This window comes from Vanacampus margaritifer, chromosome 1, assembly GCF_051991255.1.
Source record: "Vanacampus margaritifer isolate UIUO_Vmar chromosome 1, RoL_Vmar_1.0, whole genome shotgun sequence".
In the NCBI taxonomy this organism is placed as follows: domain Eukaryota; kingdom Metazoa; phylum Chordata; class Actinopteri; order Syngnathiformes; family Syngnathidae; genus Vanacampus; species Vanacampus margaritifer.
Window position 1 is genome coordinate 8,944,450 of NC_135432.1, and position 141,289 is coordinate 9,085,738.

The window sequence follows — 141,289 nt, forward strand, 5'->3', positions numbered from 1 at the left end:
TTGGCTTGCAACAGCGATTAAACGTGCGCCCCGTGAGGAAGAAGCCTGAAGTGGAAGAGGGGAAGCTCTTCCTTGTCTATGCTGCCACGTTTAACGATCATTCTCCGTTATTAATTATGATGGGTAATATAGATTTTTTTTTTTTTTTTCATTTCCAGTCATTGCAGCTGTGAAAAGCGCCAGGCCCGGACGGATTTCCTCCCGTTCCGAATCATCGTCTTTCTCCGTGTGCATGCGCTGCACTTGATGTGCTTTGTGAAAGCATCCGTCACTGGCTGCCGCTTGGCTCCAAGTCCAAAAAGAAGCGAGTGAGCAAGCGAGCGAGCGGCTGACAACAGGTTACAAAGCAGCCACCGAGGAATGGCAACGGAATGATGCATGTCCTCACGTCCCCGCTTTACGCTCATATCAAAGTGCGCATGGGAGAGGATGTCCCTGAGGTCAGCAGGACAACCCCCTGAGGGGTCGAATGGGGTTGCAAACCAAAACCTTGAGCATGGAAATGTGACCTCGATGGTGTTAGTGTTATCCCCATTTTTTTGAGGGGGAGGGGGGGGCAATGCAGCACAGGGGAGGGAGGGGGTTCTGCACACGTGTCCGCGCCTTAAACGCGTGACCAACGTGGACGTGGGGAGACATGAGCACAAAGAAAACACGCAACATGGAACGACACATCCGCATTAATAATACATGCTTTATGTAGTACGGTGATGAGCGCGCATAAGCCCCCCACCCACCCTATTCTACGCACACGCGCACCCCCTCCAGGCATTGCGCTAGAGCCTGGCTTCTACTCACTCAGCTCCGAGGTTCGGAGAGGCGCACCATGAGCCCGTCCTTCGGCTTCAGCTTGTCGCCACCCAGCCAGCATAATCCATCAACGTGCTAGCGACGCATCACGCCGTCCCTCCGTGGCCGTGGGGGCTTCACGCAGTGTCAATGCACCGCATTGCATCTGCCATCCCTTTTTTGTGTGTGAATGTTTTTTCTTCTTTTTTTTTTGGTGCTGCCCGCTGACCCCCGGTAACCGCGCGCCTCTTGCTTGCCAGGTGGGGGGCGGGGGGTCGCCTGGGAAGAGCAACAGAATCTCCACGCGTGTTCGCCTTCAACGTCCCTCAAGCCCCCTCCATCACCTCCGCTGGCGTCGCGTCCTCTCGGCTAGCGAGCTTCCATGTGACACGGTAGGCAGCTTGCAGGAGGTTGCAGGAGACTCCCCGATCTTGCGCGTCTTCCTTCCCTTCAAACGCCATCTAGCGACAGAGCGGGGAAGTACGCCCCTCCTGTTGTCAACGCTCCCACCCAGCCATGACAAACCTACTCTGGATTCAACCAGCTCATGAAAATACAGCTCTGGGGAAAAAAAAGAAAAAAAAGAGAGAGCTCTAAAAATTCTCATATTTGACTCACAGGGACTAAGCCAAAAGTCAAAACCAATTACTCTTTACTGTGTATGTTTGATAATCAACATATTTTGTTTAATTCCACTGACTTCCGACACCCTAACTTCCAAATTCCACATATTCTTATATTGTCACATCAAAATACTGAAGAAAATAGTGTTTTTGTTGTTGTTTGAATTTGCCTCACTGCAAGAATTAAAATTAAAATAAGATGATTTTTAACTCAATAAAGGTATTATGGGGGTTCATTACATCTCAAACATTTGCTGCCAATAAGGTTGTATATTTTTGAAGAAAAAGTGGTATTTTCAAGAAATTATTAGAGATAAAAAGGCGTATATTTTCTATATCAAAATTAGTTCTCCTCAGGCTATAGTCAAATATTTTTTTTAGAGAAAGGTTGTATATTTTTCGATTTTTAAAAAGTTGCATCTTTTTGAACTGGGAGTTCAAATATGATGAAAATAAAATCATAAAGAAAATTAAGTATATATATATTGTGTATTTTTCCAGCAGTTTTCAAGATTCAAAAGTATTTTTTTAAGATTCGAGAGAGAGAGAGATTGAATTCATAATACTGTATTACTAAAGTAACACTTTCCTCTCTTTTTTTGATAAGTCACATATTACGAGAATAATGTACATTTTAAGAGAAAAAATCCCTTCCCCCAAAAAATTTTTAAAATAAAGTTTCAAGATAAAAGTTCGATATTTTTAAGATTACAGGATTTATGATAGGAGGGAAAATCCTGCTATTTAAGTACATGTGCATATAATGCTGCTTTGTTCGACTGTGTTTTGTTGTGTAGTACTCGCACGTCTCACCCTCCACTTGTTTTGCTGTTGCTGCTGCCACCTGCTGGTGTCTTGTAACAATTGCAGAGAAATCAACCAACCAATCAGAGCGAAGATGGCGCTGTTGCTGCCTGCAAGCGTCAATCGGGTAACAACACAAAATCACTTGCATATCTTCCCAATTTAAAGGGCTGGCGCTTGCTTTTCAAAGAAGGCTGCCAGACCACACGGAAAACGATTAAAAAAAAAGAAAGAAATCAGAAATATAAAAGACATTAAAGTCGTAATTGTTTGAGAATGGTCATATTGAGGGGTAAAGTAGTTGCACTTGTTTGAGATTTAATAATTTAAAGAGTAGGCTTACATCTGACGAACCATTTCGAGGTATTGATGGGGAAACGGATCAATATTGTCAAGTTTCATAAATATCTGGTGTTCTCTTATTTGTGTCTTTATGCAAGGTGCCACGATATAGGGACTGATGTGACGTCACGTCATTTACTGTGCCTTCACTTGCACCCACTAATTGCATTTTTGAGTGATTGAGTGATACGCTAGATCGTTTTGTTGCCACCTTTATACGATCAATTTACCTTCTGGATCAACAAGTTTAGGCACGCAAAAGTAGTGCTTATCCTTGTTTTATCGCTTGCTATCTAGGCATCTAGTGCCTGGGTTTGGGGCAACCAGAGGAAGGTTCGAAAGAAAAAAAGATGAAACAAAGTGAAATCCAGCACCAACCAGCTACCACCCACAGAGTTACAAAACCGGAATCTTTCACCAACCCCGGAAATATCTCAATTCCACCAGATTAGGGAGACCTCAAGAGACCAGAGGAAAGACTAAAGGAAGATGAAGCAGAGTGAGATCCACAAACGCCTGCCTCCACTGATTCAGCGGAGAAGCAAATTCAGTTTGAGTTTCAGTAGATGCTGGTGTGGTGAATCTGGCATGGCTTAGAACCTACACCAAAGAGGGGAGCCGTCGACTTCGGCCTGACAAGGCAAGCACAGCCTCTCAGACCGCGGCAGCACCAGGGGTAAAACACCAACGGCCGGAGAACAAACCCAGAAGCCCAGACCACGCCCCCCCCCCTCATCGCCCTAAGTATTAACTAATTAATAATAATTTAAAAATATATCTTCATTAACATACTTCCAAAACATAACAAAAAAACAACTATATTTTCCCATTTCAACAAAAAGTCTCTGTGAAGATGCCCAATAACAAATCTACTAAAATCTTTCCAGAATGTCCGAGTGTGTGCACATTTCCAGAAGAGCTGTTGAATTGTCTCTGGGTGGTTTCCACATTTAGAGCAACTTGTGTCACTTGTGCCTTTTGAATTTGGGCATATAATGGTTGGCTGTATAATATTTATGTAATATTTTATTGGTTACTCCCTTCACCATATTGTAAGCCAATACTTATTTGGAATAGACCAGACCTTTTTCCAATTAATGTCCTTAACAAAACAATTCCAATAGAACACAAGGCAGCCAATAGCAATCCAGATTCAGCTTTCATTTCATTTTTTTTTAATGACTAAAGAGATGTTCATGTAATGATTATAACATGAATGTTTGGAAATTCGGTAATGTTAAACCATTATGTCAAATACAATGTGGAAACAAAATCTTTGCATGCGAATATTGTGACATTTTGAATAGTGTACAACAGGTATATGTTTTTTTTTAATGTAAATAATATTTTAACCATTAAACATGAAGGAATTAGTTTAGTTTCTATTGGAACTTTCCAAAATTGTGAGCGAATTGGCAACATCTTCATATCACTGTTGCTCTTAATTAATTGTTTTGCTATTTACCTGTATTGCCACTGATTACATTTTAGCCCACTTTATTACTGTGTTGATGTCGTCTTTTAATTATTCCAACATTGTGTTTTAATTGCTGTTTTCTCAGCCATGCTTCCAAGCTCCTTGTCTTGACGGGAATGGGAATTTATTTATTTATTTATTTATTTATTTTGGGTAGGGGGGGGTAAATAACCCTAAGGAAGGAAAAAACACGAAGAAAATATATGTTAAATGAGCTCAAAAGTCAAGATATTGCATCGTTTGGCTGCTTAAGGCCCTGATAGTAAAGATGCTAGCATGGGTGCTGTGCTGCTAGGTAGCCGGAGACGCGGCGTTTACGTAAGCTGCGTCACTTCCGGCTAGCAGACCCGGTGGAAGGAAGCTCGCCTTTCGGCTAAATTAGCACTAGCAGGGCTACCGCCGAGGCAGCTCGCCTCCACTATTAACGTGACGGCGGCTACGGTTGGCTAGAAAGAAAAAAAGAAGCCAGGCCGGCTTCATATTGGCAGGACTGTCTGTTGTGAAGTGTCAGCAGCGAACGCCGCCAACGACGACGACAAAAAAGCGAGGCCGCCCCTCTCCGCGCCTGCTGCTGCTGCTGCTGCTACAAGTACAAGTCGAACACAGACGCTGGCTAACTACTGCTGGAGAAAAGTGACATCGCAGCATCTCCACACAAAAAGGCTACTCGCTCACTTTACGAATTGTCCGGGGAGGGGGGGCTCCAAACACAACAACAGCTGGACGATTCATGATGTCCGCCGCCAGCATTGACCCGCAGGTTAGCAGCAAGAATATGTTCTCGCATGTTGCAAATGTAGAACACATCTCCCACTGAGAGGCCAGCTAACTGCTTGCAATCAAGGCCTGTTTGGACTACGCTCTCCAGTAACTGTTTGCTATTGTTGTTATTATTATGTTTATTATTATTCCAGAAGCCTCCTACAATACTGTCAGGTTTGCACGATCATGTGATGCTTCGCTTACGTTCCTCTCTTTCCTCCTACATGCATCCCTTCTACTAAGATCTCGAAAGGACAAGATGCCAGCAAAGGTAAGAAATAAATGACTTGTGTTTAATAATGCTCGACTCAAGCTGAAAATAAATGCTTTATATCAGAGCGAAATTAAAGGGAGGTATAAAAGTAGGGTACAAGGAACCCCTTTTTTTATCATGGGGAAAACGTTCCAGGCCCACACACTTCGTGAAAATCGAAGATTAATGTTTATTTGAAATGACAATTAAATTGTTTTGATGTCATATTTTGTGGCATATTTACGGTTCAAACTATGGCGCAATTATTTTTTAAAAAAAACTTGAAGTGTGACTGTTATGGATGTGCCAAAAAAAATGATTCTCATAAGAAATCGCAATTCTCATTTAGTACGATTCAGAATAAATTTAAAATGTCCCAAAATCAATTTTATTTAAATAATTTTTTGCTGTCTTGCCCTCGTCTGTGTGTGTGCCTTTATTGGCAGCGCTGTTCATGTTGTACCCGATTTGGCCACTTAGGGGCAGTGTTCTGATACACTGTTAAGTTGTAGCCACATTAGAGAGTAGAAAGAAAAAGTCACAATCAAGTTTTTCCATTAAAAGTTGTTTTTTTGCAGCGTAGGAAGAGCATATGCCGGCGAGTAATGTTAACATGCTTCTCTGTATACATTCCTGAAGCGTATTGTATGAATAGCCGTTCTTTTGAGTGATAAAAGTGTCGTGAGTAGCGCGCTAATTAGCATTAGAGAGTCAGACTGGAATAGATCACGACGATTCTTACTTAATACAAATATAAATCGAATTGTGAGACAGTCAAAGATTCCCACCCCTAATGTCTATCTATTGCACGTGGCAGCGTACAGGATTGGTCAAAGCACCTGTTTATTGCAGACATCCACTCATTAAACAGATGAAAATCTTTTTTTTGTTGTCACTATTGCATTGTACAAATACACAAAATTATTTTGTCAGTGGAGCAGTATGCATCGCTGCTGCAGTTGAGGGGCCGGTTCTTTACTTTAGGGCACCTCAAGCCTTCTGTTGTGTCAACATCGTCCCTCAATTTCGCTGTCCTGTGCGTGTGTATCACATGTCTCTGACAGAAGTTGTGTTTGATTGCAGGCTTTCCAGTTTCAGTGCAGAACGGCTCCCTGCACCAGAAGGACGCGGTGCACGATAACGACTTTGAGCCCTATCTCACTGGCCAGTCCAACCAGGTGGGCCCACTTGCATTGTGTTTTGACCACATCAGAACTGTGTGTTCACACTTGGAATCCGGGACTCTGGTCCAGACCACTCGTAAAGATATTTTTGGGTTTGGTTAAGCCTGAGATAGTTTTGTTTTGCAAGAAAAGCTCATTTTCATGTAGTGTGCGCAAACCCGGGAGGTCCCCAGTATGCAGCGATGTGGCATTCTGAGTGTCATGGATCCAAAAGATGATCACATTTGGTTTCAAGGATTTATGCTTTTGAAAAACACAACTGCTATGACGTCAAACTTCACCTGTCACTATAAAAGCCACAAAGGCAATTTTTTTTTTTAGCTTTCTTAGCTTGACAGTTGCGTTTAAAGCTGAAGTTTGAAAGCTGGTCCAAACGTGAGCTAAGCTTTATTTCGGTGATGCGTTTAAGTAAGAAGACGATAAAGTAATAGATTTGAGGGCATTCCAAAATGATGCGAATGTGTGAGTAGAGCAAAATCACACAACTGATGCTCAAATGCATGTTGTGACTGAGCGGGCTCGTACCACTTGCTTACACACTTGAAGACCAATCAGGCTGGATCTCAAATATTATCTTTTGCGATTGTCCTGTGAGGTTATCTTTGGGTCTGAGGTGTGTGAAGAGTAGATTTGTCCTGATAATCAGGCCTGAAAATGGGCTGGGCTGACAAAGTCAACAATTCCCAGTAATGACTCTGAATTGTGACGTGGATGAAATGTAGCCGATCAAAGAGTCAGCTTGACTGACTTCCCTGAAGAATGCCAGATTTGTTTTTCTTTTTTTATCTTCATGTGTTGACACCACACAGTCACATATTCGCAGTCTGTAGGTGAGGGCCAAGCTGTGGCAAGGTGTTTACTTTCTGGACCAGGTTTTGCCACCCCTGCGAATGTCTCGACTCGACTTTCTTGAAATTTCAACTTGACTGGCTCGATTTTTGCCACGCGACCTGGAAACTTTGCCGTCAAGACTTGAGACTGACCACAATTTTAGTCCTTCTGGAATATGTCACACTAGTCAAAAATAATTATCATGAAGAAAAAGAAAGAAAAACATAAGTCACATTTTGGAGGAAATTTATTTTACAAAAACTGAAACAAAGAAGACTCACTCCCAAAGTCTCCCCCGTTCCCTAATTGTCGCATCTAACCTAAAAAGTAAATCCTTGTGGCAAATGCCGCATGCAGAAGATGGTGTACATGCACCAAAAGCATTTGCCAACTGCCAAAAGAAAGTAGTAGAATAAAAAATGGTGATAGTCATTAGGGGTGTTTAAAAAAAATCGATTCAGCAATATATCGCGATATTACGGCGCACAATTCTCGTATCGATTCGATATGCAGCCGAATCGATTTTTAAACACCAATTTTTGATGGGAATATTCAACAAAATGTCTTAATTAGAGTTCGGGTTCACACTTTTAAGCATGGATGATTAAGCCTTAAAATGTGATTTCAATGCTGTTCAAACACGAAACGGATTGCAACCCGTTCAATACGGTGGCGCACAGGTTAGAAGTCTCAAGTACTTTTTCATACAAATCTTACCGTGTCCAAGTACAAGTTTACTGATTGGTATTTTCTGAATTTGAGTTTTAGAAAATCTCAATGATTGATTTACAGATTCGTATCGGGATTAATCGGTATCGAATCGTGACCTATGAAATGTGATACAGGTTGAATCGGGTAGTCATGGCAACTAGTATGTGACGTATTGCCAGTTTAGCATGCGGCAATCACAAATTGACTATTGACAGCAATGCCAGTAACTGACCAAGATTAAACCTCGGGCCGCAGTGCAATGCAGTGTCTAGTTGAGGTAAGCCTTTTTGAACTAAAAAGAAAAACATTTGCGTATGTAGAAGTGGAGATTTTGAATCCAACTGGGACTGGTTCGATGCCATTTTTTTTTTTTTTAAGATATGCAATTTATAGTCCAAAAATAATGGTATTGAGGACTCGCACTTGCATATGTTACGCCGTTTTCCCAATCATGTTGTGACTTGATTTTTTTTTCGCATCGGTCCAAACCAGAGTTCCAGACGGAGTGCGAACACCGCCCAAAAGCTGCCTTTCGTCCATCTTGTCAATCCTGACTTGTGATTTTGTGCCTGTTTGTAGAATAACAGCTATCAGTCCATGACCGACCCGTACCTGTCCAGCTACTACGCCCCCTCCATCGGCTTCCCGTACCCCCTCAGCGAGGCCCCATGGTCCACAGGCGGCGACCCGCCTATCCCCTACCTGACCCCCTATGCGCCCCTCACCAACGGGGACCACCACTTCATGCACGACACGGTATTTGGCCAGCCTGGGGGGCTCAGCAGCAGCATTTATCCGCACAGGTTCAACTTTTTCCCAGAGAACCCGGCGTTCTCCGCCTGGGGCACCAGCGGCTCTCAGGGCCAGCAGACCCAAAGCTCCGCCTACGGGGGAAGTTACAGCTACCCGCCCAGCTCCTTAGGCGGCACGCTCGTCCCCGATGGCCAGACGGGTTTCCATAGCGACACGCTCAGCAAGGCCCCGGGTATGAACAACCTGGAGCAGGGCATGCTGAGCCTGAAAATCGGCGGGGACGTGACGTCCGGGGGCTCGGGCGTGAAGACGGCCGGCTCGGTGATCGGCGGCGGGGGAGTCGCCGTCGCCGCGGGCAACGGGGGCACGTTGGGAATGCCGCCCCCGAAGCCGACGTCGTGGGCCGCCATCGCCAGTAAACCCGCCAAGCTGCAGCAACAAAAGACCAAAAACAAACTGGGCGCGCCCATCGGGGCCGGCAGCCCGCTTCCCCTCGCACCCGCCAAACACAACATGGTGGACATTGACACGTGGGATAACAAAGTGGCCGCCACAAAGATGGCCGCTCCTTTGCAGCATCACCACCACCACCACCACCACCACCAACAGCAGGCGCTCCATTCTCACCCCGGCGGGCTCCTGCCCCCGCTGCAGCAGTCCCTCCAGTCAGCCCAGTCTCTGGTCCAGCAGATGACCATGCCGGGACCGCCGCCTCCCCCGCTCCAGTCCTACCAGAACCACAACTCGGCCCCGGTGCCGCAGACCCGCTGGGTGGCCCCTCGCAATCGCAACTTGTGCTACGGCGGCGGGAGCTTGGACAGCAGCGGCTCGTCCAACGGCGGCGGGCTCGGCAACGGCTGCGGCGGCTGCGGGGGACCCGAGCCGGGCTCCGAGTCGCACCCGGTCCTGGAGAAGCTGCGGGCGGCCCACAGTTACAACCCCAAGGACTTTGAGTGGAACCTGAAAAACGGCCGCGTGTTCATCATCAAGAGCTACTCGGAAGACGACATCCACCGCTCCATCAAGTACTCCATCTGGTGCAGCACGGAGCACGGCAACAAACGCTTGGACTCGGCCTTCCGGACCATGAACTCCAAAGGTCCCGTGTACTTGCTGTTCAGCGTCAACGGCAGCGGCCACTTCTGCGGCGTGGCGGAAATGCGCTCGCCCGTGGACTACGGCACCAGCGCCGGCGTTTGGGCGCAGGACAAGTGGAAGGGCAAGTTTGACGTGGGCTGGTTGTTTGTTAAGGACGTGCCCAACAGCCAGCTGCGGCACATCCGCCTGGAGAACAACGACAACAAGCCGGTGACCAACTCGCGGGACACGCAGGAGGTTCCGCTGGAGAAGGCCAAGCAGGTGCTCAAGATCATCGCCACCTACAAACACACCACCTCCATCTTTGATGACTTTTCTCACTACGAGAGGAAGCAGGAGGAGGACGACGTGGTGAAAAAGGTCAGTGTGATGTCTGCGACCTCATAATTCAGCCTCCCCTAAGAAAACAACGCAAATGGTTGAGTTGAATCGTTGACAACTAATCAATGATCAAATTTCAGGGGCTACGTTCGCCCCGATTGGAAGAGGATTAGGGCCAGTGAAGAGAGAGAGAAAAAAAAAGGGGGTTTGCGGGATTCTGACTTTAAATTGAGAATTCTTACTTTAAAGTCATAATTCTGATTCCAGTCAGAATGCTGAGAATAAACTCAGAATCCTGCCAACTTTTTTTTTTTTTTTCTTCCCCCTCTTCGCTGGCCCTAATCCTCTTCCGTACCAATTTGACCTCAAGTGGGCTGGACCCATTTGTTTATTTTTTGCCTAAGAATTCCATAATTTCACTTTATTTGGCACAAATAGTTAATTACATTTGAAAAATATTCACATTTATTGATTTAGTGCATTATTGAAAATGTTTGTAAGTGAATGTGATTTTATAAGTAAAGTAATTAATTAGTAAGGTTATTACTTTTATTATTATTATTTTATTTACCATTAGTATTATTAATTATTATTTGTTATAAAGTGTTTTCATTTACACAAGTGAAACGGTTTTAAAATTTACTAGTGATAGACCGATTATCAGCCAGGCCGATATTCAACATTTTGACAAATATCGGCATCCGGCTTTTTTTTTTTTGTCTTATAAATTAGATCTGATGGCCTAGAAGAGTCATTTAAATTTAAAGGGATAATGTGTAGAATTTAGTGCCATCTAGTGGTAAACTAATCATTTATTTTTAAACCCCATTTATTAATTTCAATAATGTGCCCCAAAACTTTATTTCTTTTAATATATATATATATATATATATATATATATATATATATATATATATATATATATATATATAAATTAATTATAGGTCTAATAAAGGCTAATGATATTACATAGGTTACACCACACCTTACAGGAGGTACACATAGTTCTACATATACCCGAAGAAGAACGCAAACGTAGTAATTTTCTAAGCCACCATAGTGCAAATTTAGGTCGTTGCATTCTATTAGTTCACCACTAGATGGCACTAAAATTGACACTGCAAGCTTATAATAGCTCAAGGAAGCTAGTCTTTTTCTTGGTCAGATTCGAATGAATCAGTCATTCTTGCAATTTTCCAGTCGGTGTGTTTGTTGCGTCGTGCCACTGTTTCATATCAACAAGGCAGACTTTTCTCTGTGCTCTTAGGATCGTCAGAAGTAGACGGCGCCCCCTGGTGGAACGCTTCTTGCCTTGGCAAATCCTGCTGGGATGGACACTCAAATCAAATTCCCATTTAAAAACAAACAAACAAGAAGACACATGGACATGAAAATTGAAGACTTCATTTTTTTTTTCTATTTAATTTTGTTTCACTCTGCCCCCTCACCCCCACCCCTCCCCCAAGTCCAAAATATTGAGCAGCATCTTTAGCAAGTGTGAAGGCTTGAAGTTTGTTTGCGTATTTGTTTTGTTTAGGCTTCTCGCTGGGCAGAAACTCGCCTCCTTTTCGTTTGTGGACGACGTTAGCAGGCGCGCACGTTACTTTTTGAAGCTCTCATGACAACAAGCTGCCGATTTTCAGTGACTTCACCTTCATTTTGTGGTTCGCGTATCGGCGAATCTCGCGAGCGAACAACACTATTGAAAAGTGTCTGCTTTTTGTGCGTGCGTGCGTGTGTGTGCGTGCGCGCGGTCACTTGTGCTTGGTATTTGCGCGACATATTTTTACCGTTTGCGTTAGGAATGCAAAGTTGGGAAAAGCTTTGTTATCATGCGGCGAATATGAAACAGTTGGCAAATGTTTGTAAGCCTTAAAACGTTTCTTTTCAGCGGAGCAGGTTGCGCTTGGTTTCATTTGTGGCGGCGTTTCAGGGAAGTTGCGTCATCTGGAGGCGGTCCCTCTCTCGTCTTCAAATGTCAATGAAAACGATCAATCGATGTCCCATCTTGCTGGCTTTCTTTCTTTTGCGTCTCGTCAAATTCTGGAGATGTAGCACGTAATGCTTTTCAATCCGTCACTTGCTTTTGTTTCTCATTCTTTAATGACTTACTAATAATTAATATTGGCATCAGTTCCATTGCTGTGACAACACCCCCCCCCCAATCACCATCAGATAATATAAGCTTTAATGTTCTTGCATTTCTAACTGCAAACGCCTCAAATGTTTAACTGTAGCATTATACTTAACTGATTTATCGTACGTGTATGGAAACCAGAGGCTAGCCTATATGCTATATGTTTGTGATGTTCTTTTCTTTTCTTTTTTTTTCTCGTCTTTCTTTTTTCTTCTTTTTTTTTTTTTTTTAAATAACTTGCAGTGTTGTGTCTGTCTGTGTGTATGTGAGCGTGGAAGTAAAGAGAAGGGAGTCTGACTGCGGTGCGACCAGAGCTATATAACAGTATTGGATTATTGAAAAAGTATGCAAAAAAAAAAAAGTTTAATGTCACCCCTGAATTAAATGTCATTGTATCAGAGGTCACTATCACATTCTTATATTTGATCATATTCATTATTAAAGATATACTTATCTGGTATGGTGTGCTTTTATTTCTAGAGCAACTGCAATTATTATTTTCATACTTTGTTTTATTTTCCTTAACAAGGACATAAAGACTATTTTAGTAAGTCAACCATTGCTGCATACAAAGTGCTGTAAATAAAGTAAAAATCAAACTTAAAAACAAAGACACCGAAGTTATGTTAAAACATGGTTCATTTTGCCAAACGCATTAGAAAAAAATTGAACGAAGCCTCAATCTCTTGTAACACTTTTGCTTTGTGAGTCATGTAGCGCTAGCAACTTAAGACACAAAAAGTGACCTGACCTGAACTGGAAGGAATTGTTTTTGTTTTGCTGAATGCAGAAGTCATGTGATCATTTAACTTTATGACGTTATAACATGGAACTTACCACGTTCAAATGTGAAGTTTAGCATCTTATGACATGAATTTGTCATGTTAAAATGAGAAAATCCTCACCATATAATATGACATTTTTTACAGTTGGATATCTGTTCCCTCGTTGGGGATCCCTTACGTTAAAACAACATACAACTAACAATTCCGAGTTTACATCACAAGTCAAAATGGCGGATTTATGCTGCATTCGAGGAGAGTTTGAAGTCGGATTTATCCAACTCGGATTGTCCCATACCGCACTCAAAGCGTTGGAGGCAAATATAAACAACAAAGATTGCAGATTCCGATAGATTGTTTGTTGTTCAAATCACGTTGTGTCACGTATTGTGCATTTACATTTGCCTCAAACGCTTTGAGGTCCAAACTGACACAATCCAAGTGCGATTCCTCCGATTTCCCACTTTATTGAATGCAACATTTTTCCCGGTGAAACGACGCTCTCCGCTCATTGAAAAGCATTCAACTTTGGCTCATTTGATTTGTGAGGATTATTTTGATTTGAAAATGTGATAAAATGTTCGATTACTAAAACAATAAGCCTGGTTTGTATGCTAGGCACAGACAGAAGCAATACAATGTGACAGGAAATGCAATATTGTATTGTGGAATTAATCAGAAATGCCGGGAGGTCAATAAGTGAAATAGTCAGCTTTTTACAAATATATATATTTATTTTTAAATGTTTTAACCCCTGGGCGTTATTTTATTTTGAAATGGCTTGGTCAGAACCAACAAAAAATTGTCAAATAACGCCCAGGGGTTAAGGCTGTAACATTTCTCTCTTAAAACACTATCCAATATTCATAAATAAATGAATAGGTTACGGGAGGGGGGATGCATTCAAAATTGCACCGTTGAAAGCTAAATATGAGAAAATGTTGCTGTTATTCCCAGCGTGACTCGTCGTGACCCGCATCTAGAGACACAAACAAAACATGCACTTAAAATCGTGCTGAGCCCGACAGTCCTAAATATCCTAAAAGAGCTTTTGAGTCGTGCAAACATGTAATGCGCCATATTATGAAGATGCAGTGCCAGTATGTGGTCCGTCCTGAATGTGTTCGACCACGCGTCCGCTTGGTCTGCAGGCTGCTCACTGATTCCTCTCTTGGCATTCACCGCGTGCCTTAATCGTTCTCGTGTGCAATCAAGGTCCACCGTGAACACAAGGAGCGGCATCTTTTACAAGCACGTCGGTACGAATGAGGGCCGTTTTGGGGTTCAAATCCTTCCTGCGGTCTACAGGCTCCTCTGACTTCTATTTGCACAAAGCGGCGAGCTGATAGGCAGGACGAGTGTGGCGGCCTCCTCGCAAATTGGGGCTCCATTGTCTGGAATGAAGCAAATTAAATGACCCACCCACCCGCATCAACCCCGACTGCATGGCGCGAAATGTCCTGCGGGTGGATAGGACGTGCGTAACCCACCCTGGCCGGACGTCCTTGCGCCTTCTGCGGCTGCGTTGCGTTGCTGACCGCGGTGCTGAAACAGTAATGGACTTGCAAGATGTGGCGGAAAGAATATAGACGCCAATAATAACAGAGTAAACCTGGAGCTCTTACGCGTACGGCAACGTTGACGCCATGTTGGATGTGGCAAAGTGGCTCAGTGTTATTCATTTGATGTTTGTTTGCGGAGCAAACTCATTCCAGAATGGGACAACGTTTTCTGTCCCCGAAATACGTTTTTGAAAAATAAATAAATTGTATTGTAGTTGTAGCTTGCGGGGGCGCATCCACAGCCACGTTTCAAATGAGCCAGTTTTCAATAGTTTTTAGGTTTTCAATTAATGTAAGGTTTACGCTAACCTTTCAAATTAGGGTTACGGTTTCAAAGGTTATGAAACTAGGGTTAGGGTTTCAAAGAAGGGTTCTATACAAGACTTAGCATTTCAAGATAGGGTTTCAAACTAGGGTTACAGTTTCAAAGAAGGGTGTTTAAACTCAAGCTAGGGTTTAAAAACTAGGAGTATAGGGTTTCAAATTCGGGTTACGTTTTTGAAGAAAGGTGTGAAACTAGGGTTGGGTACGGTGGCCCTGAAATGCAAAACGCAAAAACAAAAAAGTGAAAACATCTACAAACCAAAAAACACAGCCTAAATAAAAAACAAATGAAACACAACAGCAAATTTAAAAAATCGCAAAAACAAAATGTAATCACAAACACAAAAACATAATCACAAACACAAAAAAACAAAACAAAAAAGTAATCGCAAGCACAAAAACGTAATCAGAAATACAAATCAAAAACACAAACAAAAAACGAAACAAAAAACAAAAACGTAATCACAAATACAAACACAAAAAATGAAACAAAAACAGAATCGCGAACACAACAAAAACAAACAAAAACGTAATCACAAATACAAATCAAAAATACCAACACAAAAAATTAAACAAAAACAAAATCGCAAGCACAAATAAAAAAAAAACACAAAACACAAAATACGAACCAAAACAAGAAAAGGTAATCGCAAACAAAACAAAAAACACAAACACAAAATATGAAACAAAACAACAAAAAGCACAAACACAAATCTAAAAACACAAACACAAAACATGAAACAACCCCCACCCTCCAAAAAATAAATAAATAAATAATCACAAACCTTGCCTTTTTTTGTGTTTGCGATTTTGTTTTTGTTTCATTTTTTTGTGTTTGCTTCGTATTTTTTTGGGGTTCGCGATTTTATTTTTTTATTTGTTTTGTTGTGTTCACGATTTTGTTTTTGTTTCATTTTTTGTGTTTTTGATTTGTATTTGTTTGTTGTGTTCGCGATTTTGTTTTTGTGATTCGTATTTGTTGTGTTCGCGATTTATTTTTTTTTATTTGTATTTGTTTTTATTGTGTTCGCGATTTTGTTTCATTTTTTTGTGTTTTTGATTTGTATTTGTTTTTTGTTGTGTTCGTGATGTTATTTGTGAGTTTTTTAATTTGTATTTGTTTCATTTTTTTGTGTTTGTATTTTTGATTTGGTTTTTATTTGCTGTTATGTTTCATTTGTGTTTGGTTTGCAGATGTTTTCACGTTTTGCACTTCAGAACCACCGTGTGTACCAAGGTCCAATGTGTGAGAGGCTTTCCCGCGCACATAGCTTATATACAAGAAAGGCTTATCTGACTTACCTGACATGCGGGGAAGCGAACCCGCGCCAAACTGCGTCGTAGGCAAGAGACGGTACCGCTCCGCCACCCGGAGTCCGGGGAGAGTCAACTTCCGAGTGGCGAGTTCTCCAGCCCCCCCCCCCCCCCCCCTGCCCCACCCCCACGTGTTCGCTCTGCCAATCGTGATTTGTTGTGTTCAAACTTATGCTATGGCGCTAAAGCATGCATGTTCAGTGAGCATGTGTCCTCTTTTTTACTTACAAGTTAATTGTTTGATTGACAGCAGCCTCCAAAAGAGAGCGGTCTGCTCGCGCCAGGTGAGGGAGATGGAACATACCAAATGCAAAGGGGGTGTCCAGGCTAAACTACTACATACAGTAGTGTATTGTTTACTTTTTTTTTCTTTCTTTTCTGTGTGCTTAACTTTTCGTGCTCGTGTTTTTTTTTAATTTGTGTTCGCGATTACTTTTTTTTGTTTCATATTTTGTCTGTGATTTTTTATTTGTGTTTATGATTATTGTTTTTTTGTTTTATATTTTGTGTTTTTTATTTGTGTTTGCGATTATTTTTTGTTGTTTTGTTTTATTTTTTGTGTGTGTTTGTGATTACCTTTTCGTTGTTTTGTTTCATTTTTTTGTTTTTGATTTGCATTTTTGATTACATTTTAGTTTAGCTTTTTTTGTGTTTGTGGGTTTTTTTGTGTGTGTTTGCGTTTACCTTTTTGTTTTGGGGATTTTTTGTAAATTTGCTGTCGTGTTTCGTTTTTGTGGGGTTTTTTTGGTTTGTGTTTTTTTGGTTTGCAGTCGTGTTCACATTTTTGTTTTTGCGTTTTGCACTTCAGGGCCACCGTAGTTGGGGCTTTAAAGTAGGGTTTTAAATTAAGATAAGGGTTTCAATGTAGGGTTTAAAACTAGGGCTAGGGTTTCAATTAAGGTTTTTATACTAGAGTTAGGGTTTCAAATGAGGGTTTTTGAACAAGATGTTGTTAGGGTTTCAAATTAATTATATGAAGAGCCAGCTTATGTTATGCTAATACATTTGTTGTGCAAATCTTCGCCAAAGTATACAAAACAACGAGAAACCTGTTTTGAAAGCAAAATACTGCCAATATATGCGAGGACAAATACAGACAACTCAACTTTATTGAGCATTTTAAAAACAAGAATTGCTGTATACACTGCTGCAAAAAAATCAACACATAAAAAACAGACAGTTAAAACAATAAATTAATAACTGCACATACGGATAGTAAACGCCACAAAACACTAAATCAATGTCAAAGACTGTTGACGCAAAGTGCTCGATCCCGTTGCTTCTTCCAGCTGCGTTTGGTCCGCTGACTTGAGGCAGGATGAAAAAAATTCCAATTTAAAATCCAAGTTTGAGACGGTTGGCTTTTAGAAAAGTGGGCATCAAGTCAACAGGGTGGGTTGTACAAGGGCCACTGGGACCAAAGACCATAACTTCTGTTTTCTGTTCATTGAAATTAAAACAAATTCAGTGCCATCCAGGCCTCGACTTTCTCCAGACAGGACAAATGTGGCTTTAACAAGGAAATACCACGTTTTCTTAAGACGGAAGCCAGCAGCAGAAAATACACTGAAAACAGCAGGGGGCCTAGAATTGAACCCTGTGGAACACCTTACCATATGACAATGGGGCAGAGTGGTACTTCAGCGCAACCAAGGCAAAAAAAAAAAAAAAGTACACATCACATACACACAATTTCAAACCAAAGTAAAGGATTGCGACTCTTTCAGGTCGACACGTCGGGCATCTCCAAAGTAGAGGAAGGCGGAGAGGCCGACACAGTGGACGAAGGCGATGAGGGAGAACACCGACGCCCACGATTGGGTCACCTCGATCATGTAACCCGACAGTGACACCATCAGCACACCTGGGAAGCACACATGACACCATTTCAAATGACATTTAGCACAGAGATACGACGTTTCTTTCGTCATATCTCAAAATTGTCTGAAATCCATTCAAGACCCTCAAAATAAGTTTGTGTTCATGTTTTATAAATAAGGAAAATTTAGCGCTCTATAATATTGTACTTAAAAAAAAAGGGAGGAAGAATTAAACACTTGCGTCATTTAATGCTGCAATTCTATTCACTGTGTTGTCCTTCCCATGTGCCCACCTTGGCCACCGGGAGGCAGTATAACACTGTCATCCAGACACAAATGAGGAAAAACAGACTTTCTATGACTAAAGTGACTCAGTAAGAAGCTTGAAATTTGGCTTTTAACGCAGCTTGATTTTTTTGCCTGTGTATTGTCTTATTTATTGTTATTATTTTCTCAAACCTCATTATCGTTTTGATTCTAAATGATGTTACGTGAAATTGTCCTATTTCTGCACAGCGCTTAGTTGCAGCTGTGGTTACGAAAAGAAACCGCGTTGAGGATACACACCTGAGAAAGCGCCCAGCATATTCATAAAACCTAAAGCATAAAAACAAACAATGAATTATTCAAACAACGTCACACACGTTCTTCCTCAAAGTACTTTGTTTCCAAATACGTGTTTTCAGCCATTCTTTTGAAATCAGTCTTGTCTATTACAAAATGATTTTGCTGACCCCCAAGTTGCGAATCGTTGACCCAGTTTGAGAAAGGCTGCCATGATGAACCCACGTGACCCCTTCTACTCACCATAGAGGGCTCCGGCCCGTGAAGGGGTGAGATCCTGCACATTCATGGATGAACCGCTGCAACGCATGAAAATCATCAGTGGAACGCAGTAAGCACACAGAACATACAACAAAAGTCTACACACCCCTGTTTGACTGCCAGATTTTTGTGATGTAAAAAAATGAGATCAAATTAGATGATTGATTTGACTGTTAACTCTTTCACTGACTTAAATTCATTTGAACTATTTCTATTAGTTTAATGTTTTTTTTTCTACTTTTGTTAACAAGAGTAAGAAAACCTAGAATTTATTGTACATTTAGGACAGATATAAAATTATTTTATTTTATTTTAAAATGATTAAATTACAATTAAATAATGTAATCACCTGACCCAGTCCCTAATTTTTATTTTTATTTTCAAAAAAAAAGTTGTTGTTTTTTTAAATTAGGGGCGTCAGTCAATTAATATTAGTAATCGTAATTAATCGCCTGACTTCATTCACGATTAATCACAAATTTTATGTTTGAAATATACAATAATTCTTTTTTCAAGGTTTTCATACTCTTGTTCATAAAAGTTTTTAAAAAATAACGTTAAACTAATAAAAATAGTTCAAATGATTTTTTTGACGTCTATAGCCGTCAATGGCAGTGAATGAGTTAAATTGGACAACTCGATTGATTGATTTTTTTTTAAGTGTGAAAGTTTAAATAAAGGAAATGAAATAACAATGTGGCAAAAGTGTGCACACCCTCTTCTAAGTGGAATGCGGCTGTATTCAGAATTAGCCAATCATATTCAAATTTGTGTAACATACCTGTTATCAGTTCAAGTGTCTTTGAAAAAGGCAGTTTTTTTTTCCCATTTGTGTAGTTGTAGCACCCTCTGGTGGTCAGTTTATTAGTGCCGTTTAATTTTAGCTAGGAATGTTTTGGCCACTGCAGCGGTTGTCACTCCCATTAATCCATCATACTAGTAAATATTGTTTTTATTGTTTAACATCTCTGTCAAAAAACATGACTTTTCGGCCATTTCAGCCCAACACAGCATTGTGAGCGACACAGAACATGAAAGTTTGCGCCGCTGAGCCAATAGGAGGACATGAATTTCTGCCACTGCTGTTATGTACAAAAGTATTTTTATTATTATGATTTTTTTCTGCAATATTGTGTTTTTTTTATATCAATATCGTGATAATTATTGTATTGTAAAATATAATACTCTGTATGGAATAACAAATGAGTCTCCATTTGAGGCAAAACAAAAAATATTTGTACACGTACTCTAAAAAAAAAAAAAATTGATAATAATTATTATTATTTTTTTTTTAAACATAATAAAAAATGTTCGCACAACAAGCAAGCTTTCCAACAATATTCACATTTTCAGAGCTTCCTTTCGCTTTTGCACATACCAGCTTGCGAACGACAGCGCAACCATCGTGGCAGAAATGCAGACGGCGGCGACGGGAAAGGACACCTTGACGGACAGCGGCAGGACAAAAGCGCTGGACACGCCCATGGCCATGAACTGCGGAGGAGCCAGACGTGATGTTAAAACCTGACCAAGTGCAGATTATCATCAACAACGAGGCACGCGTGAGCTCACCTGCATGGACTTCCTCACAAAGGCCACACTGTATCCTTGGCTGATGAGCCAATCGGACAGATATCCTCCACATAGAGCTGCCGGAATGGCCGCCGCCCACGGGACCACGTTGTACACCCACGTCTGAAAGCAAAGATGGCCCGCATGCCTTGGGGGGGTCATTGGCGGTGGATGACCTCTGACCTGACAGGAGGCGACGAGTACCGTGGCGTGCGGATATTCTTCACTGAAGTATGTCGGCATCCACGAGAGCAACGTGTAGGAGGTGCCGCACGTGCACATGTGAGCCAAGATCATGGCCCTGCGACACAAGCAACAAGACAAGAGTCGATATTAAGACTGCAAACAAACGTGGACAACCTCCCCCAGGGTTTTCCCCCCCACAAGTGGCTTCATCTTAAAGTTCTTAAAGAACGCACACGTGTCCAAGGAGTCGCCGTGTCCACTGAGCTGGACAACGTGCGTTTGAACTTTCAACTGAATGATATGTTTTGAACAAATAAGAGTGTTAAAGATTCAGGGGTTTGTTCCTAAACACGTTTGAAGATAGTTGTGAAAAACGTGGGACTGAGAATTACGTCGATTTTATAGGATGAGATTTTAAGATATAGTGTTAAAAGTGGATTCCAGCATTTATTCCAGTTAACTCTTTTTACCGCCAAAAACGTTAAGGATACGCCCACTGTATACCGCCAATAACGCCAACTGACGTCGACTACATGTTTTATTCTCAATGGGCAGTGCAACGTCTTGTGCAGCGCTGCTTTGTCAATGGGGTGGGAAAATCCCAAAACAACCTACTAACTATGGCCAGCAGATGGCAGCATTGTATCTCTTTTCAATGGGCTCCCGGGTAGTATCAAATGACATGAAAACATGGCAGATCTTAGGAAATAGAACTTTTCAAGGATGACGTGAATGCGTTAGTCACATTATGTCAAATTCACAGAGCGTCACGAAACAAAAATATTCACGTCAAAGTCACTGTTGTGCAGAAAAAGTGTCTTTTCACAAAAAGCTTGTTTTCTTATTTTTTTTTCCATTTTCACTTGATGTCACTCAAATGACCTATTTTCAAATGGTGATTACTAAAGAACAAAATAAGGTGGAAACATACTCTTTTTTTTCCTAATGAATCTTTCATATGGTATCCACCACGTTTATGTAGTCATAGCGCACAATATTCTGTTTGCCTTGAAAGATGAGTGAAAATGCTCGAAATCGGCTGCCACTGTCGGGGTTGTCGCTTTGGATAACGTTTGGCAGTTAGCTAGCTAGCTAGCTAGCGAGGTTTACAACTGCACTGCGAACAAACATCAGATACTTCAATGGCGTGGCTGCTTTAGAGCGCCTCGTTGTCCAGCATTGGTTCTCAACTTGGGACCCCTATTTTTCTCTTGTTGGTTTGTCACAACACAATTTTACAGAACTTAGGATTTATTATTTTAGAGCCAGAGCCCAGATTCAAACCCACAACCACTGCACTGTGGGGGGAAAAAAACTGCCACTGGGGACAAAAAAGTCTGTCCATTACTTTGTATTTTTGACATCAAGTATATTGGGTCATGTGTAATTGTGTAATGATGAACGCATCGGTACCAGACGCACGGCTTTCTCAAGAGGCTCAGCAGATTAGAACATGAAAAACTCTTTGATTGGGAGTCCTTTCTTCTTTCTTTATGCTTTGGATGAACTTTGCCTGAAAGCATCACATGTCAAACATTTTAATTACACTTGTCACTTTGGGTGAACAAAACTATTTAAAAGGGTTTGAGCAAACGATTTGATACCGATTAATCCCGATACGAATGTATAAATTGATTATTGCGATTTTTTAAACTCAAATTTAGAAAATACTAATCAGTAAACTTGTATGTACACTGTAAGATTTGTATGAAAATGTATTAATCTGAAAATTCAGGTTACAGTCTGTTTCATGTTTGAACAGCACTAAAATCAAATATTAAGGCTTAATGTTACATTAATATAACATTCTTCCAAGCTTAATGTAACCCTAAATTAGATGTTTTGTTGAATATTTCCATAAAAAAATGTACGTTTAAAAATCGATTCGGTCGCATATTGAATCGATTCGAGAATTGCGCACTGTAATATCTGAAAAACAGAAAAAGAGTCTATATATATATATATATATATATATATATAGAGAGAGAGAGAGAGAGACTCTTTTTCTTAAGTCCCAAAAAGTCTAAGGATAAAAAAATCCATAAAACATGAAAAATTATTGTGATAAACAGACACTAAAAAATATATATAAATATAATATAAATATATATATATATATTTGAAAACACAAAGCCCAAACACAATCACTCCGAAAAGGGCATTCAATTGGTCAATGAAGACATCTACAGAATGGGTTGAAAATGGTTTTGCAGACTTTTGTGATTTATTTGAATAGACTAAAAAGTAAAAAAGTACTTTACTGTAAAAAAAAAAAAAAGAGAAGAAAATACAAGTTTATTCTTCTCTGCTCCTTTTCGTTTCAATGTGTTTCCACCTAAATATATTCTTCTCGTCAAAAAAAAAAAAGATCTACAAACCGCAGGGTGCCTTTAAACACTTTCACATAAATACGGCATGAAACATTTAGGAAGCTGCAAATTCAAGAAAAAGGCGAGAGCTAAAAATCCGCCGCACCTTTTAGAAAGCACTGCCACACAACGAGCGCCCAAAGAGCAGAGAGAAACCCGGTCGCGTAGAAGACCCCTTCCCAACCGGACCGGTCCAGCATGGCGGAGCCCAGCAAGCCTGCCAGCAGGATTCTGCAAGCACAGACAACACGTCTCGTGTATACGAAGTGCGTGTGGGCGTGTGCGCGTGTGCGCGTGTGTGCGTGCACGTGTGCCGCATACCCAAGAGAGGTACCGCTTTGATTGATGCTGTATAAAAAACTCTTCTCTCCTTCTGGTGCACGCTGAGCGATCAAACTGGCCAAAGATGGGAAGAAAACACCTAGAAAACAGCAATGGAGATTCAAAGGACATTTGGATCATATGCACGTTGGTGGAGGCTCTGTGAAAACTATTTTGTGTGTTACACTCAAGTGGACACAAACCCGAGTCAAGTTGTTTTAAATTTTTTTTCAGATCTCAAATTGAGGTTCGGGCGTTCCTGTCAGTTTACGTGTTTACCGGAGTACTCTGGATTCATCCCACGTTCCAAAAACATGCATCATCTTTGTTTGAGGGAAAAGGGATGCATTAGACGGATGTCCCACACGGTTCTGTGCTAAGTCCCTTTAAAATTGCCCCCCGCAGATCAACAAACGTTTTCAGCACAAGATCCAAATTATGAACAAAGGAAGCTTACACCCTATATTGCCATAACGTCAACATATATGCCAACTCAGTGGATATCAAAAGTCTACACACCCCTGTTAGAGTGCCAAGTTTTTGTGATATAAAATTAGACTAATATATAACGATTTCAAAACATTTTCCGCCATTAATGTGACCTGTAGCTTCTACAATTTAACATAATTCAAAAATATATTTACATGAGAGTCGATAAAAATAACATAAATAATGCGATTGCAGAAGTGTGCACACTATGGAAGCCCTTTTTTTTATTTTTATCATTCTGCTCATTTCTGTCAGTGGATTTTTTATTTATTTTTTATTTTTTGAAGACCTTTTTCATCAGATCCTCCATGCGGCACGCGCAAGCCCTCCATCAGCGATTGTCATTCTTTTATATCACAAAAATCTGGCACATAAACATGGGTGTGTCAACTTTTTATACCGACTGTAAGAATCATCAATAAAGAAGTCTAGAAAGTGCTTGCATGTTTGATGGTGTATCAAAAAGCTTAGAAAAACTAAACTCATTGACTTTGGGCAATAAACAACAAGCATTCACCATTTAAAGGCCTGCTTTAATCCTGGTCATCGAGAGCCGGAGTCCTGCAGGCTTTAGATGTTTCCGTCCTTCAACACACCTGATTCATATAATCAGCTCATCAGCACGCTCTGCACAAGTCTGATAATGATCCTGATCTTAGGAATCAGGTGTGACCGAGAACGGAAACCTCTCAAACCTGCAGGGTGACTCCGGCCCTCGAGGTCCAGGATTGGGGAAGCCTGATTTAAAGCATCAAGCACCAAACAGGATTTGCCACAAGGTCTTGTTCATCCAGGTCACCTTGCAGTATTCCCATGAGGACTCTGGCCATTGTCATGAGTGCCAGGGTGTGAGAGCCAAGGTGGGCCAGAGCGGGAGTGGCGGCGGTGACCACCGACCATGAGGCGGCTGACAAGAACAGGACTCGTTCTCCTCCAATTCTATAAGAACAGCATCAAAATACAAGCAAAAACTTTCATTGAATCCAGAAATATTTTCTCAATTGTTCACTTTTTGCCAAACAGTTGCTTTGTTGTGAAGTGAGATGAGGTCACTGCCACAAAGTGTGCGCTCTTAAGTAAAAAAAAAGAAGGCCAAATGACTGCTCATATCTCAGAAAAATTGTATGTCAGGTTACTTGTATGTCAAGGCACCAAGAAAGACAAATCTGACCTCCTTGCATGTGTGCTTTTGTAGTTCTTCCATGCTCGGGAGAGTTTTATAGGTCAGGCAAGGTGACCTCACCAAACTATTTACACCTTTGAAGCACGTAGCTCTGGTTACGTTTAAGTGGCTAAATGGCAAACAATATCCTCGTTAACATTACGAGAGGTTCCCTAGATCCTAAAAGTGAGCCAAGTAGAAAGACTTGCTTGTCACTGGCGTGACCTCCCAGGATCTGCGTGCACGAGTATCCCCAGAAGAATCCGCCCAGGGCCAGGCCGGTGTCGATCTTGTTCCAGTGGAACTCGGCCGCCATCTCCACCGCGCACACGGGCATGGCCATGCGGGCGCAGTACACCAGGCACGCCCCCACAAACAACACTGGCATCCATTTGCGGGCCTCGGCTCTGTTGGCGGCAAATAAAACACATTTTGGGACTGTCAGCAAATCTCACATGAGAGGAGAGAGCGCCCTCTGTTGGCTAAAGGCAGTACTCATGGATACAAGTTCACCAGGAACTCCTAAAGCGCCTGTAAATCTGTTTGTTTGTTTTTTACACATAACCTTGTGACGTCAGTGTTAATGTTTCTGTAGTAAACCAGTTAGCACATTAGCTAAATTAGCTTGACATGATGCGCAGCATAATGTAATTTCAAACATGGTGGTTTTAACGCCACAAGTAACATATATAACCACATTTAAACCTCGTGGAAAGTAACCTTGTGGCTTACAGGCGCTTTAGGAGCCCCCTAAACACAACCCGCCCCCCACGTTAAAACACTGCCAATAAGTTGAAACTGAAAACCTGTGACACCAGGGGAAAAAAGAGCGTGTAAACAAAATCTGCATATTTGGCTGGCTCCATAGTCGAGTGGAAAACTTTTCATGTAGATGCAAATGAAGCTAATTGAAGCACGTCTCACCTGGTCCACAGATTTTTGTCTTGCGGCTCCTTGGAGGCCTTTTTGGCAGCGCAGACGTTGCGACCCAAGAGAGAAGCGGTAAAGTCGTTCCGAGCGTTTCCAGATGTGTGTTTGTTTGCCATTCAGGGCAAAAGCGGCGCCTCCGATCCGTCGTTGTTACCCGATCGAAGGCAGACGAGCTAGTCGAGTAAAACGTGTTAGAACAAAAAAAAAAAAAAACGAAAAGCACCTCTGTGGTATTTTGAAGAGTTACATCACAGGTATTTACAGTGTGTGCGTGTGTGAATGAAGTGCTTGAGTCAATTCTCCATAGCCACACTTTCATTGCCTTCATCTTTAAAGAGTTACTTGGAATTATAATTACATATCTGCTGAGCAGAGCATGTTTGAAATATGACATGTTTGGGACATTTGTATGTAACCTGGCAACACACACCCACTTTCTTGAAAGGCGTCCATAGACAGCGATTCGACTCGGCCAAAAACAGGCCGGCTAATCAAATTCGTCTGTTTGCGTGACGTCTCTTCGTGAGCAACTTCACTCTTCAAGTTTTTCCCGCAACAACGACACAAGTCATTCAATACTGTCTCTATTCGGCTGGATGTTAGATTTTTACTCCGTCTCCACAGAAAAAAATAAATAAAAGACTTGAACGAGTCTCTTTTATGACGTCACTCCGCTCTTCGCTGATTGGTTCATTCCACTGTTTGTTAGCTCAGGTTTGCTCTGCCTCAGAAATGCGACTAATCGGACGGTTTACCAGACTTAGGGTGTAGATACACCAATCCGACGTCGGGAGTCGGACAGCGTTGGGCCGAAGGCATGCGCCGTCTGATCAGTATATAAAAGACTGTCGTGAAGTCGGATTGGGTTGGAATACGCTGGGGTGTGGGGGGTTCCAGTTCCAGCATAATCGACATGTTGAATCGGCGTCGGGGGCATTTGATCACTGTGATTGGCTGTTAGCAAGCGAATCAGCGCACGGGGCAAGAAGAACAAGTGCAGCGCGGATAAACAATACTCAACTCAACTTTATGGTTTTTCAGGACAGCACACGTGAATATTAAAATCTCCAGTTTTTCTGACAATTTTTGGGGGGGAGCTTTGTTTTTTTCTATAGTTTTCTAATCTTGTGTTTTTCTGAATATATATATATAAAAAAAATGTTTTCAGAATATTTTTTTTTGTCATAATCCCCCACCCCCCCAGGAAAACAGAAGGAAAAATTACTCTGAAAAACAGAGAAAAAAATATTCAGGAAAAAAAAGGGGGGATTATTATTATTTTAAAAATACTAATTAATATTTGTTTCTGTTTTTTTTTTAAATATTTTTTTTCCACTCTTTTTCTGAATATTTTTTTCAGTTTTTATGAGTAATTTTCCCTAATGTTTTTCGGATATTTTTATGACAGAAAAAAAATGCAGTAAAACAGAAAAATATATACACAAAAAAAGAACAAAGCTTCCCCCAAAAATTAAGTCACAAAAACAGGAGTCTTTTTTTCCTTCAGTGAATGCAATATGCTACCGTATCTGACAGTTAAAAAACAAAACTGGAATTCAACCGTTTACTGTAATCTACAGGTAATCACGACCATAAGGTTTGGTATTTCCCGTAACAATGTAAAGAGAGAGTTCAGTTGTACTTAAAGTATATAACAATGTACTCACGTTGCGTTTGATCAATCCACCAAAACTAAGTATCAAGTTAGTACCCTTGTTTGACCTGAAATTGCCCAAATTCTCAAATTTTCTGATACTCAATAGTAAAGCCAATACCCCACTGAGGGATGAATGTTTGTGACGCTAGTGAAGGTCGCAGAATTCCTAAACATTCTCAAAACATTCTTAATGGTTCTCTAAACAGTCGTAATGCCCTTTATTGTCGGAAGCCGTTTGACCAGATTTTCCATCATTCATCGTTCTTTACGCCCTAATCACCCCAAAGGGATCTCTTAGTACTTAATCGACAATCTATCCAAACTCAGCACTTTGACAAAAATCTTGTCACATTGCTAATTGATTTATTTATATTACGACTATTATTAAAACGGGACAAAATACAAAGAAAAACTCAAGACAAGAAAAAGAAACGTTTCACAAAAGTTATGTTTATTTGCAAATCTGCTCTTAAAAATGTGGATTAATAAACAGGACACAAGCACTCGATGTCTCCCAAATGTCCCAGCAAGTCTCTGGAAAGAAGACAACACGTGGTGGACACAACTTAACGGATGGACCACTAGCAGCAAGTTTGGCTTCCTTAAAAAAAGAAAAAGTAAAACAAACCAAAACAGACAAGCACAAGTACCCTTCCTGCTGTGAATAAAAGACACTTGCATGCAGTTTAAAGTGAAAATAGTTTAAATAAAACAAATTAAAAAAAAGATGGACAGATTGGAAATGTTACGGATGACGATAAGTCACATGTTGCAACTCTCCGTGATCACATTCAACAAAAACACACTTAAAACAATGATTCACTAAGGATGTATATTCTGTTATACTTAATATATTTATAAATACATTTTGATTATATTATAATTTCACACACGCGTACGGACTCAGTCTGAAATGTCTTTGCTCATCTATATATTAAGCAGGTTTTTTTTTTTGCAAGAAAGCACACTAAATGCATTTTTTCCATAAAAGTAAATGTTGTCAACTAAAAAGTGCCCCGACGACCACTTAAGTGACATTCTGAAATTGGACGTTCCAACCAGCCCACTTCAAAAATAGAAAATACATTTGCATGGTAAAGAGTGCATTGCTGTGGAAATGAACACATGCTTAGTTTGTTCTTTAAAAAATATTATAATACAAAAATAAGGTTTGTGTTTACCTTTTTGTCTAGTTTCGAATGGCGAAACTAGTAAAAAGGTAAATACAAACTTTATCGTCTTATAACAGGGTTTCTGCAGGTATCATCAAACCTAATTTAATGCAACTTAAAATCAATTTAATGCCGTACTGCACACACATATGCTGTTCTCTATATTAGGGCTGTTAGTCAATTACAATTTTTAATCTTTATCGCATGATTTTCATAGCTAACTAGCTTTTAATTGTAACAGTATCTAAATGTACAATAAAATATAAAAGTGGACAAATATTGTTAATGTGGTATCTTTTAGTTCTTTGATACAGTAATTTTACAGTCATTCATACAGTGTGAAACATTAATAGATTTGTGTTGAGGTAATTTTCTGCCACTAGGTGGCATTAGTGTTTCATGTTGGACGTCGGTGACAGGAACAGAAGATTTTTCTTTTCAAATTGCAAAATTGTTATTTTGAAACTAGTGGATGCCATTTTGTTCATTATATATTACAACTAGTCACCAGTCCCCACAAATACATACGTTTTTTTAAATCACATTTATTATTGCTATATTGTGTTATAGTGACTCCTTTGCACAACACTATGTAAAATAAAGCATGAACAAGTATTTCCATTTTTAACGCCTCTCAAAATCAAATTTAATGCTATGTAAGGCCTTTAATGCTTTTTAAAGGACCCACAGAAACCCTGTAAAACAGAAAAACCATCAACTAGAAGACAAGATGAACGCCATTAACCATGAACCCATTCTGAAGTGTGCAACTATTTGAAGTACTACAAATTAATATCAGTCTACAGCTTAGTTGAAAAGAGGTTTGTTTGGTGGAACCCTTGTTATGTTTTTTATTTTCTTCATGCACAACATGAACATCTTGATGTGGGGGGACAAATGTTGCCTCTTTAGGAAAATTTCCCACTCAAGTTTGTACAGTGTCATGAGTCAGTTGAGGTTGTCAAAATGTCCACATGGATGCGGACATTTATGAACACGTGAAATTGTTTGATGACTGGTAGTAAACGTCCCTGATTTAACCCTTCACAGTTTTGCCTCATTTCTTTGCTCATCCCGCTTTCACCCGCACCCAAATCGCTTTCCGGCAAAGCAGACAATTGACACAATAAATACTAGAGACTCAAGGCCTTTGAGAAACGCAAATGTATAAAATAGCAACTTGTATTTGTTGACTAAAACAGTCTAAAAACCCAGCGTCGGTATTTAAATGTTACTTTGTAAATAGTACAGCAATTTACAGTCTCATCTCTCCTCAATGACATGAAAAACGAATGGAGCATTTTTTTTTTTTACATACAGTATAGACTCGTGGCACAAATCTAGATAGCAGGGTAAGCTAGTTTTGGGAATTCTGGTTGAGCATAGCCGTGACTAGTTTGCACAAAAAGCAACATGTTACCCTGGAAACCAGGTCAAGACCAGAATCACATTTTCAAATCAAATGCAATTTATTTAACTCATTTGCTCCCCAAAACGTATGAATATGTTCCTTTAAACGTTTTAAGTGTCCCAAAGACGTATTTATACGTTTTTAAAAATATATTCTAGAGCATACAGAAGGCTTTGATGCAGCCTCTGCACTGCAGAGAACGGGTGAAGCAATGGTAGTAATTACAAAAAACGGCCAGCAGGTGGCAGCAGAGTATAAGAGATCCACCATGGCCATTTCTCACAGTTCTAAACAGATCCCTTCAAAAAAAAAAACAGCCAAGCGTCAGGTTGTATCTTGAAAAACTTGTGCTGGGTCACTCTTATCTCAAGGCACCACTGTACAGTATATCGCCAGGGTAACTTTGATGGTGCCGTTTGAATGCAAGCGAGTCACGATGATCAAGCTCAGCCATGAAATGTCAACCAAATCTAGCTTAGCGCACTATCCAGCTGCAACAGCCGCGCGGTTCGATCATAAATTAAGGGGGCGGTAAAATCCGTCAAAGTTTTCCGGATGGCTTCACTTGGGGTCCTCAATGGTTCCCGTACTCAGGTCAGTCATTTTGGGGTATTTGACCTTCTTCTGGTCCAACTCGTTCTGCGCCCACAGCAGTAACTTGAGGAGTTTGGCCAATTTGGGAGTGGACTCCCTGTTTTCGTGGTCCAGCACCGCTTGGTTCACCTCGCTCCACACCTGTGCAGCAACACACAATTCTCGAACCCTTTCCGTGCACTCGTATCAACCATCACTTTCTTCGTCAGTGTCGGTCATTATTTGGATGTTTGTGTTGTTGTGGAACAATCACATTTTTGTATTTTTTGTAACTTTCTTGACAAAAAAACAAACAAAAAACGCTACGCTTAAGTGAAGAGGATAAATGGGAGTGGATATTGTTGAGTGAAGATGACAAGAAGTGGAAGCCACTTGAAAAGGGACGGACTCGGAATTGAACCTCCAACATCGGGTTTGTTCACTTTGAGTTTCCCCTCATGTCTATTTTTTTAATCAACTTACCGGATGAAATGTAAAATCACAGCCACCCTTCGATCTCAATTGGAAGCAAACGGACCTCATGTGACATGTTTTCGACTGACACGTGACACGTTCAAGATACGGTGGCTGAGAAGGTTCAAGTCAGCATTCAAGACATTTAGGCAGTTATCGCAATCGTTCTGCTTTCGAGTTTGTTCACCAGCCATACAATCAGCAATCACTTCCGATTTGCAACCTGGAAGTACATGCGACATACGCGTAAATGTCAATTTTGGCTAAGGTAAGGGCTAAATGAATTAAACCTAATTTCCTCCCATCACATTTGTGGCTTTTATTTGCACTTATAACGGCGAACCGATCCTGAAAGCCTGATGGCATTTTCCTTGCCAAAAGTATAAATTTATGCAGGATGCAACCGTGTTTACAGTTTCAGGGAGCAAGTTAATGTTGTACAGAAGCATTGCCTTTTATTAATTAATGTTTATGTTCCGCGATAATATTTTTTTGTTACTTATTAATTTCAAAGGCAACATTTCTGTTCATTTGTTGATTAAATTGTGCCTTATTGAATTTTTTCTAAAACATTATTAAAGATTGTGTTTAAAGGGATACTTGACTCATTGAGCCATTTTCAGTAGTAAGAAGTTTGGACAAAAGTTATTTTGTCCAGAAAGAGTTTGATAACGTCATTATTTTTCATGTACAATTAATACCTTTAAAAACTATTTTTTCCACTTGCCGTCAACTGAAGATGGCATCACCTGTGCTGAGAAAGTAGGTAACGACCAATCATGGCTCAGTTTGCTGACCAAACACAGAAAACAGATGTTTTATTTCAAAACAATTCTACAGTTTGGTTTTTGTTTGACATTAAAACAAAAAAAATGAGTGAAAGTTAGAACTTTTTGTGAGAATTTTGAAATGAAAATGTCTGTTTTGTCAAAAAAATACTTGAGGTTTTTTTTTTTTTTACACCAATATTACTGAAAATGAAAATCGACTCCAAATACTAGTTATTGGACTCCTTGACTATTAATAATCAGTATCAGCCCAGAATAAAACAGTACGACGGCGTATTAGAGCCACGTATAAATATTTTTTTGTAGAGGGCGAGGGCAATTTTCTGAAAAAAAAAACCCATATAAATTACAAATTTGTGACTTTATAAATTGGCAGATTTGCAAGAACAAAACTCAGAAAATTACGAGAACTACACGTAACGTACTACTCGACTTTTTGTGCCAATACTTTTTGATCGGGTTTCCAAACAAGGAGATAGTAATTGCTTTAGCAGAGATGAACCATATCATGTTAAGCATTGGCTCTTTGAAGCGTTGTGCACGGCCACTGGCCAGCAACAAAGACGCCTCACTTTGCGAAGGTTCACACCCGCACGATCAAGCATCTAAGTTAATTTGTTAAAATGTATATTTACTTGTACATTTATGTTTCCAGAATTATTATTTACACGTTCATACATTTTGGTATTTTTTTTGTACAAGTATCTAAGTTGATGTGTCGAACCTGCTGCTCTCCGTCATTCACATGCATTTACCTAAAGTATGCTAGCTTCTGATTGGTTAGTGTTAGTCAGCTGATAAGGGATCAGGAAGTGTCGCCGCTCTGGCTGCGGTGAATGACGAGTAAAGTTTTAATTTAAGAATCCGTCTCCATCCTGCCTTTTCGTTTTATAAACAGTGTCCCATTAACCACCAACGAATCCTTACATGATTAGACTATAGCTAGGCGACGTGCATTTCTCGTAAGTTTCTGAGTTTCTCTCTCGCAAATCTGCCACTTTATAACATTGCAAACGTTTACGACGATACAAAGTGGCGAGTTTTTTTCTCTGAATATTGCCCCCGCCGCCCTCTTAAAAATATATATTTATACGTGGCCCTAATACGTCGTCGTAGAATACCTACCAAAAAGCAAAACTTTATTTGAATAATGTCATAAGCCTATTCTTTTTTATAGAACAGGATAATCAGAAACTGGAGATTTTGTTCATCGTCCAGCCCTATAATGTTAAGTAAGATATAAATCTGGTCATGCATAAATGTTGTAGGTCAAAGCAGCATTTTTGGTGAATGGTGGCCATTGCGAGTACCTTTTGCCGCTGCATCATGTTGAGCAGGTCTCCAAAGGGCGACTCTTCGGGGTTGTCGAAAGCCAAGAGGGCGAGCGTTCTCTCCATCTCCGTCAGACACTCGCGGCTCTCCTCCCCCTGCTCGGCCAGCTGCGTCTGGGCAAACTCCAGCGCTGACTCAGTCTCCCTTAGCCGGATGAGCTCAATCAAATGTTGCTGCTGCGCCAGGGAAATGACAAATGAGTGATGAAATGAGGCCTTTCCAAAAAAAAGCAATTTGATTACTTAAGATTATTTTTCAGAATTATTCAGCCCCATTAATGGCTATAGACGTCAAAAATTCATTTGAACCATTTCTATTAGTTAAACATTTTTTTCCCACTTTTGTTAACAAGGGTATGAAAACCTAGAAAAAATAAATAAATTTAGAACAGATATAACATTTGTGAATAATTCTGAGTTAACTAGTGAAGTAATGCGATTAATTACGGAAAAAAATGACGCCCCTAATTTTAAATAATCTTCTTTCATAAAAAAAAAAGTAATTTTATTTTTAATTTTTTATATGTTTTCTTTTTTTTTAAAAGAAAAAAATAATTAATTAATCGTATGACTTCACTAATTAACACACAATTAATCACAAATTTTAGATCTGTTCTAAATGTACAATAAAAAAAAAATCTAGGTTTTCGTACTCTTGTTAACAAAAATGGGGGAAAAACTTTAAACTAAAAGAAATAGTTCAAATGAATTTTTTGACGTCCATAGCCGTTAATGGCAGTGAATGAGAGTTAATGAAGGTGTACATTGTGTGGCATGCAAATGTACCTGCAAGTGAAAGTACAAATATCGGTTGGTGTCCAGCAGCTCCGGGTGCAGGCTGTTGATGAGTGCGATGGCTTCCTGGATCTGTCCCTTCAGGATCATCTCTCGGATCTTTATCCTTTCATCCAGTGAGTCCAAGTCCACACTGGGCTCGATGCCAGACTCCATCCGGAACTTCTCCGCTGCCTCTTTGAATCCCTCTTGAACACAAGAAAGAACATTCGCACACATGCATTATTTAAACATATTGTTCATGTTTGGTTTGCGTTTTCCTCCTCCAACATGTTTTGAGGTGCCTCACCGGTCACCAGGTAGTTCATAATGAGCCGGTTCATGTCCGATCTTTGAATGTGCACGTTGTTCAGTTTGTCCATCCACTCGTCTTTTGTGATGTCTTCAGGCTTTTCAGCATAACTCATCATTGGAAGCCTGCAAGAGAGCGAAAATGCTCAAACAGGGGAGACGAGAGCAAGACTGACACGGTTTGGCGGCTTCAAGTTCCTACAGCAACACGAAGCGGACAGCGGTGGGGAAACATGCGACGTGCTGAATGCGAGAAGGGGAGAAAAATAGCAAATGTGCAATGATGACGAGAGAAAACGAGTTTTAAAGGTTTGTGAACGCTTTCGAGATCTGAACTGATCTAAACGTCCCGCGACAGATCCCAAAACAAACCCATTTCCCAATTTGCTCAAGCCAGGCAGGCAACAGACAGCCCCGGCTAGTTAGCTCGCTGCTAGCCGCGAACCTACCGTCCAGCGCGAGCTCCGGTATTTCTCTCCTTTCTTGTAGACGAGAGGGAAATATCAAGTAGCGATACGTAGTCCGATTAGTTTGTCCGAGAGTAGAACATTTGTAAAATTCAACAGCGGCGCCAATGAAGCTTTCGCCGGCCTGCTAAGACAAGCTAAAGTGATATCCTCGCGATAGCAATCTACGTCATTCATACGCGCTCAGCCATTGGTGGACACGATGACGTCACCGTTGCCGAGGCAGGGCAATGTGTGGCTTTGTAGGGTGAAAAAATGATGTTTGTGCCTAAACACATGCAACAATAATTGAATTATGATACGATACGATATACTTTTATTTTCCCCGTGGGGAATTTTTTCCTGGACTCCGTCCATCTGCAGTTTACAGTAAAGAGAAAACAACAGAATAGAAAGAGATAAAATTAAAATTAAATAAATAAGAAGTGCAGCAATAAGTAGAAGACTTCCCAGAAGTCTTCACAGAAGTGTACATGTGTAGAGAAGTACATACATGAGGACTGCACACACCCATATACACACACACACTCCTATATATATATATATATATATATATATATATACACATGAGTATGTACAGCACAGTTGCATATATTACACACACACAACATTGCACCATATATCTAATTGCACTGGGTTAATGTCGGTTGTTAAGCAGTTTGATGGATGTCGGCAGGAATGAGTTCTTGTAGCGGTTCAGCCTGGTTCTGGGGGCCCTGAATCTCCTGCCGGAAGGCAGTAGCTGGAAGTCATGATGCAGAATGTGAGTCGGGTCAGTAATAATTTTCTGTGCCAGTCTGGTGACGGACCGCTCATAAAGCACCTGTAGGGAAGGATGATTCCTGACCCCCATGATCTTCATGGCAGTCTGCACCAGACCGGCAATCTGTGACCTTGACTGCACTGTCAGGTTGCCGTATCAGGCCGCAATGCCGTATCTGATGATACTTTCCAATGCAGCCTGGTAGAACAACAGCATGATCCTCTGCTCCACTCCATAGACCCTCAGTCTGCGTAGGAAATAGAGACGCTGTTGGAGTTTGGAGCAGAGACTTCCAACATGTACCCTCCAGCTGAGTGTGTTGTCGATGTGGACCCCCAGATACCTGTATGAACCCACCTGGCTGATGTGGTTGTTTTTAATGACGACTGGCCTGTGGTCACCAACAGTTTTTGTATCAAATATCACCTCCTCTGTCTTCCCCACATTGAGCACAAGATGATTCCGGTCACACCACTGGACAAATTTCTCTATTTCTGAGAAATAGTCCAGTGGGCTACCGCCGGCCTGCAGCAAGTTGACGATAGCTGTGTCATCAGAGAACTTAATGATAAAGTTCTCTGGGTGTGATGTCACACAATCATTTGTGTACAACGTGAAGAGGACCGGGGAGCTGACGCAGCCCTGTGGGGCGCCTGTGCTTATCAATCTGGGTTCCGAGAGGGAGCTGTTGACCCTGACTTGCTGTGTGCGCTGTGTCAGGAAGGAGTGATACCACCTCGAGATGTACAGGTTCACATTCATCTCCATCAGTTTACCCAAAAGCAGGTGCGGCTGCATTGTGTTGAACGCTGAGCTAAAGTCAACGAACAACACACGTGCATAAGCTTTAGGGACGTCCAGATGTTTGCTGACCAGATGTGTATTGCTGTTGATAGCATCGTCAGTGCCGCGACCCCGCTCGTAGGCAAACTGAAGGGAGTCTAAGTGTGCATCCACCTCCCTCCTGAGCCGAGTCACCATCAGCCTCTCGAAACACTTCATAACAATGGAAGTTAGAGCCACAGGCCTGAAGTCATTATTGACCACAGGACATTGTTTTTTAGGAACCAGGGTGATTACTGATTTTTTCCAGAGACTGGGAATGGAGTGTGAGTCCACAGATCTCTGGAAGATGGGCTGCCATGCTGCTGTGAGCTCCTCTGCACAGGATTTTAGCAGAAGGGCAGATATCCCATCCGGTCCTGAGGCCTTTTTTGTGCAGACAGACCTAAAAGCAGATTGGACGTCATGGGGATGAATCACCAGCCTTGAGTCCTGCTCATTCACTGAAATGGAGCTCAGGACCTCCCCACATTTAGAGGAGAAGTCCTGGGTTTCGAATCTTAAATAAAAGTCATTCAGCTCCCTTGCCTTCTGGAGGTCATTTAGGGTACTGAGACCTTTTTGAGCAGGAGCAATTAATAACATATACGTTTCAGTATGAATGCCAATCAATTACGAATAAATACAGTGAAATGTAATCTAGCATTAAAAATTACTTTTTAGAATTTTAGTATCGCTGAAGTCATAACTACAATATTTCTTTAAACTCAAAATATTAATCCTGATTACTTTATATCTGTTAGTCCTACTATATATCTATTACATACATAAACCCATGTAATTATTGAGTTAAATGTGAAAATGAGCATAAGGCTACTTGTCCCTTCAGCCTCTGAAAAACTTCACCTCAACTTTTTATTCAACTAGAGACCACCAATAAGCCTCTGTTGGAACAACAGGTGTCTAACAGAAGGGCTCAAGCAGCTTGATGTGTGTGTGTATATATATAGTTTTAATTATTTATTTACACATGCATGTATAGAAAATGGATAGATTATTTTTCACAGAAAAAATTGCTTACTTAATTTTCAGTTGCGCATGATTTAAATGTAAACAATGACAGTTAGTTAAACGCATTTTTATCATGTGCAACTGATATATTTTTTTAAACTCAGCTATTATTTATTTATTTATTTAGGAATAGAAGCATAATTCGATAGAATAGAATGCCTCTATTGTCATTGTACAACAGGTATACAACGAATTTGGGAGCTGCTCCGTTTGGTTTGTAGTTTAAAAAAGGTAATAAAATATGAACAATGAAATAAAACATAATTAAACAGCATTAAAAACGTGGGTGAAAATTCACGGTCGATTTTCAATTTTATTATTTATTTTTTTAAGTGCTTTATCAAGACAGTCAAGTTGCATAAAATACTACTCTACTTAACTGCTGGTCGACAAGTCACGTCTCTTGCGCGCGCGCCCCCGCCTCCCGCATCGGTTCGCGTGAGCGCGCACGTTACGTTGGCCAACGTGCGGGGGCGGGGCCAACGTCCTGCTGCAGCTGTCCATGGTTGGTGGGAGGTTGGAGCCACACACAGTCACTGAAAAGGCTCCGCGGAGAGATGCAGCCCTAGTCACGCGACGCCGTCCGTCCTTCCGTCGTCGCTCCCCGGCCGCCGCTCGTTGTTCGTCTCGTACTTTGCTCTCGTGGAAGGTAAGTCTTCCATTCCTCGCGTCTCGGCTGCTTTGCTTTCGCCTACGCACGACGGCGCGCGCCCTTCGCAAAAATGAACGGCCGTGCCTCGCATCCTCAGCAGGCCGGGATGAGCCGAGCCAACATGGATGCTGCTGCTGCTGATGATGATGATGGTGACGATGATGATGATGCGCGGAGATTATTGCTTCTTGCAACGTTTTTCACGGCCTCTAATCCTGCTGGTTGACATTTCGATCGCAATCTGTCGCGTTTCTGTTGTCTTGACAAAGCTGCTTGAATGCGGCCTGTTCAATCCGCATCGAGAGATGACTGCTTATTTTTCGTAATCCGTCGTCATGTTGAAGTTAACGCCGATCAGGAGGCCGTTGGAACAAGTGAAGCGTGCTCCGATGCGAGTGTGTATTAGCGTGAGAAATGCACCGCAGGAGCGTGTCATAAATCCAGCACTTGCCCCCTTTGACTCTGCAGAGCTTGGCGGAGCAGCGCAAGGCAGAACAGGGCCAGCTGCTGCCATTGCTGCAGCACCATTTCATCTCGCTAAATTGGACGCCTTTTGTAGTGAATCTGCTTCATTACTAAATGAAGAAAAAAAAAAAAGAAGGTCTATTTGCACAATGTAAAATCGCCCACTGGCCGGTGGTTGGGGACCACTGCACTATAGAACTGACATTTTATTTTGGTGTGAACATGAGTGTGAATTTTGTTTGACTTGACGTGAACTTGTTGCTTGTGGTTTCCCAAAGTTACTCGCCATTCAGCATTTTCACCAGACAGAATTTTATTATTGGTTAAGAGGGGTTATCCACAACCAACTTCTGCACCTGGTTAAACAAGTGCTTCCGGGTCAGGTGACTGTTGGAGGCCAAAGGCAGGAAAACGCAACAAAGCAACTGTTTAATCATCTGCACAGTCTTGTCTACAAGTCTTTGAGAGCTACTAAAGATGAATTTGATGTTTAGGCTTCATCATGTATCATTTAGGCTACACAGTGTTCTCTCCCTTTTCACTGGTGATACATTCCAAGCCTCCCCATTTCACACCCCGGCAGCACAAGGATGACGACGACAAAAGAAACAGGGTTACAAATGTCACAAATGGCCACAAATTAATCTGCAATAACCGAACTTCGAAGTAGCGAGTTAACACTGTATTGTATGTATGAATACATATTATTACCTTTGTTTAAAATTCTGCATGTAATTCATATTTTTATTTTGTAACCGTTAAAGGATCATAAATGAAGGTATTTTATTCATTAGGCTATATGTTTTTCCTAATTAGTCAGACACTTAATTGGTTATCTAAATTTGATTCTGTCAAATATCATAATCAGCATCAGCCTAAAAAAAATCTACATCAGTTGCATTTACTTGCAAGGTAGAGTCTAGAGTTTTTTTTTCTTGTCGCAAAGAAATGTTAAAAATGTAATGGTCACGGGAAAAACAGTTTGCAACAATAAAATGCAGCAAATGTCTTTGCAACCTTTTACAACCTTGAATGAACCCTTACAGAAAAAAAATCACATTCGCTATACGTGCAACCATCCTCAAAAGCCCGAGTGAGTTATGGGTTTGAGCGGGACTATTACTACTGTCAGGGCTATAGCGCCTGCTAACCGCTAACCCCGGTGTAGCGCTGAGCCTGATGCTAAAGCTCAGCCACAGCTATGCTAAACCAGCTCCACGCTATCATTAAATGTAGTTATCAGCAAATTCATGAATTGTCTAGAAGAGAAAATACAATACGCCGCCACGCACAATACATTCCAAGAACTGTAAACAAATTAATACGGTAGCGTGTACGTCAGCCAAGTGGAGGGGTCTCTTTTTGGCGGACGTATGCGCTACCATCTTGTAATGTGTCATTCTGTTAACAAAACTGTCATTATTTATTATTGTATTGTATATTTAACAATACACAACAAGAGAACAAGACGTGTTATTGATTAAAAAAAAAAAAAAGTAAATTTTTTGTCACTCAACTATTCAAAGCTTGCTTATTCTGTTTTGGGTTTTTTTCGGAGCCATTTGTTCAATCAAGTGCACTCGCTGGTGGTTGTATCTATCCTTGACCACCTGCTGAGGGATTACAACTCATTGTAATTAGCAGTTGTGGAGGGATTACAAGTCTACTAGTGGCGGTAGACTATATTAAATAATGTATCGTCATTGGCTGTACCACATAGCTGTGTAGTCGTGTACAGTGGACACATTGAATGTGTCTACTTTTGGAAGTGTGAAATGATTACAAATTTGGACATTCTGGGCCCTATTTTCATGGACAGGTACATCTCAATTCATTTTGTCAGACTGTGCTGCGTCACGGACCAAAGGTGTTTTCGATTACACTCCTCCGGCGCAGCCGACATTTTGGTGACCGAACGTGGACTAGACTTTAGACCCGGTGAAACCATGTTTAAGTTTTGGCGCAGCTGTTGTAACGTGCTTTTGGTGGCTTTTATTATATTGTTAAATAAACACACAATTCGAAATTCCTTTTCCTAAATTCTATGAGGCCGTGTGTAAAGAACATTAAAAATGCAAATATCAATGGCATCTGGTTCCCTGAAAAACAGGTTAAAGCCGATTACGTATCAAAATAATGACATTAGAGCAGGGGTGCTCAAGTTGGGTCCTCGCGAGCCCATATCCGGCCTGTTTTCCATGTTTCTCTCCACTAACACACCTGATTTATGATCAGGATTGTTATCAGGCTTCTGCAAAGGTTGCTGATTAGCTGATCATTAGATTCAGCTGTGCTGCAGGAGGGAAACATGGAAAACAGGCTGGATAGAGGCTCTCGAGGACCCAATTTGAGCACACGGCAGTGGATTTCCATCCAACTCACGTGGAAAAAATCCTTTCCCATCCCAGTCTTGGATCAGTTAAAAAAATAAATACAATCTTGTCCCGTCTCGTTCCCGGTGAAAAAGATTTCCCGTCCTGTCCCATCTCGCTGTCACTATTTAGTGCAACCGGAAGCACCATTGCCTTGTGGGTGGTGTAGTTCTTTAAGCTAACATGAGTGTGTACTACACGCGCATGTTAGCTCAAAAAGCTGTGTACGCTTATGGAAAGAAAAATACCAATGGCTGTGCATCTCTGTCTTTTTTTCTCCTATTGATAATCCCACTCCTGCCAACTTTTTATCCTACCGTACTGTCCCAAAATTGACTCCAATCCCGTGGGAATCCCGAGATTTACGGAATTCCAGAAAAAAGGTCAGCCTCCGAATATTCTGTACGCTAGTGTTAATTTTATCCGCCATTTTTAAATTTAGTCTCCGTTTTAGTCTAGTTTCAATCACGCTTGTTAGTTTTTATCATAGTTAGTCAACCTTATCCTGTTTTTATTTAGTCAATTTTTAGTTGACTATAAATTTAGTTTCACGATCTCAGCAGCAGGGTAATGCTGAGCCAAGCTGGAATTTTGATGGGGCGGACTGCACTTAAGGAGGACCAAAACTGCCAAAATTAAAAATAAATAAGTGACTAAAAATGAAAATAAAAAAAGGATACAAATTTTTTTTTTTTAAATATAAATCCCAAAAAATAAATATAAATGGAAATAAAAAATAACAAAAAATACATATATGCATAAATAAAAGTAAAAAAAAAAAATATAAAAAAAAAAACGTGATTAAAATAAATAAAAATAAATACAAAAATAAATATAATTAAATATCAATCAATAAATAACATTTCTTCCTGGCAGAGCGTCTGGAGCATGAAATAAATAAATGTGAGAGCAGAGTGTTTTTATTTTTTGATTAATATTTAATTCTATTTATATATTTATTTTTGTATTTATTTTGACATTTACTTTTATATTTATTTTTTGAATCTTGTTTTTTATTTTTGTATTTACTTTTACTTTTATTTATGGATATATAAACATACCACTAGGGTACATCAATTTATGAGCACAACTGTAAATGCCGAATGGCGTCATCCAGTAATGTCATAATATTTTGGATGGCACTCCTTTCAGGTTTCATATTCTTCCTTTGAGAAAGAAAAAAAAAGTTAAAAAAAAAATCTATTCACGTCGTAAGGTTGGCTCTCCTAGTTGCCTTGTAGACAAAAAACTTTACGCCACTTAATTTATGAGGACAGTCTAATTTGAAATGACACACCTGATCATCGCTAGTGGTCCAGAGATTGGGTCTCACTGGTCGATTGGACCCTGCGGCCAGTCCAGGGTGTACCCCGCCCCTTTGGCCTCAAGTCTGCTGGGACAGGACCCGGCTCACACGCAACCCTACTGGGAAGTGGTGTAGCAAATGGATGGATGGATGCCCATGTGCTGACTATACATACAGTACATAATATAGTTAGTTGTATGTTTGTGTCCAGCTTGTGGACGTGAGACATCATGGCTGAGCATCAGAGGCAGCGCTCTTTGTCCACCGCTGGTGAGTCTCTCTACCACGTGCTGGGAGTGGAAAAGATTGCCACCAATGATGACATCAAGCGCTCCTACAGGTCAGAACAAAGACACACACACACACAATTAGATCATTTTTCAAATAATTCAGTCCAGGAGTTTCAGGGTTAAGACCTGCCCACTCTACTTCATGTTTTAATGAAGATATCTAATTTTAACCTTATTAGTTCATTACTTCCAACGATATCATTGCATTTGATCAAAAATCCAATTTACAAGATCACAACCAGTGTATATTTGAACAAGTATGAGAACATATAGATCAATTTGGTAAAAATAGGGAGCAATAGGCATGAGATGAAACATTTGAGCCTTCACAAGGCAGATTTATCAAACGCTGTTAAACAGGCAAGCAAGATGAAAGCAGTTCACACTGCACTTCCTGTTTGTGCTCTTATTTTGAAATCTATTCCGTTTTGACAGTACCTCCGGTGCACTACTTAGCTGACTGACGCTATCTTAATGACAGCAACAACAGTAAGGTGGATGTCATTTAATGCAGTGCATGCAGTGCAGATTTTAAAATATATATTTTTAAAAAGTACAGTATATATAAACATTGCAGAAAAATATAAGTTCAAAAAATACATTTTCTTCTAATAGGCTTTTCACCTGTCAATCACTTAAACTTTATTTAAAATTCACTTAATTATTTCTTTTTCAGAACAGATCTTTACCATGATCAGATAGGAGGACACTTGTTGATAACAGTTTTTATGTGCACAAATCTTTATTTCTATTTAAATTAATTCTCATTTATTTTCAGTTATATTTTTTTATTTGCAAATAGTTAGAGAGGCCACATAAATACAAATACTGTGTCACCAAGTCACAATAACTTAATACAAAAAGTACCAATAATGTAATAAGTGGTCTTCAACCTTCTATCAGTGACGTATCCTCTGTGAAATATTTTTGGAGCCAAGTACCCCCAAACCAGTGCAAAGCATTTTTAGTTGAAGAAAGAAAAGAAGAAAAAAGATTGTGCTGTGCTATCATTGCCTGTTTGCGTTCCACGCAGGAAACTGGCTTTGAAATTCCACCCTGACAAGAATCCTGAAAATCCCGAAGCAGCGGACAAATTCAAGGAGATCAACAACGCCCACGCCATCCTCAATGACCCCACCAAGCGCAACATTTACGACAAATACGGCTCGCTGGGCCTGTACGTGGCCGAGCAGTTCGGAGAGGAGAACGTCAACACGTACTTTGTCCTCTCCAGCTGGTGGGCGAAGGTAAGATGGGATGTGAAGGATGCATTTTTTGTCATTTTCTGGCATTTTCTTTGTCATCAAAGCGCTGCTTTCTTGCAGGCGCTGTTTGTGTTCTGCGGCCTGGCCACCGGCTGCTACTTCTGTTGCTGCCTGTGCTGCTGCTGCAACTGCTGCTGCGGAAGATGTAAACCTCGGCCTCGGGAGGGCCAGGAGCAGGATTTTTACGTGTCCCCGGAGGACCTGGAGGCTCAGCTGCAATCTGACGAGAGAGGTGAGAACTACCTGGGCGCTGCGACTTTTTAGCCGTTAGGTTACGGAAAGCTGCGCTTTGGAAAGAGGATTTTTCGCACACAACTTTTTATAGTATACAGTCAACTAAAGCCTCACCCAACACCGACTTTTTTTTTGTTGTTGACCCAATCAATTTATTATTATTATTATTTTGTTGTTGTAATTATATGCATTTTAGTTAACTTTTTTAGTTTTTACAATATACAGTGAGTGAACTCAAGCCCAACCGATCTCTGATTTATTTGCTTTTTTTTTTGTGACCCAATGCCTCGCTTATTCCTGTTTCTTTTTGGGATAAAAAAAAAAAAGTATGGCAATTATTATGAGCATCAATTAATGCGAATATCTGGGGTCCATGAGTCATTCTCACAGCAATAGTAACGCACAGTGACTAGGATAAGTAACTTTAATCTAATTATCGGTATAAAAATAGTAACACGTGAGACAACTAGTTACTAGGGATGCAACAATATCAAAATCCCACTGTATAGATATCTTCAGTTTTAAGACCACAGTACAGTATTATTGCAGCATTGTCAAAAAATGTATAATATGGGGGGAAAATTACGTATAGTAGGAAATCAAATGCAAGGATTGTTAAGGATAAACACACTTACTGTAATTGAACAGACAATATGATCAAAATGCATTGAATTTATTACTATTAATGAATGTAACAGCTATTGTCCGAATTCAAAGTAACAAACAACTATATATATATATATAAAAAAAGTTTAGTTGAGTGTCTTTAAACTGACAATGTAAATAATGTTCAGTTTAATCTTTCCATTTTTAACTGACAATGTAAACACGATATGTAAGAACACAAGCAAGCATTTTCTGTTGAGTTTCTTTCAAATTGTAACAACAAAAATTGAATTTTGAGGGCCACTCGCTCTGCTTCTGCTATCACAAATCTTGAAAACAATCAAAAGAATGAATGCTGCAACAAACATCCTGACTTTATCAGCTCCCAGAGTCACTCACACAAAGTTGACAGCAGAGGGCAGTGTTCACTTCTCAGACCAGCCCATTCTATTATGCCGGGGAGGGGGGGGGGGGGGTGTAACTACACTTGTGGGGAGACTCACAGTTCTCCTTTGATACTGTCACGGGATTTTGGAACAGAGGTACTGAGGCAATATTTTCGTTAAAAATAAATGACCATATTAGAGTAACATGTTCCTGGCATCACTGAGGTCTGGATGTTTTTTGCCATGTTGAACGGGGATTGACTAGAATCCCTAGCATGGTTTTAATAGTTTGGGATTATTCATTATACTTATTTTTTATTTCATTTTGACTTTTGTTTTTCGAATTCAGTTAGTTTATGAGATTGGATTTGTTAATTTTATGTATTAGTTGTTAGTTTATTATTTTTTTTATATTTCTTTTAGTTATACGTTTATTAGTATCATTCTCATTTTTTCCCCAAATGCTTCATCTTAGTTTAGTTTGTATTATTTTTAGCATTAGTTTTAGTACATGGTTTTAAAAAAAAAGATCACAATCAAGTTCATGTATGAAATTAATAAAAATTTAGGAGATTTTCACTGTAATTATAGTTTGCTTAAAGGGGAAGTCAAGCTTAAACATTTCTTGGCAATAATGTGCTATATGTGTCCTCATTAGACTGAACATGACATTCTGATCAATATTAAGTTAGTGGAATATGAGTTAAACAGCAAAATCCAGACGTTTTTATCAATATCAGAAGGCGGCTATTTTGCCACTTGTCGAGTGAAAATTACATCACAGTTGCTCAGGGCTCAAGTAACGACCAATCACAGCTCACCTGTTTTCTGAAACTGAGCTGTGATTGGTTGTTATTTGAGAGCTGAGCAACTGTGATGTCATTTTCACGCGACAGTGTGGCAAAATGGCCGCCTTCTGATATTGATAAAAACTGCTGGATTTTGCTGCTTAACTCATATTCCTCTAACAGAATATTAACCAGAATACCGTATTTAGACTAGTGTGGCTGCATAGAACATATTATTGTCAAGATTCTTTTTGGGAGGTTGATTTCCCCTTTAAGTTGATTTTTTTTTTTTAAGTAAAATATGGTTACTCTTGTTTTTATTTCATTTTGTTAACGAATATGTTTGGTTCAATTTTAGTTTGAGTGATGTGTTATTTTTTCCTGAACTGTAATAACCCTTAGCGTAAAGCGCCTGTTGGTGTGTCTCCAGTAGAGGCGGGAGGCGAGCCCATCATGCTGCAGCCCTCAGCGACAGAGACCACCCAGCTGACGTCGGACGGCCACTACTCCTACCACACCGACACCGGCTTCAACTAAGCGGCCCAACCCGTCCTCCTGCCCGTCCATCCGTCCGTCCGTCCCTCCTCGCCTCGGTCCCACCTGCTCCCCTGCGCCACCTCCGTGACGGGAAAGAATCCACCCTTCACAAGGAAGGTCCATGCAGAGGACAGGGACTAGTCAGCATGGTCCATCAAAGGAACTACTCGTCCCTTACACCCACTGTCCCCGTCCCCCTGTCCTCTTATTTATTTACCTAGAGTATGACAAGAAATTATTCTATTTTCATTTATTTTCTATTTCGCCCCCACCTTGTCCCTCCAATCCCGAATTGTGCGTTATTGTGTAGCATGCAGCATCTTTCCTTTTTGGCCACATTTGGACTCTTCCGTGCAATATGTCCACATGAGTACGGCGTGCAGCGCCAGAGCGGTGAGGCCCCCGCTTGGCAAGCGGCGGGAAAAGCGCGCCTGCTGACGTGAATTTATTTGAACGTGACTTCACAGCGTACGGGATGTTCTGTCAATTTTAGTCATCCACGCCTGAGAGGAATGTTGTCATATCGGCAGACATGTTTCTTTTTTTGAACGAAACATTGAAGATACGGTCACGTGTTGTAAAGAACATCACATCACCATCATGTTGCGCGGGAAGTACGATGACCGCAAAAGTGTTAATTTCCTTTTTTTTCTTTCTTTTTTTTTTGAGAGTCCATGTGTTTAGAAGTGTGATATCTGTAATTATTGTTTACTTGTTTTTAGGGCTGCAATTATTTTAATAATCGATTGAATCGTGAAAATATATATATATATGTATATATGTATATATATATATATATATATATATATATATATATATATATATGTATATTTTATATATATATATATAAATTGTTTGACCCTGCACAGCTGTCACGTAATATGTTCAGCGATCTGGCCTTTCTGCCATAGTCTGATTTTGGCGCACCTCATCATTTGGATTTGCATGCCTGGCCACACATTTGCAAATCCCCGCCGCTATGTTTTTGGATTCGCCACTCGGCTCGTCACGTCTTTCGATGGTTTACAAGCTGCGTGTGACTGTCCACCCTCTGCTATTAACAGTATGGATGTTTGGTATGAAGTTTCCTGTTGATGAAACATACTGTCGATGTGCCCGTCCCATGGCTTTTTCATTGAGATTTCTCAAGATGCTACTGTACATGTTGTAAGTTGAATGCACTCAAAGAAACATAAAAAAAAATTAAAAAATACAACAAATCCATGATCGGGAGATGATTCCAGCAAAAGAAGACAGTATTGAGTGCAACTATAGTCGAATGGTTTTCTGATACGAAGGGAGGTTAATTTATGTCATACTTTGTGGTGGGAAATCATTTTAACTGGTGCAGTGTTGTATTGTATGTAAGTAACTATTCAAATGTGCGAGGAGACGTTTAACGGGCTTCAGGTTGGTTGTACATACAGGCGGCCTCCAAACAGTCAAGTACAAGAAACCTTTATGTTGTAGCATGGTTATTATCGTGTGTCTGGAAGAAAACGTGTGGATCATTGAACTCAGTTTGCTGTTGGTGAATAAATGTTCCTAAACATTTGGATGCAATTCATTCTTTTGTCTTTTTGTGCATGCTGCATATAAAACTCACTTGATGTGCCCACCTTAGCCACCAGTGGGCAGTATAATGCTGTCCTATAGGGACACAAACAAGAATGTCACCACCACTAGGTAAATTCATTTGTAATCATTTATAAATGTAAGGTTCCGAATGAACCCCTGCCCGGTTCTTTTATCTTTAATGCTCGCAATATTATACGAACAGTAACAACCAGAAGATTGCATGTTCTCAGTTGAACTATTTACTGGATGCCAGAAAGATGGACTACACATGTGGAACTTTTTTTCTCTTAATAGGTAGAAGAAGGTTTTAACTTGATAAGTGTGCCAGAGTACAGAGATTGAAAGGCGTCAAAGCCAGGACAGGTCACAGCGACACAACAGCCTAGCTCAAGTCAAGCCACCTAGCTAAATCATTAAGAGGCCTAACTAACATAAACAAAAGTGAAACTAAAACTCACAACTTCCTGTATATAAAATAAATATAAACCCAATTATTAAATTACATGGGTGAAAAACGCAATTAGAATAATGAATAAGGTTGGCTACAGAGAATCAACTAAGCAATTCTAGCATTTTAAAACGTATGCCATCCATCCATCCATTTACTATCGCTTATCCGGGGTTGGGTTACGGGAGCAGCTTTAAGAGGAAAGCCCAGACTTCCCTCTCCCCAGCCACTTCGACCAGCTCCTCCGACTGAATCCCAAATCATTCCCAGGCCAGCCGAGAGACTTAATCCCCGGGGCCCGGACATGCCCGGAACACCTCTCCAGGGAGGCGTCCTGGAAGCATCTGAACCAGATGCCCGAGCCACCTGATCTGGCTCCTCTCAACGCGGAGGAGCAGCGGCTCTACTCCGAGTCTTCCCGGATGAGCGAGCTTCTCACCCTATCTCTAAAGGAGAACACCCTCATTTCGTCTGCTTGTATCCGGGATCTTGTTCTTTCGGTCGCGACCCACAGCTCGTGACCATAGGTGATGGCAGGAACGTAGATCGACCGGTAAATCGAGAGATTGGTCTTTTGGCTCAGTTCCTTCTTTACCACAACGGACCGTTGCAGAGTCCGCATCACTGCAGACTCTGCACCGATTCGCCTGCCGATCTCCCGCCCCATCCTGCCCTCACTCGTGAACAAGACCCCAAGATACTTGAACTCCTCTATTAATAATTTCTTAAAATTAAGAAAAGGAAACTATTGTTTAAGGGGTTTATTTATGTTTGAAACTTGGAAAGGGATGACCAACATAAAATATAGATGTGTTAAAGTTTTGACTGTAAAAATGTGGAATGGACTTGATAATGCGTTGAATCTGTGTAGTACTTTTCTGTTGGGGTTTAAGAAAATGTTCAAATACAAAATAATTAATGATTATAGTGAGGTTTATAAAATGTAAAATATTTAGGAATTATAACATGAGTGTATTGGTTAATTTCATTTACAGTACAGGCCAAAGGTTTGAACACACTTTCTTATTCAATGCATTATATACATATGTATTATATATTATTATGCGTTATACTCATGGCTGGTTACTTTGTAGATTCTCACTGAAGGCATTAAAACTATGTATGAACTGATGTGGAGTTATGTACTGAACAAAAAAAAGGTGAAATAAGTGAAAACATGTTTTATATTATAGATTTTTCAAAAAAGTCATCCTTTGCTCTGGTTACTTTTTTTTCATACTTTGGGAAGAGAAAAAGAAGGATATTTATTGTTGTACTTATTTTATTATTTTCACCTTTTTTTTTGTTAAGTATATAACTCGACATGTGTTCGATAGTTGTCGTCATAGTTTTGATGCCTTCAGTGAGAATCTACAATGTACATAGTCATGAAAATGTCTGTACTGTATATATATTTTAACAATGATAAGCCTGGAGCTTCTGCCTATACCTTTTCCGGTTAATTGATTTGTTCGAAAGTATGTTTGTGCTTTCTTTTCTGTGTTGTGTATGGAGCCGAAATAAACTATGCATTCTTCATCACCATTTGAACAACATATTAATACATTAACACCTAATTATAATACGTACTTTTTTTCTTAGTTCTTTTTACTACACACTGACTCGCTATGTTACATCAGAGTGTGCGTGCGTGTGCATGTGCGTGGGTGTGTAATGTATTTCCATTAATACCCTCAGTGATCCCATGTGCATGTGTGCGTGCGTCTCCCGCTGCTGTCCCACTTGAGCTGATTGGATGTAAACAGTCCGACAGACGAGCCTCGTCCGCCGCCGCCGCCATGAGCCGACCGGGTAAGAAAGAGCCTCGCTCCTTCGTGTTGTTTTCTGCCTTTTGGCACATCTGCTAACGTGTGATCGATTTCATATAGTGTCAGTTTTTTTTCTCCTGTCTGCCTCAGCTAGCCCTGGCATTGTGCGCAACAGGTAGCATTAGCCACTAGCCACAATTAGCACAGAGTTCAGCACTGTGGACAGTTCTAACTCGTGTTGATCTAAGGTTGTCGATTTTATAGTGTTCGAACCAAACGACAGAATAAAAGCAAAAAGTCGTCAACTAGAGTATATCTTAAATGTGTCGTTGTGACACCCTAGCAAGTCAAGTCCATTTTATACAGTATACCGACAATTCACAACAGAAGTTATCTCATGGCACATTGAGAAGGTCAAAAAACGCACTCCTCTTCAGTGATGCTGCCTTGATGAATAATAGTCCATCCTGTTACAATTTCCAGACCGGTTATTAGATTAAAGCAATTTATCAAGATCACTTTGTGTTAATATTAGAGCTGTCACTATCAAATCTTTTTTTAAAAAAAATCAATTATCCTATCGCTTATTCCATCGTTCTTACCAAGCCATTTCAAAATAAAATACTGCCCACGGGTTTTAAACACCAACAAAATTAGCCTATGCTAAACTGTTAGCAATCGCTATTTGCATTAGCACGCTAGCGATTACCATTTAAGGTAAACAAACACTAACATTTAGGTCACACATCATTATATATACACATTACATACAACACGTAATAGTGCCTTAAAAGTCATTTACAGACAATGCTTCAACATTAATCCACGAGTAACGAGTCTTATTGAGTTTAATAACTTTGAGCACACGGAGTGCGTCTGCAAAAAGGTCCGTGCAGAAACATGGACGGCGGCGCAAACGTGTTTCCGAAGGAGTTTCGAGGCAGACATTTTCACTTTCCAGTCGATCTATTCTCAAAAGTCAACTTATTCGACTTGGTCGACTTTTCCCCCCAGCCCTAGTTACTATTTTTTTTCTTTTCCTCCGTAAAAATATACACAGTATTTACTTTCTTTGTCCGTATCGTATGTCCTGTTTTCAGCTCGAGGATAACTCGCGTGTGCATACCAAGCAGTGAGCGACAAACCACTGAAGGAAGGAGAGAAATTCACCTTTTCAAGGTGGAAATACAGTCACTATTTTGAGTTTGCTGTTGAATGTGACTAATAAAGTAAATTGTAATGTAAATTAGATAAATGATGTAAAATCAAGTAATCAACTCAATTACTTTTTTTAAGGTAACTGTTATTAATGCTCCTTGAAAACCATCTGAGGTCAGGAACAAGCTCCTCAAAGGACAAAAGCTCCCAAAAGATAAAACAGGATTAGAGGGGATGAGAGAACAATGGGCACAACAACAGCCGTATCAATGACAGTCATCGTCAGCGGTGAAGCTCACTCCCACATAAGGTTGCTTCAAATCAACAATATGTCATTCTGCTCAAGGTTTTGGCGAGACGTTCTCCTCCACCATGCCAGGAAATGAATGTCCACCCGCAGAGCTAAGCGACGAGGACAGGGACAATCTGAGGTTCGAACTCGCCAAGGTGAGACTTCAATTGGCTGTATGACTTTGTTCATTTGATTCATCCAAAACGGAACCAAACTAGCCACTCCCCCTGACTGACTCCATCTCGCTGCATTTTTGTGACCAGATGGAGGAGGAGATTCATACCCTCAGGCAGGTGTTGCTGACCAAAGAGAAGTCGGCTGCCGAGATCAGGAGGCAGCTGGGGATGGGCCCTCTCAGCAGCCTCAAGGAGAACCTGTCCAAAGGCTGGCAGGAAGTGCAGACCTCCTCCCCGTGAGTGCGCTCATCGCGTGTTTCAACATTGAGATCTCCGCTTGCACGCTACTCATAGCTGCTGGTGACTATGCAATCGGGAAATCAGTGTTAGGATGTGTCACCATGTTGGTCTCCTTGCAGATTTCTCACAGCCTCTGCAGTCCTGGATGACATGAACAACTCCAACGTGTGAGTGTTTGATTCTCCTTCTTGAAGGAAAGCATTGATCGTAGGTGGCACTCCCTGTTGTTTTTGTCAGGTGCTCACTCGTTTGTTTCCTCTCTGGAACAAGTGATGGGATTTTGTGAGCGCAATAGGATTGGTGCTCTGTTAATAGCCTTACAGCCTGAATTAGTACAAGCAGCAGCGGTATTAGCGGGAGGTCCGGCATGAAGCGTATGTGCAGGCCTTCTGTTCCGTTTTGTGTGTCGAGTGGACACTTTTTCACTTGCCATTTGCTTCTATCTGCAGATGCGTGAGGACCAAGGAAGGTCTCGCTCATGCAGGTCATGTGACATCTTCTGCATTGTCCAACGTAGGCGTGGTCATCACCAGGAGGCTGGCAGAGATGAGGTACCCTCCACTGGAACTTTTCAAATCGGAAAAGATTGGGGGGGGGGGGGGGGGGGGGTTTAATCTAAAATTTTCAAATCTACCCCAAAAAGATCATTTTTTCTTTCACTTGCATAAAAAACTAAGTTAACGTAGAAGAACAAGTGGTGTGGATGGGGAGGATAAATCGCATGGATGTTAGAAATTGATGTACAGAGAAGATGGCAAGACTAGTAACTACTAATTAGTGATGCTCTAATTAATCGGATCGTGATTTCCATGAAAAAATACATGATCTGCATATTCAATCAATGCCTTTCATTTCCAATCACCTGCAGCTCATGATTTGCAGCCTGCAGTCAACTAGAGAGCAGCCTGTATGAAGTGAAGCATCTTTTTGGAAAAAAAAAATGAAAGTTTGGCAGAATTCTCACTTTGATCTCAGAATTCTGACTTTAAAATAAAGAAATCTCACTTGAATGTTACTAAGTCAGAATTCTGACTTTATTCTCAGAATTCTCACTTTAAAGTCAGAATTCTGAGAAAAAAGTCAGAATTATCACTTTAAATTCAGAATTCTGACTTTAAAGGTCTCATATTATTCAACTTTTCAACATTCTAGAATAGTTCTCAAATGTGTGAAAGACATGTCTGTGACATGCATTTGTCAAAATTGACTTTGGATCTAATATTTTTGCTGTCCCTGAATCAGCCTGTTTTAGGGGTGTGCCACTTTTTTTTTTTTTTTTTTTACTAGGGGGTGTTTGCTACTTGCGTCTCCTATTACCTCATGATCCACAAGTGAGTGACGGCGAACTAATGTTACATGCGGTATCTTTGGTCGTGAAACGTTTTGGTGAAAAGATCCATTCACAAGTATTGAACAAGAAAAGAGCAGGTCATCGTTAGCCATAGAGTTTAGCAAGGAGGTCAGTGAGTACAAGCTGACCTCTGGATGTCACATGGCACATATTGGCAAAGTCACTCAGGCAGACCAGCAGAGGGCACAATGACCACGGAGGTTTCTTTTCCAGGTTTACAGACTTAAAGAATGCAAATCAAGTCACATGTTTAGTGGTAGAATCTGATAAAAAAATAAAAATAAATAAAATAAACATCCAACTAATTAGAGGACTTGAAGTAGTTAAATGTATTTTTCTTTGTGTGATGTATATCTGCTAGCCACACACAGCGATGCCATATATCAAGAGGGGGCAATGTTGGTCAATCTGTTGAGTTCCACCTCAAATATTTACTGGATTGTTGACAAGTGACACTGATACTCTCTTAAACTAGCCATTTGCGGCCCGCCATCCATTTTACACTTGCTGTCGAGTGAAAATTACATCACAGTTGCTCAGGGCTCAATCACAGCTCATCTTAAGAAAACAGGTGAGTTGTGATTGGTCGTTGCCTGAGCCCTGAGTAACTGTGATGTCATCTTCAGTCAACAGCAAGTGGCAAAATGGATAAAAAACACGTGGATTTTGCTGCTCAATTCTCATTCCATGAACACAATATTAACTAATTTGCTCCCAAAAACGTATAAATAATTTCTATTTTAAAGGTTTTAGGTGTCCCCAAGACATATTAATACGTTTTTTGTGGGGGTTTTTTTTAATGCTAGAGCATACAGAAGACTTTGATGCAGCCTCTCAACTGCAAAGAACGGTTAAAGAAATGGTAGTTATTACACAAACGGCCAACGTGGCAGCAGAGCAAAAGAGATCCACCAGGGCCATGTTGGAAAAAAAAACTAATTTACTCACATTTCTAAATAAATTTGTGAATAATGATGAAACTTAGCTATATTCTAATGTTAATTGCTGCAAAACGGAAACAGATAGAAATACTTTTTATTACTTTTTTTCCTGATCTTTCTTTTGGCAGGTTCCATGTTTTTATAGCAATAGAACACAATATTCTGGGGGCCTTGCAAAATTAGTCAAAATCCAGTAAAACAGCCAGGAGCGAAGGGTATTGCTTCTGTGAAAATGGCTGGGAGTGAATGAGTTAATCAGAATGTCATGTTTAGACTAATGAGGTCACAAAAACTAAATTGTCAAGAAATGTTTAAGGTTGACTTCCCCTTTAACAGAAAGCTGTGATGTTTTCAAAACACAGTAGTTAGAAAATATAAACAACTTTGCTTGCTTGACTGATTTTAAAGTCGAACAAAATGACTCCATAGCTAGTTACTCATGTGTACATCTGTTTTTTCTTTTCTTTTTCTTTTTTTTTTATTCTCACGCTGCAAACACATCAGAGCTTTGCCCCTTCCGAGCCCACCACGGTAAGTTTTACGCTCCGTATTCGACGCGTGATATGATAACGCTTGGTTGTCTAATGATGTCGCTCTCACCATGAAAGCACGCTGAGCCACACCATGAGTGTGCCATCCATGAGGTAAATATGTGTCCGTGCAATTTTTCCAACAGTTGTTTACTGCAGTCAGAAATTCAAGCAAATTTGAACAAAATCTATGTTTTCTTCTCAGACACTCCTCCACGTTCAAGTCTTTAGAAGAAATGGTTGGCAGTGTGAAGGTGAGTTGTACTTCATCTTTAACAACTGCTTGTTTTAAAACAATTATTTAGTATACTTTTTAAACTTAATAAAATGTGAACTGCAATCTTTTTTAATTGTCCTTGTACTTTAGAAAGGCAATCTTTGCATTGTTTCTGATAAAAAAAATTAAGGCTGCTGCTACGTTACTGTATTTTAATTTTGGTCATTTGGTAGTACTTGGGCAATTTAGCATTTTTCGATTTGCTACTCTATGTAAGAAGTGTGAGGACTACGTGGCACACACTAGCTTTTGTATGACGAGGGGCCACATGTTTCATGTATGATTTCCAGAGGAGAAGATGACTGCCAGTCCTGACAGATAAAGGAGAAACGTCTGACTTTGGAAGAAGATCCCCGCGCTTCAGCACATGAGAATGTTTTCAAGTTCTTTCGTTTGTGAAGTGTCATGTACCAGCAACGGTTCTAGAGACGCCAAAAACGGCATGTTTATTTAACCATTAAGATTGCATTATCAACAACTTGACAATTTGGATTAGTCAATAATTCGTAAAAATGACACCCCACACATGTATTTGCCTGATTGTGACTCCTGCACCATGCTTCAATCATTTTGGTGACATAGTGTATTCATTTTAACATTTGAATACAGAAAATCTACATTGCTGGCCCATTGACAATGTTTACAACATTAACAAAAATTAGAATTATTATAAGTGTTTTTGTACTTAAATGTTTTTTAATTAAAAGTCAAATGTGTCATAGTGAATAAAATGAAGTCAAAATGTGTTTGATATATTCCTATTTCTTACTATGGTATTTATTTAGTATTGTATTGATTTTATGAACAATTCGGAGCTTACCTCACAAATCCAAATGGCGGCCTTACTCTATTAAAGGAAGCTCTCCACTCATTGGAAAGCTTTGGACTTTGGACCGTAATTTGATTTGTGAGGATTATTTTGATTTCAAAATGTGATGAAATGTCATTTGAGTACTACAGTGTAACAATCTGCCTGCCTGATTTGTATGTCACAGACAAAAGCAATAAAGTACGCCGTTCGTTTTCCCTGTGTAAATGTGTGTTGCATTGCAATGTTCGGAAATGTCCAATAAACCATCAATACATTAAATGTTACTTAGTTCTACATTCTGTGTATTTTAAATGGGCTGTACAGAATTTTGGTCAACTCTAGAATGCAGCTCTGGAAATGAAAACAAAGTTTTACCATTTTGGGAATTTGGTATTTTGGTGTTACACTGTCAGTTGTTTAGACATATAGACTAGTTTAGAACGGCGACCCGAGGTCAACCACCCCAATCACCACAAAACAAGTTTGACACCGTGCTACATCAACAATAATAATAATAATAATGAATATATATATATATATATATATATATATATAAACTTCGAATCAGGGCCGCGACCGCTCTGCCAGGCAGATTTGCTAGAAATAATAGGATATAAATAGAATGACAAATATGCCTACAATGACTTGTTTTGATTTGTTTTGACTTTCATTACAGATTAAAAAAATAAAACTACTTAAGTCATTTAATGCTTTACATTTCTTATTAAACTGAATTTAGAATAAATCAAAATCAACATTTGAACAAAGAAAGTGATATTTATTTACACTTGGGTCGGGATCGAACGCGAGTCTCCAAAAGACGAGTTCCCTCTCGCGAGACACTCGTTCATCGCGATGGTTTGGGCGTGCCAACTATCTGCGGCTGGACCACCAAGGAGGGACTCTACCACAATGTACCACTCATCTACGTATATAAATCTGTTACAATTGTAGCTTCGTCACCAAATCGTCGTTTTTGCTCGTTTTTGCTTGATTTGTCGTCCAAATATAATTTTATGACGAAGTCTTCCACTCAACACCGACACGGCCTCTGTCGGTCCTATGACGTCAACATGTTCCCACTCATGCTCCACGGTCACGTTTCACCGCATGCCACGCCTCAAGTCTCCGCCCACCCGCAGCCCACGTAGGCCCCCGAGCGATTAAAAGCGGCCTGTCAGGCCTTGTGAGTCAGTGTCCAAGCGGCAAACGAGCGACCGAGAAGGGCCAACAACAACAACACCACCGTCGTCGACGTCCGTCCGTCCACCCATCCACAAATGGGCCGTTCCAATCACTGAGAAGCTCCTGTGCCATCCGAACCTTCCAACTTCAACAACATCCATATCTGCAGGCAAGGTAAGCCCACAAGCAACGACTCCACTGTTGTTTACGAAGTCCCGGTCGTGACATTGGGGGAAACTCAGAAACCAAATTGTTGCATCAAAATCGGTGGAACATACTAACAAAAGGCTCATTTGTAGTTTGTAGTTTTATTCATGCGACTCCCGTGAGCAACTTGGACGCCTGGGTAAGAAAATGGTGCGCACTATTACAACGCACGACGTCCAGAAGGTCGGACATGATGAACAACCTCGCTGTCGATAGTCTGTTTCAATACCACCAAAATGGGATTTCTAGATTTCTTTCTAGAATGGCTTTGTTGCTAATTCCCAGCCTAAAATCAAGTTGAATCAGCAATATCCGTCCATTGTTTTTCAGCTTCAGTCTGACCATCTCGTTTCTCGAGGAGGTGCGCTCCATTTGTTTTCCCCTATTGCCCAGTACAAAGCAATCACGACGTTGTGGCCACAAATTATTATATCATGCGCACGTAATACCGATTTTGTGGCCACAAATACACATTTCGTGTTCACTTTATACAAATTAGTAGTTTTGCGCAAACAAAACCAAATTCCTAGCCACCTATGTTGTGTTTCATGAGCATGTTATTACTACCTTGAGGTCCCAAATGAGTATTTTGTGCGCACGGTATATGCATGTCAGGGCCACAAATGAACCTTTTTATTGCTAAATGTCAATTTGGAAAGCTTTCTTGTTTGTGTATGGGCGACAGTACACCATGTACTCACCTGCTCCATGAAATCCCCAAAGCCATCTGCTTCTCATGTCCAGTTAAGCTGCACCACCTTCATCTACTACTTAAGACTCTGAGCTGTCCTCCAAATTCAAATAACAGCCCCTCATTTAAGTTTTCCTGTGGGAAAAAACACACACACAGAGAACTTGATTTTGAACTTTTCATGGAAATGAACTGGGAACTGAGCGTAATTTAGTGGAAAGACAGCCATGCTGATTAGATTACTCTAATTTCCCACATGCGAGGGCACACAGCATCTATTTGTTGTTCTGTACACATGTATCGTCATTTACATTTTGGCTTACAAGGCAAAAGATGGAAAGAAAAGATCAAGTAACAGCTTGTAAATCAACATAACTTAAACAAAAATTGGGATACACAAGTTAAGTCATGGTACTTGTGTGAACTGTTGTTCGGCCATTTACTCTCATAAATGCCCGTTAATCTTCATGGCAAATCTTTGAAAATCTCGTCCAGCCGAGCGTCATCATTTAATCCATAACAATCCTGCAGTTTGGCATTTTGTCACACGTGTTGGAGGAGCGAGGAAACCGGAGTCCTACAAGCAGCTGTCTCTCGTCTACATACATATAAATATACTACTGTATATACAGTACATGCATTAAACTTACACTGGAATGCAGCACAGAGTGCACGTGGCTTTAAAAAAAAAAAGATTCAAGATTCAACATGTTTATCACATGAACAGTAGCAAAGATCCAAAATGAAACACTTTCCTGTCCACATGGATGTCAAATTACCTACATAGATGTATTAATTATTATTATTAAAAAATAATTGGTCGATTAACCGAGACTCAAACCTGGACAACTCGTACCACAGCCTCAAATTCGTCTTGTGAATCATGTCGCCGACTGACGTTTTTCTGTCTGGACCTTCCTTAGGTCCTCTGGTTTTGAAACTTTTTCCCATCTGAAGTCTGAGAAGATGGCAGCAATTCCATCAAGCGGCTCCCTCATCGCCACCCATGATTACTACAGAAGTAAGTCACACTTTTTCAGAACTTTGCACAACACCTGACTAGATTCCACAAATAATGAAATAATGTCCAATTTTTCAATAAAGGGATGGACATTTTAAAAAACAACGACAAAAAAAAAAGATTAATCAATCAATTACACACACACAAGAAAATCAACACATTGATTCACTGTGTGGCCTCCAATGAAAGTGAATCCGTGTGCTTTTGCAGGGCGCATCGGGTCCACGTCCAGCAACAGCTCGTGTAGCAGCGCTGAGTTCTCGGGAGAGGTCATCCCACACCACCCTGGTACGCAACACGTTGCCTTCTCGTCGCAAAAAAAAAAAAATAGATTTCCTCTAACTGTGGCTTAAATGTGCTCCCCGCAGGACTTCCACGACAAGACTCTGGCCACTGGTGGACCTCCTTTTTCTTTGCAAAACCCGGAGCCGAAAGCCAAAAGTAAGCTCAAATGTGATTGGTCAAACCGGAGCGGAATGCATTGGCTGATTTTTAAAATCACGCGCGTGAGCGATACCCGCGAACATGATAAAATGACGGCGTATTAGGGCCACATATAAAAAAATATTAAATATTAAATTTTTTTAAAAAAGACTCACAAATTTACAATAACAAAACTTGAATATTTGTGACATTACATTTAGAAAGCGGCAAATTTGCATTGGGGGGGGGGGGGGTCTCATAAATTATACTTTTCGGTCTGATTTTCAAATAAGGAATATAGTAATTGCTTTAGGAGAGATTACCCATACCATATTAAAAGAAATCCCGAGTGTAATGACAAGATGGCTCTATATTATTTATTTGGTTATTATTAACATAACTATGAGGTTCATTTTTCAAAAATCATTTCCAGTTTAATACGTTTTGTAGAAACTTTATTTGGACTTACACCACCATTGTTATTTACGTCGCAACACATTCCGTGCGTGGTGACGTAGAATGGCGGCGGCTCTCTGCAGAACAATGTGAAACGCTGACAAAGAAAGGAAGGTAAGCCTCGTAGCGTTCCTAAAGGGACGATCAAAACTCTTGAATGTGTTTGGTGAATGACGAGAGCACAACGTTGCGGAGGGTGACTTTCCCCATAGCATGTTGTTTGTTTAGGAACGCTACGAGGCTTACTTACTAACTGGAAATGATTTTTGAAAAATTTATCTCATAGTAACAACCTAATAAATAATATAGAGCAAAGTAGTCATTACAGTCGGGGTTCCTTTTACGCATTCTCACTTTGAAGTGGCTTAAATTTGTGAGTTTTTTTCTCTCACAAATCTGCCACATTATAATGTTGCAAATATTCATGTTTTCTTTTTTCTCATAAATTTGTGAGTTTTTTTTTCTCTGAATATTACCCCCCCCCCCCCTCTCTCAAAAAAACAACAACTATTTATACGTAGCCCTAATTTTAATCAATTAAATTAATTAAAGTTCTGATAGTTTTCTATAACTCAAGTAATATGTTGGTTTGCCTCTTGCACTAACGCTTTCAGTTCCATCACTTCAAACTTCATTTCGCTCTGCTGAAATTTCCGCGGTGAAAACATACATGCACGGAGGGGAAAAAACAGTTATTTGAATTTACTTAACGTGTTCATTGGTAAAATATCATCGAAATGTGGTCAACTGATTCCCCCCCGTCTTCTTGAAAATTGCATCAATTATCTTCAAATTTCGAACAATCAAAACCTTTATTTTAAACATGGCGGTCTTGACGCCTTTTACACAAACAATGTAAAAGGCGATCTGTTAGGGATTTAACACAAAATTTGAGCTCTGTCTTGGTAGTTTGTTTTTTTCTTCTTCAGTGGTTCTCATCTGTTGCTCGGTTGTTTGTTTGCAGAAACGGAAGCTACACAGTGGCCAACGGTCAGGTGACCTGCATCGCCAGGGAAATGCTTCTGAAGCGGCAGCTCAGTGAAAACGGCGACGTCGGCAAGTTTGAGCCCTTAAGCCCGCCTGCGCCGCCGCCGCCGCCAGCCTCCTCGCCCTCTTCCTCCTAGAGGCCACTCATCCTCATTCCCATCGTCATCCTCATCCCGCGGCTTCCTCACTGCCAACTTGCCATCACGGACCAGATGGAGATGGTGGTCGGTGAAGAAGACTCGCTTTTTCAGTAAATGTTTTTGTTTCTTGCCTGTATATTTTATTTGTACGACGACCAAAAAAAAAAAAAAGTTTTTCATCTATTTCTTTTTGTGAATTGCCATTGCTGTTAAAAATAAAAAGACAAAACTGGAGATTTGCTGTCCAGACTGTATTTTTGGAGCCTGCATGCGAGTGAGCTCAGCGCAGGACTTGTTTCATTTCACAAGAGTCCTTGCGCGGTTTGGCAACATAAATTGTCCATCATTCATTGCGCTTACATAACCCGCCAGCTCTCACCACATATGTAGGTCAGAGGGGAAGGCAATCTGTGGCGGCGGCTAGAAGACATTTGTGGGTCATAAATGCAGTCGGGATATTTGTGCAGGAGCCACTTCATACTGAGGGTGTGCTTCTCACCAATAAAGACTATTTCAAACTCGATACACGGGGTGCCAAAAAATTAAAGGAAAGTTGGAGTTGAATTTGGATTCCAATTTGGTTCGATATGGTACGGCTCAGATGGAGGATATGATGACAATTTGATATGCATCTTGATATATTTTGAAGTGGAACGATTCGACTTATTTTGAATCCATGCACTTTAATCATTTATTTTAAAAAAACGACTGCAATTTAAATATATATTTTTATTGGACTCCTACTTCACAGACATCTGGAAAGTGCAGTGCTGAGAAAATAAATGTATTTATTTTCTGTAGCGTTTATCCTCTGGGATGTGGCTGAACTGTGGGAGAGGAAGGCACTGGGAATTACGTACAAGGATTTTTTTTTCTTTCACTAAATCAATTTGTAACATCAATTGAACTTTAATACCACATTTAATATAATAGAATTATAGTTTGTTGTCACTATTGGCTCTCTGAAATTCAATTTGAGAAAAATACTTAAGCAAACTGCTGGATACTGAACAGTGAATTAGAGCAATTATTTTCCACGGTCTGCTTTTTCTTTTCTTTTCAGTGTACACAATCTAACCTATCAAAAACACAAAAGTAATCACGTCAGCTGTTGAACTCGCTAATCGTTTAACTGATAAGATGATTTCATACTGCTAACGAGTTCACTGGTAACAAACATAACGCGTTCAATCGGCTGGTGGCTCCCGTACTTCGTCTGACCAATCCCGTGGCTGCAATCAGGCTAAGCCATCCAATCAGCAGCTCACACCTACCCACTATCGACAATTGTACATATGTACACGAAGGGAAGGGAAATATCTACAGAAAAACAATCGTAAACAAAGATAAATTATTACGCAAGCTGTTAATCACTTTGAATTGTTTTGTGTACTTGCCTGACCCTGTTTTGTGTTTGTGGACAATTTAGAGTTGTGAGTCTCAACTGGTGCTTCATTGACATCTCAACAATATTTGGAAGGACTCCATATGATGTTTGGGAGCGTTTTCACATAAAAATGTGGTTTAGGGATTTCAAAAAGTGTAACTAGATGAAGATCAGTGAATAGTCAACTACGAATAGGTGGAGTTTCACTGTACATTTATTTTCAGAGGCCATTTTGAAACTATACATTTTCTTTATTGTCCTGTAAAAGTGGGTCACTCACAACTGTGCAATAGCAAAATGCAGGGCCGAGGATGTCAACAGTTGAGAACTGCTGCTATAGAGGCTTCACTTGACATATATTTTTTAATGCAAGCTTTTGGAATGTGGGACGACGCCAGAGTACTAAAAGAAAAAAAAACCTACACAGCATAGATTCAAATCCCCAACCTCAGAACTGTGAGGCAGACATGCTAACCACTAGTCCACCGTGTGCAAACATTTCTGAGAACAAAAAGAACAGTGGGCAAGCTGATAAAACACCGGACAAAGTTTGCTCTCAGAGACTGATTGGGAAGACAAACAGCATGTAAAAGTCCACTTTTATATTGTTTACACGTCCTCCCCCAGCCCAGAAAAGCTGTTCTATTCCGGGCCGATTAATCAGAGATTTAAAAAAAAAAAAAAAAAGCCCCACGATCCGATCCAGGCAAAAACAGTCGGGTGTCAGTGAGGTCAAACAAGAATTTCCCGACCCAGCCGGGGAGGAAGGAGGGGGCGTGGTCTCAGAGTTTTCTAGGGGAAAGTTCAGTATGTACCACACGAGCCGATGACAACAACCCGACTGCACGTTGGAAAGCAAAACACGGCATGCCTGATTGCAAAAATGAAGAACAGCAGGCCCTCTTTCACTTTTTCCGACTGTTCAGCACATTTACATGATTTATAGTTCTCAAACTTTTACGCAACAAAAAATACTTTGCACTCCAAATTATTTACTATAATGACAAACATTAAAATTCAGAAATGTAGTAGCCCCAAGTGTTCTTCTAAAGTAGATTCCTTATTGTAATCTACTGCACACTGAACATTTTCCGAAATGTGCATTTTGTGATATTGGCTAGTTTGCTGTTGGGGATTGAGCAGTTCCAACCACCAGAGACAAATTTTCTGCATGTTTTACTTACTTGGCCAATGAAGATTATCATTTTCTATATTAAAACACTTCAAGTCAAATACTGACAAGCTTCATCTTGTGGGCATGCACCAACCAGAGATGGCAAATCCAGGTCCAGAAAGTAAAAACCCTGCTACAGTTTGGCTTTAGCACCAGGTGCTAACTAGCTAGCTCCCTAGCTAGCTCCCATGGTGCTTGTTTACCAAGCTAGCTAGCTAGCATCAGGAGCTAAAGCCAAATTATGGCAGGGTTTTTACTTTCAGGTGCTAGCTAGCTAGCTCATTAGCTAGCTCCCATGGTGCTTGTTTACCTAGCTAGCTAGCTAGCATCAGGAGCTAAAGCCAAACTGTGGCAGGGTGATTACTTTCTGGACCTGGATTTGCCACCTCTGGCACCAACTGCTTGAAAATCTAAAAATTTAAACTTTTTGCAGGCCTAAAACGGAAAAGGACACGATTGAGAAGTAGCTTGTCATACGATATGTAGGACAGGGCACATTTGAATCTGTCTTTTAGTTTGTCTGTTTTTATTTGTTCTTGTCCCATACAGAAATTGGGAGAAAAGCTTTTGGGTTTTTGAAAGACATGGAAACAGCCTCCGTAGACTGTTGATGTTTTAACTGTTTGAACAATTTATTGATATGTCATTCTACATGTTTTGTTTTGTAAATTGTATTTTGTCTCTCGCTTAATCTCTTAAATATGAGGTTCTTGATCTGAATGGGCACAACCCGGTTAAACAAGTGGTTAAATAAATAGAAAATAAAAATGAACCTGTTGTTGGGGAGCAGCGTGTTCAGCTGCAGCCGGTGAGGAATCTGGGTCAAAGGCGGCTGGTTGGCGACATGGGAAAACAAGTCAACAAGATCCAGTCATGGCTCATTCCTTATCACAGACTAGTCACTCATTCAATGACTTTTGATACGTTCTATATTTGTCCTCGCAAGGTTACCACGTTTTTAGCTCTCTCAATTTGATGGCCGCCATGAGACCTCAACGTGCCCCAGCCTCACCTCGTGTGCGTGTCCACAAGTCTCGCTGACACACGCGCACTCAAACACACACGTTGACAGTATCAGTACAGTGGGCCAGTTTGAAGATCCCCGTCAAAGAGCGTCTCGGCGGGCTGAAGTTAAAATTAGCTTCACCCTGACCTGTTGCACGTAAGAGTGCAATGCAGCCGACCGCAGTAAGAATAAACTTTGAAGGACGCGACATTGAGCTGACTCATACGAACTCGCTTGTGATCCTTATGCAGACGCACACGTTGGAAAAGCACTGCATACTAAAAGACTGAAAAAGTAGACGTAACTGCTTAAACTCAAATATTACAAAAACACTAATATATTCCTAAACAAAACAAAAAAGTCATGCACAGACGAGTCTTCTGGTTTGGGCAGAACACCAAGCAAATGCCGTTCTGTGATCAAATGTTCATTAACAAACAAAAACGAAATCATTCCTTTGTTGACCAAAATATAATCAAATAAAATCATCACCTTTACCAAAATGAGAGATCTTTCCTCAAGTTGAAACACATTCATTCGAGGATGATCCAACCATGAAAACATTTGGATGGAAAGCTCATCTTTTTGGTGTAACAGGGAGAGAAAAAAACTATTACCTTCATCTGTCAGTCGGAGGTAAGGTAGCTGTGTGATCTTTGAAACTAAACTAGCGAGGTTAGCTGGCTAGTTTAGTTTACCATTAGCTGATCAAATGCAAATTAATACTTTAAGTCAGTTTGACATGTAAGTGAAAAGATAATAAAGTGATACATGATTAGATATTACGGAAACTGTTATCTTAAAACGCTACCATTAAATAAGCGATCGCGGTTTAAGCATATGAATGTAGAGTCCATTTTGAGTGGCTTTCCCAGACGTCAGGGTGTCCGCCATATTTGATGTGACAGGGCTGCCCTTAACTATCGCACTCAACAGGACACATTTTCATAAAGCGACAGTTATTTTTAGTTGACCTTAATTTAAAATTTATTTTTGCCTTATGTTGATGCTTCCTTTGTCTCTTTATTATTTATTTTTTATGTGTTCTTTAAATATTCTTATGTTGCATTGAAGTTCTAACAATGTGAATGTTTGAGTCAAATCTAAAAAAAAAAAAAAAAAAAAGACCGCATAAATAGTGTACTTAATGCCTCTCATTTACCAATTAAAAAATAAGATATTCAAGTTGTTTAATTTTTAGAAATGTAAATTTACTTTGTATGTTCGTTTAATTTTTAGAGCTATACAATGTATTTTTTTGTGTTGTGATTATTGAAAATATAATTTGATCACGCCAATAGGCTATATATTTTGACTGAGCAACATTGTATGACTTGACTTATGGGGTAGATGCCACGGACTTCCGGGTTTCACACATCAGCGTCGTTTGCACTTATTTTTTTGTTTTTGTTTTCCAACAGGCAAATGTTACATGGGCTGTTTTTGTGGGTCCGTACGTAGCTTGACGAGAGCGGTTGGCGAGCGCTAAGTTACGATATTGAGTGTCAAGCAGTTATGGAGCTAGCTAGTAGCATTTCACATATTTGCTGAGACACTTTTAACTTCTTCTGGAGTGTGTGTGTACAATTGTTAAGTCTGTCGTAGCTACCGGTACTTGTACTTGTTGTGTGCTAAATTAGCATGCTATACAGTGGCTTAGAAGATCACAGGTTTAAGTCGAACGTCGTGAGGGCTGATTAAATCCTGGACTATCATGACCTTAGCTACTTCCAAGTATCAAAAAAAAAACACATGTCCTTTGTCGCTATCAACCAATTTCTGAAATAATTCTAGTTGGTGTACTTTAATCACGGTTGTTGACACAACTGGCAGTGTTCCTTTTCCTGGAATGACGCAGACTTTCCACTACGAAAGCAGTTTAAATGTGTGTTTTGTGATCACTGTCCCAAAGTGCATCTAAGTTTCAAGAATGAGAAGGCGGGGGTGGAGTGTGGTAGGTTCCGGGGTCTTAACTCTCTTGAGTTACATAACTTGACTTGAGTCAGGTTGAAGGTCTTGAGACTCATTTGTTTAAAACGTATTCAAGACTCAGCTAGACTTGAATTACATCACATGACTTGACAAGTTTTACCATTTTTGGTGTTTTGGGGGGCAGCTGGATCAATGCCATTTCTATTAATTTCAATGGGGAAAGTTGATTTGAGTGATTTAAGTTGCTAGAGCCTGGCCATGGAATGGAATCACGGTACAGTCATGATCCATTATGAGTTGTGTTTTGAATTACTCCTTCAAGGCTCTGTGGCTGCTTTGGATTCAAACCCTTGACGTATCATTACAGGTACAACAGTACAGTTGAAGTTCCTTGGGCCAGCAGTTCTGCTTGTGAAGGCCTTGGGCAGATTAGATTGACATGGCAACACATTAAGGCTGAACTCTGATTGGACAAAAAAAAGTGACATCTTTATAAATGTATTGGAGGCCAAGTGAAACATTTTGAAATGAAGCGAACAAATGAATACAATTCCATGGAAGAGATATTTAAGTGGTGACTGTAGGTCAGTGTTTCTGATAGTGTTGAGGCTAGCAGAGGAGGCCTTGCTGGTCCTGACTGTTCACGACTAAATGTCAGTCAAGCAACAGCAGCTGCAGCTTGCCTGAGCCAGAGAATGTGACCCGGTTGCAGCTTGAACGTGCCAATCATATGCGATTTTACGAGAACTAGGCCAGACGACACCACAGCACAAAAGTCCTCCAAATTCAAAAGCGGGTCGGCTCATTCAATATCTGTCTTGGTGCCAAAAGTGACTCAGGGTCAAATTATCCTCCTTACTGAAAACTTTGTTGAATTTGATGCTTGTGCTGACCATGATTTTCTGTAGGTCAGTGTTGGCCAACCTCTACTGAGCCAAGGCCAGCGTTGACACAATTAGTTTGAAAAAGTAATCCGATTACTCCTTTAAAAAGTAAGACATTAATTGTTATTGTTGACTTGTAGTATTCAAATGTGTTTAGCTAACTGGTGAATTTTATTTTGGTTGAACTCTTGACTGTCGGCCCGGTGTGTTTGATGTGCTCAATTCCTGAATGTGACTGAAAGAAACGCTGACTGTTTGAGTTGCGAGGTAGCTGTCGTGCAGATGACATGTTGCAGCATTCTAATACAGCAAATTGAGGCCTCTCCATTTTGATTCGGTGACTACTTCCTGTCACAGTTGCTGAGTAATTAGGCCAATTAATTGATGTGCAGTTATTGCTTGGGAAATTGCATTTAAAAAAAAAAGAAAACATAAAAAACGGAACCAAATACAGACTATATTATCCAACCATTATCTGAGCAGCTCATCATCATATTTATGAATAATTTCATTTCAGGGAACAATTGAATGATCCGTTTGAGGAAGGATGTAGCCGGTTGTAGCAAATTAGCATCCTGATGAGAGGTTTAGGCACAAAAAAAATACATCTTTTGTCAATATGATTTGGGCCATTATTATAATAAGATGAGTGCAATATCTCACAGTGCACCAAACACAAATGTAACAAAAAGTGCAAATACTGAAATCATAAATTTATTGTCTGATGGACTTACTGTGAAATATTTCTGTTGTATGAACGTCGACAGGTGGCTACTCAGGCTAATTGTACCATTCTGCCATCTAGTGGAAGAACATGTCATTTTTTTGCCTGTCATTACACGCATGGCTAGATGAACCTCAAAGGGTACACCAAGTGTCACAGACTTTTAATGTCTAAACACTCTAAACTGTGCATAAGGGTGATTATCCGTGCTGTTTCAACACCGCCACCTGGCGGTTGGGAGGCGCAATAGAACGTACAGTTCAGTTGTACAGTATTTCAATTACATTGGAACTTATCTTTTTGAATGGTTTGTTTCCAAACTGCTATTTAAATACAATTCTTATTTAAGTCTAATGTGCAGTACATTTTGCAATTAAACACAATTTATTTGAAAGAATGAACAAATTGTATATTATGTTCACATTCACCTTCATCAATATATTTCCTTCTTTTTATAAATTTATGATCCGCTGATTTCAAATAAGTGTTTAATTCCGAAGCCTGTTATGTCAAGGTGTCATTCAGAGGAAGTCTTGACCCTTCACCTAATTGATTGCGTCCTAAAAATAGCACGAGCTCCGTGACAGCATCCTCCTGCCATTTCCGTATATTTTGTCGCCCTCTGGTGGACTTATTGCTGTTCCATCTGAGACCTACAGGTGTCAGTAGCGTACTTTAAAACTGTTGCCCACTGTCAAAACAAGAGACCACCATTTTTAGAATAGGTATGCTATGCTAAGTATGATTTTGAGGTGCCTTATATATTTGGACTTTATTGAAAGTCCCAGGTTGACCAAAAAATATAAATAAAAATCTGTCAGCAAGATATCGTTCATTTGGGGGGGACTCCAAACTTAACGTTTGTAAATAAGGAAGCAAAGTGGCACTGATAGCTCATCGCACTATTTTATTCAATTACTGACATCTCAGGAGAAGGGGAGAGCCTTCCTATCGTGTTGTGTTTTGTTTTTTTCTTGATTTTTTTTTGCCATCGCGTTGATGCAACACTGAAAAAGCCACGCACGCACGCACGCACGCACGCAGGTCCCTCCTTGGTCATATGTAAGAGGCAGAAAGAATCTCACCTGTACAGTTTTGCATGAAACATACAAATGAAACAGTTTCAAACTTGTTCTTTTTTTCTCTTTTTGTATTTGCACATATAATAATAATAATAAATATCCATACCTATAAACACTCCAACGCAATCCAAATATTAAGTCACACCAACTGGAAAAAGATCCACTTTGCAAACACAATGGTCAATGTACAAAACAAGAGTAGACATCTCCATAGAAATGTTGAATGGTTTTTGTTAGCGATTTCCGTCTCACATCAGAGGAAATCAGCGGCTGCAAACTCCAGGTGGAGATGCGTATTTCCTGAGGTTTATGGGTTCCCCGTAAAGGCCAGGAGACGGGAATGGCTTATACGTTACCAAGGACGTGTGGGTACCTTTTACGGTACCCGATTACACTTTTCTGAGCACTTCACTTTTCCACTCTCCTCCCAGGCCACAAAAAAAGAGCTGATTAAAGAATTATTTATCTTTGCTGGCCCATGTCGGGGAGATCTTGGTCGGTGACCTCTGACAAAGAGGTCACACTTGGGATGGCAAAAGAAGACAATTTGTATGAGTGTATGCAAATTAGGGGGGGGGGGGCATCCTGAATAAATGCAAAAGAAACAGATTGTGAAAAACTGTACATGTAAACATCACACTTTCACTGAGTCAAAAACCGGAAAGGGGGTCAGGAGGGGGGATACGAAGCTTCACATGGGGGATACAGGACGCCGCCCCCGCCCGTGCACACAGCTACAGTCTTAAGAGTGCGGCGGGGGCGAGCGCTCCAATCAAAGAAATAACAACAGCATTACACACCACCACCAAATGAGAAGTTCAAACAGGCAAGGGCTTCTTCAACCACGTTTGAGTTTGTTTTTTTTGTCTTCTTTTAAAAACAGTGCTGTACCCACAGAAAAAAAAGAAAAAAAGAACGGTTCAAAACAGCTTGTATCACTCTTTGTACAGCTATACAGTACAGTACACTGACACAATCGAACCACTTGGGCTACCAGGGCAAGTTGCAGCCACACCGAGAAATTAGGACGTCGTCCACGCGGCATCACTTGGAAACTAACTCACTAAATCGTGGTGGCTGATCACACAAAACCACGTGTTGCTCCACTTACACGTCGGCAAGCAAACGTTGGGTTGCTTAGAGGGTCTGCCGGAGCGACCGCCACGGCAACAGCAAACAAACAAACAAACAAACAAACAAGAAGAGCAGACGAGGAAAGACTCACACGCACGTCAACATTATTTGACAAAATGGATGCTGGGCATGCGCCAGGTGGCCTGATCGAGAGATGTAGAAGGCCCAAAATTACATTTACCTCTCACACATACTCAAAACACTGGGTCAAAAATAACTACATTTGGGTCCAAAATAGATGCTACACTCTAAAAACAGTTGAGTCGAAAGTAACCAAATTATGGATCAAAAATGGACCGATCCACTTTACGGGTCAATTTGACCCAACTTTCTCTGTGGTTTTATACAAAATGACCCAATTTTTTGACCCCAAATTTTTGGACTCATTTCTTGACTCAAAATTGGGTCAAATTGATCCAAGTAGGTTGCTTTATAAAAACGGCCCCCAAAATTGGGGGGTTTAGTCCGAAACAACAACAAAAAAGGGTTGTTTTGTGTAAAATAACCCCAAAAAATTGAGTCATTTTGTATAAAACAATCCCGAAAATTGGGTTGTTTAAACAGCCCCGACAAATTGGGTTGTTTGGTATGAAACAACCCTGAAAATTTAATCATTTTGTAAATTTGAATAAACCAACACCCCCAAAAATTGGGAGCGTTTTTTTTGTAAAACAAACCCCAAAAGCGGGTCATTTTGTATACAAGAACCCCAAAAGTTGGTTTCAATTAATCCAAGTAGCGGATCAACCCATTTTGGACTCTTTTTTTTTTTTACCAAATTGTTTTTACAGTGTATAAATCAAATCCACCCAAATAACTCACCCACATATGAAAAAAACAACAACAGCAAAAAACATTCAGAGTGTATAAAAAAAACTCCCAGTCTCTCACACTCACACATCAAAACAACTCAAATTCTCTCATACACACCACCCTAAAAACATACCACATTCCTACAAATGACATCTACCACTCACATTCATACAAAAACTCACACACACTTGCCCCAAAAAATTCTCACACACTTAAAGAAACTCATACTCACCAAAAGTGTCATGCGCACCAAAAATCCTCTCACACTCCCCCCAAAAGACTCTCATACACATGTACAAAAAACTCACATACACCAAAAGCTTCTCACACCACATCAAGAAAGTTACTACACAACTAAAAATCACTTTTCTTGAATGTACACAAAAAACTCTCACACTCATTCAAAAATTCAACTTCAAGCAAAGAAACCTTAAAGCCTCTCACATATACCAAAAAACTAAAGAAGTCATTCAAACCTTCTTACTGAAACAACAAGCCTCCATCATTTTTACCATGAGAGATTTTTTTTAGTCTATATATGAGAGCCCAAAATAGTGCGTGTGTTAAATAAGCTGAAAAGAAGAAGCCATCTCACATATCAAATGCTGATTGGCTGTGCCAAGCGTGAAGCCCCTGAGAGGACTTCTTTTTTGTTTGTTTTTGTGTGAGAGGTACGTGTGATTTTTGGCCTGTACGGCGCCTCCTTGGGGCGGGCTGAGGGGCTGCAAAGCTACGACTTGGAGGTAAAAATCCGCCGACCAGCGTTTGACCGCGTGAGTGACCTTTCGTAATCCTGAGCGATAAAGTGCTTCCAAACTCGCAAGAGTTCATCCGGCCGACACTTGAAATGCAAACGCACGCACGCACGCTGATATGGAATGTGTCAACATGTGGTAAATAAAATCATCTCTCTCTACATTAGTTTTTTTTTTTTTTTTTGTAAACTGCTTGGAGCGTGACTTGTCCTTGTTTGGAATGTGCTGAGTGACGGAATGAGCTCTTGACAGATTCACGTACAAAGTGGGACACTCGACGTTTACACGAACCACGACACTTACGTCAAAGCCCAAAAAAAAAAGAAAAGAAAAGAAAATTATTTTACATTTTTGAAAATCCAAACCACACAAAGTACACTTGACAACCGTGTTTGTGCTGAGTCACTCACCATCAAAAGTGTGAGACTACGTGTGCCCTCTGACCTCATGCATGCACACACATACACACGTGCGCACACACGCACATACACACACACACACACACACAGCAGGGAACGTAAACTGTGATGTCATTACATCTTTGTCAAAGATTGTCTCTTGCGTCTTTTCCAACTGCCAGTTTTGGGGACATGGTTGTAGTGACGGGGTTATAAGTGGGGGTGGGCGGAGTCAGCGAGCGGCTCGCTCACCGCACGCGTGCGCCGATCCGACAAGTGACACTCGCGTGACAAAAACGCGCACAACAATTCCTCCACGACCACGACAAAACGAACAAAGCATTTTTGTGCAAGTCAAGTTTGCCTTGGAAACGTGACGACGAGCTTCATGATCAACATCAGTTGTGACTCACATTGAAAGCGGCTACAATTCTGCATGGGATTACGACGTCTTGGTGGTGAATTTCTCCCCTTTTTGCCTGCGACATGAATAGTGCCCCCACCTCACTGATTATCATCAATATTGCACCTTTTTCTGATCGCGCTTAACAATATATTCAGTAATCTCTTTCTTCCCTGACAGCTGTTTTTTTCATTTCCTCGTCGTGTCCTGCTTGGTTTTTCACCCAAAGACGAGGAGGTCAAGTTTTGAGCCAGTGCCGCAAACGGCAATGGTTTCTTGTCTGTGGAATCAGCGCATTAAACAGCAACAGTTGGCAGGTAACTTTTCGTCTATCGACGGACGTTCACAAAGTCAAATTGTTGGATGAAACATTTAGGAACAAAATCAGCCTGCAAGTACACATGGATCCAGAATATTAGCAGTGAGCTTGAAAACTCTCATTAGAAACATTAACTACAGCTAACGATTGTTTTAATAATCAGTTAACCTGTCCATATATATTTTTTCCGATTATTAGATGGATGAATCAGGTTAATTATTATTTTTTTCCATGCCTTGATTTAAACACAAGACATTATTTCAAATTGCCAGTACATAAAAAGCGCAAACATAAATCCATGACAATTCAGTTATTGGTTTGGTCCTTAACATCCATTAGAAAATCAGCAAAAATCTTCATAATTTTTTTCCAAAGCAAAAGCAGATTTTTGCAGATTTCTTATTTTGATTCAGCAAATTTTTAGTTTTTTTTTACAGTACATTTTCAACTCATTTACTCCCAGCCATTTTCACTGAAGCAACCCCCTTCGCTCCTGACTGTTTTACTGGATTTTGACTGATTTTGCAAGGCCTACAGAATGTTGTGTTCTGTTGCTATAAAAACATTAAACCTACCCAAAGAAAGATTAGAGTCTCTTCTTTCATCAAGATTTGTTTTATGTTTCTATCTGTTTCCATTTCGAACACCTGGCTTTTTGCAACATGGCCGTGGTTGATCTTGTATACTCTGCTACCACCTGCTGGCCATTTTTGTAATAACTACCATTGTCTCAAGCATTCTCTTCAGTTCAGAGGCAGCCTTCTGTATGCTCTAGCATAAAAAATAAAAAATAAAAAACACGTATAAATACGTCTTTGGGAGCATGGTATTATTTAAAGTAAAACATATTTATACGTTTTTGGGAGCAAATGAGTTAAGTACAATTCAGATTAATTGTAATTTAAGTACAGGAAATGTGCTTTTTAGGACTAAAGCCTCGGCCTCTATTAGGGGGGGCTGTATTTTAACGTCAGCCATTTTGGTGGTACTTGGAGAGCTGAATATTTTTAAGGAGCTACTTGAAGTAAAAGTACAGTACTTCAGGTTTTTTCATGGATAAACAGAACTCTCAAAACAGTTGGGTTAAAAAAAACACAATTTGGGTAAAAATAAATAAATAAAAAGGTGGCCGATCCACTACTTGGGTCAATTTGATCCAACTTTCTGGGTTGTTTTGCACAAACCAACACAAAAAAATGGGTTCATTTTGTACAAACAAACACAAAAGATTGTGCTGGTTTGTTCAACACGATCCACAAAGTTGGGTCAAATTAACCCAAGTAGCAAGTCAGTCCCTTTGTGGGTTGTATTCTGTGAAAAAAAAAAAAAAACGTCTTTATTGTGTAACAAAACAGGACTATACTGCATTCTCACCGAAAAGGGCCTTTGTTTATCTAAGAGTACGCATTTAGTTTTTTTCAATTTACTGTATATTGTAAATGCTGTCAGAAGCACCAAATATTCCTCAATCTTCACTTTTTTTAAAAAAAAAACATGATTATTTCATACATATTTTCCACATTTTGATTTGGAATAGAATGTGCATCATCCCCATTACATTAGTAGAAGTAAAAGCTATGATGCGGCTTTTCTCTCGCTTTTTTTTTTTTTTTAAACACACTGCTATTATTCTACCCACAACGGTAGATCATCTAGCCTAATCTTGCAGAATCTCCTACAGGATCTTTGATTTAGTTGAATGTGCTAATTTAAAGACGCCCTGCACTAATCTGCTCGTTGCATGTTGGCTTGAGAGAGCAAATTGAATTCGTCCTGTGCTCACTCCAAATATGAAAAAATGATGGAAAATGATCCCATTTTGCTTCATTAGCCCCACAATTTGTATTTATTTTCAGAACAATTACAGTGGCTATAAAAAGTCTACACAACCATGTTCAGTTTTTGTGATGCATAAAATGGTAAAATGGAGAGCACTTATGAAGTGCTTTTATCAAAGACAATGAGATCAAGGGAAATCATTCCATAACTTTTACAACCACTGTAAATGCTATTTATTCCAAAAGTTGGAAAAAGGTCCAATTATTCTGAATGATAGAAAATAGTTTGTGACGAGTTTGTCGAGTGGTTTAACGAGAGATTTTTCTTGAGCTCTGGCTCATTAAAGTTTGGGGGAAAACTGCACTAGATGGCCAAGTGGATTTGTTTTTCTCCACGCATCATCACTTCCTGAGACAAATGGGGGTCGAGGTGCTGAGAGAAACTGAGCGGGGAGACGACAGAAGACAGATCACTGAGGTCAAAGGGACGCCAGTGCATAAAAAGTCATGTGGGATGAGTAAGGTACCTTCCAGGAACCCGCTGTGCTTGACAGAACCACTCCCCCTTTCCTCGTACCTCTGTCCAACATCGCCAAGACTTGCATGTCAGAGTGACATATTCACACACGTAGACGGACGGACGGACGGACACGCCGAGTGCGGGCCGGGATTCAGTTCTGCTGCAGAATCAGGTTCTCCAGTTCGTCGGCCGAGCGAAGCAGGAAGGCAGCCGACTCCCGGTAGCCGGCGATGAGCTGCCTGACCGCCGTCACTTCCGGAGGGCTGAGCTGGGCCGAAGCCCCCCCGCCCCCGCCGCCCTGCCCGTGACTGTTGGAGCTGGAGGAAGAGGAGTTTGGAGCCACCGACTTCATGCTCAGATCTGTTGGACCTGCCGGCGCAAGTGTCATGTGATTAAGAAGACATAGAAGCCCAAGTTTGGAACGCTTCAGAGCACAACCGTCAATGTACAAAAGCTAAACATCACTTCATGACACAAAAATGCTCTGAATCGTTGCCGTAATTCACATGCACATCCTACTCATGTCAACGTCAACCTTTAAAAGCATCAAAACAATTGCCACGGTTTGTCATACATTTCTAGACTTTCTGCCTTTCTGTCAAATTCTGTAATTTTTGGTAATTTTATTGACATATCATGGTTATTTTCTGCCTCTTTTCTTATTTTTTCTGGACATTTTATGGCTACTTTTCCACATTTTTTTTGCTATGAATTTTCTGACATATTTGGCATTTTTATGTACATTTTATGGTCATTTTGGGGGATTTCTTTTTGTGTTTTGGGACATTTTATAGTTACTTTTTGAATATTTTTTCCTGCCTTTTTTATTCAATTCTCTGACATTTATTCATAGACACTTTATTGTCATTTTCTGCTTTTCTTCTTCCTGTTTTTATAGCTATTTTTCCACATTTTTTCCTGCCTTTTTTCCTATTAATTTTCTGACATATTTGGCAATTTTATGTACATTTTATGGTAATTTTTCAGGATTTCTTCTTATGTTTTTTGACATTTTATAGTATTTTATTTTATTTTTTTTAATATTTTTTCCTGCTTTTTTTATTCAATTCTCTGATATTTTGTCATGGACACTGTCTGGTCATTTTCTGCTTTTCTTCTTCCTGTTTGGACATTTTATGGCTATTTTTCCACATTTTGTCTGCCTTTTTTTGCTATCAATTTTCTGACATATTTGACAATTTTACGTACATTTTAGGTTGTTGTTTTTTCGGGATTTTTTCTTATGTTTTTGGAACATTTTACGGTTACTTTAATTTTTAAAAAATCTTTTTTCTTTTCTTATCCTTTTTTATTTAATTCTCTGACATTTCATGGACACCTTATGGTAATTTTCTTCTTTTCTTCTTCCTGTATGGACATTTTATGGTCACTTTATTATTATATTTAATTATTAAAACTTTTTCATCTACCTTTTGTCTCTCTTTTTCTGACAACTTAAAAATTCAGACTGACAATTTCTGAATATTTATTTGTTTAAATGTAAATCATTAATTGATTTAAAGAATATTTGATGTAAAAAATTTAAATGAATATGTAAAAAAAATGAATTTCTACTTTTTTATTTATGTATTAGAAATCCACAGGGAGCCACAGGAAAGGGACTAAAGCGCCACAATGTGGCTCCGGAGTAGACCCCTGCCTTAGGCCTAGTGTATGTTAACTTTTAAGCACAAATGTATAATGTAATGTCCCTGAATAATACAGTACGTTTTAAAAACAGTCATAGACAGTTCTGGCGTGCCCGCCTTTGCCATCGGGGGGCGCTATAATTCAGTCATGCAGGCACAAACAAAGAAGTGTCACCATTACTCTCAGCGACGATGCTAAACATTTACAACACGACGACCATGCATGCTACGTTCTCAAGCGCTGCTCACCGTTGGTTTGTGCCGCAGCAGCGTTCTGCTGGTTGCCGGCGACGGCGGCGTAGCCACGCAGGTTGTTGTAGTTGAGGCCTCCGTTGGTGTAGAGCTGGTCTTGAGCAAAAGCTGAGCTGGAGATGACGAAGCCCGACGGGGCCACGGGTGCGGGCTCCCTGCTGACGGGCTTGTCGCCGAGGGCGGCCTCGTCCTGCCAGCACATGTGTGACTAGTTTAGACACATCATTAGGTACACATGCACACACACACACACACACACACACACACACACACACACACACACACGCACACGCACACACACACACACACACACACACACACACACACACACAGGTATTTGTTTCAAAATGCTGATTATGCTGCATCTTAATTAACTCATTCACTGCCATTGACGGCTATAGACGTCAAAAATTCATTTGAACTATTTGTAGTTTAACATTTTTCCCACTTTTGTTAACAAAAGTATAAAAAACCTAGAATTGTTTTTGTATTAGAACAGATGTAAAATTTGTGATTAATTGTGAGTTAAGTAGTGAAGTCATGCGATTAATTATGTTTAAACATTGTAATCGCCCGACACCCCTAATTTAAAAAAAAAAAAATCAACAACAAAAAAAAACATTATTAAAAATTAAAAAGATTTTTTTTTTTAAAGACAAGGTTATTAAAAATTAGGTGCATCAGGTGATTAACACGACTGCACTAGTTAACTCACGATTAATAAAAATGTTTATATCTATTCTAAATGTACAAAAAAAATCTAGGCTTTCATGCTCTTGTTGAAAAAAATGGAAAAAAACGTTAAACTTCTAAAAATAGTTAAAATGAATTTTTGACATCTATAGCTGTCAATGGCAGTGAATGAGTTAAAGACAAAAATATTCAAAAACTTTCAACGCTTTGGCACCATCTTGTGGCATCGCTGAGCGTTACGAAAGGTTCCACAGTTTATACCAACGCATTATTAAATTCCTTCAGACAACGTCAATCCAAAAATTTGCAATATTACATTTGTAAAAGCAGAATTTTAACTACAGCTCTTGTATTGGAACTTTTCAGGTTGTGTAGATGTGAGTGGTGAATTAGATTTTTTTTTACCGCCGGGTAGATGTCGAGCCGCATCCTCTTGGCGGCGTTTCGGGTTTCACTCTCACAGGCGGCGGCAAGGATGTTCTCCGCCATGGCGGAGGTGAGGTGAGGAGGTGTCGGTCGGATCTGTCATAATCAATGTGAAATTCTGGATGGATCTTTTCATCATGTTTGTAAACAAAAGCGCCAGGGTGCTTCCAGGCTAGCGGAATGCGAGTCACTAACGCTGCTTGGAATTCAAAATGATGATGAAAGCTGCACTGCTAGATATTGCCCAAAAGGGTCATTTAAAATAAATAGGTTTAAAATCAAAATTAACATATGTCCTAGGTTTTTGTACAGAGAAGAAAATATAAAATAAAAATAAAGTACATTCAATGAAAAAAATATACATTCATCACAATCAAGATATTCCAGACACTTTTTTCAGACTTCTTTCTGTTCTCATCTGATATTCAACCTGACTCAGTAAGAGGTCACTAAAGGTCAAATCAACTTTCAATGTCGTACCTCCGGTCATCAATTCTTTATCAATCACGTTCTTAACCACCTGGAAAATGTTCAGGTCTGATTTGATAATCTTGTGTCTTTTATCTGCTCAATCCGAATAATCAAAACAAGTTAAAAGTCTTAAAATGTATAAATCATTGCTTGTCTATTATTATTATTATTATTATTATTATTATTATTATTATTATTATTATTATTATTATTATTATTATTACTCGAGAGTTGTTTATACATTTCTCTTTCTTTGTTTTGGCTATCATTATAAATATTATTAATTATCAGTATTTGTGTTTTCATTTGGATGAGCTACAGCATAGGTGTCAAACTCCGGTCCTGGGGGGGCCGGATTCCAGTAGGTTTTGAATGTTTCCGTTCTCCAACACAGCTGATCTATGATCAGCTCATCAGCAAGCTCTGCGCAAGCCTGATAACGATCCTGCTGATTGTAATCAGCTTGTGTTGGAAGAGGGAAACCTCCAAAACCTGCAGGACTGCAGCCCTCGAGGACCGGAGTTTGACACCTCTGAGTTACAGCATTAACGTGATTTTATTTTTATTAAGGCGAGGATTTCATACAAGTCCTCGACGCTTCTTTTACTCTCCTGCACAATTATTTCTCTCTGTCTTGTTAGCCAGTTTCATTGAGCAAATAAATACATTAAAAAAAAGAATGCAGTATACCAGTGGATCATCTTATAGGATCATTTTACAAAATCTAAATCAAAATCAGCCAGAAGTGAGCATGACGTGATGGCGAAAGGATAGACATCGATACCTCAAAACCACTTTTTTTCATGCGGCGACAAGATTTGAGGTAGGTGCGAATGCGCTTGCGGGAGCGCTCCTGGAACTCGGGGAACTGGCGGCCGCACGATTCCATGATGGCCTGGATCTTCTCCTTGGGCTGTTTGGAGATGGGCACCATGCGGTCCAGATTCTCATCCACGAACAGACGCACAAACATCTGAGAGGGGGAGGGGAGAGGATGTAGAGCAGAAAAAATAGGAGTAGGGAGTAGTGTGGGGGGGGGGGGGTGAGATGGCGGAGAGAGGGGTGCGGATTTGAAAACAAAAGCGAGGAAAGGCAGTGAGGGGATGGGCGAGCGTACGGCGGCGAGTGCAAGAGGCGGGGAGGGGGAGGTTGTGTGTGTGTGTGGGGGGGGGGGGGGGACAAAAGATGAAAATCCAATCACGGGATTTTTTAAATATTGCTTTGTCTTTTTTAAATAAATTTAGATCTATGGAAACGGTCACAACTTTTTAATAAGCCGCACAGATATTAGTCGTTCTACGCAAAGGATGACACCAATGCTATTCGTTAGCCAGTCTTAGGCATTTTGCATTGCTTGTTAGCATTAAGCTAAGCGGCCTTCCCTCAGGCAAAGTTCGCTGTGATTCTCGTTACTTTTTTTTTCTTTTTTTTTTTTCTCGTTACTTACGTTGAAGGCTTTGAGTCTCTCGGGGTCCATCCCCTCTGCGTCGTTGATCTTATCGCTGTCGTCGTGGTCATCGTGATCGTCGTCGTCGTCGTCGATGATCTGCGCGCGGCCGGAGGTCAAGTCATCAGCGCACGCACTCAGTTCGGTCTTGACGGAGTCGTAACTTCCTGAGCTGTACGGAGGCGACTGTCGACACATGATAGCAAACATACTCTTCATTATTCATGCACATGCTGTAGTATGATTTTCGACTCATAATAATTGTCTCCTCAATTCCACCAACACGCCTTCCTTTGAGGAAGCAGGGTCTGGGGACTCTGAAGTGGGCTCCCCTATCTCTGGGGTCGAAGTCGCCGAGGTGGTTGGAAAGCTTCTCGGTGGCAGGGCCTCGGGGGTGGATGAGATCCGCCCGGAGTTCCTGAAGGCTCTGGATGTTGTGGGGCTGTCGTGGTTGACACGTCTCTGCAGCATCGCGTGGACATCGGGGACGGTGCCTCTGGATTGGCAGACCGGGGTGGTGGTTCCCCTTTTTAAGAAGGGGGACCGGAGGGTGTGTTCCAACTTTAGAGGGATCACACTCCTCAGCCTCCCAGGTAAGGTCTATTCAGGGGTGCTGGAGAGGAGGGTCCGTCGGGAGGTCGAATCTCGGATCCAGGAGGAGCAGTGTGGTTTTCGTCCCGGCCGTGGAACTGTGGACCAGCTCTACACCCTCAGCAGGATCCTCGAGGGTGCGTGGGAATTCGCCCAACCAGTCCACATGTGCTTTGTGGACTTGGAGAAGGCGTTTGACCGTGTACCTCGGGGAGTTCTGTGGGGGGTGCTTCGGGAGTATGGGTTACCGAGCCCCCTGATACGGGCCATTCGGTCCCTGTACGACCGATGTCAGAGTCTGGTCCGCATTGCCGGCAGTAAGTCGAATTTGTTTCCGGTGAGGGTTGGACTCCGCCAAGGTTGCCCTTTGTCACCGATTCTGTTCATAACTTTTATGGACAGAATTTCTAGGCGTAGCCGAAGCGTTGAGGGGGTCCGGTTTGGTGGCCTCAGCATTGCATCTCTGCTTTTTGCAGATGATGTGGTGCTGTTGGCTTCGTCAAGCCGTGACCTCCAGCTCTCACTGGAGCGGTTCGCAGCCGAGTGTGAAGCGGTTGGGATGAGGATCAGCACCTCCAAATCCGAGACCATGGTCCTCAGTCGGAAAAGGGTGGAGTGCCCTCTCCGGGTCGGGGAGGAGGTCCTGCCCCAAGTGGAGGAGTTCAAGTATCTTGGGGTCTTGTTCACGAGTGAGGGTAGGTTAGAGCGGGAGATCGACAGGCGGATCGGTGCAGCGTCTGCAGTGATGCGGACGCTGTATCGGTCCGTTGTGGTGAAGAAGGAGCTGAGCCGAAAGGCGAAGCTCTCGATTTACCGGTCGATCTACGTTCCTACCCTCACCTATGGTCACGAGCTGTGGGTCGTGACCGAAAGAACAAGATCCCGGATACAAGCGGCCGAAATGAGTTTCCTCCGCAGGGTAGCCGGGCTCTCCCTTAGAGATAGGGTGAGAAGCTCGGTCATCCGAGAGGGACTCAGCGTCGAGTCGCTGCTCCTCCACGTTGAGAGGAACCAGTTGAGGTGGCTCGGGCATCTGGTTTGGATGCCTCCTGGACGCCTCCCTGGGGAGGTGTTCCGGGCATGTCCTACCGGCAGGAGGCCCCGGGGACGACCCAGGACACGCTGGAGAGACTATGTCTCTCGGCTGTCCTGGGAACGCCTTGGGGTCCCGTCGGATGAGCTGGCTGAAGTGGCTGGGGAGAGGGAAGTCTGGGCTTCCCTGCTAAAGCTGCTGCCCCCGCGACCCGACCCCGGATAAGCGGAAGAAGACGGACGGACGGATAATTGTCGACATCACTTTGGCCCGAACACTGATTTTTAAAAATTATTATTATCTATTCTATTCTTTCGATATTATCTAACGTCTCTATAGGAATTCTTATTATTTTTCTCCGCATTTTGGAGACCCCTTAACTCATTCACTGCCATTGATTTTAATTCATTTGATTGAAGTTCATCTGAACTACAGACGCTCCCTTACTTACGAACACTCGAGTTACGAACAACGGTACATACGAACATGTCTGCGCGTACAGTATGTCGAAAAATGTTCGGTAAGTTAGATTTTGTATGCGCGCCTTTTTCCGAGTAGTGCTTCTTTCCGCCGCTAATACCGACGCTTGGCGCTGTGAGAGCTCATTGGAGGCTCAGCAACGTGTCGAGGAGGAAGAGGAAGAAACGCCTGTCCCCATGAAGGAGGAAGTAACTTTTAAAGCCCATTCCAGCGACGACGAAGACCCTCTCATGATATAAAATCCTCCTCTTCCTCCTCCTCCTCCTCCTCCATCATCTCCTTAAGCATCGAGTACATCTTCCAAAAGTAAGTTAAACTTCATTTTATTTATCTTATTACGTACATGTACATACTGTGTGTGTCTCTCGCTCTCTCTCTCTAACATACGTAGTACAGTACAGCACTGTACGTATTCTCTCCATTTTATTAAATGTTTTTTTTCAGTACAAACCAATGCAGGTTACTTGTACAAGCCTTAAACATACTTATATAAACCTTCAATATGCTTATATAGTCTTTAAACATAAATTATAATACAAAATATAGCACTGAAGCAACTTACGAACGAATTCACCTTACGAACGATCGCTCGGAACGGAACTCGTTCGTAAGTTGGGGAGCGTCTGTATTTCTATTATTTCTATGAGACCCAAAAATCGGAATCAAATCGAATTGTGAGACAGTCAAAGATTCCCACCCCTCATGTTTAGTATCACAAACTATGTAAATGTTTGCCCATTGTAACCTGATCATCCTGGAAGGGGATTACCACATTTGCGGTCCCTTCTCAAGGTTTCTCATTTTTTGCCTGTTTTTTTTTTTTTTTTTAGCTTTTCCTTGCCCTCTTGTGGGTCGATTAGGGGATGTCGTTGATATTTGTCAACTGTGGGCATGTGAAGCCCTTTGAGACTCTTGTGTGATTAAGGGCTATATAAATAAACTTGATATGCTAAATAGGAAGCTCACCATTTTGGATTTATTTGGGGAATTTATTATTATTATTTTTGGGCACCATTTTTGGCCTTTTAATACTCGTTAAACTTTGCACACAGAAAGGCCTAGTAAAAACATTTACATTTTAGAGGCTTCTTGTCCTGTGACAGTACCCTAACGTGTCAGTACCCCAACATGCAAGAACCCCAATGTGGCCAGGATTGTGAGGGCCCTTTACAGCTTCTCGCAGCTCTAGTTTTATTTGATTTAACTTTTATTTTTCCAGGTCATTGATAAGAGATTATCATTTGCAATGTTCGCAATGCAGACTTGGCAGAGGTTTCCTGATATATTATAAGAGGGTGTATACACTTTTGCATATGATTTCATGTTTATTTGTAGTTCCCCTCTTGTTAAGGGTTAAAAACACAAGAGTTTGCATGTTTACCTTGGCATATTCGGTTTTGATGGGGTACTTCCTGCTGGGGTCTGCCGGGAAGGAATTTGGCGGCGAGCACCCGGCGGGCAGCAGCCTGTCGCTCAGGTTGACCGGCTGCTGGTCGTCGGAGGAGGACGAGGACAAGGTGGTGCTGAAGTCCAGCGGAGCGCTCAAGCCGTTCTCCGTCACCTCCACGCACGAAGTGTTGCCCTCCGGGGGGTTCCCGCCCACGGGTTGCACCTCAGGCGAGGTCATGGCCGGCATCCCGTTGCCACTGCTGCTCTCCGAGGAGTCGTCGTCTGCTGGAAGGGGAAGAGGGGAAAGCGGGGATTTAGACAAATTTATTGATCATGGTGCCGGCAATTCATTTTCAATTTCCAGGTGTTGCGGTCTGATGAGACCAGAGTTGTTTAACAACTTTACATTTGGGGCAAACATGACACTGCTCATCACTAGAGAAAAAAAGTACCAAAGTGAAACATGCTGGTGGCAGCAAACATGAACAGGGGCTGCAACTTGGGGCCTTAACTCATTCACTGCCATTGACGACTATTGACGTCAAAAATTAATTTGAACTATTTCTATTAGTTAACATTTTTTCCACTTTTGTTAACAAGAGTATGAAAACCTAGATTTTTTTATTGTACATTTAGAACAGATATAAATTTTATGATTAATCGTGAGTTAACTATTGAAGTCATTCGATTAATTTTAATCGCTTGACGTGATTAAAAGAAAAGAAAAGATTATTAAAAATTAGGAGCGTCAGGCGATTAAAAATTTCCATTGTAATTAATTGCATGACTTCACAAGTTAACTCACAATTAATCACAAATTTTATATATGTTCTAAATGTACAATAAAAAATTCTAGGTTTTTTATACTCTTGTTATCAAAAGTGGAAAAAAAATGGTAAACTAATAGAAATAGTTCAAATGAATATTTGACGTCTAGAACCGTCAATGGCAGTGAATGAGTTAATGAACACTTCAAAATTACTAGTTCATGTTCAAACAAAACCTTCATGTCAGGAAAAGACTACTAGAACATCTGAATTTTATATGGGGTTGATCAGAGGCACTTCAAATGGTGGCAGGTGTGTGCTGACTCCCATTTAACTTGAGGTTGAATGTGATTAGTGTCAACACAGCCATGCCCCCAGTTATTAGGGTGTGCACAATTCTGCAACCACATTATTTCAATTTTATGAGAAAAAAAATCTATTGAGTTGTACATGTCACATTTATGTCACATTATTTATATAAAAAAAAGTACTGGCATTTGAACAGGGGTGTGTAGACTTTTTATATTCACTGTAGGCTAAATGACAGGTTAAAAAAAGAGAGGGAAAAGCAATGCAACACACAAAAAAACGTTGCATGAAAGATTGAAAGAAAAGCAATTCTTTTAGAAAGTTTTGGCTGATGATTTTTCTTTTGCTGTTTCTCCGATAATCTTTTTGTGCTCAAATATGCGAACATGCAATTCCACGGTGACACTTCCTTCCTCCTCACGTCACGTGTATTTGAGTACTTTCGGTGACTTTGTCCCAATGTGCGTGCGTGTTGTGTGTGGCGTGAAGGTTCACAGTCGCCTCCTTTGTCCTACTTTCCTAAGCCTTGAACCCGAGCTGCTTGACGTTGGGGCTGCACTGGCGGCCCACCCGCTGCAAGAGTGGATTTACCGATTTGGATTAGTCCACTAAGAACAAGCCAAGCTGTTTGCCACAATTTGAGATATGAGCAGGAGATGGTAGCGGCAGGCCAAACTGACAATTATTTGAATAATCCATTCATCTCTTGATTATGTTTTCAATGAATCCAAAGAATAATAATAACTTTCCAAAAACAAGACAAATTGATTATGATTCAGTTACAGGTTTGGTTCATAACATCAACTTGAGAATTGGAAAGAAAGTTGATCAGTATTTTTCAAAGTAAAGGCAGATGTTTACAAATGTCTTATTTTGAAAAAGACAAAGATCAGCAGTCTCCTTTCATGGTGAAATGCAGAAATTCAAGAAACTTTACTGTTGAGATGCTGAAATTTGGAGGATTTAGGTCATTTAAAAAGAAAAAGGTCTCTAAATGATTATTATCACAATGGTTGTCAATTAATTTGATAATCAACTAATCAACAACTAATTGATAATCAAGCCGTTTATTAACTTAAAATTATTTGAATCCTCTGATTACATGAAATATAGAGAATTACATCTTGTGTGTTTAAAGCAACCACATACAGCAACTTTGCCTTAAGTCTACTATCTTAATGCCAATGCTAACACAAGATGAACATTGCCATAACGAATGCTAACACATAATATTTCTGTGGTGGTGTTTAAATGTACTTGAAGCCACACATATGTAGACAGACAACAATACAAACAAGCATGAATACTTTATCCTCTGTGGAAAAAACAATGAAAAATACTGTATGACTTATGCTAGCTGAGTACAAGACTTCTTTGTTGGTCTGCATAGCTGTATTATACCGCCACCAGGTGGCCAAGTGGTCACACAACAGAAGAAGCCCCAATTACAGTCCATCAACATGCCAACTGTTTCATGTTGTTACTCTCTTTTTTATACCGCAAAACACCTTACAAGAATTAAAACTAAAATGGATTAATGGCCTTATCGATCGTCCTAATATGAAAATCTGATTTGAGACACGAACGTTTTGTGGTCACGGAAGAAATTCAACTTGAATGTCAACTTGCACTGCGCAAGGACGTTTGCACGACGGCAGCCTCACCGTCATCTTCCTTGATGGCGGCTGTGGGGTTGCTGAGTCCATTGGCCGGTGCGGGGTCAGGCGCTGGCGGCCGCTCAGCCGCCCCCCACACGGGCTCGGCGCCGTTCATGTCCTCGCTGCTCACCGACGAGTCATCCTGCACGTGCCACACGAGACGCAAACAGAAGAAGGCGGTCACATTCAGTGCTTGAGGATCACAACCTAAAGAATCCGAATCAAAACGAATCGCAATGTACACAATTGGAATTGTGATGTTCTTATTCCCATTTTATTTCTAATGACTTCTTGATGAGTAATTTATGTAAAATACCGATGAGGAAGTAGGATCTAAATGATACTTCACACTCCTTTTTAGATTTTCAGCAAATGCAGTTTTAGGATGGGATGTTTACATGCCAGAGATTTTACAGTTAAGTTAGCTAATAATAAATAATATGTTTTAAAAATTAATTTGTTGAGTAAATTTCCTAACTTTGAAAAGCTGTATCCTCTGAATGAGGAGTGAATTGGAGTGAAACATGTTTTAATTTCTATCCTCTGATACAAAAAAAGGGTATGATTTCAAATTGTGAAGAAAATACACAATTAATGATGATTTGGTTCCTTAGTCTGTCAGAAAATCGGCAAAAATGATGATCATGGTTTTCCAAAATAAAAGCAGAGGTTTACAAATGTCTTATTAAAAAAAAAATGTCCGCCTTCACAGAGGTCTATGGAAATAGGAGAATACTGAATGTTGAGAAGCTGACAATTGCCGATTAATTTAGTGTTTATACTAAACTTTCTAACTTTTAGGCAGCAATTGGTAAAACGCTTGGTGTAGCCTAACACCAACACGGGTGAAGTCGAGTATTATGGATTAGCAGAGGAGAACCCACCATAATCTCTCCAACGAGCCCGTCATGACCTTTGACCTCTTTCACACCTTTGAACTTGGCCCCTGCGAGTTACGCCAAGTGTCAGAGGGCATCTCTGTTGGTCCACGGCTCCTCAAAATCATTTCCGATAGATGCCGTAACATTTTATAACATAGCTACAATAACAAAACAATGACTCCGCACTAATGCAACCTAAAGGCAAAAGTCAAAGCTCTGTTATGATTGTGATTTTTTACATAAACATACCTTTATTGCATGTGTCAACATTTTTTTGACTCTCACACTTTTTTCATGCCGACTTTACTTTAGTTGAACTACAGATATTTGCTTGGAAAAAAAACACTGACTGAGAAAAAAGTGTTATTTCTGTTGTCCTGTAACTTGAAAACATCTGCTTTTATTTTGAAAAACAATGAGCAACACTTTTGACAATTTTCTAACAGTGTTACACACCAAAAGAGTCATGCAGAATTCCATTTAAATCTCTCCTCTCCCCTTTGTTGTATTTTATTCCTCTTTTCTTTCTTTGTATTTTGATATTTTTTGTTAATATTATTCCTAAACAATGTAGAAAGACTGCCTGTTTAATTTATATTGTACATATTTTCAATAAACATTTCAAATGACATCACAATGTGTGAACTACAATATTTTTCTTTTGTCATCCTGCTCATTTGAATGTTTAAATCTCCAACCTGCAACACCTGAATAGTTGAAAGCCTGCATATTTGCACACTCTACAATTTTTTTGTTTTTGCACTAGTTCGACTATTGCCATTCAAACTCAAATACACTGTGCATTTTTTTTAAGTTAAGTTTATAGCGCCCCCTTCTCTCTTTCTGTTTCATTATTTAAAAGTAAATAGTCAAGAAAATTATTATACTCTATCTGAAAATCTGTAGCACTGCCAAGATAAGGTGAGCATCAATCTTTGTTTATCTCCGGTCCTGGCTGGGCTGATTTTGCCCCACAGAGAAATGTTTTTAATAAATCCCCCCCCCCCCAAAAAAAATAATAAAATAAGATAAAATAAAATAAATAAAAACACACAGGGCTGTAGCTTGTTTCTGATTAAAAAAGAGGAGCTTGTGATTGGGGTATGTGCGGGGGGGGGGGGGGGGGGGGGGTCAGTGGCGTGCTGCTCCTGTGCAGGATCAAGCAAGCGCGTGCGTGCGGCTCCACTATGAGTTGATGCTGTCAACCAAATGTGAGCTGAGCACACTTCAAGCAAAACAACACTTGGGCATCGCTTCTAATGCTGATGATTCTGCTAAGGCTGAATTATGATTATGATTATTAAATACGCAGCGACCAACGCAATGTGCCTTTCTCCGTGTTTGTTTTTGTTTTGTTTGTACTCACCCTCGTAATCCAGCCTGGCTTCCGAGTGCCCGAAAAACGCACATCACGCGCGAGTGCCGCTCCCTGCACTTTGCTGGCAGGAGGGGGAAGGAAAAATAAGAGGAGGGGGGCTCTTTCTGTCACAACCTCCCTCACGTGGGAGGGGTGTCGTGTATGACGTCACGCCCACAAGCTTTAATCCCGGTTCACGGTGGGGGGACGGGGGAGGGGTCTGATTTAGCTCATGCTGACTTGAAAATTGAGCGCTCGTCCAACAGGCATCAACATTTCTGGAAAACGGGCCATTTATTTTGTCATGTTGGCGACCAAAGAGTGCAGGTGCGGAACTTGTAACAATTCTGATGGACAGTATTCCTTACATATCGGTGGCTCATATCGTGTGGGGACCACCGTTTCCCTTTTGACTTGCCATTTAAAAATGTTCCTTCTTTGCAGAACACTGCAGCTCAGGATTTGACCAGGACAAGGAGATCAGAACATATTAGTCTACTACTACATATATATTTTTTTTTGATATAATGGTTCGGTTCCTGAATAGATTAAGGAAATGCAATTCAATATATACACAGTCGGGTTCTGAGGTCAGTAGACTTGGGTCAATTAGTTCAAAGATTTCAATGCAAATATGGTGCATTCGCATTTAGCTGTCATTAGTTGCTCCTGAAGATCAGCCCCAAGTGGATAAAAAAAAAAAATACTGTATAGGTTTAAAAAAAAAAAAAAAAACTTTTTTTTGTGCTTTCATACCTAAAATTAATAAAAATTTCCCCTCAAAATCATGTTCTTTCGCTGTTTGCTCTTTTTGTAATCTTAATGAACAACTTTTTAGTTTCTTACTTTGCTTTTCTTTTTTTTCTTTTAAATGTATTAAATTATTTTGCCTTTAAAGATTGTATTTTAAATATATGAAGGACACCGAGTTACCTTGTGAATGAAATCTGCTATAGAAATACATCTGCCTCGCCTTGCAGTGGATGAATATATATATATATATATATATATATATATATATATATATATATATATATATATAACACACACACACAGAGAAGACGTACCCTCTCGGTGGCAGTCATGCACTGCAGCTTCATTTGCTTCAGGTAGGTGGCAGTCAGGGGCATGTTGTAGTCAATCAGGTCAGGGACCAGCGAGGTTGGACGGTCGTTTTCTGATGAAAAAAAAAAAAAAAAAAAAAAAGAACACCAGCATTGAGCCATTTTCTTTCTTTTTTTTTGACTCATCTTTTTATTGCCACAACACATTTATTCCCTTTGTATTGTACAGGAAAAATAGAGGCTAAACTGTTTAGTATAGAGGTGTGTGTGTTTCGTTTTTGTTGTCGTAGAAGCCTCAAGTGAAAGAATGTGTCTGCAGTACTCCCTTCGTCCGCTCGGGGGAGTCTTACATCATCTATCGCTGCTAGTGGGCCTCTTGGGTCTTTGTTACATCATGTTACATCCGTCCGTCCATCAATTTACACAGCACGCCTTTTCTTTCGGGTGAGGCGTGCGGGAGCCTCTCCCAGCCCAGCTGACTTTGGGGTGAGGCCAGCCAATCCCACGCCACAAGTAGACAAACAACTATTCACATCCAAGAACAATTTAGAGTTTTCAATGGCGCTAAGACGTATACATTTGCAATGTTAGTGGAAACTGAAGTTCTCTGTACACAAAATTGCTTAATATTCAAAATGTACATCATGTTATACTGGATTCAACTTTCTTCTTCTTTTTAAATCTAGTACAAACAATAAATTAGCATTTAGTCTTTTTTTTTTAAAAGTGTTCATTTTCAAACATTTAAATTTTTACAACTGTTATGGTTCAAAAATTTGGAGTGTCCTAATTAGTGCGCGGATTTTGAGTTAATTTAAGGTTCCTTTAACTCCACACATTTTTTTAACCGACAATTAATGACTGGAAAGCCTGTACTGAGGGAATTCCAGTCGCAATATAGCAGGCACGTTCACGTCAAAAATTTAGCAGTAATAAATTTAATAATAATTTATATATGTGTGGAGACTAAGGTCATTTTAAAAATGTGCAGAATTTCACAAATTACTTCATGTTAAAGATTAAATAGCTCTTAATACTTGTATGAAAAGAAAAAATGCACTGAGCTGTCCCTTACGTCTACTAATTGAAAAATGACGTCAATAAAAATCACACTCGTTTTTTACAGTACAGTACATACTTTAAATTTTAATGCGAATTTATGAATTATTATGAAATTATAGTACTGCACCAATGACAAAAAGATTTAGCCACATTTCTATTAGTTTAACATTTTTTTCCCCACTTCTGTGTTAACAAGAGTACAAAAACGTAGGATATTTTTTTTATTGTACATTTAGTACAGATATAAAATTTGCGATTAATTGTGAGTTAACAAATGAAGTCAAGCGATTAATTACGATAAAAAAATATTAATCGCATAAGTCCTAATCATGGAATGGCGGAATGTTGGGAGCAAGGTGCACTCCTGAAGGTTGATTTTGAAAACAGCCCGTCAGTTAACGATGCGAGTGAGCGAGTGAGCGAGTGAGGTTGTGTTACCTTTGAACTCTGCAGTGCTAGGGTTGATGTGCATCCTCTTCTGACACTCGCCGCAGCTCATTAGGAAGCGAGTCACCGCCTCGCGCGGCAGGAAGGCGTACGTCTCTGCTATCTGTGGCGGGGGAGGGACAAGAAACTAGCATTACGGGGTTATTTTAGTTTTTTTGTTGTGGCAAAAGTTTGAAGTCAGCGATGTCGCCGTATGGTGTGATCGTTTCGCAATCAAATTCCACTTTAACCATCGGGAAAAATGGATGCTCCTTTGTGAGCCGCCGGAATATATCCGCTTAAAGCCCCCAGTGGCTGTAATGTACCCCAGCAGGCTTGTGCACGCCACAACAACGAGGCACGCTAAAGTGGTCATGCCAGTGTGAAGCCCCTGTTCACACTGACTGTCAACTCACTTTTTTTGTACCTCCTCCTCGCTCTTCACTTTTTCTCTGTGTGACGCAGCGTGCACAGCCAACAACGAGGCACTCAACCAGCAGACTATCCAAAAGGAAGTAGAAAAGAAATATGGAGATTGCCAGCTAGCTAACCGCATGTCAAAGCTGTAAAACTGATTTGTTTTTTTCCCCCTCATTCTACCGCCTTCTTTCCATGACGTGCACACACTCAGGGCAGACAACGAAGCGCTCTAAAGCGGCCATGATTAACAAGCTAGCTAACTGCAATGCCACAATTGCACTAGAAAACAGACTTCCACCCACCCTCCCCTATTCTTCCTCCTTTTCTCCGTGATGTGCGTGCACTCATGGCTAACAGCGAGGCGCTCTAAAGCAGCCACGCCAGGAGAAAGCTCCGGTCCACATACTGATTGTCCTCAAAGTTGACTTGAGAAAAAAAAAGAACAAAGAAAAATCCCTCTTCTTTACTCTTCCATCTTGCACTCATGGTGGACAATGAGGCATTCTAAATCAGATTATCTGAAGGGACAACGCATTTTCGAGGTGCTGCCATACCTGGCTAGTTAACTGTGTTTCGTAATTGCACCCGAAAACAGCTGATGACAATGAAGGCACTCAAGTTTTTATGTTGTGTCCAAGCTTAAGTGCGTTACTGGGCAACGTTTTCGTCACGTTTACAAAATTAGAAAAATGGTGACAAACAGCTTGGGCTCCCTTCATTCCACACAGTCTATATGGCACAAACATAAAAGGACTCGCTGGATTCTATGCGGGAGATGGATGCGAGTACGTAGATTATGTAAAGTTGGTCTCTGTGAAGTGGGCAATTAGAGACCACCGTCCCCCAAGCACCCCTCCCCAGCCAGATGAAAATAATAAAGTACGTTCAATTAATTGATTTTTGCAATGATTCAGAGAGTTCGATAAACGGCGATGTTATATTTATGAATAAAATCCGATGACATCCGCCAGACACGTCCACAAAGTGCCGCCTCGCTCAAATCCACCAAAATCGCGTTGCACAACCGGACCACAACTTAGACCTGCTTCCAGCTGGTCCAAACATGAGTCCACTTTTAGCCACCAAAAGAAAACGCTCTCGGTCCAGCTGAACACCGAGCAAGGCTTGATCTGCCAAATTCACACGAAAATGAAGACGCACCAATCTTTACGCCACGGGCATATGCACTGTCCATGAAAATAGAGACCTCTATCTACAAAATTAACTAATTTGCCCCCCCCCCGAAAAAACGTTCTATTTTAAATATTACCATGCTCCCCAAAACGCATTTATAGTTTTTTTTTAAACATTTTTTTTTTTATTATGCTAGAGCATACAGAAGGCTTTGATGCAGCCTCTAAACTGAAGAGAATGCTCGAAGCAATGGTAGTTATTACAAAAACGGCCAGCAGGTGGCAGCGGAGCAAAAGAGATCAACCAGGGCCATGTTGCAAAAAGGCTCTTTCTCCACTGTTTTAAACAGATTTGTGAATAATGATGAAACTTAGCTGTATTCTAATGCTAATTGCTGCAAAACGGAAACAGATAGAAATATTAAAAAAAAAAATCCTGATGAAACAGGAAACTCTAATCTTCTTTTTGGTAGGTTCCATGTTTTTATAGCAATAGAACACAATATTCTGTGGGCCTTGCAAAATCCAGTAAAACAGCCGGGAGCGAAGCGGGTTGGGAGTGAATTAGTACATAGTTCTTAGTCTTTTCGCAATTAACTTCAAATATAAGAACGTATTAAGAAACAAACCTCTGAATTGACTTTATGTTTACCAGAAATCTCCACCTTGGTGTTAGTGTTATGCTTGGCCTGGCACGAGCCCAATACCCCCCCCCCCCCCCCACTGTTTGTCTCCAGCTCCCGCCTCCCCTCTTCGTCCCCTCTAGCGTTTCCCTGGAAAACGCGACCTTCACAAGACCACGGAGAGACAGCAGGGGTGCCCACCCCCACCGGGCCCACCGCCGCTGCCACTGCTCCCCATCAGCTTTGCCCCCACCCCCAACCCACACCCACACACCCACACACACACACACATCCCGGCCCCTTGAGGCGGGTGAGAGGGAAAGGCCACCCAGAGGAGCGTGCTCCTCCCAGAAGGCCACAGTGACAGTTCCATATTATGCCCTACCCCACTCATGCTGCCTCCTCAAAAGGGGACACGCGATCAGACCTGACAGGACCTCTCTACAGGGCAGGGGCACAAGTAGAAATGGGATTTTGGTTCCTCAGGGGAAGTGGGGGTGTTACCAAAGTCCCGCAAAACTGTCCGACACGGCCGCAAAAACACGAAAGAGCTGATTTTTGTCCCGTTCCGCTCGGTCCGGGCATCAAGAAAGCCATTTCCTCCTTTTGTTCTCCAAGCAGCCGTCATGTGACACAGCTGGCAAAGTTGTCTTTGTGTCCTTGGAAACTACTGATGCTAAAAAGGATTGCATTGCCACTGAAATATTTTTTTAATATAAATGTTTTTGACACAGAAAGAGATCTGCAGTGGTTAACGTGTATTTAGCCACCGCATGCTCACTTTTCCATAAGATTAACTTGATTTGTCCAATCCCATCACGTGATCGGAAATTGAGGCCAATCACATGATTTGGGGCTGAAAAAGATTGGATTTTTAAATTTTCTTCATTTCAAAAGTCAGGAATAAAATATTTTGGTCACGTGATTTGAACCCCTGCTGACTCAAAGGAAACTTTTATTGGAATATATATATATATATTTAAATATATATATATAATTGCGATCATTTGGATGTGCTCATTTTTCTTCTTGATGTGTAGCTGAGGTATTGGATCGGGACTCGCTATCTTCAGATACTCAATAACAAGTGACTTTGATGCAAAGAAATGTGATTTCCCATTCCTAATCACAACTAAAGCTGTAGCTAACACATATTTTAATATGAATGTGTCGTCTAGTATAATCTATAGATTCTCAATCAAGGCCACTTGGCAGCGATCAATAATTTTGATTAATTTTTGATTTGAAGAAAATTCAAATCTTGTTGCACCAACCAACCATCAAACATTTTGACATTGACAAAAACTATAACTTAACGCAATGAAATGAGTGGAAGTGCCACTGGGGGCAGTATTGCACAGTCCAGTCAATGCAGAAATGAAGGATAGCTTCACAAATACTCCAAGTGATTTAGTACGATGCTGTAATATGAGACATTTTTCATAGGAGAAAAAAATTATAAAGAATATATGTCTGTGAATATTGTTACAACGTGCTAATCCACTGTTAGTGTTAAAATATCTGTTGGCTAAAATGGAATATCTACTGTATGCTAATTGACAGCATGTAAATGGTACTTTATATCATTATGTTAGCATTAAGCTAGTAGGGCCTTTCATTAGGCCATTGTTAGGTTGTTTAAAGGGACACTTGATTCATTTAGACATTTACAGCAAGATCTATAATTAATTTGATGACTTCACATCATTTTTCATGTACAATTAATACCTTTAAAAGCCTATTTTGCCACTTGCTGTCAACTGAAGATGACACCACAGTTTGCAAACGTCACATGACCAAACCCAGAAAACAGGCGAGCCATATATGGTCGTTACCTGAGCTCTGAGCACCTGCAATGTGAACTTCAGTCGACAGCAAGTGGCAAAATGTGTTTTTAAAGGTAGTATTTGCACATTGAGTTACCTTGTGTATGAAATGTGCTATAGAAATAAAGCTGCCTACATAAAAAATAATGAAGTTATAAAATTTATTACAGACAAAATATTAACTTCTTACTGCTGAAAATGGTTAAATCAGTCAAGTATCCCTTTAAAATACACAAAGATTCGTTCTCTTTGTTTTCCGTTTGATTTTTGAGTAAACTGCAGCTGGTTAAGGTGCTGCTGGTAAGAGTGACAAACTCACCGCTTTGTAGGTCTTCTTTTGGCCCGCGTGTTTGGGGGCCCGGCCCGGGTCGGCGCCAATTTCCACATGCATGGCGTAGATGATGTCAAAGAAGTCTTCCACCACTGCCACGCGCTTGAGGGACGAGTTGTCCTGGGCTGAATTGCCATCCGAGCACTGAAACAAACATACAAGCTCCATTTTAGTTGGATGCAAATACCGCAAAGAGTTTGTACTTGGACTGTGATTTTGCTTAATAGCCCCGTCAGAAATCTGTTCTGAGCACCAGTTAAGATCCGCAATTTGTTATCTTAAAATATACTTATAAAAAAAATTTTCAGCACCCATGAATGGTTCGAGCCACATTTTAGCTCCCATGTGCAAGTCATAAAATTAGCAATTTAAATAGACTCGGGTCATATATTAATTTACAAGATTACACATTGCAGGTTCTATTTTCATCCTGTGAATGGCACGTGCAGATTATTTTTACACAATAATCAGTGTGATTAATTGTGTTCACTGGTGTTTATAAAGACCTCTCCTATTTCTATATATTGTATATCTAATTAAAATCGCAGATTAGTCGTAGCCTATCTGATTTTGGGTGGGGCATACCCTGGATCGCTCGCCAGCCAACGACGGGCTCATCTAATATTTTGAGGGCAAACATGTCCCATGCGTCGCATTGGTGGGTCACGTCGGTGCGGACAGCCGTGGCAAGTATTTGCCTTTGAGCCGGAGAGGTGGCAAAACATCTCATCTGCACTGCGTTTAAAAATAACCCGTTGAAGAGCAACAGTCCCTCCCACCGAGCGCCACCTCTGGCAGCCGTCCTGCCTCCTGCACCGTTGACCCTGTCGCCATAGAAACTGCCACTGATTTCTCTCGGGCGGGCAGGTGTGCCGGGCAAAGGGTCACGTGACGCACCCTGGAAGTGGGATCGCCAGGACAACCGCATCCATGCACCGCGTCGCTCTCCCTGCCAGGGTTTCCCGAGTCTCCCCCACCCCCACTCAAGTTGCAATTGGAACCATCCCGGGAAGCAGTTAACATGAAGTCATGGATGAGAAATTGAAGTTTGATTTTTAGGAGACTGGGAATGATTGTTTGCTTGTAAGAGGAGCATTCTGAGTGGAAAAAGTTGTCCCGCGGCCCTGAAGGGAGCACAACATCCCCACCCCCTTCATCCTTCCTCCCCCCCTCCCCAACATTTGTGTACTCCACCCGGTTTGTGACATTTCTTCGCCCCATCCGGACGGACCGTGGTGCACCGTTTTCTCAGCCCCCCCGCGCACCCCCCACAACCCCTGCTGCCCTCCCCCTCTCCTTCTCTCTTCTTGCTTCGGCTCTCCCAAGTGCGAGGTAATGATGGTTGCCATGGCAACTAAAACCAGCTCACAGAGCGGGTTTGTTTTAATCCGGCCTGCCCCGCCTCTTCCCAGCCACTCTCCCCTGTCAGCATGGGCTAAATGGAACGCTAATAAACGAAATCATAACAATCCTCCAGCTCATCATCGCAGCTGTAATCTAGCAAGGTATCATCACCGTAACCCCCACCCCTCCCCGCCACACCGCTCCCGGTGACATCATCACGAGCGCCACCGCTGCTTGGGACAATGGTGTCAGGTCCATTCACGCCGGATTTAGATAATCTCATCCAAGTGTGGTGTGTGCATTGCACCCACAGCGCTGCTGCATCGCTGCTGAATTCTTCCCAAATTCTCCGAGACGCACTCGGAAGAGACGACGACGATCAAGGCCTCATCGTTGCTTCAAACACTTAATTGGTACAAAAAAGTACATGTTTCTTGCTATTGGGTTTTACTCTATGAATTTATAATTTTCTTTAATGATTATTTTAATAATTAATTCATCCGTTGATTTTTGCGATTAATCAAATCAGCTATTGGTTTGGTGTGTAACATCTGTCATAAAATTGGCAAAAATGTTGATCATTGATTTCCAAAATAAAAGCAGAAGTTTGCAAATGTCTTATTTTTTCGTGGTGGTGGGGGCAAAGATAATCAATTTAAAATCAGGGACGACTGCAGTAATCTGAGAATACTTATTCCCGAGGGGCTGAAATTTTAAATTATGATTAATCAATCATCAAAATAGTTGTTGATTGATTTGATAATCGCTTAATTGTTGATTAATCAATGAATTATTGCACAATTGTTTATTTTCAAACAATCTACTGAATTTTTCTGTGAGATCACAAAATAATTATCCATTATCAAGAGATGCAATAATTAATCACTTAATTGAAAACTAATTGATTATCAAACTATTTTGATAACTGAGTAATTGTTTAGGGCCCTGAACTCATTCACTCCCAGCCATTTTCACTGAAGCAGTCCCATTCGCTCCCGGCTGTTTTACTTGATTTTGACTGATTTTGCAAGACCCACAGAATATTGTGTTCTTTTGCTATAAAAACATGGAACCTGCCAAAAGTATTAGATTAGAGTCTCTTCTCTCATCAGGAAAAAAAGTATATTTATAACTGTTTATGTTTTGCAGCAATTAGTATTAGAATATAGCTAAGTTTCATCATTATTCACAAAACTGTTGAAAACACTGGCAAAAACAGCTTTTTGCAACATGGCCCTGGTTGAGCTCTTATACTCTGCTGCCACCTGCTGGCTGTTTTTTTTTGTTTTAAGCGACCTCTTCAGGTCAGAGGGTGCATCAAAGCCTTCTGTATGCTCTACCATAAAAAACTTTTTCTTTTCTTTTTTACGCAAAAATACGTTTTTGGGACCATGGCAATATTTAAAATAGAACGTGTTTTTACGTTTTTGGGAGCAAATGAGTTTTAAGTTCTTTTGACTGAACCGTCTGATTTCAACCTCTCAACAGCAAATATATTTCGATTTCTGGATTAGCTTTGTGTTGAATCCAATTTGCAAACATCTGTTTTTTAAAATAATAATAATAATAAATAAATTTGCCACTGTGGTGTTCAGTGATGGCGTCAGACGATGTCAGTGTCTAAAAAAGTGGTTGTGATTAATTGTATTTTTATTCTAACCACCTGTCGAGTCAACTTTAATGCAAAATAGATTACTATCCAATCCATTGAATAATCAATACAATAATCGATTCTAGAAATATTTGATCTTAATCTTAATCTTACTTTGTTGTTTTGCAACCTGTTGTGTACAAGAAAATGAAGTTAGCCACGACGCCAGTCTCGTCAATACCCGAAGGCCGCCTCGAGTTCAACGATTTCAGTCGAGACTCAACAAGGAGTGAAACATTCACCCCTGAACGCATCCTGCTTTGCCGTGTGCGTGTTTGTGTGTTCAAGTACAGCAGAACTGGAAGCATCTCAGAGGAGAACAGCTGTTGAATGGCGCAGCAGCTATCATCATCATCAACGGTGGCGGGCCCTTTTAAAGAGCAAATTTAGGAGACATGTCAGCATCCCTAAATGGCAACAAGACATCATGAACACACCGCAGCGCTTCTTTCTTTCCCTCCTCGCTTTTTCTTTGTAATCCCGCAGGACTTTGCTCTCCTCCCCAGCCACTGTACGACCAGCCCCCATCCTCGCCTCGCCTCGCCTCGACTCCCTGTCCCGCAACAAACCCGCTCTGTTGCTAGGAGACTGTAGGGTTTGAGTCGGCCGCCCCCACCCCCGCTGGCAGTCTTGCGCGCACGCACGCACGCGCACGCACGCAGAGCACACGAGTCGCTGATGGCGAGAGGAGCGGTCCTGCACAAGGCAGGTCAGGAGGAGGAGGAGGAGGAGGAGGTTGGGCCGCTTGACTGGAAGCAGCTGGGTCACAAAGGCAAGAAGGCAGGCCACAAGAGATGCTGGACCTTGCAAATGAGATCCACGCACATGCAGAAAGATCCATGCCAGGCCAGGGATTTTCCACTTTTTTTTTTCCACGTCTTATATCGTGGGCCTTCACGTGCGAGTTTTTCCACATCGTCGTTTGGCTCATATTTTACCATAGACTACAAGCACAATTCAGACACCACGCCACTAGATGGCGCTAGCAAAATTCACAACATCTGGCCAGCATCAATTCACAAATATAATAACGCTCAGTACTCGACTCTTGAGTAGTCACCAATACCAACACTAGCACTTTTGATACATAAAATTTCCATAGAAAACCCCCCAATGAAATACCATTTTAACCCTCCTGTTCTGCTGCGGGTCAGATTGACCCATTACAAGATTTTTAGCTTTATAAAGTACTAATTATAACTAACATGTTTTGAAATGTTTTTATTTTTTTTTGCTGTTTTGGACACATTTGGGATAACGGGTCAAATTGACCCATGAACATGAGTAATATTCCTGAAAAAAACAGTGGGTTAACTACCCCTATGCATAAATGGATACCGCTAATTGTTAGCACTGTAACATTACAAAACTCTATCCTTCCTAGTGGGTCAAATTGGCCCATTGCAATAATTTTTTTTTTAAATCAAAGTTGTAAGTGTAATGACTCAAACTATAATTATTTATGAAATGGTGGGTATGTTTGTTAACATTTAGATAACGTTAATATGTAGATTCGCCCTCTGCTTCTGACAAACTAAGATCTATCTAAAAATTAAAAAAAAATCCGTAAAAAGGCATGAGAGAGAGGCCGATACCAATACCTTATAATAAGGCCGGGTATTGGCACAATACCGATACCTGTTATTGGTACTCGCCCCTCCCTAGTATTTTGTACTTGCATTTCCATGTTTGGAGGTTATGTAGAGAGCAAATGTTGTTATTGTGCATTTTTATACACCACAATATTGTTGAGAAAAAACGGCTTAACTGAAACTAATGTTAGGTATGCAGATGTACACGTCGATGTTGGCATACGAGTCCTGCACATTTTTCAACATGTAGCTACAAGTTCTTTATTTTTTGTTTGGTATTGTATACTGTGGTAAGAAACGTCTTAAAAATATTTACATATTTGTAAATAACGACAACCGGGGTCACTGACGCGTCACAGTACAGCAAGTGAGGAGGGACATATTACATTGGTGTCGGTAACCAAAGAGCCACATGAACCCATCAGAAGTGGGCATCGTCATTGACTGGAATTGATAATTGATGGAAGTGCCCACCTTTTGGTGTGTGCTTCAGCAATTTCAGCGAATGCTTGATAATGACTGAGCACCGAGTGAAGCAGGATTACTTCTGTCGATCGCGCTGAGTACACACGGTCAATCCGTGTATTTTTGTGAGGCTTCGCATTATCAAATATTTGCTGAAAGTGCTGAAGCACACGCCAAAAGGTGGGCACTTCCATCAATCACTAATTCCAGTCAATGACGATGTCCACCTCTGGAACCCGTTTCATAAAAGAAACCAAACAAACGGGAGCCACAAACCGTTTACACATCCAAAATGAAGTTCGATTTTGCTTTCCTTTTTTACTTTTAATTTCAGCTGCAGATACCCATTGAACCCAGTGGCCCATTCAAAGTGATGTGTCAGTGTAGCCGCCATATTGAATGTGGCAATTGCATTTGCCATCAAAAAATAAATTTAGTAAAATAATACAATCAAAAGCAATGGTTTCTTATTAATCCAATGAGTTGTGGCTTGTCACATCTCCAAGGAGGAAGTGAACGAGGCATCTCCACAAACAGCTTCCTTATACCACATCCAATACAGCAGCTGTTTTGATATTCTCAAAATGGCGTCTATTGTAAATGTTGCCTATGATAATACCTGCCAGCAATTGTCGCAAAGGGTGCCATTCAAGACTATTGACTGGGAGCGGCAGTGCATATATCCAAAAATATGTATATGGAGCAAAGTAAGTGCTGTATATAGGGTATTGATGATAATTGGCCCCGCCCATGAATTTCATGTGCCGCTTTAAGTCTGGGCTCTGGCGACGGGTCTGTGCACGTCTGATTAATAGTGGCAGGTTATGGTGCATATGATATGACATCAAATGGGGATAAGACATCATTACCCCCATTGTGTTTCTTCTCTATTTCTTCACCTCTGCTGTTCTTTTTACATCATCATCATCCTCCTCTCCCTTCTGCCTGCGCTCACAAAGGCCATCATTAAATCCACATTAGGTGCCGCCAGCTCCCTGCAAGCAACCGTCCTGTACGTGCGCGTGATGAACATTCTCGGATGGCGAGCGTGACACTCCCAATATCCGACGGAACCGGCGAGAGGAGCGCCGGTCCCGGGACCGAGAGTGTCTGCTCTCGTATGTAAATGAGCTGCAACCCATCATCGTTGCGCGCCCATTTCCGCTCACTCTCACTTTGTCAAATTGTGTCCTGGGAAAGGAATTCAAATGACAGCTGAGGTGTGCGAGGGGGGATTATCGGTGACTTAAAGGTGTGTGTGTGAGTGTGCGGGTGTGTTAGGAGCGGAAGTCTGACTGTCTCCCACACGGGGGTTGGGGGGGGGGGGGGGTTGGGGGGGGGGGGCGGGCCCCAGGCCAGTTAAAAATGGTGTTAATTTCTCCTCCTATGGGGAAGCAAAGAGCGGTCTCTCCATGGCAACAGAGAGGCTGCTGAAAGGAGGAAACGCCGAGCAGCCCATCAGCGACCCCCCCTTTGTACCGGAGCGCATACGAGCACAAAGTAGCTAGAACACGTGTGCCGTCTGCATTGCACCTCAAATTGCCACATTGGCGAGATTTACACACAAATACAACAGTACCTCGAGATACAAGTTTTGAATTTGTTGCGTCAACAAATCACTCGAAATCTTCTTTTCCTATTGAAATGAATGGAAATGCTATTTCATTCGTTCCAGTCGACTCAACACTGCAAGAAAAAAAATAGTTTGTGTTTAAATAAGAAACAAATAGCACTCGAGAAATACAGTTGTGCTTGAAAGTTTACACACCCTTGAGGTATGTAAACTTATGAGCACAACTGTAAATGTACAAAAGCTAAAGGTCACTTAATGACTAAAAACTGTGAGGAACGGTAACCAAAATTCACACGTACATGCACATGTCAACTTCAAATTATGAAAATATCACAAGAATTGCCACAGTATTTTGGATTCTATGGCCATTCAACCTTTTGCTCGCCATACTGTGTGCTCATAAGTTAAACTTTCACTTGCTAAACACAGAGTAAGAAAATAAATGCGCATCATAATTTAATGCTGCACTTCAGTTCATTGTGCTGCTCCTTCTGGTGCGCCTGCCTTGGCCACCAGGTGGCAGAAAAATACAGTCATGCGGACATAAACAAAAAAGAATACAGTGCCCCCCCCCACCCCCCCACCCCACATTCTTGTGGCTCAGCACTTGCAGATTCAACTATAGATTATTTTTCTTTAGTTCTCTTTATTTGTGAAACACTAACCCTCACTAGCGAATGCTAAATGCTATCTTGGTTGACAGTTCAACAGTGCTAAACAAATCAATGCACTCACCATTATTTAACCTTTTTTGCTCAACCTCGGCAGCTATTGGAAGCTGGCTTTCCCGCATTGGAAACATGCCGCCAAAAAAGCTCAGCTCGCGTTGGTTCTGACAAAAAGCGCTATATAAATAGCATTTCATTTCATTCCACCAGCGACCGCAGCAGTAAGACTACCTTTCCCATGATTCTTATGGAAACAGGAAGTAGTGCTAGTTCCAGTATAGTGAAAACACGTCTTCTACTGATTAGATGCAGATGCGAATGAGAACATAAACGTATCGACAAAACAATCAGGTTGGCGAAATCGTGGAACCCAAGGCCAAAAAACGTGAATGTCCCGGTGAAAACGGGACGTCAGGTCACCCTTAAAGGGTTCTAAATCGCAGCTAACGATGCTAACTGTTAGCATGTCGAAGGTGTGCTTCATTATATGTTAGCATTGAGCTATCTAGCATTAGTTTTAGAGTAAACTTAACTGGGATTGTCGTTGAATAGCTGAATTATAAAGTAGTGAGATCACTGCCACCAAGTCCAAGCAAGAAAATTGTCCAAACACGGCGGGTGTTTATCTAAAAAACCCTTAAGTCGGGTTACTTCCATCACAAGGTACAGGGAGTCCTCGAGTTACGGCTGAGTTTTGTTCGTACGCTGGCGATGTAACCCCCATTTCGACTTAAGTCGGATTTTATCATTTAAGTCGATATTTACATCAAAATATTTTGTACAGTAATTTGAAAAAAACATATATGCACGACCCGGAAGATGCCGGAACCAATATTTTGTGTTTCCGCAGGGACATTCATTGCTGTCGGACGGCAGAGAGGAGCTAATGGAAACTTAAACACGGAAACGTAACGTGCCTGATGGCGTGCTGACCGGCTCGATGGACGCCTGTTGCTGAGGTAACAACAACACAACTTTAAATAACTTTAAAATGGCGTGATTACTGTGGGAAATTAACGAAAAAGTAGGTGCTACGGACGAGGCACGGTCGCCGTAAAGTCGAAAAGACATAGGTCGCGTACGACGTAACTTGAGGACTCCCTGTTTATGTTTGTCGTCAAGTTGTGTTCCATTTGAAATCTGCACTGATGACACAACAAGCTGTTTAGGCGGCGAATGTTTGTGATCGCGTTGAGTGAGGTTGTGGAAAAGTGCCGCCATGCAAACGTCAAAGAAAAAGTGAGAACAAAGCGCAGTGAGACAAAACAACACAAAAGGTATTTATGCAAATGCGCTGGAATAATAGGGCACATATTCTTTTGACTCGGTGGCCCTTTCCCGAAAAGATGGCCTCTCAAGGGACGCGTGGCCTAATTAATCAGATAGTAATGATGATGATGATGATGCTCCCCTTCTCGGCTGATGGCGAGGTGCAAACATCTCCCGTCGCCTTTTCAAGATCAGAGATGGTTCCAAAGCTCCAGCGCACAAAGACGAGACATCCCCATCATGTCTTTTATTTTGTAAATTGAGGACGGCGCTATCTTGAAAACATCACGTTGGCCTGTTTCATTGTCCAGTCACAAAAAAAGGAGGAGACTCAACAAAGCTGGAGAATTTTGACTATTGATTCCTTTTGATCGTCAAAACAAAGCGCCTGTTTCACATTAACGCTTTAAGACACATGCAGTTCAAAGACTTTCTGTTTACTTTGGAATCCAACAGCAAAGGAAAGAAGCAAACATAGGGGTCATTCTTATATCATTTGATCAAAAACCATCATTTTGCAAATCAGTTCAATTGACTGATTTGAGTATTTGATTAAATATCATTGGCAACATACAGTATGCTAATCATGCTAACAGATGCTAATTCGTTTTTTTTCTCATTCTGTTGTTGCAATACACCAGAGGGATCTGTGATGTGGCAGCCATTTTGTATTTGCACAATAGTTGAGGGAAAAATTAATTTTATTATTTATATACAGTACATGTCGAGTTCAAATACGTGATCAGGTTCTTAAATGATCAGTAATCAATAGCAATTTGCTGGCTGAAATCAGATCATTTGAACAATTTTAAGTTAAACAAAGTCCCTAAATGGTTTGACGATCAAAATAGTTGATTCATTTGATAATCGATTAGTTAGATTCACGACTGATGAAACAGTTAGTTTGTTGAAACCTAAACTTGTCCTGTGCCTTTTTTTTTTTTCATTGTAAATTTGCGATTTGTCGCCTGTCGGCGGCCACAGCAATCGGCGGTGACGCTAATCTTGCATAGTTACAGCAGCTTTCAGTTGACATGGCAACTATAAGCAACAGCTTGCGAGATTTTTTTTTTTCTTGATTTGTAATCTTCAACGCAGGGCTCACGTGAAGGTAAATGCTTTTTCGGTATCCTGCTTCAGTGGGATGTAATTTTGCAGCGCATCTTTGGTGTGCGTCTATGCCCACCCCAGCCCATCCTCCTCCCCCTCCCTAATCAGAACATAATGGGAGCTAAACGAGGTTGCGTCTCCACACTGGGGGCTGGCGGGAGAGCCGTGAAGAAAGACAACACACACATACATGCGAGCAAGAAGAAGCAGAATTTAGTCTGCGGCTGCATGGCCGGGACAGAAGCCTCTTGACGGCGTGGCGACTGTTCGGACGGCAGCCTTTGTCCCATCACACACTGAAGCCGCCTTGTGCGCTTTGCGGACGCACACAAGAGGCCTTCTCTGTGTGCGTCCCCACCCCCACCCGTGCATCCTCCCGTCATTTGCGCGCTTGCCCCCATACACAAACTTGGCATGGTCCAGGAGCAGCTGCGGCGGGGCGTCCGGAGACACGACCCCCCACCCCCGGGCAAGAACCGTGACCGTTAACCACTTATGCGTGTGCGCCGGCCTATTTGCGGCAACGCGCAAACGGCAACGGAATATCAAACAAAGCAAAATTGCATCGGGACGATCCAGGAGGCCGACAAAAGCAAACGTCGCAATTTCGAGAGTTGTTTCTTCTGACTCATCAATAGACGCTGCTCCTGTTGCCTAATGTTGTGTTTCTTCTTTGCATTTCCTAAGTTGTGATGAGTCAGAAACAGTGAGCCGGGTGTTTCTGGCAGCCCGTTTTAGTCAATTGCGTGTTGGGCGAACTTCTGCTCCTTTGCCCATTTTGGTGAACTTTTAGTGATGTTGCGTCATCAACAGCCAAACGAGGATGCAATTATTACTAGTGTTGTAATTCTCGAGATCGGTCTTGGTCTCGAGACCACTTTTTAAGGGTTTCGGTCTCATCTCGGCGTCAAAGGCATTTATTCTCGATCTTGTCTCAGTCTCGGGCACAAGACGTAAGGCATATCTGGTGAGTGGATTGCCCAAAGTGCCCCTTTGTCCATTTATTTATTTTATATTACAAAAAAAAGTTTTGTTGCCTTTCAAAACAAAAATTCAACAACATAATTACCAAAAACGAATTGTTATTACGTTATTCTTGGATAACGTCATACTACAAGACGCCCCAATTCTACACCATTCGCCACTACACCTGCGGTCGGTAAGTTGGTCGCTCCGTTTGTATCTACGTAGTCCACTTTCGCCGTGGCAAAAATCTCCAGTAAAACTAACGTTCCTTTTCCTTTGGGCATGGAGCTAGTGTGTACAGTTTCTGCTCCGACTACTGATGCGTTTAAGGTACACAGAATATGTCTGAATTTGTAACTCTTGCTCAGAAAAAAAAATAACTCGGGGGGGGGGGGTCCAGTCAGAGTAAGGTCCTAATAAGAAACAGGTAGCAGTGTGTTTAGAAATTAGGGGGACAATGAAGAACTAAAAAAAAGAAGAAGAAGAAACAATCACATCTTGGATACAACATTACCTATGAACAGTATAATAGCTGGGCAGAAAGGAATGTCATTGTGGATCCTTTTTCCTGACAAGGCTGTAGGGTCTTTGGGTCTCGTCTAGAAATTCCTTACATTTCTTTGGTCCAATTTTTATTTATTTATTCGTGTTTTCAGATAGGAGTTTTTACGAGATTTGCGCCATTGTTGACCTTTTATCCTTTGACCCTGAGCGCCATATGGTAGCAGTGAACTCTACTTCACTTACTTCACAATAAATTTGGCGAATCATGAACATTTCATGAAAAAAGAGGCATCAATCTTCTTATTAACACTTACAGCTTACATTTACTCTAAAACTAAACATAAAACAAAGAGAATTTTGAAGTGAATGGCCTGTTAGCTTAATGCTAGCATACAGTATAATGGAAAATGCCACTGACATGCTAACAGTTAGCATCAATAAGTGCAGTTTAAGAACATTTTGTAAATTGTATTTTCTATTAACAATTGGTTTATTTATGTATTATTTATTAATTTCTTATTCCCTAAGATGATAAATAATTGTGAAAAAAGTCATCGTGAATGCAATATTGATTAAAGTTATTATTAAAATTATTATAAATTAAAATAATATAACAATACTCAAGGGCATACTCTGAAAATCACTTAAGAGTGGTAGAAGAAGAAAAAGTCTTCTTTGTTTGTGTTTGCATGACTATTATGCTGCCCCCGGTGGGCAAGGCAGACACACCAGAAGGAGGAGCACAATAAACTGAATTGCAGCATTAAATAATGATGTACAAACTGTTTAATTATTTACACTCTATTTCATTATGTTATGTTATTACTTTACATTTTCATGAAGTACAATATTACAGACCCATATTTTTCTTTCTTAAAAAAACAAGTTTTTGTTGTTATTTTGGGGGGAGGTTGGAACAGATGATTGGCATTTCCATTTTTTTCAATGACATTAGATGATTTTTCGAGTGCTTTGAGGCACAAGTGTGGTCACAGAACAATTTAAACTCAGATCTCAAGACACCACTGTTGTTCTCTCAATAGTGACATATAGTGACAAGCACAACACTGAAATGCTCTCATACTAGATTTCACAAATTTGGTGCATATTTTAGCAAGGATGGTGTAAAATGACACATGATTTGCTTTTGCGGGCCACATAGAATTTATGTGGCAGGCCAGATCTGGCCCCCGGTCCGCAAATTTGACACCCGTGCATGCACTTGGCACATAATCATCCTGTGTGTCCATTTTTTAGGACATTTTGCTTTGGGATTTTTTATTTATTTTTTGCCTCAACAAAGGTTAGGAGACACCAGGTGAATTTTGTCCCAATCAACAGCAAGAACTTTTCTGAAAAGAAAGCTGCCATCACACAAAAGACACTCAACATACTCTGTGCTTTCCACCTGCCCTCTTGTCCTCGGGGAACATAATCCAGCCCAGAAATGAGATTAAGCGGCCTTCAAAAGCCCCACGTGGAAATTGTGCGTTCGCACAGGTGGTGCACCTGTGGAGGGATCCGCCACTCAAACACAATCAACACAGGCCTGTTTTGGGGGCGGTTGTTATTCCCAGAAGGCACATTTAAAATGGGCGAGAACATGCACCCACATAACTGTTTATCACTTGTGGGACATGTGATGAACTGACCTTTCCTCTTATACGTGACGTCATCGGCCACTAACAAGTGACGCTCGACACCAACTGCATGTGCGCGTGCGTGTAGCTGTCGGACCCTTTTGTTTCATTCCTAGCCCCGCGTGTTCATGGGCACCAATTATACCAACCACCACACCCCCCCCACCCCCCTCCCACTTGTGACCGCCCTGCGATATGCGGTCTGTATGACTTTTGTGCGCTGTCGACAAGCAAATGCGTCACGCAGAAGAAGTCGACGCACCACAATCCGGTGGCGCACACAGGTGTTGCCAGAGCAACGAGCGCCTGCGAGAGTGCGAGTCGATCCGCATCCTCCCTGGGCACGACAATGAAAAGTCACACTCGGCCAACACGTTCACATTTTCCACACAAAAACGCTCACGTCAAAAGACAAACGCGCACGTCACTGGGTTTAGACGGGACAGCGAGCGCGTGTCGTGAGCACGTCCCTCAATCAGCAGGTGATTACCGCCCCCCGCCCCCGCCCCCTCCCCCCCTTAATGGGACGCCCGTCAGATTCCAAACTGCACCACGAGAGTCGTGCTCATGGGTCCGGTGCGAAAGTGTCTCAGGCGGCACATTGTCAATGTTAGTATTGCTGCACATTTTGCACAACAGCCTCTCAGCATCACCACCGCCGGCAGGCAGCGGCGTTGCCATGGCAGCAGGGATGAGAGTGCACGGGGTGGGGGGGGGGGGGGGCGCTCGGGCTGAGATGGGATGTGCACGCACGGACAAAGTGGAGGTGGGACAGCGCCAAATGTTGGCGTTTTCTCTTTGCTGTCATCTTGGAAATGAAGACAAGTTTTGCAGACGCAGACGGGACGGCACGCACACGCACACCCACGCGCACGCGGTCACACTTTACCGTTGACTTGACCGGGACGTACAGCACGGGCTTCCCCGGAGCTCCTTTCTTGTTGTGCTCTCCCAACACGTTGGTCCCCACCTGAAATCCTTTGGACTTGACCCAGAATTTGAATTTGGCGTTGATGTGGCTGTTGTCCACGTACACGCCGTCCGACTCGTCGTTTTGCAACAAGGTCTGCATGATTTTGTTGTATTTCCGCCGGGTGACGGTCTTTGTCTTGCCGGAGTCTCCGTAAGTGCGGAGGCACCAGTCCTGAAATTCGCTGAACATCTCCGCCTCCAACGCGACCGGACTCCGGCTCCGGCTCCTTTTGGGCGCATCCGCGCACGCCGCCTTCTTGGTTGCCATTACTCGCCCTCGCCCCCCCTTCTTGCTCTCTCTCCCCCACTCTCTCTCTCTCCTCTCTCTCTCTCTTCTTCCACGTCTGGATCCAACAGCCCGGCTAATAAAGAGCACACTTGAGCGGCTTCTTCCTCCTCCCCCCCTCCCGCCCCGTTGTCGCCGTCCCACGTCCGACGCGGCTCGGTTCGGCTTCCGGCACGCGGTTCGGTTGCGCGTGAGTGACCCGGGACGGCCGGACGGACGACAGCACACCTGTTTGCAGCGGCTGTCCCGACCGCTGCGCAGCGGTGATAAAATGTCACTTCCTCAAATCATGAGCTGAGGAGCAGCGAGCGAGGGAGGGAGGGACGAGGGAGGGGGGCTGACTGGGTGAGGGTGGGGGGACGTCCTGCACAGGGGCGGCCATCTCCCACCTGTGCGTAAAAAAAACCTTCTCCTTCTTCTTGAGCTCAGAGGAGACAAAAGAAACAACACGTCGCTTTCACTTTGTATCGACCTACTTCCGACTGGGATGGGGAAGGGGGGGGGGGGTCCGCCTACCACTTCTCTTCACACCTGTTTGAATGGCATCTGTGCTTCTTCGCGAATCTGATCAAACAAAACCGTCCCGCCATCCGTGCGATTAAAGGACGAGAATACTTTCGTTGGAGGAAAAAAAAATGCTGGGTGATGATCTAACCACCCCGTTGTGCAACAAAGAATGGGGTGCCTTTGTTAGATTGCAATACGGGCCTTTACCAAAGAGGAAGAAGAAGTGAAAGAAATCCTGCCGTTCTGCAGTTTTTGGGCTTCATTTTCCCGGCTGCGCCTGTTCACGTTGTCGTCCCGCAAGCGAACCTCGCGTGTTCATTTTCAGAACCTCAGTGAATTCAACAAGCACCACACAAGGTCCGACGTGAGGACGAGAAAAAAAAATTGTGTGTGTGTGGGGGGGTGTTAACATATAGGCCGCATGATCCAACCGTCTCATTCAACGCATGAAATGAATTTGTTGGATTAATTCAAATGGGACGTATTAACAATTCAAACAGCGAAGTGAAATGCAGAGGAGGATTCTCGAAATTCACAAGATTGCAACATCTGCCATGCTTGCATAAGAAAGAAAGAATGAATGAATGAATGAAAGAAAGAAAGAAAGATCCTCATCCCTTGAAAGTCACTTTCACTTTCAGGCGGGTTTGGGGGGATTTTGTTTGGACTGTTTATTTTTTTATTTTTATGCAAGTTGATTATTTCACATTTCAATTGAACTCGTTAGACTTAATGAAAAATATGTTCAGTGCGAGTAAATTGATTCTATTTTAACCCATTTGTTGTTTTTTAATTGGTCAAAACCAAAACTTTTGGACAAAGCAGACACATTGCTTCATGTGCTAAATGTCACCACACGTGTGCTCATTTGACATTATTTTTATTGCATTTTATATGGAAAATTCAATTCGTTTGACAGACGAGTATTTAAATTCTTGGCAGTTGTTTTCATTCAAAAGGTCATACTTTATTAAGACCCAAAAAAATCAAAACATTTTTCACACTTCTAAAGCCAAAATGTCTTTCCTGCCAAATGAAATGTCCTGTTTTGACCATATTTTCTGAAGATGACTATTCAATTTTTTTATTTTTTCCCTCTATTGCTTAATTGTCCATTTCCGTGGAAACAGACCCAAATACATGTGTGTATATAGTTCCTCTTTTCTTTTTTTTTAATGCTTCTTTACAAAAGGTCACTCAAGCTCTTTTTACTATTAATGCCACTAGGGGGAGTCTCATGATGCTGTTGCAATGCACCAGAGGGATCTGTGATCGCAAGTAGGGATGGACTGGCCATCAGGAATTACAGACTGTTCCATTTTCGGGCCGATCCCCACCCGGTCAACGAATAGGATTCTGCTGATGTTTGTCGCGCACACACCCTCACCCCCATGACAAATACTTTCCCGGGCTGAATTTTGTTGCCTGTCCGTCCCAGATCAGAAGTGTCGATGTAGAAGCCATTTTGCATTCACGCATTTGCATCTGCAGAGTTCAAAAGGCAACGTATGGAATTGTGTCATTTTTCATGAACCTTGTTTGTCTTTTCCATGGTACACTTTTGCCTTTACCGTTACACAAGTCGTGTATACGTTACCGCCATTTGGCAAAAGTCGGTGAGTTCTAGCAACAATGCTGCGAAACGGAAGTCGTTACCATTTATGATATTCGCATTGGACTGCCATGAAATGAATGTATTGATCTCATGATTGGCTATTACATTTTCACATTTGAAATCATCATTAACTCTTTGAAAATAAGGCTTTACCATCCAAAATGAAGCGGCATCAAGAAAAATGGTACATTATTCTATATGAGAGGAGGAAGGAGCCCACATAGTATGTTTTTTCCTCATGTGGGGTGGGAGGGGGTTGGGGGGGGGGGTCTTGTTTGTTCCGTTGGGCGCCTGTGTGCGACTTCCCCTGGCCTGTGCATTACAGGCCCAAGCTGGCGGCAGTGACGGCTGCTGTTGCCATGACAGCAGCTCAGCAGAGTCTCTGGCCGTGCAAAGGCTGAGTGGGATGGCCCGCCCGCCCGCCCGTCCTCGTGGCTCCATCCGCTCGCAAAATGGAACATCGGACAAAAAGCTCCACCCTGGACGGGCCGAACCGCCGCCACGCGGTCGTTGTGCATGTGCGCATGGTGATTGGCCGAAGCGTGTGCAAGCCATTTCAGTCCATTTCATCATGTGGTCTCCAGGAATCTTTAGATTTTTTATTTTTTTTTGTCAGGACAGGACCGGTCCTAGGTTGCACATCCCTCGGGGGAGGGGGATAGCAAATCAAGTTCCATTTTTGAAAGGATGATCTATTTCATCGAGCTAATTTGCTCCCGTCCCGTGTACGCAGACGTCAGTTCAGCTCAGTGCGTTAATCTGCAATTATTTGTCACCAGTGTATGCTGAGGAGGCAACTCCTCCTCCAGGATGATGTGCAAGAAACACACGTGGACCGCACTCGGATTTGAGCAAACATTTGGTGACCTAGAATTGGCCGCATCAACACAACGGTCGCATTTTTTGTGTTGTGTTAACGGGCTTATATTTGAATGGCCTATCAATTGACCCCCCTCGCGGCTGAAGCCAGAGGGCATCCATTTTACATTGTCACTGTTACTTACAACCTCTGTTGTTGTTTTTGGCTGAAAACACTGCTATCAGTGCGTATTTTACGCCAGGATCAGCTGCATGGAGTCATGAGAGCCTCCCAAATAAACAACTTCATTGTTTGCATTCACTATTCAGTGAATATTATCTCAGGATGATGAAACGTCGCTAGGTTTACATTTTCAAACAAATTATTTTTCCTGATGAGATTTACTCTCATTTGACAGTTGATGGCTCTGACGACACTCGGGCATACACCTTACAATAGAAAATTAAAAATCATATTCTTAGCGATTGATTGTACATGTAACACTTCTTCCAGACTTATTGGTACAACCATACGCCACACACTGCGGTATATTCGCAGTAGAGACCAAAAATAACATTAAAATGCCACATAGAGATCATTGTAACATGTAACACAAGATGGCCACCGCTGGCTTCACTTCTCACGACAGCGAGTAAGCGGCATTGTTAGTCCATTCATACAAAACAAACTAACAGTAGACGAGAGTAAGCTAAAACACGTCAATGCGGCGGCCATTTTGGTGGTGGCAATGTTTCCATCAAAATCAATGCATGGACGTCCGTGGCGGCCATGTTAGCAGTGGTAACGCTAGTCATGTACAAACATCTCTCCAACATGTTATTTTTAGAAAAGTCCACAGTTGTGTTTTTTTTTTGTCAAGCCTGTCTGTGGCATCTAAACATAACGGAGGTGGAAAAGGGAAGTGCTAATGTCTTGGCTCATGCAACAAGATGAGTTTGCATAATCTACAACTTTTCAAATTGTTTTAAGCTTATTCTTTATATATTTAGTTATTTATTTGCAATAATGTTGTACTGTACTGGGTATTTTTAAGTATTGCAAGTACAACACAAAAATGTTGTACTGTATTGGGTGTTTGTAGGCCACACACAAAAAAGTAGACAACAGACAATCGGCTCAACCTTTTGACCCCTTCAAAGACCTTTAACTCATTCACTGCCATTGACGGCTATAGACGTCAAAAATTCATTTGAAATATTTCTATTAGTTTTCCACTTTTTCCACTTTTGTTAATAAGAGTATGAAAACCTAGAAAAAATAATTATTGAACATTTAGAACAAATATAAAATGTCTGATTAACCGTGAGTTAATTATTGAAGTTATGTGATTAATTACAATAAAAAAATGTGATCGCCTGAGGCGATTTAAAAAAAAAAAGATTATTAAAAATTAGGGACGCCAGGCGATTGCATTTTTAATTGTAATTAATCGCATGAATTCACTAGTTAACTCACGATTAATCACAAATTTTATATCTGTTCTAAATGTACAATAAAAAAAATCTAGGTTTTCACACTCTGTTAACAAAAGTGGAAAAAATATGTTAAACTAATAAAAATAGTTCAAATGATTTTTTTGCCGTCTATAGCCGTCAATGGCAATGAATGAGTTAGTATGTCTTATAAAATTCAAATGACTGTAATGTAGATATTACTTGCATTTTTTAGTCTGTATACTATGTTACCAGCAAAGTGTGCGGCAGCTGTTACGTCAACTTGTAAACTCTGACCTCGTGATGTGAAGAACCCAGTAGAAGGAGCTGCCAGCTGGTGTTTGAGGCCAAAAGCCATCGAAGACCAAGGTGGAAGTGTGTATGAAACTGGTAGCCCCTTGCATGAAACAGTAGGGCTGGTGGCCCTTCGACATTCATTTCACTTTGAAGACCTCAACTTCTGTCCACTGCACCGCCTGCATCAAAAATCCAAAATAAAACTTCTGACTTTGCTGCTCTACAGGTGACAGCATTGTCACACCCACCTCGGAACAGCAAATTGTCCAAACGATCCCTCAAACGCAGTATTTCAAAGGCACCTCAAGGCTACGCGTTGATTTCAGCACACATCCTCTGTGAGAGAACCTGAAAGAGAGTGGAGTGTGGGGGGGTTACAGCAGCAGGCGGCCGGTAAACGGGGGCTTGGAATCAAAGTGACGTGTAGCCACGAGTGCTGAAGTGAAGACAGCGTGTGGCACACAGCCTGACGGCGAGCGATGAGGACTCGGCCTCGGTTAAGGCTGACAAGTGGACGCCGCTCATCCCGCTAGTCACATCGTAGCGTGACTCAAATCAAACTGACCACAACTGCCCCCCCCAAAGTGGAGGGGAAAAGTGCAGTTTGTTTGTGATCGAAGCCATCCCGCACAAAATTGCAAGTGTCGGATGTGCACATTTCGTGTGCGTTCACATTGATTTTAAAGTTAAAGTACCACTGATTGTCACACCCACCTATGTGGGGCGAAATTCGTTCTCCGCATTTGACCCATTCTCTGAGGGAGCGGTGAGCAGCAGCAGGGGCCACGCTCGGGAATCATTTGGTGATCTAACCCCCCAATTCCAACCCTTTATTTCTTCAAAGATTCGGGAAAATAAAATTATACATTTTTTTTTACTTTATAGGATCTTTTTACAGTTTGTCACTTTTTTACTCGCTACTGCCACCTCTGGCCCAAAGTGTAACTGCAACATCTGTGTTAGGCTCGTTCATGGTGCGCATGCGAGTATGTGCACTATCTTAAAACGACAGCCAGAATTAACAAACGAAGATATGATTTCAAATGAGGTAAGAAAAACTCCGCCCCTCCCCTCCCCAAAGAAACTGTGGAGTGAGAGGGCCCGCACACTCTGCTTTAAAGGGAAGATAAAAGCTGATAGATGAAGTCAGAGTAAAACAGTCAGGTCTCTTCATACTCATCTGGGCATTGGTGGAGCGTGCATGATGTAGAAAAAGTTTTAAAATTAAATTTTTAAACTGAACAACACACCTTTAAAAAAAACCACAAATATTACTGGTACCATTAATTTTTTGTCACACTTTTTTGTCTTAGAAAATATGGATCACCACCCCCCCCCCCAAAAAAAAAGAGATAAAAAGAAAAAAATGTGACTCTTTTTGCAAGGTTGATTTATTTTTCTTAAATATTATCATTTAAAAAAAAATATCTCCATAGGAATATGGCATTTTCTCATGAGATATTTTTTTATTTATTTTTTAACTTCCATCTTATAGGATTGTCCTTTTCCCAAATTCATATTTCGTCTAAGAATTACCTTTTGGGGGGGGGGGGGGGGGCGTTCGGCTACAACATGTACAACAATATGAAAAATTCGTTTTTGATAAACTTTTTTCATCCAATTTTTTCTTAATGTTTATGTTAGAGATAGGTGAGTAGTGAGTACTAAAAAAATATACATATTGTTCATATTCAAATTGTGCATATTGCATAATGTTGTCTTTCAATAAAATTAAATGTACTTGCAGCAACAACAAAAAAACTCTGCTGTATTTTAGATGTTATATTGAATGTTGATCATGATGATGGCTCTTCAAAACATTTCTATCTTTGATTGGGTTTTACTGCTGTCAATCAAGACAAGAAGCCCCAACTCCCTCATTTTCCCTTTCTACACTCAAACAAATTGAAAGCGAGCAGTAACAGTTTTTTTTCTGAAGTTTGTAAGTTATTTCAATGTTGGTCATTGTGGCAGAAGTCAAGAAGAATTTAGGTGGTAGGCTACTTAGTGTAAACACATTGAGAACTACTGCTCTAAACAATTAATCAGTGACCAGCTGCAAAAAGAGTCCAATGTTGCTGGTTTAAATCTGTTCATTACACTCCAGTTGACATTAACTCTACAACTAAACACTCAAAGTGAAGAGAATGACACACCAAATGCAAAACACACGTTGTTTGCCTTGTTTCACGAATGTAGCTAGCTCAAGGCTAACACACAATGTAAAGCATCATTGACTCGCTAACGCTAATTAGCGCGCTACTTGCGGCACTTTTATCACTCAAAAGAACAGCTATTTATACAAATACGCTTCAGGAAAGTATACAGAGAAGCATCTTAATATTACTCACCACCATATGCTCTTCCTATGCTGCAAAAAACGACTTGTATTATTGACATCACTTGATCGTGGCTTTTTTTTCTTCTCCTCTCTAATCTGGCTTCAAGTGTGTATCTGAAGATGCGGAACCACACTGCCCCTATGTGGCCAAATCATGTACAACATGAACAGCGTTCCCAATAAATGCACCCATAAACAACTCTACAAGGGCAATAACAACTATGATTGTCAATTATTTGATAATTGATTCATTGTGATTGATTGATTAACTCATTCACAGCCACTGACGGCTATAGACGTAAAAAAAAAAAACATTTTAAGTATTTCTATTAGTTTAACATTTTTTCACACTTTTGTTAACAAGAGTATGAAAACCTAGAATTTTTTTTATTGTACATTTAAAACAGATATAAAATGTGTGATTAATGGTCAGTTAACTAGTGAATTCATGGGATTAATTATGATTTTAAAAAATTAATCGCCTGACGCCCCCTAATTTTTTATCATTTCTTTTTCTTTTTTTAAAAAGAAAAGATTATTTAAAAAAAAAGAAGAAGAAAAAAAAGATGATTAAAAATGAGGGGCGCATGACTTTCCTAGTTAACTCACGATTAATCACAAATTTTATATCTGTTCTAAATGTACAATAAAAAAAATTCTAGGTTTTCATACTCTTGTTAACAAAAGGTAGGAAAAAATGTTAAACTAATCGAAATAGTTAAAATGATTTTTTTTTACGTCTATAGCCGTCAGTGGCAGTGAATGAGTGGCACCCATAGAAAAGAAGCTTGAAAGCAATGACAATGTTCCGACTTTGTTGTTGCGCCCTACGTGAGTGGAAGGGCGCAAGTTGAGTGCAAATTGATCAAATGTGAATTTGTGCGGTCAGTCGAGCGCAAGCCCGCCCGCCAAGAGCTGCCGTGTGAACAAGGGCGCCCGGCGTGCACGACGCCAACGCGCACTGACATCCCGGAGGGACCGTGAGGCGCTGAGGCCGGGCAGCCGGCGAGCCGCGGGTCAAGGTCCCGCCGGCCGACCGGGGTGCCTACGGGCCATGGGTTGACGACAGAATGGGCACGGTCGCCATGGAAACACAAACGGCCCAGCAAATCGCGGTGACTGGTAACCAAGTAACAGGAAACAACAGAGCACGCAGGGTGATGAGTCTGGTTAATCATGAGGCGAGCTGAAAGAAAGGAGCGGATGATAATAATAATAATGTGGCAGCTTCTGAATGTTAGCAGCCGAACTCAACGTCCCGCCCATCCACTGCTTGTATTTTTATTGAGACATCGGGCATGAGCACACATAAATAAATCATAACTCAATGTATTTTTAAGCCATTATCATACGGATTGTTTTGTTGTGAATGTCAGACATGCGGCTACAGTTAAAATAATAATAATCATCATCATCATTATTATTATTAATTATTATTATTATTAAAAAATAATATTAATAATAATTATTGTTATTAATGATAATAATAATAATAATAGTATGCATTGAAAGTGTTTCGTCACTCAAAAATATTTACTGTCAAATAGTAAAAACAGACACCAGTTAGATGCATGAAACACACATGCATCCAATATAAATATGAAACATAATCGATGTAAACATATTCTATATTATTCCACATAGCATATTACATCATAATATTCAATATTTGCAACTCTTATAGTTTCATTAATATAAATACAAAAGTGCAACAGTGCACAGCTTGGCTTATATTGGGAAATTAAACAAGTTTAACCGTTAAATTGAAAATAGGACTATAATACAGCTGAGAATTTTATCACAATGCAAGTCTTTCATATCAGCCGATGTTGATTAGTACTTTGTTTTTAACATATTTTTTTTACCTATTCAAAATAAGAAAAAATATTAACTAGATTAAAGATAAAATACAACCATCCAGAAGAAAAACAGGATTCAAAGTACAAAATACGTTCAACTACAAAAAAGTAGGCAACAGGTGATTATAATTCACATGAGTGAGTAAATGTCGCCTGTACTGCATTCAACGGGAAATTTAATATTGTGGTGTGCATCTCTCCACAAAAGAACATTCAATGCAATTGTTACACCCCTAATGGCAGGATGGATTTGTTTGACAAAAAAAAAAAATCCTCTTTATGAGCATATTAGTGGATGCATATGGATGCAGTTCACTTGGAAAAGTGTTCTATCAACCATGCATGCCATTTACTTCCTGATAATAGAGCGGTCACAAGAGACTGTGACTGGTATTGACAGCCTTCGTGAGCACTCGAACCTTGAAATAGGACTAATAGCAGCCCGATACTGATATACCTGGTATCGGTACTCGCCCATCCTAATATCAAGGCCCCACCTTAAGGCCCCTTGTGTTATTTTTTTCTATTCAGGCAGGACTTTTGCACCACCTTGTGGCATCGTAGGGCGCTTCAGAAAAAGCCCCAAAACCACAAATGAGTGAGTTTTTCAGCAAATAACAAGGGTATAGGTTCGATCCACAGAAAAAAAATGCAAATCCATGAGCAGCTTGTTTAACAAACACAATCATTTGTGTCATCGTTGTGAATATACAACTGCTTCAGTCCCACACTCTTCTTGGAGCAATTACAGCTTTTACACGTGGCCTAAAGGCACAACCATGTGTGGAAAATCAAGACTCCTTCAAACCACACTTTGTCATCCAATATCAACGCTAGAGGGATAAAGTTAGATTGCGATGAGAGAGCTCAACACCGTCTCATAATCATTCTTCTTTTACTAAAGCGCTATAAATAAAAAGCAGTCCTTTTGCCAGTTCGGCTTTGCAAAGGCTTCCAATTGCCTCACCTGGATAAATAAAGGCCAAATTATTAAGCAATTAAAAATAATCTACAAACCCGTATTTCACGCGTGTAAAAATCCAGCTGTCTAAACGCAACTGTCGTTGTTTGCTGCCCTCTGCTGGTAAAAATTATGCAGCATCTTTCGGTGCAGTATAAGCCTACAGCTGCTGAATGAATGCAGGTGGGCAACTTCAACGCTGGAAGGGGCCACAATTTGTCATCAGCGCTAAAGGACCAGACACTGACTAACCAGAGGGATGACAACATTTTTAATATACTGCATTTCATTTCCTAATGTATAAAAATCCACTATCCTAAACCACCAACAAAGGGTTGGAAGCAAACAACAAAATAACCACATACTGTGACTTTTCCCCCCCAGTGCAAAGGGTTCTCGTGTATAAAAATGAAAACTGTTGAACAGCAAACCAACATGAAGTGCAAGAACTCATTTTGGGAATTTTTTTCAACTCACTGAAAATGTTATTACATGGGCCGTTTGTCCTGCATATTATTTCAAATCTACAACAAAAATATTGGGTATATAGGGCAGTATAAGACTCATTGTAAGGGTTATACAATGTTTTTTGTTGTTTTGTTTTAATTATTTTTTTTCCTATTATTTATATTTTTATTACTGTAAAGTGGGAAATTATGGAGAGAAAAAAAGACTCAGCATAAATGTACCTCAGAGAGTTTGGCCAACTCGGTTTCAGCAGGGTAACAAAATGGCGTCTGTGATTGGTCAACTGCTGGTCACATGACATATAGACGGCATTTTGTTACGCTGCTGAAACAGAGTTGGCCTAACTCTCTCTATACGGCTCTGGTGCATCTAAGCCACGTCTGCCATCTAGTGGTGATTGGTAATATTACAACTTAAAACCTACACTGACCCTGCATATTCACAATTTGTCAGACCCCCCCACCCCCCATACACACACACACATTATTAACTTCATATTTTTGATTTTTACATTTCTTCTAAGATTTTTGGAGTTCCCCTCCCCTTGGGGGTTAATCATGGGGGCTTCAGCGTGTGGTCGCGGGAGGTCCGCCAGTTGCACCGTCCTCGATCTATATGCAGAAAACACGACTACGTAAATTCCCGAGGCTGCAGAATGCACTGAGTTTGTGTCTCCTGCCATTAATAAAAAATGCAAAAAGTCAAAGTAGACGCTGAAGCAGCCGAGCGAGCACGGGCCTCCAATTCCCAAGGTGCAAGTGAATTCCAAGCCAAGTGTCTTTCTTTTGTCCAAGCCCGTCTTCTGTTCTGACCCTTCAAAGGGGCCCCGAGGAGGCCGACACCAACAAAGAATGTGTGCATGTGCGCGTGCACGTGTGTGGTTCAACTGCTCTTCTACGCTTGTGTTATCTTGAACAACATCTGCTTCCAACACTGACAACCGACAAGTGGCAACTATTCTAATTTAGTGGCTCTCAGGTCGGAGTATTTTTTTTGTGGCAATAACACTTTAACACCCCCCCCCCCTCTAAAATATGAATTTATAATCACACAATCAAACCATTTTTTCTGGAAATGAGGCCAATTTTTAATTTCCAAGGCAATTAAAGGTGTGCTCGCCATATTTATGCTTAACTGGCATTCGGATTGCAAAGGAAAAAAATGTCTCCCTTGGAAGGATTGGCAAGTTTGAGGACGCTGCGGCAACTATTTGACTTGGCGGCAATCATTAGCTAACATGATGAAGGGTCGACTGAATGTGAGATGTTTCTTTACATCCAGTCGATGCGGCCATGATTAGGTCATAGTCTATTGTATTGGTTTCTGATACAGAATATTCATTTGGCACGGACCTAGTCATTAGTTTACTTAAGATGATGGATGGATGGATCACTCTAAAAACAGTTGGGTCAAAAATGGACTATCGCTTAGATTCTTTACTTGGGTCCAAAAATTGGGTCATTTTGTATAACCCAGAAAGTTGGGTCAAATTGACCCATAAAGTGGATCGGTCCATTTTTGATCCATAATTAGGTTACTTTTGACCCAACTGTTTTTAGAGTGATGGATGGATACCATATGTTTCAGTCCCACATTTCACTGGGGAAATGTGTCCACTTTTTGCAGACAGTCAATTGGGGGGGCGTCAGTGTACGTGTGTCACCGTATCACTTTTCTTCATAACAACAAAAAAAATAATCAAAATATTTCTGAATATGAGTACACTGGATCTCCACAGACTCACAGTTCAGTACTCATGAATTTTCCTATTTGATTGAAAAAATAATTGAAAATTTGGGAAAAAAAGTGTGTGTGGGGGGGTCCACTATTGACAACGTGTCACATCTGACTGAAACTCTCCAAGCTTTTATTGCCCTTTTGTTGCTGTTGACCTTTGCCCCCGTTTCCTACCTCCCTTTCAGTGCCATCCACTTGTTTCTCAATCTTCCCCACCATGGCCTTAAGCAGTCATTTAACTTGGAAAAACTTTAAATCGTGAAAGGACATTTATGGCAACAATGTTGTTTTGGCTTCAATCTCAACACACGGGTCAACAATTCTGTAAACTCTTATTTCTTTTGGTGTGAAATGGAAAAGCTAACTTTAACAAGAGCAACACTTAAAACGTGTATTTGAATTAACCCAAAAAATATAACAGTATAATAATAAATTCATATTTGAAATGTTAATTGGGCTTTCTTTCTTCGTAAGTCTCAGGTTCTTCTTCTTCATCCGATTATTGCAGAGGTTTTGCCCTTTTTACCAAATTCCTCCAGATTTCAAACTTCAAACTTGCAGATTGTAACTGTTACCTCATTCAAGACGTCCATGTATCTACTTTGCACAAGACAGAACACACAAATTCATGCAGACATGTAAAATTTTAGACCTAAACCTTTTCCCTTTTTCCCGCAGCCAATTCAAACATTCTGATCCAAACTTCAAAATGTTCTGCACTTTTCCAACGTATTTTTCATGTACCTAAAATTCCACCGTTTTCAGAATTCCCCCTTCTTCACAAAATTTAGAGAAATATTGAGATATTTTACACATCTTATTGATTAGGGGTGGGAATCTTTGAATGTTTTACGATTCAATTCCGATTTTTGGGTCTGCGATTCGATTCAGAATCGATTTTTTATTAAGAAACATTTTTGATTCAAAATGATTTGATTGACACAGATTTTTGCTTCAATCTATAAATGTGCAAGGAATTGTAATGATCTACTCCAGACTCGCTAATGCTAATTAGCGCGCTACTCGCTGCACTTTTATCACTCAAAAGAACGGCTCCACACTGCAAAAAAACCCCAACTTTTATTGTAATAACTTGACCGTGACTTTTTCCTTCTATTCTCTAATGTGGCTACAACTTAACAGTGTATTAGACCGTGTGGAACCACACTGCCCCTAAGTGGCCAAATCGGGTACAACATGAACATCGCTCCAAATAAAGGCATACACAGACAAAGGCAAGACAGTATAAAATAATTGAAATAAAATTGATTTTGGGACATTTAAAATCGATTCAGAATCGTACTAAATGAGAATCGCGATTCTTATGAGAATCGATTTTTTGGCACACCCCTATTATTGAGTTCCAACTTCAAATTGTTCAGCTCATTAACCGGTCCATTCACAGGACACGTTACTGTTTTAATTCACAGTTGCAGATTTTCATTGTTTGTGGGACAGCCTGGTGAGGAAATCCGTGTATAATTGACGCCCATTGAAATTAATTGGAGAAAGAAAAACAATAATAATAATAAAAGTTTTTTTCAAACTCTAAACATTCTCCCCAAAATACTGATAAACATTCAATACATATTAGCGATTAAAAACATAGGTGAAATGGAGTAAAATACATGTTTTTTTTAATTTGAAAAAAAGAATATGTGAATCTGTGGATGCCGCATCACGAGTTTGTGGGGATCAACTGTATGTTAGCAATGCTTATGCTAGCATTTGTATCCATTTATAGACGTCAAGCCCTTATCCATGGCCTTAGCGTGTTGGCTACACAAGTTGCTATATGTTAGCATAGCAGTTATTAGCATTTTCTGGATTTAGTCATCTTTCCAAGAACAATCTTTTGAAAATAGGGTAACGATTAAGAAAGTAGTTTGAACCTCGTATTCAAGAAAAAAGGCCAGACCTAAAAGCGCAGCGCTTGATGGCTTGATGACTTTACATTAAGACGTTGGCCAGAAATTGTCACATATCAGCACTTTTACAGTTTCATATTTTTCTTTAATATTTGTCACTCTCTGGAAAATTATTGCACAACATTGCAAAGGTTGCAGTCAGTAACGGTTGAATTGAAGTTTTGCCAAGCACTTCTCCTCTTGGCATTCATGAGGTCACATTCAATTTTCCTCCATTTCATAGAATTCTACAGCATGCCATTGCAGTTACGTTTTTCATCATTCAAACGTTATTCCTCCAGAAATTGCAATTGACTTGTGTGTTAATTTGGACACAGGTCAGCCGCTTCATCTCGCACTTCTTCTTCTTTCTTTTCTTTCTTTTTTTTTTCGAGCAAAAAAATATTTTACCGTGACCAGCAACTGTCCTGCTAATGCTATTTTGCCGTGAATCACTTGAGAACTACAAATACCAATTGTGCGCCAGGTTCTGCCTCGCGGCCGAGTGTTGACCGCGGTCGCCCCAAAAGTGCACAGTCACGAACTCTAAGTCAGCATTTTATTTAGTTAGGTATTTTTCTCATTACAATTTCTTGACGCAAAGTGTGTCGGGCTGCTTGATACTGCTCTAATGATTATGGTTAAAATGAAAACTTCGTGAAAGGGCGGTGAAGCGCGGCAGGAATCACGCCCCGTCCGGTGATTAACCAATCAGAGCCATTCACGGCAAAGTAGTGCTAGCTGGCGAGGTGCCGGTCACGGCAAAATAACCACTGCCCCCCTCCCTCTACGGAGCTGCACGGCTAGGAGCACGTCACACCGGTGGGCCCGGCCCAAAGCGCTTCCAGCCGGGACTCGTCGGCGAGTATTTTAGGGGACCGAAGAACATCTAACCCGCAGCAAGGAGCCGAAGGCAACGGTAAGTCTCTGCCATTATTTCAAGAGACACTTTGATGCATGCGTGCATTCATGGCGCCTCCGTTTCATTGTTCTGTTTTTTGGACTCCACGAAAAACGCACAGAACCGCTCGCCCCCATAACAAAGCCCGACCGCCGGCACGTGCAAAAACACAAGACAACATTTGTATTTCAATACCAACTTAGGGGGAAATGTACTTTTAATCACGAAAACGACATCGAAATTGGCATTGTCTGTAATAACGCGTGTATGCACGTGTCGTAGTGGCCGCCAGTAGATTTCTTTGGCATTAGTTTGTCGACAAGTAGCCTACTTTTGCAACTTGATTTCAAGCAAGTAGGGAATAGAAGCACTGTGCCTTTCGCTTGCAAAAACGCGACACGAACAAGGTTGGCGTTGTCAACTTCGGCTCTAGTTTTACTTCATCTTGCTATTTGTTTTCTTCTGTTTTTGAATGGGGGGCGCCGGCGTGATTACGAAACCCACTCGTATTCTAGGCAGGATGGCGCAACATGACCATTTCAGATATTCGCTCACATTTGTACAGAATCAAAACGATCAAATTGGTTTTGGTTCGGGTTGGGACTACGGCCGGGGTTAGGGTGGATTACGTCGTTTTGGTGAGATTCATTTTTAATGCCGTCAGACTCCAAAATCGAATTTCCCCTTTCGCGCCTTGCAGCAGTAGGTCGCGTCCAAGAGTGACGCTACAGCCAATCATATTGCAGCGACTCATGTCCAGTAGCCAATCATATTGCAGATAGGCACGTCCTGCCTGGAAGACAAGTGGGTTTCATAATAACGCGGCAAAACAAACTAAACCTCGCGATATTTCAGTGTTTTGAGTGGGTTGGCCGGCCGCTGTGGTGTCAGCGCAATGCGCATCCACCATCTTACATGTGGCAGGTCTGCTCTGAAACTCTCAAGTCTCGACTTCAGAAAATTCCAACAAAGGGCAAAAGGTTCGCGCCTCTCGTTCGCCCATCCCCCCTCTCACAAAAACACACTAATAGGCAAAGGTGGGAAAGAAACTCACGCTCTGTATTTAAGCAGCGGAGGGGGGGGGGGGGATTTCGTTACCTAATTAAACTCCTTTACTTGAATGAATGTTAAAAAGTAGGCTACAGATGTTGAAATGTACCTCAGTTTGAAAGTGAAAAACTAATTTAAAAAATAGAAGTTATTTACAATATCTGTTTGATAAATTGGCACAGCAAAAACATTTTCACATTAAACACACACAAAATCAGAAGTTTCAGAAGTTGTCAATGCTCTCTGGGTCACGTTCCTCCGTGTTTGTGTTTGTTTTCTTTTCTCTCCCGTTTAATCCCAAAGATTTCAATCGATCAATCAATATTTTAAACTGACCATACAGACAGCCTGACAGACAATAGAGGATTTGGGATTATAAAGCAACCCGTCTCTCGCCCACTTTTTGAGGCAGCCATGAAGAAGTGAGTAAACAGAAGTATTATGAGTACCATATTTTTCGGAATATAAACCGCTCCGAAGCATAAATTGCAACAGTCAAAAATGCATCACGAAGAATTAAAAAAAAAAAAATTTGCACTGGACTCTAAATCACATTTTTTGGGGGGGTTAATCTATAAAACCCAAGACCAAGAATAGTCAATAGAGCACAGACTGGCTCTCAAAATTCCCCTTCCTGATTGTGTTGGCGGCAGCGAACGAGTCTCGGTTGGATTCGAAACTTCTGCTTCTAACTGTAAATGTTTCTTTTTAGTTTAAATGGCTTTCCTTAACTTGAATCCCGCGTTGTGGCTAAAGTCAGACATCTGGCCACTTACTGCACCTGCTTTTACTGCTGTCAAAAGTCAATTCTTGTTGTGGCTGATGTCGCATGCTAAACTAGCGAGCTAGCTGGGAAGACAAGGACCCTTCATTTGTAGACGTGAGGCAGCAGCAAACTAACGACATATGTCACACATTAGTTGCCGGGATTACTTTTTTTTCTTCGGTTGGAAAATTATTTGGTGCATTAATACCGCCACCTTCTGAAATGGAATTTTTTCAAATCTGAAAATTCAGATTGACGTTCATTGTTTAACAACGAGTTCATAGATGGGCGCTTGAACAACGTGCTGCCGGGAGAGGTTTGTCAACGGCATAGTTACAACTCACACCCTGCTCATGCTTCATGCGACGCAAGCGCCTCTCCATTAGAGCACGGACAACTGTGTGCCCAAAAAACGCCGGCAGGTTTCCAAGACAAACTCGACAGTTTCCGTGCGCTCGGCAGCCCAGAAAAAGTAAAAAAAAAAACATGATGCGCATAGAAGTACATTAACACACAGGTGGTAAAAATACCACCACTCTGTATTTAAAGGGGAAGTCAAGTCAAAAATCTCGAATATGAATAAAGCAGCAAAATCCACCCGTTTTTATCCATCTTGTACAGTCAGTCAGTGCTGTTGACTGATAATGACATCACAATGCCTGAGAGCTCAGTTATCGACCATCACAACTCACCTGTTTTCTGGGATCGTGATGTTGGCCTGGCATTGTGATTTTCATTTGACAGCCAGTGACAAAATGGCCGCCCACTGAGATGGATTAAAATGGCTGGATTTTGTTGGCATTCATTCCATTCCAGAAATGCAATATTCCATCAGAATACCGTGTTTAGACTAGTGGGGGGGGGGGGGGGGGGCACTTAACATATAAAGAAAACATCTGACATCACTTCCCAAATTTGCGAGAAAAAACTCAAAAACTTACAACAAATACACGTAGCGTAGCTATAGTCTAATGTGAGGATTCGTTGGTGTTTGATGGGACACTGTTTATAAAATGAAAAGGCAGGATGGATTCATTTTCACTTTACTCGTCATAAATGGCAGCTAGAGCAGTGAGCTAGAGCGACAACACTTCCTGATTCCCTATCAGCTGACTAACACTATCCAATCAGATGCTAGCATACCATCGGTAAATGCGAGTGAATGACGGAGAGCAGCAGATTCAACACATCAACTTAGCTACTTGTACAACTACAAAAAAGACCAAAATGTATGCATGTGTAAATAATAATTCTGGAAACATAAATGTACAGGTAAATATACATTTATACAAATTCACTTAAATGGTTAATTTCCAGGGTGTGGACTTTCGCAAAGCGAGGCATCTTTGTCGCTGTCAGAAACCAACGCTTCAAAGTGCGAATGCTTAACATGACATGGTTCATCTCTGCTGAAGCAATTACTAAATCCTTGTTTGAAAACCCGACCAAAAAGTTTTGGCACAAACATCTGAGTGGTACGCTACGTGTATTTCTCGTAAGTTTTTGATTTTTTTTTTATAGCAAATCTGTCACTATATAAATTGGCAAATTTGCCACTTTATAAAGTCACAAATTTACAATTTTTTTCTAACAAATTTGCCACTTTATAAGGTGTTTTTTCTCTTTGAATATTACCCCGCATCTGGGGAAGAAAAAAAGAAAAGAAAAAAAATATATATATATATACTGTACGTGGCCCTAATACGCCGTCGTAAAGGGCAGATACTTGTGTTGAAGAAATTAAAAAAAGACGTGTGATTCAACTCTTGTTTTCAAGTAAAAAAAAAAAAAAATCACTCAATATCCAATATCAGCTTTGATGGAGCAACGTGAAAAAAAAAAGGCTCTCATCCTTTCCCTTCCCTATTTTCAGCAAGATGCGCAAACGACTGATCATGTGCCCGGACTCAATCCCTGACGAGACGGACGGGTTCGATTCGCTGACATGGCTCAACACTCTTCTGAAGACCACATTTCAGGACGTGCAGCACATTTCTTCAGGTTCGTCATCATTTTGGTGGATGAAAATGGCTTCTCAAAAAACCGCACTTCCACCTTGGACTCAAACCGCCCATATTACGTCTTCATTCCAGGTGCGTGTCACTGCCAGATCATGGATTGCGTCATCCCAGGTTCCATCGACATGAGCATGGTGAAGTTTGATCCGCAATCCGAGCGCGACTGCGAGCACAACTTCAGTCTCCTCCAAGAGGCCTTCACCAAAAACCACATCACCAGGGTACGCTCTCCATTTCCTTTACGAGTTCACATTTGGAGAATGGTTTAGCTAACCCCGGATATGAGGACTGGACTTTCAGGTCACATTTTTCCTTATTTTTCAACAGAGCATTCCATCTGACGAACTCATAAAAGGAGATTTCCAAATCAACTTGGACTTCCTGTTATGGTTTAAGGCATTCTACGCGGCCAACGCGACGGACGAAGAATACGATGCCGTGAATGCTCGGAACAACTGCGACATCAGCCTGTACCAGCCAGCCAAACGCTCGGCAAAAAGTAATTATTTTCTTTGCCAATGTGACAGTAATGGAAGGTTGTGGTTATGTTTCAATCACGGCAGGAGCTGGAATTGCATTTTTGATTCCTTAGGAAGCATAAACATGGACTCTACCACTGAGGACTGCGAATTGGAGAAAGCTGAGCCCGTGGCCAATAGCAAGGTAGACCTCGGTTTTATTGCGAAAACACTCTTAGGCTAAGTCTGGAGGTGCTCAACAAAGTGGAGGACATTTTGTGAGCAAAACTCTTTTGTTGTGTACTGAAGAATATGCTGTAATTTCCAATGGTAAGTGTCGTGCACTTAGCGTTTTCATCTTGGTGCTCAAAGCTCTTTGCAAAGGCTCACATTCAAGGTCACTGCCTCTTTTTATTCCTTGACTAGACGTCTACACGTGTATGTGACAGCTAAAGACTAATTTAATCATGTGTGAATTATTTTTTCTATTGATGAATGAATTGGACCAAAAAAAGAAATACTTTTTTTTCTTCTTTTGCCACTTTAAAAAAAAAAGATACATCATTTCAATCTAACAGTGCGGTGCAAAAAATGCACAAGCAAAGTTCTTCTGATTTATTTCCTGACTTGGTCCCTAACATTTGTCAGAAAATTGGCAAAAAATTTAATTGTTTTCAAAAGTAAGAGCAAATGTCTTACTTTGGGGGGGAAACAGAAAACAATGATTGCTCTGATTTCATGAAGGATGAGAGACATCAGAAAAATATTATTTTCTTTTTTTTCTTTCTTTTTTTTTCTTCTGGAGAGCTCAGTATTGTTCATTTGGTAATTTTACCGATTTGACATGTCATCATCATTGCTCTCCTTTTTTTTCTTTTTTTTTCATCAGAAAAATATTTTATGTTGACAGGCTAAAATACATGTCAGGATTTGGACAATTTGAAGTTAAAGAGTGTCTCTCAATGATTAATAAAATAGTTGTTAATTAATAGACTATTTGTTATGCCTGTAATACAAACACTGGAAAAACTTCCCTTAAAAAGTAGACAACAAGAAGAAGCACTGTGAAATGTCTGCCATCAATTTTCATGCCCTCGTCCTTTTGTATTTCACGATGAAACCAAAATTCATCCACACTGCAGATTTGAACGATGCCAGTGCCTCGGTAAATCATTTTCATGTGCGTGCACACTATCGATGCAAAGTAAATTGTGAAACTGAAATACAGCATTCTTGGCCTGGTTTGGTTTGGAACGCGCAATTGAAGCCCATGTGTTTTCAGAGACAAGTAAGACTATGCTGCAAAAATATGCACGACTTGTTTCTTTTCTTTATGTTTTGAATTGAATGCACTTGTTTCCAGCCCAAGGTCGTGGGAGTTGCAGATGAAGAGTCTCTGTTGGACAGCGAATGCTCATCAGAGAGCAACAGCGAACGCATGTCAGACAGCCCCGAGAACCCCAAAACACCGCAAGGTAAAACAAGTACGGGTAAGTACAAAAAAATGCAGGAAGTGTCGCTGTTTTTGAAAGCTTTTAAAGATTGATTTGAACGAGTTCTGCCTATTAACCCTGGAGAACCCAAAACCCTTTTCTTCTTTGGAAAATTATGAATTATACATTAAAGGACTGCTATAAGTTCACTGAACACCAAAATATATGTTTTTTCAATTTTAACCCTTGTTTTTTGAACTAGCTCAGAGTTGCTAATTTATCAAAATATATATATAAAACATACTCCTAGGCATTCTGCAACATGATATGAAACAAAATTTTACCATCTGATGTTTTGCTGAGAAGATGGTTTTGTTTGATGGATTGGATTGATTTCCAGCTCAACAAAACAGCATGTTGCCAGCCATCTTGTCACCACCACCCTGGCTCATGTAAGTGCAATATTCATCCACTAGATGGCCCCATGCATGGACTTTTGAAGTTAAATTTGTAAAGAAAAAAGAAAAAAGAAAAAAAGGTCTTTGTTATTTGAGTACCAGAATTTATAGGGGCCAAATTTGACCCCGTGGGTTCTCCAGGGTTTTAAAGTTGTTGAATGAGCGTTATGTCATCTGCGGAAGTATACGGTAATGATATCGGTCCCATTTTATTTTCAGAACTGAATGAGCGCTACATGAGCTGCATCAAGCCGTGTCACGTCCCCCTTACAAAGTTAAAAGGTGAGAAATGCACATACAGTCGAGTAACTAAGAATATTCTCTGCCGAGTCAAACGTCCATCTTTGCAAAAGTCAAACCAGATGCTACTAATATTTGTCTTCTTCAAAGTATTCGAATGCTAAGCTAGTGACAACAAGAAGCTGTCAAACTGGCGCAGGTGTACCGCAACGAAATAAGCAGCGTACTTTGAGGTAATATCAAATAAAATCGTTTTTTCTTGACTTTCCTAGACCTCACAAAACATGACAGCCTACTTGGAGTGAATGGCAACTCTGGCAAAAGGGTACGTTTCTTTTTCTTCTATCCAAGATATTGATCGACCTCCATTTTGTGAACCAGCCCTTTTAGTTCAGCTTCTCTCTGTCATGGCTGCTTTAAAACTGCGATTCCTAATCAGGAGTGCTGTGGCAAATGTCTGAAAATCATTTATTAATAACAAGTTTATCTTTGGTCATCTATCTATGCCAGTCACGAATATTGACTGTCATGAATGGGCGTGGAGGATGAGGGACCCAAATGCGTTGAAGGGAGACAGGGAGACAGGGATAGAGGGCAATGTCAGGAACTTTATTACAACATGCAGAGACAGGTGAGTAGACAAAGACTGGAAGCGACGCGACTGGAAAGAACGTGACTGAACAGGACGAGAGCAGGCTTTGTTAACTCTTTGACTGCCAGACGTTTTCAGAAACGGGTTGTCCCCACTGCCAGCCGATTTAAGCATTTTGAGTGATCTTTCAAGGTCCACAGAAAATGTTGTGTTTGGACTATGGAAACACACATACTACCAAATGAAAGATTGAACTCTCATCTTTCATCAGAAACAAAAAGTTTGTTTCTACCTTATTCCGTTCTTCAGTAATCAACAATAGAAAATGGTTACTTTCACCGAAATTCTCTCTTTTGAAACAAAAAACGGAGAAAACGAGCTTTTTGTGAAACGATGTTATTTCATGCACTCTAGTGAATTGTACACTTCTTTTTGTCCATGAATGATGCCACAAACACCTAAATAGTGCTTTACTTCTGTAAAACGCTTTCACCAACAATGAAAAAGTGTTTTTTGATTGCAAAATACGTTTATTTCCATTCAACAGTGTAACAATTTGACAAAACAATTTCGCAAACTATTTACAAATGTGTGCAACTGTGGTACTACTTACAATTATGTGGATGTTTCAAATACAGTTTTTCCTTTTGTAACGCTCTCCTGCGTGCAAGGAGACGCCAGGACTCGCACAACAGTTTACTTTCACTTTCACATTGGTCCGTTTTTGCGTGCAAACGTTACACTTTCTTGACGGCCTTTTTTTCCGGGGAATAAAAAGCAAGTAGCAGACTGTACACACTTCCTCCGATGAATATGCATTGGACTTGGGGCACTCTCCGTTGTCCGATCGAACGTCCGCCTGTGCGTGCTCGGTTGCGTTCCGCGTTACGACACCGTCATAGCCGCCGCGTCAGCGGTTCCAATTTCGCCGTCAAGCTCGGATTCACCTTCATCATCATCGATGATGATCACCGTCGTCATCAATGTACTATTTTAGCGTTGGTCGATGCCTTTTGTTTTGTAAGTGTAGAGCTGCTTGCAAACGCTCGCCATTGCCCGTTCCCTCCTCCATCTAGCTCCATCTAACGTCTTCTACTGCCGCGTCAATGCTTCTCAACCACGGAGTCACCACCCTCATCTTCATCATCGATGATGATCATCGTCGTCAACAATGTGCTCTTTCAGCGATGCTTTTGGTCTTTGAAAAAAACGGCTCGGGCGTGAGCTCCTCGCGACCGGCCGCCATTTTTCCTTTGTCTTCCATTCTCATCTCCTGCTCGACGCTCTAGCTCCGCCTCTACTGACGCCCACCCGATCTTGTCAAAAGAGAGTCATCGCTGCCCTCTAGGGGCCAAAAATAGTCATTAGGCACAACAGACAGACTTGAAACTTTCACCAGACATGCGGAAGGGTTTCCCCTACCCGTTTCAAAAAAACATTGGATGACGTCTTTTGACGTCATTGGCAGTGAAGCGTAGGTTTTTACTTGACGTCTTTAAACGTCAGTGGCAGTGAAAGAGTTAACAAAAGTGGGAAAAAATGTTAAACTAATAAAAATAGTTAAAATGAGTTTTTGACGTCTATAGCCGTCAATGGCAGTGAATTAATTAAAAATAAAATATTAAAAATTTGGAGCATCAGGCGATTAAAATTTTAATTGTAATTAATCGCATGACTAATAGTTAACTCACGATTAATCACAAATTTTATATCTGTTCTAAATGTACAATAAAAAATTCTAGGTTTTCATACTCTTGTTAACAAAAGTGGAAAAAATGTTAAACTAATAGAGATAGTACAAATGAATTTTTGACGTCTGTAGCCGTCAATGGCAGTGAATGAGTTAATAGATGAAAGAACTCTGTCTTGATAAATCACGTCATGTTTACATCGATGTCCCTAGCAGAGGGACACTAATGGCTTTTGGTCAGTTTGTAGCATGATTTAGGTTACAAAAGTTGTCGTCAACGCTCAGTCGGTTGACGTTAGTCTTCCGAGCAGTTCGATTCCTGCTCTCTCCCTTCATTGTTAAGTTAAGTATTTGGTTTTTGGTCAGTTTGTCATTTCTTATTATTTACATGACCAATAGGGGTCGCTAAAATAGAATACGTAATGCTTGGTCGTAATTTGGGGCATGTGGACAATTTCCAGGGGGGGACAGTCTCAACGTAAACCATGCAACACTGCAGAGGATAACGATAAGCGAAAATCAAAGCCATCAAGGCTTCATTAACTCTTTGACTGTCAGACGTTTTCAGAAACGGGATGTCGCCAGTGCCAGCCGATTTAAGCATTTTGACTGATCTTTCAAGGTCCACAGAAAATGTTGTGTTTGGACTATGGAAACACACATACTACCAAATGAAAGATTGAACTCTCATCTTTCATCAGAAAAAAAAGTTTGTTTCTACCTTATTACGTTCTTCAGTAATCAACAATAGAAAATGGTTAGTTTCACCGAAATGCTCTGTTTTGAAACAAAAAGCGGAGAAAAAGAGCTTTTTGTGAAACGATGTTATTTCATGCACTCTAGTGAATTGTACACTTCTTTTTGTCCATGAATGATGCCACAAACACCTAAATAGTGCTTTACTTCTGTAATACACCATCACCAACAATGAAAAAGTGTTTTTGGATTGCAAAATACGTTTATTTCCATTCAACAGTGTAACAATTTGACAAAACAATTTCGCAAACTAGTTACAAATGTGTGCAACTGTGGTACTACTTACAATTATGTGGATGTTTCAAATACAGTTTTTCTTTTTGTAACACTGCCCTGCGTGCAAGGAGACGGAGCAGGATTTGCACAACAGATACGTTTCACTTCGATTGTCCGTTTCGCATGCAGACGTTACACTTTCTTGACGGCCCTTTTTTCCGGGGAATAGCAAGTAGCAGACTGTACCCACTCCTCCGATGAATATGCATTGGACTCGGGGTACTCTTCGTCGTCCACCTGAGCGCGCTCGGTTGTGCTCCGCGTTTTCCGGTGTTAGCATCGCTAGCCCGTGAACCTTTATGACGTCGTCATAGCCGCCGCGTCAGCGCTTCCAACTTCGGAGTCACCATCATCGTCATCGATGATGATCATCGTCGTCATCAATGTGCTCTTTAGCGTTGGTCGATGCCTTTCGTCTTTGAAAAAAAATTCCCAAGTGTGAGCTGCCGGTCGGCATTGTTCGCTTCCTCAGCCATCTAGCTCCGCCTCACGTCTTCTACTGCCGCGTCAACGCTTCCAACCTCGGAGTCACCATCATCATCATCGATGATGATCATCGTCGTCATCAATGTGCTCTTTAGCGTTGGTCGATGCTTTTCGTCTTTGAAAAAAACTGCTTGAGCGTGAGCTGCTTGCAACCGGTCGCCATGTTCTCTTCCCTTCCCCAGCCATTGTCCCCTCTAGCTCCGCCTCACGTCTTCTACTGACGCCTACCCAATCTTGTCAAAAGAGAGTCATTGCTGCCATCTAGGGGCCAAAAATAGTCATTAGGCTAACTAGATCTGCTTGAAACTTTCACCACAGCTGGGCAAGGCTTTCCTCCACCCGTTTCCCCCAAAAAAATTTAACGTCCTTGGCGGCCCTCTGTAGGTTTTTACTAAACGTCATTTAACGTTTTTGGCAGTCAAAGAGTTAACGTATAACCAGGGAAAGTGCAAGAGAAGCACCACTTTTTTCTTTTTTTTTACTTTGACTACTTGAAAACTTTCAAAAGTTCCTGTTTCATCTGTAGAAGTTTGCATCCACATCATTCACAAAACGACTGTTAGAAGTGGTGACACCAGATCGAGCATCGAAGGTGGTTACGAAAGCCGCCGTCAACGGACAAAATACGCCATCTGGAAACAGTTTTGCAATCTGCATGTTCATGTCAACGTCACTCTTCTGCTTGATACGTTTTTCTTTTCACCAAAAGTCGTTTTGGCCACTTTTTGGTGAGCAACCGTTTTTTTGCGGGAGTGAAACCAACCCATGTTCTAGTGCTGATTACAAAAGAACGTAAAAAGTTAGAAACTTTATTTTACTGGTGAAAGAGAAGAGTCTACTTTTTTTTTGGGGGGGGGGGGGGTCATCCAATGCTTATATTGTGACAGAACACAACAGTCTTCAGATCTTGAAGAAGCAGACAAAATGCTCTCAACGGCAAAATGGGAAACTGCTTCGTGAAGGTTTGGCAGTCAATAAGAACATTTCATACTCACAAACAGATACAAATCCAGGTTGGCGATGAAAACACACATTTGGGGCCTAGTTGAAGGTCAATTTATTAATTGTATTTACCCTAACTTTCAGGCGGAAAAGACCACAAATGGCCATAAAACGCACAAAGGACGAAAGAAAGCCAATTACCAGGTCAGTCTAAAAGTTTAAAATACAGATGCTAAAAATTGTCTTGTTGAAATAAAATTGAACACATCTGACCCCCCCGTCAGGACGGGAAAGGCTTTTTGACTGGCGAGATGGTGTGGGGGAGAGTGGAGGGCTTCGCTTGGTGGCCCGGCTTGGTGATTCCATGGAAAACCAAATTTTCACCTCAAGGTTTACGCAGGGTGGAATGGTTTGGAGATGGAACCTTCTCAAAGGTTTGACCGCTGTCCAGTTTTTTTCTTGAAACGATTATTAACGTGCTGCAGAAGTGGGTTTCTGGTCTACACAAACGGACTTTCTGTCGCAGATCTACACGGAAGCTTTGAGGCCGTTTTGTGATTTCACGGAATGTTTCTGCAAAAACTCATTTGCCAGCCTGCCCACCTACAAGGTCGCCATCTTCCAGATCTTAGAGGTAAGACGACGGCATTCATCACCACACGCGGTACGGGACGGTACGTCTGCGGTCAACAGACCACCTGAAGTCGTCTTGGAACTTGAATCCCATTAAAAATTAATTGTGTTCTTGAAATAATACATCTTCTGCTACATACATTTTGCCAGGTAAGGACACTTGTGAGCAGAACTGTATTCCGAAGAAATACAGTCTGGGTAGTGTTAAATTAATTTTTGTCATGTATCATTGGTTTCCCTCTGATGGCTATTAGACTGTGAAAATCATAAATATATCATCACCTCATCATATTATTACATATAGCTAACATCAGGCTGAAACCGATGTCAAAATGTGTTCAATTTAATATTTCCCCCCCAACAAATCAATACTGACGGTCAGTCCACAAGTGTGTGTGTGTTATTGTTACAAATTAACCCAATATAAAGTGCTGCAAATGGTTTGCTGTCTTTGATGAAAAATAAGTAATACGTGATGGTTTTGGAGATGCATGGATTCCGCCCGATGTCTGCATTATACTAAAAACAAAATGGTCTGCGTTTTATTATTATATATATTTTAACGACATATTAAATGCCATCCATCCATTCTGTGAACTAACTCAAGTTTATATTTGATTTAAAAAACTAATGAACTAATGTTCAGATTATGCTTGATTTAAAAAAAAAGAAGAAGCAATCCTTATAATACGTGTTAAAATGTGAGGACAACACTCTAATTTCCTACAGTATATCTGCCTAAATGAAAGGAATTAGCAAAGAACGTGAAATAGACTTTGCTTTGGTGGGGCCCCACATATGAGGTGTTGGGTTCGATCTTAATGGCCCAGCGTGTTCCTTCCATTGGCTCGAGTCAAAAGGGGAGAAAGAAAATGCAGCGAATCCAGTCCATCTTTTGCCCGACCCCGTTCGACCCCCACTTTGCACAGGGTCTCTTGAAGCCCCCCTCCCGAGCCCCCCACTCTTCCGGCAGCCTGTCGGGGGCACTTTTTTTTCCTCACTTCCGCCTAGAGCCACTAAGAAAAACACCTTTAGTAGGCTGGAATTGCGAACATTGTGGCAAATTTGTCCTTTTCCAAAGAATCGCGATCCAAACATCTGCAGACTGGATGGTTGCGTTCACGTGCCTCGTGGATCGGAACGTCGGAGAGCCTCGACCACTTCTGCGCTCTCTAGGACGACAAAGGAGGGAGACAAAGCCACCGACCGCTGCACTCGTCAATGAAAGTCGATCGAAAGTAGATTTCCGTGAGCAATTTGGAGTAATTTGAATTGACACGTCGTCGTCTGATGTCGTCGTAAGGTGAAGTCAGGCGCTCGTTTGACAGTCGGTTTATGTGCCGTTAACAATTTGAAAACCTGTCAGCTCTCCCTCCCGTGTCGTCCGTATGAAAGAAGACAGGAGAAAGAAATCGTATCGAACTCGTGCCTTCATTTGACTTTTGATCCCATTTTGTCCCCAACTGCTCGAGATTGAGCATGAGGGTTTTAAATTTTCCAAACACGCCTGAACTTCACTGACTCCTGATTGGTTGCTGGCGCAAATTAAAAGTCTAGTAAATGATTAGCTTTTTATCAATGCAATTTTGTCAGTTTTAGTGGGACAAAACTCAACGGCGATAATAAAGTGCTAGTTTTAATAAACAGAATTTAGTTTGGCTTAATGGGAGTAAACATAATTGTAAAAACTAAACAGTAACATTATTTAAAAATAAATAAACATAATTTCGTTTCTTTTTAGTGGGAGTGAACTAATTATAAAAACTAAACAGTAACAATATATATTTATATATTTTATCTTTAAATAAACAGAATTAAGTACGTTATTGTGGGGCAAAACAAATTGAACAAACCAATCAGTAATAGTCAATTATTTTTCCTTTAGGCACAAAATTGAGTATGTCTACCCATGACAGTTTAGTGCCCAAAAGGAATTCGTACTCTGTGATTTGGAAATGGTTTGGTTTCGAGCCAGACGACATTGCTCAATCCCTCGTACTGTGCAAAGTGTGCATGGAGAACGTGAAAACGCGCAGGGGCAACACCACAAACTTGTTTAACCATTTGAGAAAGCTGCATCCCAAAGAACACGCCAAAAGCATATCCATGCGCGCTAAGCAAGCTGTGCAGCCGGTCAGCAGGCCCAGACAGGATGCGTCAGTGAAGGTGGAACGCAACACCAGGGCAAAGTCTGGACCAAGCAGTTCAAACACAAAGAAGGTGACTGAAGCCGCACCTTTGTTTGGAAGATGGACATTCTTGGGTCCTCCTCCTCTTCTTTATCTTCTGCCATGCTTTTCACTTCTCGGCATGCTCTTCCTCCCCCGAGAGTTGCCACTCGTGCAGTTCTTCTTCCATGCTTCCCTTCTAGTTTTCCTTCAGTGATAGAAACTCTCTGTCGTAAACTTTTATTTGTCCTGCGCATTCCCATGTCACTTTTATAAACACCGCTTTTGCGTTCAACTGTCGTTCACTGTTTCATTTATTTATTTATTTTTTTGCAGTGACTAAAATGGCATCCATTGTCACACTTGATAATCTACATCGTTGTTGATTTTGCAGTATTAAAATCTTGAACGTTTATATATAGATAGTCATATGATGACAACTCACAAATTTGCATATTGCTGTTATTTTGGAACATGTCCTCAGCTATTGTGAAAAAAAATCACCTATTTGCATATATTGTGCTCTTTTCTGTGATGCCCTAAAACGCCACAAGTTGGTGCGGAAGTCCCAACTAATAGGATAATATTAATCGGTGTCAAGGAAGTACTGTTGAAGGGATCTTTACATCTTTACATGTCACAGAGGAGCTAAATTTAGCTTAGGTTGTTAGTGGAAGTTACGGAGAGTCTTCACGTATGCATGTGTACACTTCCGCTTCCTATTTTCCTCTCAAAATTATCCATCCATCCATCTTCTTAACTGCTTTTCCTCACAAGGGTCGCGGGGGGCGCTGGAGCCTATCCCAGCTGGCTTCGGGCAGTAGGCAGGGTACACCCTGAACTGGTTGCCAGCCAATCGCAGGGCACAAAGAGACAAAACAACCGTCCACACTCACAATCACACCTAGGGACAATTTAGAGTGTTCAATTGACCTGCCATGCATGTCTTTGGAATGTGGGAGGAAACCGGAGTACCCGGAGAAAACCCACGCGAGCACGGGGAGAACATGCAAACTCCACTCAGGAAGGCTGAAGTCCGGACTCGATCTCACGTCTCCTGCACTGGGAGGCGGACGTGCTAACCAGTCAGCCGCCGCAGTTATTTAATAGAACGGCCAGCAGGTGGCAGCCGAGTATAAGAGATCAACCAGGGCCATGTTGAAAAAAAAAAGGCTCTTCTCCCCAGTGTTTTAAACAGATTTGTGAATAATGATGAAACTTAGCTATATTCTGATGCTAATTGCTTCGAAACGGAAACAGATAGAAATATCCTTTTTTTTCATAATGAAAGAAGAGACTCTAATCTTTCTTTTGATAGGTTTCATATTCTGTGGGCTTTGCAAAATCAGTCAAAATCCAGTAAAACAGCCGGGAGCGAAGGGGGTTGCTTCAGTGAAAATGGCTGGGAGTGAATGAGTTAAGAAAGAAAAAAAGAACACTATTGTGGTTTTGTACATAAAGAAATAGAGTTGGACAGTTATTTTATTTTGAATGCCTCGTCGATACAATGCAAATGAGCTGAGGTCGTATTTATACAGATAATTCAAATAGTATAGGATATGTTACATGCTAAATGCACACTCGCTCAACCTTGTGAATCGAGTGATTCGAGTCAATATATGAAGGAAAACAAACGTGTTATGTTCACCGTCTGGCGATGAGCGAGGGCATTAAAAAAAGTACAGTTGAATAGAATACAATGACTTTTATCGTTGCACAAAGTACAACAAAATTGAAGTATGCAGTCGTACACAAGATGCCAGCAATTAAAAAACATATAAAACTAACAAAAAGAATATAAAATCTTACAAATAAATATACGACATGAACACAGGACTTATGGTGAGTTAAAATACACCGTTTATTGCAGCTAGTATAGGTGACCAAAAGATACCCAATTTAAATTAAACTGCACTAATAAACCAACCACCAAAGGGCGCTGGAATTGCACAAATGGAAATCAACCTGGCCTTTTTAACAGATGTGCTGCTTTTAATAATGTGATAGAACGACGACGATATTGTGGCAATTTTAATATCGCGATATTGCCGTTATTGTTACATCCTTATACAGTGGACCCATGAGATTTGCCTATTTAGATTTGTTTTCAATATTTTTCAAATACTTATAAATATGTTTTTAAATTATTTATTTTGGGGAATTAAACCCCCATTTTTTGTGGAATACGCTTATTGGCAGTATACCGTTGCTTATTCAAGAATTTTTGGGGTTTGAAAAAAAATATAATAATTTTGGGCATCAATTATTAGTGGCATTTCGCTATTTACGTCCCCCGAGCGCCGTATGCACACACAAAAATGTAACTTTCCTCCAGATAACTTTTTGCAAAACACGTATGTCAGATTGAGTGCGTGCTAATGCCAAAATTCAACCTGCAGCTGGCAAGTGAACGCTGTGAGAAGTCTTTCCAAGAGGCCAAAGGAGAGAAAGAAAAAGAACTCAGTCTGATGCTGGATTGGGCAGTGAAAGGATTTTTACCATCGGGACCGCAGGGATTCACACCGCCTGGTAAGCGCGCACGCCAAGAGATTTTTTTGGGACTCGATTCTCTCGCAAAGTCACTTCTGAAAAACATTTTCTTCTCCGTCTTCTTGACGTCAGCTGTGCAAGACAATTCGGACTCTGCTCATTCTGACTACCAGCCGCCCGTGAAAAAGAAACACGCGTTTAAGAGTCGGGCCAGCAGCTACAACTACACCTTCACGAGAGGTATGTCCGTCCGTCCGTCCGTGTGCTCGTACGCTATCTCAGTTTCACAGACAATGTGTTGCAATGGCGGTGACATTGAGAGAAAAAAAAGAATAATAAAAAAATTGTCTAATGATGATGGAAACGTTACATTTGACCGATTTACTATGTTTCTTTCACAGACACTTTAATTGAGAGGCTTAAAGACAAAGGCACAAAAATCCAAGGTCAG

The 141,289-nt window shown here is 40.9% G+C and overlaps 9 protein-coding genes and 3 long non-coding RNA genes across 28 annotated transcripts in view; 6 read left to right on the top strand and 6 right to left on the bottom strand.

Moving 5' to 3' along the window:
• Positions 1 to 551, top strand: part of LOC144063938 (uncharacterized) — a 19,134-nt gene extending 18,583 nt beyond the window's left edge. Inside the window, exon 4 of the long non-coding RNA XR_013296658.1 lies at positions 159 to 551. This is a non-coding gene — a long non-coding RNA (uncharacterized LOC144063938). The remainder of the gene's footprint in view (positions 1 to 158) is intronic.
• Positions 1 to 1,264, bottom strand: part of LOC144063931 (uncharacterized) — an 18,596-nt gene extending 17,332 nt beyond the window's left edge. The window contains exon 1 of one of the 2 annotated variants that reach the window (XM_077585960.1): positions 799 to 1,264. The gene's annotated coding sequence lies outside the window, so the exon portion shown is untranslated. The remainder of the gene's footprint in view (positions 1 to 798) is intronic. The other variant, XM_077585949.1, reaches the window with a different exon arrangement.
• Positions 1,265 to 4,272: 3,008 nt separating this feature from the next.
• Positions 4,273 to 12,543, top strand: ythdf1 (YTH N6-methyladenosine RNA binding protein F1). The gene is made up of 5 exons (XM_077544744.1): positions 4,273 to 4,795; positions 5,041 to 5,068; positions 6,134 to 6,228; positions 8,356 to 9,987; positions 11,216 to 12,543. The coding sequence occupies exons 1-5, from the start codon at positions 4,766 to 4,768 to the stop codon at positions 11,228 to 11,230; spliced, it is 1,800 nt and encodes a 599-aa protein (XP_077400870.1). The 5' UTR covers positions 4,273 to 4,765; the 3' UTR covers positions 11,231 to 12,543.
• A 4,615-nt stretch (positions 12,544 to 17,158) lies between these two features.
• On the bottom strand, positions 17,159 to 26,648 carry LOC144039991 (voltage-gated purine nucleotide uniporter SLC17A9-like). Of its 7 annotated transcripts, none has more exons than XM_077553736.1 (12): positions 26,497 to 26,648; positions 25,736 to 25,914; positions 25,021 to 25,218; positions 24,449 to 24,588; positions 23,161 to 23,260; positions 22,946 to 23,070; positions 21,884 to 21,983; positions 20,285 to 20,585; positions 20,091 to 20,206; positions 18,695 to 18,750; positions 18,455 to 18,484; positions 17,159 to 17,931 (listed from the first exon to the last, which is right to left on the bottom strand). In XM_077553736.1, exons 2-12 carry the CDS (start codon positions 25,855 to 25,857, stop codon positions 17,762 to 17,764), a joined length of 1,458 nt encoding a protein of 485 aa, XP_077409862.1. In that variant the 5' UTR covers positions 25,858 to 25,914; positions 26,497 to 26,648; the 3' UTR covers positions 17,159 to 17,761. The 7 variants fall into 7 exon arrangements, with proteins under 7 accessions (XP_077409862.1, XP_077409853.1, XP_077409844.1 ...); XM_077553727.1 differs by having other exon boundaries at positions 26,176 to 26,648; XM_077553718.1 differs by having other exon boundaries at positions 26,172 to 26,648.
• A 1,179-nt stretch (positions 26,649 to 27,827) lies between these two features.
• Positions 27,828 to 34,899, bottom strand: LOC144054516 (glucose-induced degradation protein 8-B homolog). Its single transcript, XM_077569701.1, has 5 exons — positions 34,683 to 34,899; positions 34,232 to 34,359; positions 33,934 to 34,130; positions 33,127 to 33,324; positions 27,828 to 30,716 (listed from the first exon to the last, which is right to left on the bottom strand). Exons 2-5 carry the CDS (start codon positions 34,350 to 34,352, stop codon positions 30,543 to 30,545), a joined length of 690 nt encoding a protein of 229 aa, XP_077425827.1. The 5' UTR covers positions 34,353 to 34,359; positions 34,683 to 34,899; the 3' UTR covers positions 27,828 to 30,542.
• On the top strand, positions 34,384 to 47,781 carry dnajc5aa (DnaJ (Hsp40) homolog, subfamily C, member 5aa). Of its 5 annotated transcripts, none has more exons than XM_077569703.1 (5): positions 34,384 to 34,542; positions 42,324 to 42,452; positions 43,436 to 43,649; positions 43,728 to 43,899; positions 46,091 to 47,781. In XM_077569703.1, exons 2-5 carry the CDS (start codon positions 42,343 to 42,345, stop codon positions 46,216 to 46,218), a joined length of 624 nt encoding a protein of 207 aa, XP_077425829.1. In that variant the 5' UTR covers positions 34,384 to 34,542; positions 42,324 to 42,342; the 3' UTR covers positions 46,219 to 47,781. The 5 variants fall into 5 exon arrangements, with proteins under 5 accessions (XP_077425829.1, XP_077425828.1, XP_077425832.1 ...); XM_077569702.1 differs by lacking the exon at positions 34,384 to 34,542 and adding an exon at positions 37,787 to 37,966; XM_077569706.1 differs by lacking the exon at positions 34,384 to 34,542 and adding an exon at positions 37,788 to 37,966 and having other exon boundaries at positions 46,084 to 47,781.
• Positions 47,782 to 49,942: 2,161 nt separating this feature from the next.
• LOC144056755 (tumor protein D54-like) lies at positions 49,943 to 56,073 on the top strand. Of its 2 annotated transcripts, XM_077573813.1 has the most exons (10): positions 49,944 to 50,056; positions 51,114 to 51,192; positions 51,518 to 51,618; positions 51,727 to 51,875; positions 51,999 to 52,046; positions 52,329 to 52,430; positions 54,676 to 54,702; positions 54,780 to 54,815; positions 54,907 to 54,955; positions 55,269 to 56,073. In XM_077573813.1, the coding sequence occupies exons 3-10, from the start codon at positions 51,544 to 51,546 to the stop codon at positions 55,278 to 55,280; spliced, it is 498 nt and encodes a 165-aa protein (XP_077429939.1). In that variant the 5' UTR covers positions 49,944 to 50,056; positions 51,114 to 51,192; positions 51,518 to 51,543; the 3' UTR covers positions 55,281 to 56,073. The 2 variants fall into 2 exon arrangements, with proteins under 2 accessions (XP_077429933.1, XP_077429939.1); XM_077573807.1 differs by lacking the exon at positions 51,114 to 51,192 and having other exon boundaries at positions 49,943 to 50,056.
• Positions 56,074 to 56,947: 874 nt separating this feature from the next.
• ppdpfa (pancreatic progenitor cell differentiation and proliferation factor a) lies at positions 56,948 to 61,133 on the top strand. Its single transcript, XM_077573825.1, has 5 exons — positions 56,948 to 57,148; positions 58,796 to 58,893; positions 59,104 to 59,181; positions 59,262 to 59,334; positions 60,737 to 61,133. The coding sequence occupies exons 2-5, from the start codon at positions 58,839 to 58,841 to the stop codon at positions 60,894 to 60,896; spliced, it is 366 nt and encodes a 121-aa protein (XP_077429951.1). The 5' UTR covers positions 56,948 to 57,148; positions 58,796 to 58,838; the 3' UTR covers positions 60,897 to 61,133.
• Positions 57,656 to 65,374, bottom strand: LOC144056778 (uncharacterized). Of its 2 annotated transcripts, none has more exons than XR_013295116.1 (3): positions 65,084 to 65,374; positions 64,234 to 64,292; positions 57,656 to 58,007 (listed from the first exon to the last, which is right to left on the bottom strand). It is a non-coding gene; the product is annotated as an uncharacterized LOC144056778 (long non-coding RNA). The 2 variants fall into 2 exon arrangements; XR_013295117.1 differs by lacking the exon at positions 65,084 to 65,374 and adding an exon at positions 64,473 to 64,926.
• A 3,848-nt stretch (positions 65,375 to 69,222) lies between these two features.
• On the bottom strand, positions 69,223 to 109,540 carry nol4la (nucleolar protein 4-like a). 2 transcript variants are annotated; one of them, XM_077542550.1, is made up of 11 exons: positions 109,168 to 109,540; positions 95,485 to 95,640; positions 91,176 to 91,287; positions 89,679 to 89,788; positions 86,380 to 86,515; positions 83,632 to 83,921; positions 80,147 to 80,332; positions 79,484 to 79,672; positions 78,208 to 78,324; positions 77,107 to 77,299; positions 69,223 to 75,577 (listed from the first exon to the last, which is right to left on the bottom strand). In XM_077542550.1, exons 1-11 carry the CDS (start codon positions 109,516 to 109,518, stop codon positions 75,360 to 75,362), a joined length of 2,058 nt encoding a protein of 685 aa, XP_077398676.1. In that variant the 5' UTR covers positions 109,519 to 109,540; the 3' UTR covers positions 69,223 to 75,359. The 2 variants fall into 2 exon arrangements, with proteins under 2 accessions (XP_077398676.1, XP_077398669.1); XM_077542543.1 differs by having other exon boundaries at positions 83,632 to 83,924.
• A 16,512-nt stretch (positions 109,541 to 126,052) lies between these two features.
• The window catches only part of LOC144060106 (DNA (cytosine-5)-methyltransferase 3C-like), a 25,691-nt gene continuing 10,454 nt past the window's right edge, over positions 126,053 to 141,289 (top strand). The window contains exons 1-14 of one of the 3 annotated variants that reach the window (XM_077579320.1): positions 126,053 to 126,126; positions 128,072 to 128,199; positions 128,292 to 128,437; positions 128,544 to 128,715; positions 128,809 to 128,879; positions 130,038 to 130,164; positions 130,785 to 130,847; positions 131,078 to 131,130; positions 135,692 to 135,751; positions 135,832 to 135,981; positions 136,074 to 136,181; positions 140,748 to 140,877; positions 140,971 to 141,078; positions 141,240 to 141,284. In XM_077579320.1, the coding sequence (XP_077435446.1) occupies positions 128,076 to 128,199; positions 128,292 to 128,437; positions 128,544 to 128,715; positions 128,809 to 128,879; positions 130,038 to 130,164; positions 130,785 to 130,847; positions 131,078 to 131,130; positions 135,692 to 135,751; positions 135,832 to 135,981; positions 136,074 to 136,181; positions 140,748 to 140,877; positions 140,971 to 141,078; positions 141,240 to 141,284 (1,357 nt within the window). In that variant the 5' untranslated portion in view covers positions 126,053 to 126,126; positions 128,072 to 128,075. Of the gene's footprint in view, positions 126,127 to 128,071; positions 128,200 to 128,291; positions 128,438 to 128,543; positions 128,716 to 128,808; positions 128,880 to 130,037; positions 130,165 to 130,784; positions 130,848 to 131,077; positions 131,131 to 135,691; positions 135,752 to 135,831; positions 135,982 to 136,073; positions 136,182 to 140,747; positions 141,079 to 141,239; positions 141,285 to 141,289 lie in introns of all 3 variants that reach the window. The other 2 variants (XM_077579300.1, XM_077579311.1) reach the window with 2 other exon arrangements.
• The window catches only part of LOC144060119 (uncharacterized), a 14,571-nt gene continuing 13,834 nt past the window's right edge, over positions 140,553 to 141,289 (bottom strand). Inside the window, exon 3 of the long non-coding RNA XR_013295851.1 lies at positions 140,553 to 141,289. This exon is cut by the window's right edge and continues 430 nt beyond it. This is a non-coding gene — a long non-coding RNA (uncharacterized LOC144060119).

Excerpts from the sequence above, each read along its gene's own strand:
- LOC144054516 (XM_077569701.1), bottom strand. The coding sequence starts at position 34,352 with ATGATGAGTTATGCTGAAAAGCCTGAAGACATCACAAAAGACGAGTGG. Across the intron at positions 34,131-34,231 it reads TATGAACTACCTGGTGACCG|AGGGATTCAAAGAGGCAGCG; the intron begins GTGAGGCACCTC and ends CTTGTGTTCAAG. Across the intron at positions 33,325-33,933 it reads ATTTGTACTTTCACTTGCAG|CAGCAACATTTGATTGAGCT; the intron begins GTACATTTGCAT and ends TCCCTGGCGCAG.
- ppdpfa (XM_077573825.1), top strand. The coding sequence starts at position 58,839 with ATGGCAGCAATTCCATCAAGCGGCTCCCTCATCGCCACCCATGATTAC. Across the intron at positions 58,894-59,103 it reads CACCCATGATTACTACAGAA|GGCGCATCGGGTCCACGTCC; the intron begins GTAAGTCACACT and ends GTGCTTTTGCAG. Across the intron at positions 59,335-60,736 it reads CCCGGAGCCGAAAGCCAAAA|AAACGGAAGCTACACAGTGG; the intron begins GTAAGCTCAAAT and ends GTTTGTTTGCAG.
- LOC144056755 (XM_077573807.1), top strand. Across the intron at positions 52,047-52,328 it reads GACATGAACAACTCCAACGT|ATGCGTGAGGACCAAGGAAG; the intron begins GTGAGTGTTTGA and ends TTCTATCTGCAG. Across the intron at positions 54,703-54,779 it reads CCCCTTCCGAGCCCACCACG|CACGCTGAGCCACACCATGA; the intron begins GTAAGTTTTACG and ends TCACCATGAAAG.
- LOC144039991 (XM_077553736.1), bottom strand. The coding sequence starts at position 25,857 with ATGGCAAACAAACACACATCTGGAAACGCTCGGAACGACTTTACCGCT. Across the intron at positions 25,219-25,735 it reads GACAAAAATCTGTGGACCAG|AGCCGAGGCCCGCAAATGGA; the intron begins GTGAGACGTGCT and ends TGCCGCCAACAG. Across the intron at positions 20,586-21,883 it reads TTGAGAAAGCCGTGCGTCTG|GGCCATGATCTTGGCTCACA; the intron begins GTACCGATGCGT and ends CTTGTGTCGCAG.
- dnajc5aa (XM_077569703.1), top strand. The coding sequence starts at position 42,343 with ATGGCTGAGCATCAGAGGCAGCGCTCTTTGTCCACCGCTGGTGAGTCT. Across the intron at positions 43,650-43,727 it reads TCTCCAGCTGGTGGGCGAAG|GCGCTGTTTGTGTTCTGCGG; the intron begins GTAAGATGGGAT and ends GCTTTCTTGCAG. Across the intron at positions 43,900-46,090 it reads GCTGCAATCTGACGAGAGAG|CGCCTGTTGGTGTGTCTCCA; the intron begins GTGAGAACTACC and ends CTTAGCGTAAAG.
- ythdf1 (XM_077544744.1), top strand. The coding sequence starts at position 4,766 with ATGATGTCCGCCGCCAGCATTGACCCGCAG. Across the intron at positions 4,796-5,040 it reads CCGCCAGCATTGACCCGCAG|ATCTCGAAAGGACAAGATGC; the intron begins GTTAGCAGCAAG and ends CCTTCTACTAAG. Across the intron at positions 6,229-8,355 it reads TCACTGGCCAGTCCAACCAG|AATAACAGCTATCAGTCCAT; the intron begins GTGGGCCCACTT and ends GCCTGTTTGTAG.
- nol4la (XM_077542543.1), bottom strand. The coding sequence starts at position 109,518 with ATGGCAACCAAGAAGGCGGCGTGCGCGGATGCGCCCAAAAGGAGCCGG. Across the intron at positions 95,641-109,167 it reads ACGTCCCGGTCAAGTCAACG|TGCTCGGATGGCAATTCAGC; the intron begins GTAAAGTGTGAC and ends TGTTTGTTTCAG. Across the intron at positions 79,673-80,146 it reads AGAGACTCAAAGCCTTCAAC|ATGTTTGTGCGTCTGTTCGT; the intron begins GTAAGTAACGAG and ends TCCCCCTCTCAG.